General features: G+C 40.3%; 4 protein-coding genes across 12 annotated transcripts in view; 2 read left to right on the forward strand and 2 right to left on the reverse strand.

Annotated features, from left to right (window-relative positions):
- dna2 (DNA replication helicase/nuclease 2) overlaps positions 1 to 7513 on the forward strand; it is a 52252-nt gene extending 44739 nt beyond the window's left edge. The window contains exons 22-25 of the mRNA XM_062026023.1: positions 4860 to 4949; positions 5021 to 5206; positions 5273 to 5419; positions 6899 to 7513. Of these exons, the coding sequence (XP_061882007.1) occupies positions 4860 to 4949; positions 5021 to 5206; positions 5273 to 5419; positions 6899 to 6952 (477 nt within the window). The 3' untranslated portion in view covers positions 6953 to 7513. The remainder of the gene's footprint in view (positions 1 to 4859; positions 4950 to 5020; positions 5207 to 5272; positions 5420 to 6898) is intronic.
- LOC133633496 (phenazine biosynthesis-like domain-containing protein) lies at positions 6141 to 22557 on the reverse strand. Of its 2 annotated transcripts, XM_062026035.1 has the most exons (10): positions 22423 to 22557; positions 18639 to 18738; positions 14637 to 14735; positions 14447 to 14556; positions 13257 to 13286; positions 13114 to 13202; positions 12939 to 13030; positions 12696 to 12779; positions 7721 to 7783; positions 6144 to 7648 (listed from the first exon to the last, which is right to left on the reverse strand). In XM_062026035.1, the coding sequence occupies exons 1-10, from the start codon at positions 22504 to 22506 to the stop codon at positions 7533 to 7535; spliced, it is 867 nt and encodes a 288-aa protein (XP_061882019.1). In that variant the 5' UTR covers positions 22507 to 22557; the 3' UTR covers positions 6144 to 7532. The 2 variants fall into 2 exon arrangements, with proteins under 2 accessions (XP_061882028.1, XP_061882019.1); XM_062026044.1 differs by lacking the exon at positions 12696 to 12779 and having other exon boundaries at positions 6141 to 7648.
- Positions 22558 to 30651: 8094 nt separating this feature from the next.
- On the forward strand, positions 30652 to 43071 carry hnrnph3 (heterogeneous nuclear ribonucleoprotein H3 (2H9)). 6 transcript variants are annotated; one of them, XM_062026080.1, is made up of 11 exons: positions 30652 to 30780; positions 31363 to 31459; positions 31650 to 31805; positions 34953 to 35096; positions 35911 to 36049; positions 36415 to 36614; positions 41281 to 41382; positions 41566 to 41681; positions 41750 to 41885; positions 42333 to 42386; positions 42464 to 43071. In XM_062026080.1, the coding sequence occupies exons 1-11, from the start codon at positions 30739 to 30741 to the stop codon at positions 42529 to 42531; spliced, it is 1254 nt and encodes a 417-aa protein (XP_061882064.1). In that variant the 5' UTR covers positions 30652 to 30738; the 3' UTR covers positions 42532 to 43071. The 6 variants fall into 6 exon arrangements, with proteins under 6 accessions (XP_061882064.1, XP_061882070.1, XP_061882075.1 ...); XM_062026086.1 differs by having other exon boundaries at positions 30673 to 30796; XM_062026091.1 differs by having other exon boundaries at positions 30744 to 30893.
- Positions 43072 to 43384: 313 nt separating this feature from the next.
- Positions 43385 to 94718, reverse strand: rufy2 (RUN and FYVE domain containing 2). 3 transcript variants are annotated; one of them, XM_062026063.1, is made up of 19 exons: positions 94586 to 94718; positions 81622 to 81795; positions 81403 to 81520; positions 81067 to 81168; positions 80846 to 80969; positions 76784 to 76848; positions 76628 to 76693; positions 76481 to 76550; positions 76303 to 76404; positions 76063 to 76179; positions 75898 to 75990; positions 71035 to 71109; positions 69072 to 69169; positions 55968 to 56087; positions 55744 to 55873; positions 47665 to 47759; positions 47535 to 47583; positions 47400 to 47480; positions 43385 to 47336 (listed from the first exon to the last, which is right to left on the reverse strand). In XM_062026063.1, the coding sequence occupies exons 1-19, from the start codon at positions 94659 to 94661 to the stop codon at positions 47193 to 47195; spliced, it is 1899 nt and encodes a 632-aa protein (XP_061882047.1). In that variant the 5' UTR covers positions 94662 to 94718; the 3' UTR covers positions 43385 to 47192. The 3 variants fall into 3 exon arrangements, with proteins under 3 accessions (XP_061882047.1, XP_061882039.1, XP_061882054.1); XM_062026055.1 differs by lacking the exon at positions 94586 to 94718 and adding an exon at positions 86418 to 87110 and having other exon boundaries at positions 43387 to 47336; XM_062026070.1 differs by lacking the exons at positions 43385 to 47336; positions 47400 to 47480; positions 47535 to 47583; ... (2 more) ...; positions 55968 to 56087; positions 94586 to 94718 and adding exons at positions 56110 to 62037; positions 86418 to 87110.
- Positions 94719 to 110395: the final 15677 nt, after the last annotated feature.

Below are 110395 nucleotides of genomic sequence, written 5' to 3' on the forward strand. Positions count from 1 at the left end.
TCACACACTAGGGCCAATTTAGTGTTGCCAATCAACCTAACCCCAGGTGCATGTCTTTGGAAGTGGGAGGAAGCCGGAGTACCCGGAGGGAACCCACGCAGTCACGGGGAGGACATGCAAACTCCACACAGAAAGATCCCGAGCGCAGGATCGAACCCAGGACCTTCGTATTGTGAGGCAGACGCACTAACCCCTCTGCCACCGTGCTGCCCACCGTGCTACTTTATTAAATTAATTTATATTAATGTTTGGCGCAGCCGGACCGGAGCAGGAGGGGAAAGAATGAGGGGAAAAAAGAAGACCGAGGGGGAAATTGCGGCGACAAGAGCAACAACAACAACAGAACAGCATCAGCAAATACGATAAGTACAAATATGATATGAAAAGTGATAGCAAAGAAGCAGTTAGTAAAGTAAATATTAATAACACAAAAAATGACAATGAACATGAGCATAGATGTGCAGTAAATGAGTGTTTCTGTGGTTACGTGCGAAATCCTTGTTTAATTAGGGCGGTCCTCGTTTAATTAGGGCAGTCGGTACCACTTTTCAATTGCACACGCAATCTCAGTAGATCACCTGCAACACGCCCACGAATAGTACACACACATGTTATTAGACTTAGACTTAGACATAGACTTCCTTTTTATTGTCATTCAAATTTGAACTTTACAGCAGTGGTCCCCAACCTTTTTGTAGCTGCGGACCGGTCAACGCTTGAAAATTTGTCCCACGGACCGGGGGGTATGGTATTTTTATTTTTATTCTATTTTTTTTTTTGTCATAAAGAAATACAATCATGTGTGCTTACGTACTGTATCCCTGCAGACTGTATTGATGTATATTGATATATAATGTAGGAACCAGAAATATTAATAACAGAAAGAAACAACCCTTTTGTGCGAATGAGTGTGAATGAGGTAAATGGGGGAGGGAGGTTTTTTGGGTTGGTGCAATAATTGTAAGTGTATCTTGTGTTTTTTATGTTGATTTAATTTAAAAAAATAATAATAATAATAATTTTTGAATGTTTAATTTTCTTGTGCGGCCCGGTACCAATCGATCCACAGACCGGTAGTAACCCAGGGGTTGGGGACCACTGCTTTACAGTACAGATAAGAACACAATTTCGTTGCATTAGCTCATGGTAGTGCAGGATAAAAAATCAATAAGGTGCAGATATAAGTAAATAGATTACTGTACAGATCAATATATTGCACTTTTGCATATGCATCCACGTTTATGGATGTATGTTATATTGTCTTTATATTCCAGCGAGTTAATCCATTTTTGGGGGGAATTGAGGGGATTATTATAATGCGTTCAAGAGTCTTACGGCCTGAGGGAAAAAGCTGTTACAGAACCTGGAGGTTCTGCTACGGAGGCTGCAGAACCTCTTTCTAGAGTCCAGCAGTGAAAACAGTCCTTGGTGTGGGTGGGAGGAGTCTCTGCAGATTTCCTGAGCCCTGGTCAGGCAGCGGCTTTTTGCGATCTCCTGGATAGGAGGAAGAGCAGTCCTGATGATCTTTTCCGCCGTCCTCACCACTCTCTGCAGAGACTTCCAGTCTGAGGCACTGCAGGCTCCAGTCCAGATAGAGATGCCGTTGGTCAGTAGGCTCTCTATAGTGCCTCTGTAGAATGGGGGGAGGGAGCTGTGCTTTTTTCATCCGACGCAAAATGTGCATGCGCTGCTGAGCTCTTTTTACAAGAGCTCCGGTGGGTAGGGACCAGGTTATATTGTCAGTTATCTGCACCCCCAGGAACTTGGTGCTGCTTACCATCTCCACCGCTGTGCCGTTGATGAAGAATGAAGCGTGGCTGGATTGGTGCTTCCTTAAGTTGATGATGATCTCCTTGGTCTTGTCGCCGTTCAGGACCAGGTTGTTGGTTCTGCACCAGTCAACCAGATGTTTCACCTCCTCCCTGTAGTCCATGTCGTTGTTGTCACGGATGATGCCCACTACTGTTGTGTCGTCCGCATACTGCACAATGTGGTTAGTAGTAGACCTGGCGCAGCAGTCATGGGTCATCAACGTAAAAACAGCAGCGGACACAAGACGCAGCCCTGGGGGAAGCCGGTGCTCAGGGAGATGGCACTGGAGGTGTTGTCGCCCACTCTCACAGATTGGGGTCTGTCTGTGAGGAAGTCAGGCAGCCAGTTGCATAGGGGGGTACTGAATCCAAGGGGGGCCAGTTTGCTCACCATGTGCTGCGGGATGATGGTGTTGAACGCCGAACTGAAGTCCAGAAACAACATCCGTACGTGTGTGTCCTTTCCTTCCAGATGTTCTAAGCTCAGGTGGAGTGCAGAGGAGATGGCGTCCTCTGTGGAGCGGTTAGGGCGATAAGCAAACTGGTATGGGCCGAATGTGAGGGGAAGTCTGCAGACAATGTATTCCTTTACCAGCCTCTCAAAGCACTTCATTATGATGGGGGTAAGTGCCACGGGGCGATAATCATTGAGGTAGGAGATTGTGGGTTTTTTAGGCACTGGAATGATTGTGGCCCTCTTAAAACATGATGGTACCACAGCCTGGGTCAGCGAGGTGTTGAAGATGTCTGTGAGAACCCCAGCCAGCTGGTCTGCACATCCCTTAAGCACCTTGCCCGGAATGTCATCAAGTCCTGCTGCTTTCCGGGGGTTCACTCTCCTCAGGGTTTTCCGGACATCCGCTGTGTCCAGGTTGAGCTGCTGCTCATCAGGGCGAGGGATGGATTTCCTCGCCGGAGTGGTGTTAAGTGCCTCAAACCTTGCAAAGTGGTTGTTTAGGTCATTAAGGAAGCTGATGCTGTTGTCACAGGGACGGGGGGAAGCTTTATAATCCGTGATGACCTGTATGCCCTGCCACATTCGTCTAGTGTTCGTGGGGTTCTCGAAGAAGTCCTGCATTTTCTGACTGAGCACGCTTTGCAACCCTAATGGCACGGTTCAGGTTAGCTCTGGCTGTTTTAAGTGCTACCATGTCGCCAGATTTAAAAGCCTTGTTCCGAGCCTTCAGAATTGCACGTACCTCACTGTTTATCCAGGGTTTCTCGTTGGCCCGTGTGGGGATGTTCTTGATCACACTGACATCCTCCATGCACTTCTGAATGTATGCAGACACAGACTCTGCATACTCCTCCACACATGTGTGATGATTGTTTGTGGCGGCTGCCTTGAACATGTCCCAGTCTGTGCTTTCGAAGCAGTCTTGTAATGCCTCCATTGCTCCCTCTGGCCAGGTCCTCAGCTGCTTCATTGTAGCTTACTTCCTGATCAGCAGGGGCTTGTATGCAGGAATTAGCATCACAGATAGATGGTCTGAGGAGCCGAGGTGGGGGCGGGGTGCAGCTTTAAACGCGTGTTTAATATTGCTGTACTCCATGTCCAGCGTGCTTCCACCCCTGGTTGCAAAATTCACATATTGATGGAAGTGGGGGAACACAGTTTTCATGTTAGCTTGATTAAAGTCCGCTGCCACGATGAAAACTCCCTCTGGATGTGTAGATTGCATTACATTGATGGAGCAGTACAAAGCATTCAAGGCTTATTTGGTGTTAGCACTGGGAGGAATGTACACTGCTGTGAAGATCATAGCACTGAATTCCTGGGGTAAATAAAATGGCCTGCATTTTATAGTTAATATTTCTACATCGGGAGAGCAGTGACATGAAAATATTTTCCCATTGTTGCACCAGTTGTTGTTGATGTATATGCAAACACCACCGCCTCGGTATTTACCAGTGAAAGTGCTGCACCTGTCCGACCGAAACATAGTTAGCCCCTCGATGCTAACTGCCTCGTCCAGAACGGATGGTTTCAGCCACGTTTCTGTGAGAAATATGGCGCAGCCGTCTTGCATATAAATCCAGCTTCAAGTAGTCCAGTTTGTTCTCCAGGGATCGGACATTTGAAAGCAGGATGGAAGGAAGCGGCGTTCTGTGAGGATTAGCTTTTAGCTTTGTTGTTAGCCCCGCTCGGCATCCCCGTTTCTGCTTCCGATCACACCGCTTACGTCTCCTCTGTCGACGGTCCCCGCTGGTACTTGACTCCGCTGCTTCACAGGCCGCTGGATGTAGCCGGCGTCGTATTTCCATGCTACTGATGAGGTCCAGCGTATACGCATCTTTTGGTCTAAAACGGTTTGATTTATTTACATCTAAAATTGTGTTATTGTGTGGACACTCTGTTTAGCACGGAATATGTAGATATTAGTCAATCAGGCCCTTAGTTTTTAAGGACAAAAACACTCGTTTGTGTGTGGATGAAAAATATGCGTTTTTAAAATATTTTAGACTTAGACTTCCTTTATTGTCATTAGAATTGTAACTTTACAGTACAGATAAGAACAACATTTTGTTGCATTAGGTCGTTGTAGTGCAGGATGATAGAGCAATAAGGTGCAGATATAAATAGATTTGCTGTACAGATAAATATATTGTACTTTTGCATATGCATCCACGTTTATGGATGTATGTTATATTGTCTTTATAGTCCAGCGAGTTAATCTGTTTTTGGGGGGAATTGAGGGGATTATTATTCAAGAGTCTTATGGCCTGAGGGAAGAAGCTGTTACAGAACCTGGAGGCTGCGGAACCTCTTTCCAGAGTCCAGCAGTGAAAACAGTCCTAGGTGGGGGTGGGAGGAGTCTCTACAGATTTTCTGTGCCCTGGTCAGGCAGCGGCTTTTTGCGATTTCCCGGGTAGGAGGAAGAGGAATCCTGGTGATCTTTTCCGCCATACTCACCACTCTGCAGAGACTTCCAGTCTGAGGCATTGTGTAGACATGGCCTGAGGAACTGGCATGTTTTGTTAAACAACTACTGTGCTAAGCCGGCTGGGGTAAATTGTGATGATCATCATTCATGTCTCTGCTTTAAGGTGCCAGCTTTGGAGTCAGTGGAACAAGGAGGAATAAGCAATCGCACTGAGGCTGCCGTCATCCACCTTCTGCTGTCTCTCTTGTTAAAAGTCCGCATCCACTACATATATTATAATAAAGACTGCGTCAATGTGCTGCTGATTCTATTTCTGTGTTGTAGGCGGGCTGTAAGGCCAGCGATGTGGGCATCATCGCCCCCTACAGGCAACAACTGAAGACCATCTCGTCCCTGCTGCAGTCGTCTGCTTTCAGCAGCGTGGAGGTGAACACGGTGGACAAATACCAAGGACGGGACAAGAGTGTCATTGTTCTCTCTTTTGTCAGGAGCACCACAGAAGAAGAACATGTAAATGGTTGTGTTCCATCTTGGAAGGATGGAAACATCAAGTTGATTTGAGTCTTTGATTCCCAGCTAGGAGAGCTGCTGAAGGACTGGCGCCGCCTCAACGTCGCCATCACCAGGGCCAAACACAAACTGCTGATGGTGGGCTCCGCCTCCACGCTCAGACGCTACGCTCCTGTGGAGAAACTACTCAATCGTCTGGAGCAAGAGAAGATGATATCCTTTTGGTCTGACAACAGCTTAGGTTGAGGTTACGTGACAGGCTTGCATGAAAAATACATATTCCAGTTAAGTAACATTTTTTAAAAGTTCTACATTGATCTCGGTCTCAATTTAAGTAACTAAGCTAAGCGGCTACCATGGAAACACAAATGAAACCACTCTGCCCCCCTGTACTGCATCAGGCAGTTTGAAAAACTTAGTGGAAATTGGAGCAACTACGGCGCTTATTGAAATGCATGGGATCAGCACGGTGGAGCGGGTTAGTGCATGTGCCTCACGAAGGTCCTGGTTTCGATCCTTGGCTCGGAATCTTTCTGTGTGGAGTTTGCATGTTATCCCCATGACTGCGTGGGTTCCCTCCGGATACTCCGGCTTCTTCCCACCTCCAAAGACATGCACCTGGGGATAGGTTGATTAGCAACACTAAATTGGCCCTAGTATGTGAGTGTGAATGTTGTCTGTCTATCTGTGTTGGCCCTGTGATGAGGTGGTGACTTGTCCAGGGTGTAACCCGCTTTCCGCCCGAATGCAGCTGAGATAGGCTCCAGCACGCCCCGCAACCCCGTGAGGGACAAGCGGTGGAAGATGGATGGATGGATGCCTTAGTGGCAGTGGTTCTCCAATTGTCTTTACCAAGTACCACCATAATGACCTACAGCAGCATAGTAAGCTTAAGTATTCATCAAGGACAAGGCAGAGGTTTTATTTAACAAGTATATTTAATATTTTTGGCCACTGTAACATTACACACAGTTTGAACAGTAACACTGTTTGAAAATAGGAAAATAAAACAACTGTACTTCAATCGTGTTATCACTGCCTTAGCGTCATATAATGTGGCAGCTGACACATGCTATTTTGCAGGTATGCCTCCGAGTCATAGAAGTTAGTACTTGACATATTAAATGTTAGCATGCTAACGTTAGCATGTTAGTATGTTTACGTTAGCATGCTAGCTTTGTTTTTTTTTAACTCATTATGCAGTTATATGCCTTAGGCTTAGACTCGTATAATTTGGCAGTTGAAACACAATAACTATTAGCATACTAGCATTTTTTTTAGCTCAATTTGCAGGTACACACCTCTGAGTCATATTTGTTGTTACATCTGGCGAACATGCTACAGTACCTGTTAGCATTTCACTTCAGCTTCAGCTTTTCAGCATTCGTATGCAATCTCCTCCGAAATGGAATATTCTCGTTAGCTGTTGAGCAACATCCACACCACCAGGCAGCATTTTTCCGATAGAAACAGGAATTCAAATCACTTGAGTGAGATTTACACATCGTATAAAACAATTCAATTAAAAGCTAACTAGTAAATCTATTGTGTTGTTTTGTTCAGTTGTTGATCAAGGATACTTATTGGGAATTTAATTAAGAAAAATAAATAACATTCTGGTTACGATCATGCATTTATTTAGAATGAATAATGAATATAATCATTTTGACTGCACTTCCTTTACTTTGACACATTATTCAGCTACCTCCATCGGGCCACAAAGCCTTACCCATGATGCTCCTGTGACAGGAGCAGTTCGGATGTCTTGACAGTACCGCTCATTCCTCAATGAAATTATATTTTTGTAATTCTTTACTGATTTAGCTATAATATTTCCATGATGAAACAGTATGGGTTTTTTAGTAACATAATTTAACTTTGTGGTAATGTAATGTATTTTTTTTATCTATTATGTAATTATAACAACATTCAAACTGACAAATGACGCAAAGCCTTAATTACTGATCAGTGTTGTCTTAGTCAATGGATCAACTGCAAAAAAGACATGCTTGAATACATTTGAGTGAGACAAGTTGAGCTATGGATATTATTTTGCTAATAAACAAAAGGAATGACAAGAAGTATGCTTCAGGAGGTTCATTTAGGAAAAACATTCAATAAAAAGATCAGACACTATGATGACATTGATTCTTTAGGCAGTAATTCCAATATACTTATTTATTAACTTGTGATTTTAACTTGGTTTTTTTTCTTGTATTGGCTTTTCGTCTATGATTTTATGTGTTGCTTTTTTCTTCTTGTGCGTGTGACCTTGCTTACTAATAAAACTTGTGATGAATTGGTCAATGTTTCTCAGGCTGTGTGATTATTTCAGTGTGATCGTTCCCTGCAGGACAGTGACACTCTTCCCTGCTATGTTGATCCTGCCGTTGTCTTTCACCTCCAGGCCCAGCTCACCACCTCGACTGGAGCACTGGAATGCTGCTCAGGTCAGGGTGGAGGAAAAACAAAATGTCAACGTGGTGAAGTAGGCATGACTTTTTTGTCACCGACCTAGCATTTTCTTCTTTCCCAGTTCCTTGGACCAGTAGCTCCCTAGAACAGTGTGTGCAGAACCTGCAAGACAAAATGTGCGTAATTAAACTATATAATCAAATAAGTGTGTGTTAATGATACATATGAATCCATTTACTGTATTTTTCGGACCATAAGGCGCACTGTCGAACAAATCTTTTTTTCATACTGAATTGAATTAATTAACTCGCATTGTGTTTTGCATATGGTGAATGTTCTATTCATCTTGGAGAAAGCAAACCACCAGGTTAACTACCGTATTTTTCGGAATATAAGTCGCAGTTTTTTTCATAGTTTGGCCGGGGGTGCGACTTATACTCAGGAGCGACTTATGTGGGAAATTATTAACACATTACCGTAAAATATCAAATAATATGATTTAGCTCATTCACGTAAGAGACTAGACCAGGGGTCGGCAACCCGCGGCTCTAGAGCCGCATGCGGCTCTTTAGCGCCGCCCTAGTGGCTCTCTGAAGCTTTTTCAAAAATGTATGAAGAATAGAAAAAGATGAGGGGAAAAAAAAAATATTTTTTGTAATAATATGGTTTCTGTAGGAGGACAAACATGACATAAACCTCCCTAATTGTTATAAAGCACACTGTTTGTATTAAACATGCTTCACTGATTCGAGTATTTGGCGAGCGCCGTTTTGTCCTACTAATTTTGGCGGTCCTTGAACTCACCTTAGTTTGTTTCCATGTATAACTTTCTCCGACTTTCTAGGACGTGTTTTATGCCACTTCTTTTTCTCTCTCATTTTGTCCACCAAACTTTTAACGTTGTGCGTGAATACACAAAGGTGAGTTTTGTTGATGTTATTGACTTGTGTGGAGTGCTAATCAAACATATTTGGTCACTGCATGACTGCAAGCTAATCGATGCTAACATGCTATTTAGGCTAGCTATATGTACATATTGCATCATTATGCCTCATTTGTAGCTATATTTGAGCTCATTTAGTTTCCTTTAAGTCCTCTCAATTCAATGTATATCTCATGACACGTACACTATCTGTATGTAATATGGTTTCTAATTTGTTGCGGCTCCAGACAGATTTGTTTTTGTATTTTGGTCCAATATGGCTCTTTCAACATTTTGGGTTGCCGACCCCTGGACTAGACGTATAACATTTCATGGGATTTAGCGATTAGGAATGACAGATTGTTTGGTAAACGTATAGCATGTTCTATATGTTATAGTTATTTGAATGACTCTTACCATAATATGTTACGTTAACATACCAGGCACGTTCTCAGTTTGTTATTTATGCGTCATATATCGTACACTTATTCAGCCTGTTGTTCACTATTCTTTATTTATTTTAAATTGCCTTTCAAATGTCTATTCTTGGTGTTGGATTTTATCAAATAAATGTCCCCAAAAAATGCGACTTATATGTTTTTTTTCCTTGTTTATTATGCATTTTCGGCAGGTGCGACTTATACTCCGAAAAATACGGTAGTTGTTATTTTTGCATGCGGATTGGATTAGTTCTCGCGGAAGAAAAGGCAATAAAATTGGACCTTGGTATGCAAAGGTGATGGCCCTATCCGTGAGAAGAGACTACATTTTTAGCTGAATGTAAACATCTAAGATAGGACCTGTATCTGTTGTCTTTCCAGACAGTTACACACGCACGTCTCCTAACCCAGCGCAAACACACAGACAGGAGGTAAAGTTAAAGTTCCAATGATTGTCACACACACTAGGTGTGGTGAAATTTGTCCTCTGCATTTGACCCATCCCCATGTTCACCCCCTGGAAGGTGAGGGGAGCAGTGAGCAGCAGCGTGCACCGCGTTCGGGAATCATTTTGGCGATTTAAACCCAAATTCCAACCCTTGATGCTAAGTGCCAAGCTGGGAGGAAATGGGTCCCATTTTTATAGTCTTTGGTATGACTGCCGGGGTTTGAACTCAAGACCTCCCAGTCTCAGGGTGGACCCTCTAACCACAAAGCAACTGAGCTAGAAATATAAGACTGGTGGTTTAATTGGCTTCTCCAGTTTAGGAGTCCTTCATTTTTTTGACCTAGGCTCCTCCGGGTACTGCAGACCTGTTTAATGATGCTCGCTTGTAATAAAGCAACTTTTTTTTCAGCAAAGCGTATATGATGTCTGTTTTGATCCAGCCGCACTGCTGTGATGCCCTCCTGCCCGGGAGGGGGTGACAAGTCCAGAAATACACATCACTACAAATATTTTTCGTCACTTAAAATACTTCCTTGTAGTCTACATAACATGTAATGGTGGTTCTTTGGTCAAAAGGTTGCATAAGTTATGTTTAACAGACCCCCTATTGCTGCTTTTCCAACATCTCTTCAGGATGCGCGGTTTTGTGGGCGGCCTTATTGACGTGGCAGCTGGTTCTCTCCATTTTTTGTTGTAGCTTCCATTGCAAGTTTACTGACAGATAAGTTTGAACTATATACTACTTTGTATTCAAAATGGCACCAGCAGAGAATGCATGTCAGTCTGCCCCACAAGAGGATTTAGAAAAAGGATCTTATTGACTGCGGACTCACGCAAGGCACTGTGGGTACATTTATACCAGTGGCGTGCCGTCACTAGAGGCAGGGGAGGCACGGCCTCACCTGCCATCATGGAAAGAAAAAAATAGTAAAAAGAAAAGAAAAAAAAATTGTTATATGTATCCAGTGATTATACTAAAGTTATTTTCCATTTAACTTCACCAGTTTTAGATTATTTTTATTTTTATTTTCACATTTGCCGTTCAAATACTGAGAAGAGACGATGCGGTGATCAGCAGCCGGTTGAGGCACGTCACTGATTTGTGCCTCAACATGGATTGTGCACAATGACTGGGCTAACTGCTGAGCTGCTGTGCAGTGAGACCGTATTGCTATATGAATTATATTATACATTTCCATAGTTTAGTTAGCTGAGGTACATAATGTACAGTGTATTTTGTCAACAACTGTATGTGTGTAACGTATTTTTAGTGCTGATCGATCATAAAACTGGAGGCTCGTCTCATAACCCCGCCTCCTGGTGCCAAGCACCTCCGCCGCGATGCACCGCCCGACGGGAGCGCCACACCAACCAAAGCCCACACCCAAACCCTCCACGTGCAAGACCGAATCCACCCAAAAAAAGTCACTTAACAAGAAGCCAAAAAGTGCAAAAACAACAATGCTAGCGCGGCGCGCCGGAGGAGCCGTGAACAGGGACACAACATTAGGTACACCTGCAGACGGCAGCGCGGATTTCATGTTTCATTCATTCACAACTCTTCCAACACAAACACCACTGCTCCCGCACTTATAAGTAAAGGTAAGACCATAATAACGTTTTTTTTATTAAATGTGCTTTTTTGTGTGCATGCTACAGTTTGTAAGTGTAAAGTTAAAGTAAAGTACCAATGATTGTCACACACATACTAGGTGTGGTGAAATTTGTCCTCTGCATTTGACCCATCCCCTTGTTCACCCCCTGGGAGGTGAGGGGAGCAGTGGGCAGCAGCGGCGCCGTGCCTGGGAATAATTTTTGGTGATTTAACCCCCAATTCCAACCCTTGATGCTGAGTGCAAAGCAGGGAAGAATGCTGGTATGAGCTTTTAAACACATTAACTTAAAACATTAAACATAACTAATATAATATATATTATATATATATATATATAATATATATATATATATTATATTATATATATATATATAATATAATATATAATATAATATATAATAATATAATTAAACATAAAACATAACTAAAAACATTAACTGCTGCCAATCACATGGTGAATAAGATACTCTTTAGGTTTCATATGTTTTGTAAATCTGACTGTGATGAAGCCAGTGCCTCACCAGACATGAACCTCACCGCACGCCACTGATTTATACCATATATGGATAATCTGGTGATGAGGAAGGCAAGATTGTTTTATAAATATCTCCACTATGCCTCCATGGTTTGTTTTAATATTTTTGGGACTTATGCTAACCCCAAATTCACAACAGTAGGTACCAATAATTGACAAAAGTTGGTTTTAGATAAGGTGAAACAAAACACCAGATAATGTCCTAATAAGTGCCATTTTGGGGTCTTTATACACACACACACCATAATAATTAGAGGTGGGGAAAATAATTGATTTTTACAAGCATCGCAATTCGGACATAGACGATTATAAAATCGATAAGTAAACGTCAATCGATTCATTTATTGTAAATAAAGTAATGCAGAGAGCTCTAAAATTTGGCTGACTGCAGAGAGCGACCTCAATCACCAAGAGATCCGACCAGCTCCTTTTATTATAGGGCACTTATGTTCCAGCTTTGCATACATTTCCATAAACTTGTCACACGTGGGAATTAATTTAACTGTTCCTTATTACAAATGCACTGTTGTTAAAACTTGCAAGTGATAAACGCTTATTTAGTGAACCGAAAAGAAATGTAAAACTGCACCAATGTACATAAATTAAAGACGCATTAAAAATCATAATCTAATTGTGAGGTGCTCAAAGATTCCCACCTCTAATAATTATACCCATAGATTGAAGCGCAGCACGTCTGACTACAGTAGCCATAATGCTCCAACAATCCATCAAGCGGTGTGGCTTCGTAGCTTCCCAAAATCGTACTAAAACATTTTGACAGATTTTTTAGCGCCGTGTGTAATGTTCTATATTCTCAATGAAACATCAAAGTTTTGGTCTTGCTTGCTTACCGGTACTTACTAGCATCATTCATTGAACAGGTGTCAACCTGCAGTCCCCAGGTATCTCTTATGTGTGACTGCCATCTATTGATCACACTTATGATCACACCGTGTACCACATAAAATTGGTTCAAGGTCAGAAAGCACAACCAGAATTAATACATACCTAAGCGAACACCAGATTAAAAGGTGCACTTTGAGAAAAAAGTGCACTTCATGGTCCGACAAATACGATATGTAAGATAAGACATTTTAGTAGAAAGAATCCAAACCGGTGACAGGATCTTCTGGGATTCCGTTCCATGGGGCAAAATATCTGGAGTAGAAGTCGTACCTTGGCTGACTGTCTGAGGGTCCTCGAGTCAAACATGCAAGCATTTTTTTAAATTACTGAACACTACAATAAACACTGCAACTGCAAACCTTTCTAAAATGGAATATTATCTTTATTACGGCGACTTGTATTGATCTGCATGATTAACATAGTGAGGTTTTGAATTCCTTGCAAAAGGTACCTTTCATGGTGACGATGAGCCCTTTGATTCTCCCGCTCGCATCGCTGCTTAGAAGGGCTGCAGGGTTGACTGTTAGACCGGTGAGCACTGACCTGGAGACACATGCAGCATTCTAGGAAGTCTTCTATTTTCAAAATGCATTCATTTATCAATACAGTACAAATGTTATAGCAACCTGTCACAGGTGTCAGCCAGTCGAAGTAACAGTTTTTTAGTGGTGGAGTTAAGATAAACATCCTCCACTGGGTGATCTCCCACTGCAACCTGATAAGACACTTAATAAAAGCCCACACTAAGCTGTTACTGTTTTCCACTCACCTTGATCAGGTGTCTAAAATCGTCTGGGGCCTATGTGAAGAAAACGAGCAAGCACTTTATTTTCCTAATCAGGACATCTAAAACATACTGCTGTTACATCATGAGGTTCTGTTTTTTTTAATGCGATAGGATAATCTTCACTGTTCTAGATACAAGTGTCAAACTCAAGGCCAGCGGGCCAGATTTGGCACACCACATCATTTAATTTGGCCCACCGTATTATTTTATGTGGCCTGCCCTATTATTGTATGTTGCCCGCCACGTCATTTTATGTGGCGCGCCACATCATTTTATGTGGTTCGCCACATAATTTTATGCGGTCCGCCACTTTATATTATGTGGTCCGTCACATCATTTTATGTGGCCAGCCACCTTGTTTTAAACGACACTCACCATCGGTTTATCTGGCACGCCATATCATTTTATGTGGCCTGCAAAAGTCTGGAAATTAAACACTTTCTGGCTAAGTGCGTTTGTGCATGTTATCAAAATAAAATCTTTACCTGCTTGTCTCCCTGACTTATGTTTTCAAAGCAAGTTATGCACCATTAGTATATTAGTGAAACATACAATAATCAAAAATAGTCGCCTTTGCAAATTGTGTAACAAAGCTATCATATCAATCAATCAATCAATCAATGTTTATTTATATAGCCCTAAATCACAAGTGTCTCAAAGGGCTGTACAAGCCACAACGACATCCTCGGTACAGAGCCCACATACGGGCAAGGAAAACTCACCCCAGTGGGACGTAGGTGTGAATGACTATGAGAAACCTTGGAGAGGACCGCATATGTGGGTAAACCCCCCCCCCCCCCGCCCCCCCCCCCCCCCCCCCCTCTAGGGGAGACCGAAAGCAATGGATGTCGAGTGGGTCTGACATAATATTGTGAAAGTCCAACACATCAGCGAAAGTCCAGTCCATATGTTCACTGTTACAAGCGGCCCTTTTAAAAGCGGCCATGATCGCGATGTGGCCCTCAATAAAAATAATTTTGACACCCCTGGTAGCGCAACTGCCCATAAGTCTTTGGGACTGAATCAACAGCGCCTCTGCTGGTTAAGGCAATTATGGCACTTCCTTAGGCTTCTTTAAAACGTGATTACATGCAAACAATTCAGTTATATTGGTGTCCAATAATAAGCATATTCATGAAGATTTTACACTGAGGCCACAGCCTGATGGATACCTGCTTAGTGGGTGGGTTGAGAGGAAAATCCATCACCAAGTCCTCCCCCTGCTGGACAACAGACAGATCTCCACTTTTGGTCTCAAACACTACAGCAGAATTCACATTTTCTGAACAGTAAAAAAAAAAGCAAAGAACATAAAGGTTTAAAAGGTCAAGTTTGGTGCACAATGTTTAAAAAGTGGCTTACTTTTCTGGTGAAAGAGCACAGCAGCAGAGGCCAGAGTAGCGTGACCACACAGGTTGACCTCAGTAGTCGGCGTGAACCAACGAAGGCGGAACTTTGAACCTGGCCAATAACACAATTTTGATGAATATAGGAAAATAAAGAAATGTTTATAAAATACAAGAACAAAAATGCTTGCCCTGCATTGCTTTTCAGGGGTTACATTTAGAAATGAGTGATACTTTCCTAGGTAAATAAATTCCACCATGTAAATACAGTCGTCCCTCGCCACATCAAAATTTGAAATATCGCGGCTTACCACATCGCAATATATATTTTAAGCATATTCTACAATTGTTGGGGTCATAAATTAAGCATTTTCAAGCATAAAAATGGCTACATTAACCAAAATATCAATACCACGGTATTGGCCACTAGACTAGACCAAACAAATTGTGCTGTTCAGTATCATGGCCACTGATTGGCTCAGCCTCAGGCAGCATTACTGTATTGGAATAAAAGAGTGTAAAGTTGATTTCAGGGTGTTATTTGATGTCTAAAAGGCTCATAATGTTGACAATTTTATTTAGAATGGATGTCTTCAACAGGGGGTCGGCAACCCTTAGGGGTTCGCAGAGGTTCTGCAGGGAAGTTGTGAAATTTCTTTAATGTATTTTTTATATTCCACCTGCAGTTTTTTCACAAATTTCAATGTCTTTAAAAACACATTAACATTGGTTTATAAATGGCAGTGACAAGACCACCTTACGCACTTTACCTTGAGGGTTTGAAATAAAAACATGAATAAATAATTGTACTGTATTATTTTGATAATCTTAGCATTTAAAATGGCTAGCTATGAGCTCTCTTGTTGTCAACCAGCTATACTGTATTGCTTAATGTACCTTCAGTATCTGTTTAATTTAAAACACAATTTTATACAAGATACATTAGTATGTACATTTATTATCTTTTTATTTATTTCTTATGTATTTATAATATTTATCAGGGCAACTGTAGTGTATTAAAAAACCTATAATCCAATTATTTGAATTTAATTACATTTTATTATACTGTTATGTGCTAGTTTACTGCTAGTTTTTGTATTGATGCATTTCAGTGTTTTATATGAATTCATTTATTTGTTGCGGCCCACCACAAATCCTAAACACACAACGCTCACGAGGCTGAAGTTGGCTTCCGATTCGGATGGTGGGCGATGCTAGTGGTCGATACCAGACTGATACCTTTCACTTGAAATGTAATAATTTAATAATTTTGTCAATTGTGAAAAATACAGACAAAACAACCACAATATTGCAACAAATATAAGCACATGTTGTGTAAAGAAATATAATAATTATTATGTTTTTTTTAAACCTTTAACACAGGGGTGTCCAATTTTTTTTTTTTACCAGGGGCCTAAAACTGAAAAATTTAAGAATCTGGGGGACCATATTGACACATTTTGTACATTTAAGATGATAAAACCACATTCACTGTACAAACATACATATACACATACTGTACATATACATTCACTGTACAAACATACATATACACATACTGTACATATACATACATACACTCATGCATATAATCACGTTTCATCAAACATATATTAATGTTGTTGCCCTAGGGGAAACTGGGTAACACATGGCACACTGACAATGCTTAACCTATTGTTACTATAACAATCTACAAGGTTAATATAGTTGGCTTCTCTTTCTTCCCCTCCATTTATCTGCTTTCTTTTGTATTTCATTTTATCATTATATATATGTATTGTTGCATTTGAACAATTGTATTGTTGATAATAGAAGTAATTATTGTTAATATTCATTATCAATAGCGCTATTTCTATTGGTATTTCTATTGCTCCATCTGTAGTGTAATAATGTTCATTGACATTTCTGTATTATTATTTATTTCACTAACTGCTTCTTTGCTATCACTTTTACCATCATATTTGTACATATCCTATTTGCTGATGTTTCCCGGGCGCGGCGCCGCTGCTGCCCACTGCTGCCCACTGCTCCCCAAGGGGATGGGTCAAATGCAGAGGACAAATTTCACCACATCTAGTGTGTGTGTGACAGTCATTGGTACTTTAATCTTAATCTAATCTTAATCTTGTTCTATTGTTGTTGTTGTTGTTATTGTTATTGTTGTGTTTGCTGTTGTTGTTGTTGTCTCTCTGTCTTATCCCCTTCTCAACCCCACAATTTCCCCCTCTGTCTTCCTTTTTTTCTCTTTCTATCCCCTCCTGCTCCGGCCCGGCTGCACCAAATAAAAATATAAGTCCATTTAATAAAGTCAAATACAAATAAGGCAACAAGAGAAGTATCCCACATTTCTTTTTTGTAAAGTAAATTCGTACAGCCGATATGGGCATTTACATCAACTATATGATTTGCCTGAGAAACTGGACAGGACAAAAAAAAAAGAAAAAAAGATGCTAAAACCAATTCAATTTCTTTTAGTACATAAGTAAGCTATTTCAAAAATATTATCTTTGCTTTTGTGTTACAATTGACAATGTGAGTAGTTGTTCGTGACACATACAATAATAATAATATAATTAATAATATTTTCATTACATTTTCAGAACATGGTGAAGGCCAATAAAAAAGGTGGGCCACACCTTGGACACGCTGTAAAAATTCAATAAATACACATTTAACCCTTTTTAAGCATTTAGACTGCATCTGTACAGGTCCATATTAAAAACTACAATACTTAGTTCTCAAATCTGGAGTAGATTAATTTATGGAACCTAAAAATGATATTAAAAAAACAGTTTTTGATGAGTGAAACCTTATATCTATTTGGGAAAATGTAAACAATATTTTTTTAGGCATGTGGTCCAGGTTCAGATAAAACAAAGAACTGGGTTTTTATTCATCTCCGGGGTCTGTGGGAAGATATTGTGCAACTCTGGGTAGAGTGTTTTTTTATGTGTACCTGGACTAAGGTAGTCCATATGCCTAGAAGGGGTTAAATGTGTCTGTATCATATATTCACAAATAGAATTAAAGGTTTCACAAATCAAAAACCTTGGTTTTATGAATCATCATGGTCTGTGGAATAATCCATTCCAGACTTCAGAAGTCCAGGTTTTGTGGTTTTTCATCTAGACCTGGACTGATGTGCTCTACATGCTTAAAACAAGGTTCAATGTGTCTTTAGTATATTTTCACAAATAGATGAAAGATTTTACAAATCATAACATTTCTTATAAGGATCCTTTACACAACATTTATTTATAGTTTTGTTACATTATTTTTAATTAATTTGGACTAGTGACAAAATGATTCAACAATAATAAATATGGATGTTCCGATCGAGGTTTTATGCCGCCGATTCCAAAACCGATCATCCATGAGTGACATCGACTGATACGATGACATGTATTAACTGTACATTAATTTATGGTGAGTGGTGTTGACAGTTTAATAACAGCAAGGCAATATTTAAAATAATTCCTTATTCTGCTTTATTGCAAACAATTGTTTGAGCAAAACAAAGTCAATAGTACACAATAACTAAACAAATTCAAACACTACTATCTATTGTTCATTCAAATCGTTCGTTTTTTGCCCTCAAAGTCCTTCTTTGTCCAGGGAATTATTCCCTGAGTTTGTAAACAATAACACAAGTTACATAAATAGGCTCATTACACCCAGTGGAGAATAGGCCACCTACAGTACAACTCTTCTTAATCCAACACAGTTTGGGGCCAAAACATTATTGGTTTTTTTTATTATTGTTTACGTCATTGCCAATTATTGAAATGTGAAGATTAATTATGTCACCTACCTCTGCAACCCACTATCACAACAAATGGCAGTTCTGTGGAAAATTGCAGTATATTTTCATTGTCATTTCCTTAACAATGATTGCATATATATTTTAGAGAAAATTCAATATATGTGGTGATTGGTGAAGGACGACCATAGTATACTGTACATCTGTCTTGGCATGTCACTTTATAATCACATAGTGTATTTTTTAAATATTTTAAACCATTTGTGAAATCCTCAGAAGGTTTGATTGTAGTGATGAAGGCAGTTTCTGACAGGTTGATCTCAGCGGCTATCTTCTGATACAATTCATCCCTCAGCTCCTGGCACACAAAAAGTACAGGCATGTCAAATGTTGCTAAAAATACAAACTAACTTTACATTTGGGCTGTTTGACCTTTTGTAAAATGATTGTATGTTTTTTACGCACGCCCTCGCCTGTGTGTCATTTACATATATATTTATTTATGTACAGTATATACTGTGTATATATATATATATATATATATATATATATATATATATATATATATATATATATATATATATATATATATATATATATATATATATATATATATATATATATATATATATATATATATATATATATATATATATATATATACACACACTATATACAAACCCCGTTTCCATATGAGTTGGGAAATTGTGTTAAATGTAAATATAAACGGAATACAATGATTTGCAAATAATTTTCAACCCATATTCAGTTGAATATGCTACAAAGACAACATATTTGATGTTCAAACTGATAAACATTTTTTTTTTGCAAATAATCATTAACTTTAGAATTTGATGCCAGCAACACGTGACAAAGAAGTTGGGAAAGGTGGCAATAAATACTGATAAAGTTGAGGAATGCTCATCAAACACTTATTTGGAACATCCCACAGGTGAACAGGCAAATTGGGAACAGGTGGGTGCCATGATTGGGTATAAAAGTAGATTCCATGAAATGCTCAGTCATTCACAAACAAGGATGGGGCGAGGGTCACCACTTTGTCAACAAATGCAAGAGCAAATTGTTGAACAGTTTAAGAAAAACCTTTCTCAACCAGCTATTGCAAGGAATTTAGGGATTTCACCATCTACGGTCCGTAATATCATCAAAGGGTTCAGAGAATCTGGAGAAATTACTGCACGTAAGCAGCTAAGCCCGTGACCTTCGATCCCTCAGGCTGTACTGCATCAACAAGCTACATCAGTGTGTAAAGGATATCACCACATGGGCTCAGGAACACTTCAGAAACCCACTGTCAGTAACTACAGTTGGTCGCTACATCTGTAAGTGCAAGTTAAAACTCTCCTATGCAAGGCGAAAACCGTTTATCAACAACACCCAGAAACGCAGTCGGCTTCGCTGGGCCTGAGCTCATCTAAGATGGACTGATACAAAGTGAAAAAGTGTTCTGTGGTCTGACGAGTCCACATTTCAAATTGTTTTTGGAAACTGTGGACGTTGTGTCCTCCGGACCAAAGAGGAAAAGAACCATCCGGATTGTTATAGGCGCAAAGTTGAAAAGCCAGCATCTGTGATGGTATGGGGGTGTATTAGTGCCCAAGACATGGGCAACTTACACATCTGTGAAGGCGCCATTAATGCTGAAAGGTACATACAGGTTTTGGAGCAACATATGTTGCCATCCAAGCAACGTTGCCATGGACGCCCCTGCTTATTTCAGCAAGACAATGCCAAGCCACGTGTTACATCAACGTGGCTTCATAGTAAAAGAGTGCGGGTACTAGACTGGCCTGCCTGTAGTCCAGACCTGTCTCCCATTGAAAATGTGTGGCGCATTATGAAGCCTAAAATACCACAACGGAGACCCCCGGACTGATGAACAACTTAAGCTGTACATCAAGCAAGAATGGGAAAGAATTCCACCTGAGAAGCTTAAAAAATGCGTCTCCTCAGTACCCAAACGTTTACTGAGTGTTGTTAAAAGGAAAGGCCATGTAACACAGTGGTGAACATGCCCTTTCCAAACTACTTTGGCACGTGTTGCAGCCATGAAATTCTAAGTTAATTATTATTTGCAAAAAAAATAATAAAGTTTATGAGTTTGAACATCAAATATCTTGTCTTTGTAGTGCATTCAATTGAATATGGGTTGAAAAGGATTTGCAAATCATTGTATTCCGTTTATATTTACATCTAACACCATTTCCCAACTCATATGGAAACGGGGTTTGTACCAATGATTGTCACACACACACTAGGTGTGCATGAAATGTTTCCTCTGCATTTGACCCATCCCCTTGTTCACCCCCTGGGAGGTGAGGGGAGCAGTGGGCAGCAGCGGCGCCGCACCCGGGAATAATTTTTGGTGATTTAACCCCCAATTCCAACCCTTGATGCTGAGTGCCAAGCAGGGAAGAATGCTGGTATGAGCTTTTAAACACAACCCGTTAACTGCTGCCAATCAAATGGTGAATAAGATACTCTTTAGGGTTCATATGTTTGTAAATCTGACTCTGAAGAAGTCAGTGCCTCACCAGCCATAAACCTCACCGCATGTCACTGACTGATGTGTGTATATTTGTATACACATATATGTATATATTTATACTTTTTCCACAAAATCTCCTGATGATTGAGGGAAACCCCTCATTAAACAGGCCTGTAGAGACGAAATAGTCTTGCGATTTTTCCCACACATACATATATGTATATATATATATATATATATATATATATATATATATATATATATATATATATATATATATATATATATATATATATATATATATATATATATACCTGTATATATATATACACTACCGTTCAAAAGCTTGGTGTCACCCAAACAATTTTGTGGAATAGCCTTCAGTTCTAAGAACAAGAATAGACTGTCGAGTTTCAGATGAAAGTTCTCTTTTTCTGGCCATTTTGAGCGTTTAATTGACCCCACAAATGTGATGCTCCAGAAACTCAATCTGCTCAAAGGAAGGTCAGTTTTGTAGCTTCTGTTACGAGCTAAACTGTTTTCAGATGTGTGAACATGATTGCACAAGGTTTTTCTAATCATCAATTAGCCTTCTGAGCCAATGAGCAAACACATTGTACCATTAGAACACTGGAGTGATAGTTGCTGGAAATGGGCCTCTATACACCTATGTAGATATTGCACCAAAAACCAGACATTTGCAGCTAGAATAGTCATTTACCACATTAGCAATGTATAGAGTGTATTTCTTTAAAGTTAAGACTAGTTTAAAGTTATCTTCATTGAAAAGTACAGTGCTTTTCCTTCAAAAATAAGGACATTTCAATGTGACCCCAAACTTTTGAACGGTAGTGTATATATATATATATATATATATATATATATATATATATATATATATATATATATATATATATATATATATATATATATATATATATATATATAGGCATGATATATTGGACCTGTGATGAGGTAGCCCCGTTTTACTTTTGTAGCTATATGTAGAAATAGTCCTCTGAAGTGGCAGCTGGTTGCATCAGCTCTTTGCTGTCTTAATGTATTTTAGGTCCATTGTGTTCTTTAATGGTTCCCTCTTGGTTTCATACCAAGATAGCGCTGCAGATGGCCGCCATGGTATTGTACTCTTTCCAAGTTGTTACATTGAACAAAGAGAGCTATACCAAGTCAAATTCCTTGGACTACCCTGTAAAACTTGACCAATAAGACTGATTAAGATTGGACAGCCGATTGGTGCCCAGGAGTTAAAGGTCAGAGGTGGACACAGAACCTCACACTCTCTCTCTGTCTTCCGCGGATCACCGCACACTCATGTACGCTGCCAAGACTCTCTTAGCGCTAATATATAAAATATAATTTGTTACCTTGCTTTTGTTAAATAAATTGTACAAAAACAACAAGACCAAAGCGTCCTCCTTTTATGTTACGCCTCTCTTTAAAATATAATGGCACGGGGACCGTAACAAACATGTTAATAATTTTATCGTGTTTCTTTTGTGGATTGTTACTTACATTTTTTAAAAGACATACAGCTGCCGGGTTCCCTTTGAATGGCAAATTGGTGAACGCGTCAACTGTAAAGACTGGAATGTCCATGGTAAAAAGGCTTCAACTTTAACTGGAAGGTATTTATGTTGCTTTTTGGACTTTGACCCGAGTTGGTTGGTTCTACTTGTACGGTCTCAGTCACGTGCGTCAGTCAGGGTTGCAACATAGTGCATCCTTGCTATTAATATGTTGCTTAGAACGACTTGTTTTCTTTAAAATTATCTGTTTCAAGTGTGTTCAATATAGCAGATAACTTTTGTCTTATTAGGACATGTATTCAGATAGTGGTGTAGAATACAATACGCTGGATATTAATTTTGCATGATTACATTTTGCACTTAAGTCACTCATCATGACCTATGGCAGGGGTGGGCAATTAATTTTTACCGGGGGCCGCATGAGCAACCCGAGCACTGCTGGAGGGCCACATCGACAATATTTCAATTAAATTTTGCTCAATATTATTTTTGATATATACCGTAACAACATTGCGTGGAAGTCTGGGACAGTGCCGAGGGAGTGGCAGACTGGGGTGGTGGTTCCCCTTTTCAAAAAGGGGGACCAGAGGGTGTGTGCTAATTACAGGGGTATCACACTACTCAGCCTCCCTGGGAAAGTTTACGCCAAGGTACTGGAAAGGAGGGTCCGGCCGATAGTCGAACCTCAGATTCAAGAGGAGCAATGTGGATTCCGTCCTGGTCGTGGAACAACTGACCAACTCTTTACGCTTGCGGGAATCCTGGAGAGGGCCTGGGAGTATGCCTATCCAGTCTACATGTGTTTTGTGGATTTGGAGAAGGCGTATGACCGCGTCCCTCGGGAGATCTTGTGGGAGGTGCTGAGGGAGTACGGAGTGAGGGGAACCCTGTTGAGGGCCATCCAATCTCTGTACAACCAAAGCGAGAGTTGTGTCCGGGTGCTTGGATGTAAGTCGGATCCGTTTCCAGTGGGGGTTGGTCTCCGCCAGGGCTGCGCTCTGTCACCTATCCTGTTTGTGATTTTCATGGACAGGATTTCTAGGCGGAGTCGTGGCCATGGCGGAGAGGGTATACGTCTCGGGGGGCTAAAGGTTGCGTCACTGCTGTTTGCAGATGATGTGGTCCTGATGGCACCTTCGGTTCGTGACCTTCAGCTCTCACTGGATCGGTTCGCAGCCGAGTGTTCAGCGGCTGGAATGAGGATCAGCATCTCCAAATCTGAGGCCATGGTTCTCAGCAGGAAACCGATGGTTTGTACAGTCCGGGTAGGGGACAGGACTCTGTCCCAGGTGGAGGAGTTTAAGTATCTCGGGGTCTTGTTCACGAGTGAGGGAAAGATGGAGAAGGAAATCAGCCGGAGAATCGGAGCAGCTGGGGCAGTATTGCAGTCTCTCTGCCGCACTGTTGTGACGAAACGGGAGCTGAGCCAGAAGGCAAAGCTCTCGGTCTACCGAGCTATCTACATTCCTACTCTCACCTATGGTCATGAAGTGTGGGTAATGACCGAAAGCATAAGATCGCGGATACAAGCGGCCGAAATGAGTTTCCTCAGAAGGGTGGCTGGCATCTCCCTTAGAGATAGGGTGAGAAGTGCAGTCACCCGAGAGAGACTCGGAGTAGAGCCGCTGCTCCTTCGCTTGGAAAGGAGCCAGCTTAGGTGGTTCGGGCATCTCGTGCGGATGCCTCACGAGCGTCTCCCTAGGGAGGTCCTCGTTGCACGTCCCACTGGGAGGAGGCCCCGCGGCAGGCCAAGGACCAGATGGGGGGATTACATCTCCTCTCTGGCCTGGGAACGCTTCGGGATTCCCCAGGAGGAAGTCGCAAATGTTGCTCTGGAGAGGGAAGTCTGGGGGTCTCTGCTGGAGCTGCTGTCCCCGCGACCCGATTCCGGATAAGCGGTTGAAGATGGATGGATATATACCGTAAGATAAATAATAATAATAATAATAATAATAATAATAATAATAATTAATAATAATAGTAATACTTCAACATAGTGTGTGTAACAGCATTCCATGACTAATATAAATAAATTAACATTAATAATAAATGACAGTAGAATAAGCACACGTATGACTGAGGAGTCATAGTGTAACTTTGTGTGGTGTTTGAGTTGTCCGACTTTTTGTGTGGCCATAAACGCACCAGTGGCTTAGTGGTATGCGTGTTGGTGACAGATGACAAGTTGGTTTTGGCCTGGTTTGTACGGCAGAAAATGACTACTTTTTCGAGATAGAAGTGTTTTACTCATGTTTTTGGTGTGGTGATGTCCGAATATAAACAGTTTTGCTCAATAAAGTGATCGATATAATTCCTGTCCTCGAAGCATCTCGATAGACGTTACAATAATTGAACAGTGTTCAATTGAACGGTGTTGACGAACAGCGTTAGGGCCGCTTGTTGTCACTGTCACTCAAAGTTGCATTGCAAAATTACATAGAATAAATATGTTTATTTTGTTTAGAATTCAGATGGGATTTGATTTGGTGCGCGGCATATATTTGCTGTGTGTGCGCAGCAGACGCTTGAGCATTGCGCAATTGCGCAGGCGCGCACCTTAGAGGGAACGTTGCGGTACCTGGGAGTCCACTTGAACAGCAGACTGGACTGTATACAAAAAGTACTTTCCAGACTCTTTTTCTGAGGAAGCTCAAGTCTTTTAATGTATTCAGCAAGCTGTTGGATATATTTTATCTGTATGTTGTGGCCAGTGCCCTGTACTTTGCAGTGGTGTGCTGGGGCAGCAGCACCAGCAAAATGGACTTAAACCGGATAGACAAACTGATCCGGAAAGCCGGCCAGACTATTGGCACGTAGTTGGAGGCGTTTGTGTCAGTGAGGGACAGGAGGACACTGGACAAACTGCTCGCCATCATGCTTCGCTTCCATAGTGTGCGATTCAAGAACTCCTTCATTCCGCACTCCATCCAGCTGTATAATCACTCGCCATACAGCAATAGAGGATATTTACCAGACTGCTTCTAAGTTAGCAAACCTTTCTTTGTATATAATGTATATTTTTTCTGTTGTATATACCTATATTTAATCTATTCCTATATTTTTATGCTTCTCTTTTTTTGCTGCAGCTGTTATATATACTGTATTATTGTAAATTGCAATTGTGATTTGTTATATATATATATATATATATATATATATATATATATATATATATATATATATATATATATATATATATATATATATATATATATATATATATATATATATATATATATATATATATATATATATATATATATATGTATATATATATATATATATATATATATATATATATATATATATATGTATGTATATATATATATGTATATATATATGTATATATATCCATCCATCCATCCATTTTCTACCGCTTATTCCCTTCGGGGTCGCGGGGGGCGCTGGATATATGTATACATATATATATATACATATACACATATATATATATCTGTATATACAGTATATATGCATGTATATATATATATATATATATATATATATATATATATATATATATATATATATATATATATATATATATATATATATATATATATATATATATATATGTATGTATGTATGTATGTATGTATGTATGTATGTATGTATGTACACTACCGTTCAAAAGTTTGGGGTCACGGGACGGCGTGGCGAAGTTGGTAGAGTGGCTGTGCCAGTAATCGGAGTGTTGCTGGTTACTGGGGTTCAATTCCCACCTTCTACCTTCCTAGTCACGTCCGTTGTGTCCTTGGGCAAGACACTTCACCCTTTGCCCCTGATGGCTGCTGGTTAGCGCCTTGCATGGCAGCTCCCGCCATCAGTGTGTGAATGTGTGTGTGAACGGGTGTGTGAATGGGTGAATGTGGAAATACTGTCAAAGCGCTTTGAGTACCTTGAAGGTAGAAAAGCGCTATACAAGTATAACCCATTTATCATTTATTTATCACCCAAACAATTTTGTGGAATAGCCTTCATTTCTAAGAACACGAATAGACTGTCGAGTTTCAGATGAAAGTTCTCTTTTTCTGGCCATTTTGAGCGTTTAATTGACCCCACAAATGTGATGCTCCAGAAACTCAATCTGCTCAATGGAAGGTCAGTTTTGTAGCTTCTGTAACGAGCTAAACTTTTTTCAGATGTGTGAACATGATTGCACAAGGGTTTTCTAATCATCAATTAGCCTTCTGAGCCAATGAGCAAACACATTGTACCATTAGAACACTGGAGTGATAGTTGCTGGAAATGGGCCTCTATACACCTATGTAGATATTGCACCAAAAACCAGACATTTGCAGCTAGAATAGTCATTTACCACATTAGCAATGTATAAAGTGTATTTCTTTAAAGTTAAGTCTAGTTTAAAGTTATCTTCATTGAAAAGTACAGTGCTTTTCCTTCAAAAATAAGGACATTTCAATGTGACCCCAAACTTTTGAACGGTAGTGTATGTATATATATATATGTATGTATGTGTATGTATATATGTATGTATGTATGTATGTATGTATGTATGTATGTATGTATGTATGTATGTATGTATGTATGTATGTATGTATATATATATATATATATACATATATATATATATATATATACATATATATATATATATATATATATATATATATATATATATATATATATATATATATATATATATATATATATATATACACTACCGTTCAAAAGTTTGGGGTCACCCAAACAATTTTGTGGAATAGCCTTCATTTCTAAGAACAAGAATAGACTGTCGAGTTTCAGATGAAAGTTCTCTTTTTCTGGCCATTTTGAGCGTTTAATTGACTCCACAAATGTGATGCTCCAGAAACTCAATCTGCTCAAAGGAAGGTCAGTTTTGTAGCTTCTGTAACGAGCTAAACTGTTTTCAGATGTGTGAACATGATTGCACAAGGGTTTTCTAATCATCAATTAGCCTTCTGAGCCAATGAGCAAACACATTGTACCATTAGAACACTGGAGTGATAGTTGCTGGAAATGGGCCTCTATACACCTATGTAGATATTGCACCAAAAAACAGACATTTGCAGCTAGAATAGTTATGTGCATTATCCTTTCCATCGTTTGTAACTGAGCTACTGTGCAACAATTTCCGTTGTGGATCATTAAAGTTTGTGTAGGTATACGTAAGTCTAAATCTAAGTCTATTGATGTTGTGTAATACTTAGCATTTACAAGTATCTAAGACCTGAAACACACTTCATACAAGACCAACAAAACAGAACAGTGAAACACAATGAAAGGAGCATCATTTCAGCATACATGTTATACTAGTCCATTAAAATGTAACAAAACTCCTGTTTTGATGCATATTTGTTGATAATGAAGCATAGCTGCTAAAATTGTGAATACGTCAACAGCCAAATTAGCTTGATAACAAACTATTGTACAGTCAAATGTTTTCAGGTAAATGAATATTAAAACATGACAGCTAATTTATTGTTGGTGAATTACATGTGAAGACATTCTGTGCCTCCAGTGAAAAATTTGCTGGTCAATGTTGTACTAATAATATTTGTTTTATATCTACAATGGTAATAATTGTGTCAGTTGTAATCTCGGTCAGTGTTATGGAATATGACTAATGTGTCAGTTTATATCCGGAACACTGGCACTAAACATACAGTAGCTAAGCTTAAAGCTGGCAACAATTTCACTGGTGGTCATAAATACAGTACAATATTCTTCAATTCACAAAATACTACCAAGAGTAATGTTCACTCTTACTTCTGAGAAGTAATCCTGTGCCCTGTTTTCCACGGTTTGCAGATTGGTACAAGAAAACACAGCAGAATGATATGTTCTTCCTTGTTCTTTCTGCTGTTCAAAGAGTAGATGCCCATTTCAAGATGGCGGCCGAATTTCCTGCGATATGTCCAAGACTGACACGGCAGTAATCCTGCATCCCACTCTGAGATGTCAACATGCAAAGAGATTTTAACCAGATAAGAACTATTTTAGCAACAAACTTAATTTCGAACAATTTATAAACCACTAATTATGACTGCACTGACATTAAGAGCTATCTTAATGTCTGGTGTGACAGTTATTTGACTAACGGGGCGGTATAGCTCGGTTGGTAGAGCGGCCGTGCCAGCAACTTGAGGGTTGCAGGTTCAATCCCCGCTTCCGCCATCCTAGTCACTGCCGTTGTGTCCTTGGGCAAGACACTTTACCCACCTGCTTCCAGTGCCACCCACACTGGTTTAAATGTAACTTAGATATTGGGTTTCACTATGTAAAGCGCTTTGAGTCACTAGAGAAAAGCGCTATATAAATATAATTCACTTCACTACCAAAACTCTGTAACTAAAATAATGGCTCCCTCATTCCCATACAATTGTTTGGGCAAAATTAAATTAGTGAACGTTAACTTTAAAAAGGCAACAACTTCTGTTGGCTCACAAATCAATTGAAGTTTTATTGATGGTATCCATACTATCGAAAATTGGATCGATCTTCAATCCCTAAAAGGCAATATTACTTTTTTGTAATTTTTCAATCAAAAGTGCAAAATCCATCCATCCGTCCGTCTTCTTCCGCTTATCCGAGGTCGGGTCGCGGGGGCAGCAGCCTAAGTAGGGAAGCCCAGACTTCCCTCTCTCCAGCCGCTTCGTCCAGCTCTTCCCGGGGGATCCCGAGGCGTTCCCAGGCCAGCCGGGAGAGATAGTCTTCCCAACGTGTCCTGGGTCTTCCCCGTAGCCTCTTACCGGTCGGACGTGCCCGAAACACCTCCCTAGGGAAGCGTTCGGGTGGCATCCTAACCAGATGCCCGAACCACCTCATCTGGCTCCTCTCGATGTGGAGGAGCAGCTGCTTTACTTTGAGCTCCTCCCGGATGACAGAGCTTCTCACCCTATCTCTAAGGGAGAGCCCCGCCACCCGGCGGAGGAAACTCATTTCGGCCGCTTGTACCCGTGATCTTGTCCTTTCGGTCATAACCCAAAGCTCATGACCATAGGTCAGACCTGAGCATTCTGCGGCCCGCGGGCCGCATCCGGCCCTTTGTGCGTCCCTGTCTGGCCCGCGTGAGGCCAATTATAAATTACAAAATAAATTTAAAAAAGTATCTATGTCGAGTGTGCAATACAACGGTGCTGCTTTTGTTTTGAAAATCAGTATTTGTATTACTTCCGTGTGGACGTATGCGTGTGCGTGATTGTGAGTGAATGTGAACAGCTGCAATCACAAATTACAAAATAAAGTTGAAAAAACATCTATGTTGTGCGCGCAATACAACTGTGCTGCTTTTATTTTGAAAAGTATTATTTATGTGCGTATGTCCGTGTGTAACCTGCGAGTGAAGGTGCACATGCAGCGACAAGTGATGCACGGTTTACACCCGAGACGCTAAAAAGAGAAAAGTTGATGACGAATGGCGTGTTTTCAACAAGACATGGACTGCACAGTGAAGATTTTATTCTATAATAATGTTTGTTTTTTAATATTTGCATATTAAAGTAGTTTTTTGTATTGTCTTTTTTATCAAATGTACTATAGCACTGTGTGGATGTGTAATGTGGGACTAGATACTTCCAACACAACTCCTATTTTGATAACAAAGCAAAGCTGCTAAAATTGTGAATACATTAACAGCCAAATTTGCTTGACAATTGAACAGTTCAGTTGTTTATATTTTCAAATAAAATCCGCTGGTCAATTTTATACCAATATTTGTTGTATATCTACAATACCATTATTGTCTCAGTTGTAATCTAAATCGGTGTTATGGAATATGACGATCAGTTCATAGCCAGAACACTGGCACTAAACATACGCTATGAACCACACCCCCCGGATTGTAAATAATGTAAATAATTAAATGTATACTCTGATGATTAACTTGTGTGATGACTGTATTATGCTGATAGTATTTGTACCATATTGATTTACGTGGCCCCGACTTAAACAAGTTGAAAAACTTATTTGGGTGTTACCATTTAGTGGTCAATTGTACGGAATATGTACTGTACTGTGCAATCTACTAATAAAAGTTTCAATCAATCAATCATAATCTATTGTATGTTTAACAGCAATTTTAATGGTGGGCATAAATACAGTATACAGTACAATAACCTTCGATTAAAAAAATACAACTAATATAAACTTTATTTTTTACATGTGAAAAGTAATCCTCTGTGCTCTGTTTTTCACGGTCCGCCTATTGTTACAAGAATACTCAGCACAATGCTCTGACATCTTTTTTCTTTCTGCTGCCCAGAGTAGATGCCCATTTCAAGATGGCGACCGAATTTCCCGCGGCGTCTATTCATACAGGATGTCTTTGAGTCAGTGCCACCTGAGGCTCGAGACCGGGGAGGTGATTAGAGGCGACTGTACGACCATTTCGTCATTTTAAACGTATACTGGGATTACTTTTATGCTTAGTGACACATGCTGGTATAGACTGACGAGGCATTACTTCGTGAAAATGTAAGAGGTCGCGTTGTGTATTTGACCGCTGACAAGAGTTAGCGGAAGCTAGCCGCTAATGCTATCAAGCTAACGTGAGCACGTCAGAATAACCTTAGCATGTCATGCTAGGCTCGCCCGGACTGGCTGTGCTTTTTAAATGTTCTTTTTCGTGTGTTTATCAAAGGAGACGTAATTTACTTTTGAGCGTTGTTATTGTTGTGGTTTCTGTAGGAACGTGTTCGTGTTGTGGTTACCAGTTGTTCGAGGCAATTATTTTTTCCAGTTTAACGTTTGTAATCATTTCGAATGTTTTGCTCGCAGAAGCTAGCACATAAATTATCCGTCAATATCGGGACAGCAACTTATTTTCGCAACTGACGTTTTACTTTTGGTACTGGAGATGACTCATGTGGTTTCTATTAATGTTTACTTCCTTTCTCAAAAAGATTAAGTTTTGAAGTCCAGTCACTTATTCCTGTCGTTCCAGTGTGCCAGGATGTCTTTGACCGAGGACGATTATGTGGTCAGGATCAGAGGACTTCCATGGTCTTGCACCCAGGAGGAAGTGGCCAGTTTCTTCTCTGGTGAGTACAACCATATACATAATCACCGTCAGGGGCTAACAAGTCATGTAACCTGGCCGGGGTGGTTAGGGGGTTATGTTTAGGTTCAGATATCATGGTATCAATGTCTAAATATATATATATGTTTAAGTACATAATATGTTGGGAATTGACCGTCCGTCATGTAAGGAAATGTAAATGTTCTCTGCAGACTGCGACATCATAGGGAAAGTCAATGGAGTGTGTTTCACCTACTCAAAAGAAGGCCGCCCCAACGGAGAAGCATTTATTGAGTTAAAAACATCAGAGGATTTCAAAAATGCTCTTGCTAAAGATCGTAAATACATGGGACACCGATACATTGAGGGTAAGAAACATTTTCAAAACCTCAATGACCCCTGATATGTTTAGTATTAAACTATTTTTGTTTCTTATGAAGTAATGTGCCACTATATATATATTATGTACTGTACAGTGGTTTCTCAACATACAAGCACAGTGCATTTATGAGCGAGCTGGTAACTTATTAAACTCGCATTCCAAAGTCCGTTGAAATAAATTGAAAACAATTTTAATGCGTGCTCGGCCCTACCAAAATAATACCGCAATGTAGCATACCTTTTAAAAAAGACGCAAAGATTTAGACAAATTATAAATGGGTTATACTTGTATAGCGCTTTTCTACCTTCAAGGTACTCAAAGCGCTTTGACAGTATTTCCACATTCACCCATTCACACACTGATGGGGGGAGCTGCCATGCAAGGCGCTAACCAACACTCATCAGGAGCAAGGGTGAAGTGTCTTGCCCAAGGACACAACGGACGTGACTAGGATGGTAGAAGGTGGGGATTGAACCCCAGTAACCAGCAACCCTCCGATTGCTGGCACGGCCACTCTACCAACTTCGCCACGCCGCCCTTATAAAGATTGTTTGAAAAACATTACAACAGCATGTAATACAAACAACTACAATAGGTTTGTATGAAGTATTGTAGGTTTGTGCTACATGGCCGAAAAATAAAATGTCCAAATTTTCACTAAAAAATAGTTTAATGTTTTTTTTCCCCCTTACTTTTTAAAGAAACCAATGAATACAAATGACGGAGATAAACAAAGTTTAAAACAAGTTTTTCTTTTTTTTGATCGACTAGTAGTTTGAAAGGGCACTGCATACACTGCATCTTACTCTTGGAATAATTACATTTGAATAATGTTCTTTTTACACCAGATATAAATCATACGTTTTATGGAATAATTTTCCAAGTAGTAAATTAATAGTTTCCTCTGGGAAGCAATTATTCAGTATTGAATAAAGTACTTCTGTTAACAAAAATAGCATTGCTCTTTGCATGCAAATAAATAATAACCTCCAACATTGACATAAATAAAGTGAAAACTTAAAACCTCTGTCTTGAATAAAAAACTTCTGCAAATAAAAATGTTGTATTATACACTGTATGCAAATAAATTATCAAGTAAAATATTGAGAATACTCTAGTTTTAGTAAGTGGATAAAGGCAGGATTTTTCATTCACACATCTAGGCGGCATGTAGTGCGTCTGCTTTAATGATCGTTCTTTGCTTTCTCATCATGCATGGTATCATAAATGATTTACTACAGTAAACTGCCTCTTAGCCAGAGTTTGTGTGTTGTTGCAGTCTTGTTCCCCTCATCAAGCGTTGCATTTCACGCACTCAACTAGAGGCTCAGGTTTGAGATGCGGGGATAAGTATGTTGTTCTGCCTTTTTTAAACAAACTTTGCAGCGTCCAGTCAAACACTAGTATAAGCAGATGTATTAACAAGTCATATGCAAAAAAACAAAAACTTATTAAGTCTGGCAGATTCCGAGTGAGGAAACAACAACGACATGACAAAAGTTTGCAGCTTTTTTAGAGATGCTAGTTTTATAACAGTATTAAATGTCAGCATGTCTTTGGCGATTTATTTAACCACAATGTCTGTGAACTGTGAATGCACACAACTTTGCAAGGTTTTGTTAGCACTCACATGGCTTGTGTCCTCCAACGCCTCAGTGAGTGTGGTCAGGTGGGCGTGCAGGTTTGTTGTAGTCGCGCACATTAGGCAAACTGGCTCAAGATGAGCCAGTCATAGGCTCATCTTGTTCCAAAGGTTTGAACTGAAATATTGCCACATTGGTGCGGTGACATTTGGATTTGTGATAATTTTGTCCACGTTAGCTGGTACATGCTAACTAGTTGCACTGTGTGATGCTAGCTAGCGGGCCAGCGCCCCTGCCTCTTCGCACAAACACGTAATGAGGACAAGAGAATTCACCCCCTTCTTTCATTCCGCTATGGCAGAAACATGCGCAGAGCTGCTGAAAGCAACAAAAAGCGTTAATGTTTTTGAAGAATGTACATCACGATTTATCGACGCTTGAAAAACTTACCGACATAATTTTAATTTATTGTTGGTTAAATTGACTTATTGAATCTCGGCCCAGGCCTATACGTCACCTGTCTAACCAACACTTATGTTTGTTTCTTGTTTAAACAAAGCAGGAATAAACAGGTAACAACATATGAACTCTTCTTTGCACGGCACTGTTACAATTATTACTTCAACCGACAGTGAAAATGCTATTAACCTAAAGCAAAACAAAAAGCAGAGACAGCTCATACTCGTAATTAGTCGCTAGTTAATCTAGAGGTTGTAAATAAAGCTTAGATTTTTTTTTACTCGCCTGTTTTCTTTATTGAGTTCAACGGTGCATGCCCACGCGTCTTCTTTATCCTCAGTAGGACTTCAATAGTGCAACAATAGTCTTCTGATGCTGTTCACACTTGTTCCACAATTTTCAAACAAAACAGATGAGCGAGCTTTAATTCCAAAAGTAAAACAAAGTGTGGTAAGACATTTGTTTGCCTCTACTCTCTTCATTCCACCACCAATAAACCCAAACCAAACTCAAATGTATTACCTGTGGTATGATAGCTGTCACTGCCTCTTAAAGGCACAGTACACACTCTTTCACCAATACATTAGATCGAACAATTTGCACACCAATTGTACCCCACTTTAGCAATCTTCTTTCCAAATGAATTTACTAAGTTTTAACCAAAAAGTACGGTAATCAAAAACTAATCATGGCAACTATAGCCTTTGGCCTCAACAGTAAAGGTACCACTGTACGGTATATTGTAATTCAAATTTTGCACCCAATCGGTTTCAGGACATAGGTCAACTTCCAATTTGTTAGATTAGAAAAAAATGTTTTAACCACTATACAGTCAGGTTTGAATTTATATTTTTAACTATCATACAAGCTTAAAAACAAAATACCTTCTGTTGAATAATACTGCACAAAGCTGTGAATTCTCGCTGTATCATTGATGTCCGCTTGTTGCCAACTTGCAGAATAAGTTATAATCTCCATCACTGTCACTCTGTTTTGTGCAAACAAGTTTTATTGTTTATGCGTAGTCTTGTTTCTAATATGTACTGTTATTTAGTTAAACTGTAAATAACTATTGTGTGTTTGTAAAATAGTATTCAAGTCAAACCATAGCGAGATGGACTGGGTGCTGAAGCGTAGCGGCCCTGAGGACTATGACAGCTCCAGTGGCTGCATGCTGAGACTCAGAGGCCTGCCCTTTGGCTGCAGCAAGGAAGAAATAGTTCAATTCTTTTCAGGTACACATTTTTGAACATACAATGTCACAAGAACCACATACCTAACCCGCTTTCATATTGCACTTTTTATATCACACATTGTTTAGCAACATATGTGTAATGTAGCTCAACACTCTTCAACCAAACATGCCTGAATGCCTAAAATACACAAGTTTCAGAGGCTCACTAACTTACCCAGCTTTGTAATATTTAATTTGCTGTGATAGGGAGGATTGCATGTGTGCATACAAGTGTTCATGTATGTCTGTGCTTGCAGTATGTTAACTAGATATAACCTTGTTTTAATATTTTAGCATGTTAATGGAAAGTATCTATGAACTATGCAAAAAAATAATAATTGAATAGGCTGGCTAGATCAGGGGAAACAAATGATGCACGACACTGATCTGGGGTCAGCTCCATTGCCATCCAAAAGTGATACAACATTCATACCTGTTTCGAGAAGAATGACTGAGCCTCCCGAGTATGACACAGAATTGGACATCCCAAACTACACTCACTTCTTTAGGTACACCTGCAGAATGAGTTCCAGGCTAATGATGTCTTTACAAAGTAGTAAGAATGCTCAGTTTAAGGTGTGCCTAATGTTGTGGCCAGTCTGTCAATTGCTCACGAGATACAACAATTGACCTCTGTGGCGTTTACTGACTCCAGGCCAGTGTTGAGGGCTTATTCCATGTAGTAGTCATGTCAGACACTGTACTTATTTTGAAGAGATTGTAATGGCGCTGATAAAATGTCATGTCCTCCACTTGAAAGCTCCAGCAGGTGTTGTCTGCCTACCGACTTATGTATTTGTGTGCTTGGGTTGAAGGGTTGAGAATCGTGCCAAATGGGATTACTCTGCCAGTGGACTACCAGGGGAGGAGCACAGGGGAAGCCTTCGTGCAGTTTGCCTCAAAGGAGATAGCAGAAAAGGCTCGGGGAAAACACAAGGAAAGAATAGGGCACAGGTGGGACAGACGGCAAGGGGGACGGGCTGCTTCTATTCTAGTCTATACTGGGGAATGTGTAATGTTGGAGGGTCTGCTAGAATTACTATAATTTGTTATGGGTCAAGTTTGTTTGTATTTATTGGTCAAATCTAAAACCTAATGTATTGTATTAGAACATCATACCAGTCATTCTTTAATTGGGGGGGATTAGCAGGGCATAGTGGAGGCTGTTGGGTGAGTTGGAGGTATAAAAAGTTAAAACAATCCTAACTGTGAAGGTCTTTTTGTCTTGTGCTTATCTCTTTTTTTTGTGTATGTGACTTGTCCAACATGAGCCATGTCCTCTAAACCCTCTTGCCTGCCCCTTAACCCTCACCTTGCAGATATATAGAGATCTTTAAGAGCAGTCGTGTTGAGATCCGATCCTTCTACGATGAGCCCCGGCGGGGGATGGGGGGCCAGAGACCTGGGCCCTATGACAGACCCATAATGGAGGGACCCAGGGGTGGATATTTTAACTCTGGGCCCGGACGTGGTGGCTCTATGGGGGACAACATGAGGGGTGGAGGCGGCTATGGAGGAGGTAAGCACTTTGCCTTGGAGTGTGATCAACATGCAGCTGGGAGAATGTATAATCGTTTGATTTAAGGTAGAACATGCTTACCGATGCTAGTGGAAATTTTACAATCTTTGAATGTAGCGGTAAAAAATGGATGGATGGATGGGTTGTGACTGAGAATGGGATATATATGTTTAGTATTAGTATTAGTAGTAAGTATATGGAACCAACCGCTGACTGTCCTATCAGAATTAACCCTTGGGCAACCCTAGGGCCCAAAACCGGCATTACATGTGTTCCTTATGTCAGCGTTAACCATACAGCTGCCAAAACATATTTGTTTCTCATGGGCAGCAGCGGTACTGAGATGTAATACACTTTTCCACCACAGAAGTCCAGAGCTAAACTCAGTTTCTTAAGCACAAAAATTAAGACTAAAGTTGTGAAGCTGTGTTTTCATTTGCACTTTAAAAAATATTGACAGTTAAACATATTTTTATGTATTATAATTTCAGTTAGAATTTATTTTAGCACTGTAAATGTATGTACATGTATTCTTCATTGGTTTGTATGAGCCCCTTCTGCAGTATAATTGATTAGTATTTATTTTTGTAATCAGCCTGACCTAAGCCTTGATAATCTTTGATTAACACATGAGGCCCTTTTCCACCAAAAGTTCGGGAACATTTTGTTCCTGGAACATTTTGTTTCTGGAACATCTAGTTCCTAGATCTATAGGTTCCTGAAGAAGTGTTTGGTTTGTGTTTCCACCGCATTTCACAGTTCAGGGTAGTTTTTACAAATCAGGCTGATGACGTATGGAGGAGTGGTTGACCATATTTCTATACTGATACTATGTAAATAAACAGACAATATTAGGTCACAGTTCTTTCACTAAAAATTAAGTAAATGAAATACAAAGCAATAATATATAAAACGATATAATGTACCGAATTGTTTATAAAACGTCAGGCTTTTTGTCCGCAATGTCCAACAGTGAGAAAGTCATCCTCTCGGTAAATGATGAAATCATGAGGATCAGGCAAATCTTTTGGGTTCATTTCAGCTGTAAATAACAACCTATAAATAATAAATGTCAGGGTTTATCTCACGCCGACAACACAAACACGTTGTTTTAGCTTGTTAGACATTCTGTTCACTCGGTTTGAGGCTACTCAAAATTGATTGTTACAGACTACAACATGTAATAAAGTAAATAATTAATATTTCATGTTATTTACCTTTGTTCTACTCATGTGCTGCCTCCTTTATTTTCCACAGTTATCCAATCAAATCTCAAGAGTAGTAAGCAGCTCAGGTCGTTTGTTCGAGTCCGGCTTACTGTTTAAAAGAGTCCATCCACTTCTCATAGCTTCGCGTATCAAAATGAAATTTGTAAAAACTAATAAACAACAATAAACTGCATGTAGTTTAAAGTAGGGATGTCAAAGTTAACGCTGAAATATTGTCAATTATTTTATAGACATTCTGGTTGAATCCTCAATTACAAAATGATTACCAGACTGAATATTACATTTCATTAATTAATAGGGAAGGTTCAAACATTGCCATGCAACAATATAAAGACCATTAACTTGTACAACATGTAATGTACAGAATATCAGAAGCATTTATTCAGGTAGAAATATCACAAATTACAGCTGGAATAGGCTCCAGCCCCCTGTTACCCCAAAAGGGACAAGCGTTAGCACATGGATGGATATTACAAAAACATCACATTATTTATGCCTAAAACTTATCTAAACATGGAAGCGTAGCTCCTCCGCTGAATGCAAATGCTCCTAAAGCAGGAATACAAATTCTGTATTTCTACAAAATCTGGCAAAACACCAACACATAGTAGGCATTTTTTTAATTGTCATTAAATCATGTTTGCTCTGTTTGTGTTGAGCTGTTTAAAACACCATGTTTAAAACATTTCATTAAAGAATATTAATTGTCCGTTAATGGTGTTAAAACTGAAAATTATCTGTCTAGGGTACTTATTAATGATGAAAGATTTGGGATAGGCTCCAGCACCCCCCCCCCCCCCACCCCCCCCCCCCCCCCCCCCCCCGCAATGGACAAGCGGTAGAAAATGGATGGATGGATCTGCGATTAATTTTTAGTTAACTATGAACAAAATGCGATTAATCGCGATTAAATATTTTAATCATTTGACATCCCTATTTTAAAGACTGGCTGAGTAAAAACACTCCCAAGATAGTTCTACTGATCAGCGTTCTTTCCTGTATGTCGAGAGCTCCTTTCGTTCTTCTTTCACTATGTTGTCAAGTTTGTTGTAATAGAAATACACATGAAATAAGAAATAAACAAGTCGCTGCATATATTCCAATGGTGGTCATGTTTTTTGAAAAATAAGTTTTAGGAAGACCTCCAAGTTTGTTCAACCAATCAGCGTTCGACAGCAGAGCCCGCCTACTAAAAGGTTCCGGGGCGCTTCCAAAAGTCCCACCCAGCAGGCAGGAATTCCGAAAGGTTTCTGAAGAACCAAATCTACCCAGGTCATTTTTGGTGGAAACACAGGGGGAACTTTATTTACCAGGGTAAATGGGAAAGTTCCTGTAAAAGTTCCTGTGGTGGAAAAGAGCCGATGGTTTCATATTATTTGAAAAAGTTAAAAACCAACTCTGGGGCGGCATGGCGTAGTGGGTATTGCAACCGTGCCAGAAACCGGAGGGTTGCAGGTTCGCTCCCCGCCTCTTACCATCCAAAAAAAAAAAGAAAATCGCTGCCGTTGTGTCCTTGGGCAGGACACTTCACCCTTGCCCCCGGTGCCACTCACACCGGTGAATTGAATGATGAATGATAGGTGGTGGTCGGAGGGGCCGTTGGCGCAAATTGCAGCCAAGCTTCCATCAGTCTACCCCAGGGCAGCTGTGGCTATGAAAGTAGCTTACCACCACCAGGTGTGAATGAATGATGGTTTCTACATGTAAAGCGACTTTGGGTACTTAAAAAAGCGCTATATAAATCCCAGGTATTATTAAGTAGGTTACCGGTAAATATAAGTATTCAATATGAATGAAATCAAGAGTAAAATTACTAATTCAATATTAATATTTGATTGGACCCCTCTCTCGTGAAAAAGTTGGGCCCTGTGGTCAAAAACTTAATATTGATAGAAAAATCTGAAGTTGGTAAAAGATTTCAAAGATGACAGTTAAAAAAAGAAAGAAAAAGACACTTAAAGGGGAACTGCACTTAAAAACAATGTACCTATCGTTCACAATCATAATGAGAGACAAGAACACAAGGTCTTTTTTTTTTTGCTTTCTAACATATACAAATCAGCTTGTTTTAAGTGTCTAGCAATGCAGCTAATGGGAGCAATCAATTCTGCCTCTAAATCACTCTAAAAATGCATTGAAAAACCGTCAATACTTAATTTATGTTCCCTAACCTGTATAATAACCCAACTATAGCGACATTGTTATTGTAAGAGTGAACACTGAGGAAATCTGTTTCTATTGTAGTAACACATCACCATGCTTTGGTATTAGCCATAAAAGCTAACTACGGCGAGAGATAAGGTAGCTTCTATAACACAAAACGCGTTTGAGTTTGTAATGCACAACACTGCGATACGACACCAATTTGCACTGATTGAAAAACATGAACAATCATATTACAGTATCTGTAAAGTATTAGCCCACATTTCATGTTTTTTTGTACACAGCTGAACTGTGTACAAAAAAGCGTATGTACAGTAGTTGTAATAACATGCATGGCGTGCTGCGTGTATCATGGTCAATATTAAAATTGACTCACTCGATGAACAGTTGTTGGTCTGGTCCAGCTGGCCGGGGACGTTTCCTGTTGATTTTGGGTATGCAATCCATTTATGTTGAAATAGTTTGGCTTCAAGTTCTATATTTATAGCGTCAAAATCGCTTTTATCTCCCTTTCCTGGGTTCCGTCTGCTCCGACGTCTCGCTCGTCCTTCGTGCTCACTTTTATAAGCAGCAGTATCTTAAGCCTCAAAAGTATAAGGTTTTAAATCCTCATTTGTCCAAAAATAGTCGTCTTCATTGTCTGTTGCCAAGTCTGCCATGATTGGAAAACACACTCGTGTTTGATTCCGAAAGTAGAACAAACATGTGTTGCCAGAAGTCAGACGTGCGCTGCTATGGAAACAAATCAAAACAAATGTGTGGTATAAATCAGTCGGTTTTAAAAATGATTAAAATACGCTAAATATTGAACTTATTACATATTGTTAAGAACGTGTCTGTTACTACATTATATATACACTTGCAGTGTGTGTATAAAACATTGGAGGGATTTGAAGGCTACAACGTTGACTCCATTAGCTGCATTTTCAAGCGTTTTTGTCATCTTTAAAATCGAAAAAAAGACATGTTTTTGTCTCTCATGATTGTGAATGATAGGCAAAATTCCAAAAAAACTGCTTTAAATGAGCACATCCCTTTTGGATCTTAAGCGGGAGTGTGTACAGTCAAGCTTAAGAAATGGTGCATCATAATTAAATAATATGATAAAGTTTAATATTTGCGTCAGTTAAAAAAATAAAAAAATCGAAATACCTTTTGTATTATTTAGGTCCAGGTCTGACCCATGAAATAAACTAACCCCAGCATTGTTGTTTATTAGAATATTTCAGTGGTCTGCTGTGCTTTCTCTACTGATCCTTGCCATGCGTGTCCAGGTTACGGCCACAGCTTTGATGGCTACAACGGATTAAACAGTTCCTGCAGCTTTGGAAACTGCATGTTTGACGAACGAGTGAGAGAAGAACGTGGCTCAAGAGGTGAAGTACACTTTGTATGGAACACCTGCAGTAGTCCTCACCTAAAATGAGTGTGTTGTCCATTCAGAAGTTCCTAATACACACCAGTCAAAGTGATCAAAGCTAAATGAGACAATGTGATGGTTTCTCCACTATAATCACACACAGGTGCGTTCTCCAATATGTTAATTGTGTTTGTTTCAGGGATGGGAGGCCACAGTCTCAGTCGTCTGGCAGACGGAGACTCAGCCTTCCATGGGGGCCATTTTGTCCACATGAGGGGTCTGCCTTTTAGGGCCAACGAGGGAGACGTGGCTAAAGTAAGAATGCACTCACACACATTTCCTTGTCTTACCAGATGCTGGATTACACTTTGTTTTCGTTGCAGTTCTTCTCGCCTTTGAACCCACTGAGGGTCCACATTGACGTCGCTCCAAATGGCAAGTTGACAGGAGAGGCGGATGTAGAGTTCCGCTCCCATGAGAATGCAGTTTCCGCCATGTCCAAAGACAAGAACCACATGCGTATGTCCTATGTCTTCTTGTATTTCATCCAATTATTATCAGGATGGGAATTAAAAATATTTTTACGATTGCAATTGCAGAACAATCCAGTTCTTTGATTCTCTTGTCAATTATCATTTGGAAAAAAGGACACCAAACTGGTTGATTGGCATCAACTTTGATTAGTTGAGAAGAATAATTGAATTGATTCCAAGTTATGCCAATGTTTCTGCATATTGGTGGTATTTCCCCCTTTTGATGAAATATACATTTGCAAATTTTATAACTTTATAATTCTTTCTCGTGAATTTTAACTCAATTGTTTATGCCACTTGGGTGCCGTATGTGATGATGTCATTTGTGCTCACAGGAGCCAATAAGCGATTAGTTTGGCATACACCAGGAACAATGTTTGATTCCCATTCCAAGTTATCAATCCATGAAACTGATAGACTACTTTCTCTACAGAGCATCGCTACATTGAATTATTTCTCAACTCAACAGCCAGTGGAACCGAAACAAGTAAGTTATTAATAATCAAATCCACTTTTAGTGTTCTATTGTCTGTTAGTAATTGTGGTTCTTTTGGCATGTCTCAGGTCGTGGAAGTTACTATGGTAACTCAGGAGGAGGCTCACGAATCAGTGGGTTGCGAGGCCTATACTGATATTATTCATTACTTCCTCTCGTTCCTCCCCCAAAAAATATTTTCCCAAACTTGTGAGCCCAACTGACATTTATGCCTTCATCTCCAATTCTGAAGCAGTTGCACTTTTCCTTAAAAATGTTTGCCCTTGTTGCAGTCGTGACACTGCATGAGACGAAGACGGACATGATTACGGTCTGATTTACTAGGAATCTTCTGTTTTTCCACCTGTTGGGGGAGTGATTAATCAACACATTTTACTGTAATGCCTCAATGTCAGGACCAGTCACTGTCCCTTTGGATCACATTTCTATAACTCTTCAAACAAGAAGCCTTTGTTTGTTTGGCTACTTATGTTTAAGGCTGATTCCAGATTTGGTTTGCTCCTAAGGTTCAACAAGTTTGTGTTTTCTTTTAAACTATTAATCTTTGCCAGTTGATGATAGAATCTAAGTTAGTTGTTGTATTTGGATGACCAAGAATGAAAGTGGAAGTCTATATTTCACCTGTAGGACATCCATGCAATTGTTGTACATTTGGCCTAATAAATTTTATATGTAATACTGACCTGTCATGTTTCTGGTTGCATGTACATTTTTATTAAGTAATGTTAAGGTTGTCAAAGTTCATGTGATAACGCATTGAGCCACAAGCAGGAAAATAACGATTAGAAATCAACAAAAAAAAGGTACATGATGAAAATACCAGGTCCAAAGCCATGACAAGTTCTTACAATTTACTTATTATTTTTTTGAATACACAATTTGCTGGAGCAACAGCTGGCGGCCGAGCATCCATTCAGAGGTCGGACGAGCTTCACATCTGTGTTTGGATTAGTTTAATGACAATCAAAATTAAAAATGTAGATTGTTACTGTAACTGTTTTAATTACAAGGTATAGAAGCTCAACAGAAAGTAAAGACAATGGGCATGAGGTCTCATCACTCTTTAATCAGACTTTCACGCCTCAAATCAATCTCACACTTCCAGCTTCACAGTAATAGTTACATCCATCCAGACTATCTACAGAATATGTATAAAAATACACTCATGCTTTGTCAAAGATGTTTTGTAATGTATTGTGATTTCTACCAAAAAAAATGCTAGTCCAAAACCAGTGAAGTTGTCATGTGTAAATCGTAAATAAAAACAAAACAATGATTTGCAAATCCTTTTCAATTTATATTTAATTGAATACAATGCAAAGCAGTGGTGGGTCGTCAGGGCCAGCAAGGCCTTCTCTGCTGGCCTAACATCCAACCAGAAATCATGAACGTAATTAAAGACAAAAGTTATTTTTTATTTACTTTCCCTAAATATCTAAAAGTATTCATATTCTCTTCATGCCATATTATGCTCCTTACAGTGCTGCTGTTTTTAGTTTACAATTTGTATCCATGCAGAATTCAGCTAGCTTATGTTGCCATGCTGTACAAAATCTGCCCGGAGCCTTCAGAATCAACAATTCAGGCGTCTGTGCACTCTAAGTGAACGGACACAGAGAGGTAATGGACAATTGCGATAGACAATCAGATCACGAGTTGTCAGTAAGGCCTTCGAGCTGGCCTAACGCTGTGATTGGATACGCACTTGGGAGTCCCAAGTAAGTATCCAATCCCAAGTTGGGAAAGCAGGAAGTGGCACCGGAGCCATACGAGCCATAGAAAACCACAGCAAACTCACCGGTACAATAACCAGGAAGATAAACGTGTTTGTCTTACACCTAGCAATGCAGGTTTAGCGAGTGGCGAGTAGCGATCTCCTATCCAGCAAAAAAAACTTACCCCAGTGGGACGTCAATGTGAATGACTAAGAGAAACCTTGGAGAGGACCGCATATGTGGGTAACAGCCCCCCCTCTAGGGGAGACCGAAAGCAATGGATGTCGAGTGGGTCTGACATAATATTGGGAAAGTCCAACACATCAGCGAAAGTCCAGTCCATAGTGGGGCCAGCATTTCCAACATTTCGTTGAGAAATGTTGTTCTTAAACTGTTGGACAATTTGCTCACGCATTTGTTGAAGTGGTGACCCTCGCCCCATCCTTGTTTGTGAATGACTGAGCATTTCATGAAAGCTGCTTTTATACCCAATCATGGCACCCACCTGTTCCCAATTAGCCTGTTCACCTGTGGGTTGTTCCAAATAAGTGTTTGATGAGCATTCCTCAACTTTCTCAGTCTTTTTTGCCACTTGTGCCAGCTTTTTTGAAACATGTTGCAGGCATCAAATTCCAAATGAGCTAATATTTGGAAAAAATAACAAAGTTGATCAGTTCGAACGCTAAGTATCTTGTCTTTGCAGTCAATTCAATTGAATATAGGTTAAAGGATTTGCAAATAATTGTATTCTGTTTTTATTTACGATTTACACAAAATGCCAACTTCACTAGTTTTGGGCTTTGTATATCTACAGAAGAATAGAAATAGGACATTTTCTGGCAGATTTAAATAAATTGTATATTCTTTTATAACCTGTTCTGATTGATAGTCTGCAATTACATAAATGTTTAGCGGGCAGAATTACATTATTAATGCAGAAGGTTAATACTTAGTCACGCAGAGAGGTGAATATCATTACCTTTTACAATGTATAGAATTTCAGGTAGAAATAGCACAGATTACATTACCTAACATTGACAGTCAAAGCATGGTCGTAACAATACACATCTGTGTTATTAATGCGTGAAACTAATATCTAAACAAAGAAATGTATCTCCTCTCCGGAATGCAAGTGCTTCTACAGCAGGAATACAAATTCTGTATTACAAATACAAAGTCTGGCAAGAGACCAACGCACTGCAGGCATTTTTTGTATTGTCATTAAAAGTGTGTTTATGTACTTTTTGTGTTGAGCTGTTTAAAAAAGGATAATGTTTTAAAACATTTCATTAAAGCAAACTAATAGTCCAGTCATCGTATTAAAATCTTTAAAAAATATCTGTCTAGGGTACACTTTTTAATGATGAAGACTTATGCTACGATACCGCGATTAATTTTGAGTTAACGAACAAACTGCGATGAATAGCTATTAAATATTTTAATCGTTTGATAATCCTAATAATATCCATTGGGGGATCAGAAAGTAGCAACAACGTTTGTGTTTGTAACTTGATTTAATCATAACTACCACAAAGGCAGTGTACTGTTGGCAATATTCAACAATGTCATCAAATATTAACACCCACTTTAACAGTATTAATAACAAAACAATGTACAAACTCTATTGAGAAATGGGACTCAATAAGAGCAACTCTGTACATAAAATGAGGCATGATTGTATTTCACAATCACTAGATTATATTACAGTGAGCAGTAAGGATATGACCAGATTATCCGTTTTAAAATAAATACTTCAAAAGTATAAACTGTACATGTACAACAGCAGAATGTGCAGATTAGCATGTAGACCTAAAAGTGTCAACAAAAGACAAAGAATACAAAAAAATAGAAATATATAGAAAAAACTGCTAATAAAGTTAAGAAATAGAGATGATTACAACACATGTTGGTGTTTGCTGGTCCTCGAAGCAGCATATTACTATTGGGGCCTCAAACATAATATTAAACCGACTGTCATCATCATATATTGTATGTACCAAAGTGATAAATACCTGTACATTGCTCATTTTGGCACCATGAGATGAGAGTATTTACACGAGCTCAAGCGGCACCACCGACATCGTGTGAATACATTGTTGTATGACAGCAGCAAACAGTAAACGTACAAGTATTCAATTGAGTTTACAAAAAGTTGGTACTCAACCTTTGTCGGGTACAGGCACAAGGTGGCACAGTTCTGCTCTGACGTTATGTCATTTAGAAAATAATCATGCCTGCTGAGTTGGTGTGAATGTATCATGTTTAAACGGGCAATTCACAGAACTAAAATGTGGGGGGAAAAGTCAGCAACATCCCACAATGTTGTGACATCCACTAAAAGATGCTGACTACTAGAAATGAATCCCACTGTCTTATGTCGATATTTTCATGCACTCCTAATACTAGTAGATGCAAGTTGAATGAGTGCAGTTGTGCCCCCTAATGTGCATGTTGGTGAAATGCAGTTTAATGATACATTTGTAAGATTAAAAAAAAAAATGCAGTACTGCATTTCCTCAAAGTAGCAAAGAGGGTGTAATCAATCCACCGCCAACTGTACCAGGTGGAGGGAAGGCCTTTAATTGTACAAATAGATCAATTAGGGTAAAAAAAAAAAAAAAAAAAGTAGTCTTAAGTATTTGCTTACTTAAATCCAACCTTTTTTTGAACAGGCAGTGTAAACTTGTCTCTGTCCAATGAAAAACATCTAACTCCAAATTTGATGAGTTAAAAAAAAATCTTGCCTAAAAATAACCCTTTCTTTATGATTCAAATAAAAACAAAAGAAAAAAAACCTCAGCAAATTGGATTATTTTTTTCGATCAATTTGTTGTAGAGATGCTAAGTCTGCACATCTACTGAGACACAGGGGAGCTTTTTCCCCATATAGATAATAAAGGACATGTCTATCTTAATTATTTAGTAATTGAGCCATTAGAGCAGCGGCCACTACTTGAGGAAAGACAGCAAGTTATTAAGATGTTTTGATGATGCATTAGTAAGAGACTTTTCAAAAATGTGCCTTTGTGGAGAACAGTCGTCGAAGAATCGGACACCTTGTTAGTGCAGCTGGAGGTCACCTTCAGGTGGGGTTGGAGGAGCATCTCTGGAGGAGGAGGGCGTGGCAGGTGTCGCACACACGCACTGGTTTCGGAGACGCGGGCAGGGGAAGCTCGTTGTCGGAGCAGCTGTTGCAGAAGATCTCGCCGCAGTTCCTGCAGTGGTGCTGGACACGCAACATGAAGGAAGTAAGTAAAGCTCCATCAGGATCCGTTAGGATTGTTCTCACCTTGCGTCTTGACATGGAAAACTCCTTCTCACACAGCTTGCAGTGTTTGACCTCCTTATCCTTCAACCACACCTGTCCTCCCTGGATAGTTTGTGCACATCAGCGTATATACCAAAAATATCATGTCTTGTTTACCTGAAGAGCTTTGTTGGCTTCTTTGATATCCTCGATCTTCATTTTGGATCTGTTTGACAAAATGATGCAACAAAGTAAAGACATCTTACTTGACCTTTAGCTGGCCTTGGTAAATGCTAACATGACGTACTCGCTAAGTTTAGAGCCCAGTTCCTCAAGAGCTTGCTCTTGGTCCTCACAGATACTCTTCAACTGGAAGTTCTCATCCTGTAGGCGATGGAACTCCTAAAAACAACAAAACAAAAAACAACACAGTTATAACAAATCATCTGCCTTTAGAGTTCTAGCATTTGTAAAGGAGTTTCTACATTGAAACAACTATTCGTATGATGTGATAGTTTCATAATGTTTGTCAAATGAATACAAACTATAAGCACAATAACATAACCTCTTAATCTTTATTCTCACTATCGCCATCATATAAACCTTTTAATACAAACTGAACAAAAGATACCCCCCCTCACTCTTCCCAGCCTTGTGCAGCTCGTGCAGAACTCTGCTGCTCGTCTGCTAACACAGACCTGCAGACGTGAGCACATCACATACTTGCCAACCTTGAGACCTCAAATATCGGGAGGTGGGGGGTAGGGGGTGGGGGTGGGGGCTTGGTCGTGGTTGGGGGCGTGGTTATTTACAGCTAGAATTCACCAACTCGAGTATTTCATATATATATATATATATATATATATATATATATATATATATATATATATATTTATTTTATTTACATAGAAAAAAAATAAAAAAATACTTGAATTTCAGTCTTCCGTTGGCTATCCATTAGATGGCAGTATTGTCCTGTTTAACTTCTCCGTTCATTGGGCAGGCAAAGCCTCTATTGTGGGAAAGCGGACGTGAGAACAGGCTGTCCCCACTCAGTCTCAGGTCCGCATTGAGCTGGAGGGGGCGTGGCCTCCAGCTCCGGCTGAATACCGGGAGTTTGTCGGGAGAAAATCTCTGCCGGGAGGTTGTCGGGAGAGGTGCTGAATACCGGGATTCTCCCGCTAAAAACGGGAGGGTTGGCATGTATGGCACATCACCCCTATATTAGAGTCCCTTCACTGGCTCCCTGTGCGTTACAGAATCAATTTTAAACTCCTTTTATTTGTTTTTAAATGTCTAAACAACCTCGCGCCAACATATCTCTCCGACCTCCTTCAGCCTTACTGCCCCATCCGATCCCTAAGATCAGCCGATCAGGTGCTACTGACGGTCCCGGACACAAGGCTGAAGCTTAGAGGTGACAGAGCTTTCGCTGCTGCTGCTCCCAAGCTCTGGAACGACCTACCTCTGAGTGTTAGACAAGCCTCTTCTCTTCCTGTTTTTAAATCTCTCTTAAAAACATACTTTTATTCAATGGCTTTTAACACTGAGTGATATCCATCCTGCAATGGCGCCCCATAATACACCTGCTGTGAACCTGTTTTTATGTTTTTATATTTTATTTATTTATTTTTTATCGTGTTCTGTTTGTGTTGTGTTGTGTTTGCTCGGTTCTCGTATTATTTTTAACCTGCCCATTGTACAGCACTTTGGCTACCCCTGTGGTAAATTTTAAATGTGCTTTATAAATAAAGTTGATTTGATTTGATTTGTGCAAATCTACAATTTTGTTTTTGTGTTCTTCGACAGCTCTTTGATCTTGGCCATGGTGGAGTTTGGAGTCTGACTGTTTGAGGCCTTGGTCAGGTGTCTATTATGCAGATAATGAGCTAAAATACTGTAGCAGCTACAGTGTGTGCAAACCTGGTGAAAATCTACAGGAAACATTTGACTTCTATCATTGTCAAATAAGGATACATTACAAAATGTTGAGCTGAACTTTTGTGATTGATCATATACCTATTTCCCACCATGATTTCCAAATACTTTAAAAATCCTACAATGTGATTTCCTGGATTTTTCCAGTCTGTCTCTCACAGTAGAAGTGTACTTATGATAGAATTACAGACCTCTGTCATTATTTGAAGTGAGAGAACTGCCACTATCGGTGGTTGACTAGATACTTTTTTACCCCTGCTGTATATATAATGCTGTCCTCTGACTTGACTCTTATCTCCACAATACATATCAATATTTCTGTTAATGGTTTTGAAAGTCAAATGTTAATTGGTTGTGGTGTTCCACAAGGTTCTGTTTTAGACCCAATTATTTTTCTAATTGTATTAATAATTTGCCTCATCTGTGCTAATTCTATCATGTTTATCTCTATGCCCACACCAGTGACGTGCAGTCAGGGGAGGCAGGTGAGGCAGGGCCTCACGTGCCATCATGGAAAGAAAAAAAATGTAAAAAGAAAAAAAAACAATTAAATTGTTATATGTATCCAGTGATTATACTATAAAGTTATTTTCCATTTAACTTCACCAATTTTAGATTATTTTTATTCAAAATCGCTGAATTTTCACATTTGCCGTTCAAATACTGAGAAAAGACTTGCGGTGAGTCACCAGCCAGTTGAGCCTCACCATGGATTGCGCAATGACTCGGCTAACTGCTGGCCTGCTGTGCAGTGAGACCGTATTGCTATATGAATTATATTATACATTTCCATAGTTTAGTTAGCTGAGGTATATAATGTACAGTGTACTTTGTCAACAACTGTATGTGTGTAACGTATTTCTTGTGCTGAGCAATCATAAAACGGCTGCGAAGACGCACTGGCTGAGGCACGCAGAAATCCCGCCTCATGGTGGTAGAGGGCTCTAGTGATCCCAGGGATCATTCTTGCGACTACTCGGCTGCAGAATAAGTGACAACAAGCTACAGTTAGCAAGTCAAGTGCAGCGGCAGTGATCGTTTATTTTTTCCTCTCGCCTGGACTTTTAACCTGGAGGATTACATATCTAAAATAAAACAGTTTTCTAAACTGGACTTTCAATTGAAGCAGGAGGTAATAATTAAAGGAAGATCTCCATTGAGACAGAGAGACTTTTAAAACAGAAGAAAGATAAGGAAGACTTCTATAAAAAAGTTATCGATGCTTTTGTTCAGAAGAAGCGGCACATGGACTTCATTTATAAGTAAAGGTAAGACCATAATAACGTTTTTTTTATTAAATGTGCTTTTTTGTGTGCTACAGTTTGTATGTGTAAAGTTCAATTTAAGTTAAAGTACCAATGATTGTCACACACACTAGGTGTGGTGAAATGTGTCCTCTGCATTTGACCCATCCCCTTGATCACCCCCTGGGAGGTCAGGGGAGCAGTGGGCAGCAGCGGCGCCGCGCCCGGGAATAATTTTTGGTGATTTAACCCCCAATTCCAACCCTTGATGCTGAGTGCCAAGCAGGGAAGAATGCTGGTATGAGCTTTTAAACATAACCCGTTAACTGCTGCCAATCAAATGGTGAATAAGATACTCTTTAGGGTTCATATGTTTGTAAATCTGACTGTGATGAAGTCAGTGCCTCACCAGTCATGAACCTCACCGCACATCACTGCCCCACACAACACTGTTATTTCTTTACCATTTAACTTCTGATATATCACAAATCAAATGTAATTTTAATAACAGCAGGCTTGTACTTGTTGTGAAAGAATCCTGTGCTATAGTGTTTCACACAAAATGTGGTTTATCTCACCTGAGTTGCTTATTATTTTCAGCGATGGAACGAGTTCATGTATTCAAATACCTCTTACTTTCAAATCAAATCAACTTTTAGCACATTTAAAAATGTACCACAGAGGTAGCCAAAGTGCTGTACAATGGGCAGGTTAAAAGATAACACAAGAGAAACGAGCAAGCAAAACACAACACAAACAGAGCACAATAAAAAAAAACAAAAAAAAACAGGTTCACAGCAGGTGCATTGTGGGACGCCATAGCAAGATGTAGATCACTGTGTTAAAAGCCATGGAATAAAAGTATGTTTTTAAGAGCGATTTAAAAACAGGAAGAGATGAGGCCTGTCTAACACTCAAAGGTAAGTCGTTCCAGAGCTTGGGAGCAGCAGCGGCGAAAGCTCTGTCACCTCTAAGCTTCAGCCTTGTGTCAGGGACCGTCAATAGCAGCTGATCGGCTGATCTTAGGGATCGGGGGTGGGGGTAGTAAGGCTGAAGGAGGTCTGAGAGATATGTTGGCGCGAGGTTGTTTAGACATTTAAAAACAAATAGTTGGAGTTTAAAGTTGATTCTGTAACGCACAGGGAGCCAGTGAAGGGACGCTAGTATAGGGGTGATGTGCTCATGCCTGCGGGTCTGTGTTAGCAGATGAGCAGCGGAGTTCTGCACGAGCTGCAGGCGGGCGAGGGAGGCCTGGCTAATGCCTACGTACAGGGCATTGCAGTAGTCAAGACGAGTCGAGATAAAGGCGTGGATTAATTTCTCAAGATCATGTCCTGACAGAAACAGTTTCACTTTCGCTATTTGGCGTAGTTGATAAAAGCTTTTTTGTACGACGCTACTGATTTGTTTTCGAACTTAAAATTCGAACTTTACCCCCAGGTTTGTAACACAGTCACTGAGATACGGGGACACAGTGCCGAGTCCACGTTGGGGGAGGGAGAGCGACTTGGACCGAACAACATAACTTCTGTTTTGTTTTCATTTAGGCTCAGGAAGTTAACTGAAAGCTAGGCTTTGATGTCGTGCAGGCAGTCAATAAGACGTTGGACCGTGGTATTTTGTGCCATGGGAAAGTAGATCTGGCAATCATCAGCATAAAAATGAAATGCAGTACCGAACTTCCTGAAAACAGAACCGAGGGGGCGAAGGTAAAGTGCAAATAAAATTGGGCCAAGGATATAAAACTATCTACTTTTACACAAAAACTCCTGTCAGTTAGGTACGACCGGAATCAGTTGAGGGCGGCGCCCTTAATGCCCACACAGTTATCAAGACGAGTGATTAAGGTGGCGTGGTGGACGGTGGCGTGGTCGACGGTGTCGAACGCAGCAGACAGATCTAAAAGCACCAAAACAACATATTTACCAGAATCTGTTGACAAGAGGATATCGTTAGAAACTTTTAGAAGCTCTGACTCTGTGCTGTGGAAGGCTTTAAAACCGGACTGGAACAGCTCAGTGATACCATTATCCTCTAAGAAGGGCAACAACTGACTGTAGACAACCTTCTCTAATATTTGGGAAATGTATGGAAGATTAGAGATAGGTCTGAGGTTAGAGAGGAAAGAGAGGTCGAGGCTTGGTTTTTTAAGTAAAGGTCATACCACTGCATGTTTAAACTCTACTGGTACTATTCCAGAAGAGAGGCTACTATTGATAATGTTAAGGACACTTGATCCAATAGTACCTCCTTAAACAGGCGAGGTGGGAGGGCATCTGCAGGAAAACCAGAGTGACTAACTGTGTCCTTTAGAAAAGAAAAGGACACCGGCTCAAACTGATGGAAAACAGAAGAGAAATGCAGAGGAATAGAAGGGTCATAGGAAGGGTGAGATAAGCTGGCTCTAGTTGACACAATTTTGTCAGTGAAAAAATGGAGACTATTTTCACAGAATTCAAAAGAAACATCAAAACCAACAGATTTGGGAGCATCAATGGCAATGTTAATGGTTTTGAACAGAGCTCTGGGGTTGTTAAAGTTAGAATATATAATCTGAGATAGATATATATTCATCTCTGCTTGTACAGTCATCTGAAAGGAAAACAGGCTTTCTTTAAAAATAGCAAAGGACCAATGCAGCCTGTCTTTTTTCCATTTTCTCTCTGCTCTCCTACATTCGCGCCTGGCAGCATGAGTGACGTCATTCAACCAGGGCTGAGGCATGGGTTTGGAGCGGCGGCACTTGAAAGGAGCGATTGTGTCCAATGTTTGTAAACAAAAGAGAGTTGAACCCAGAAACCAACTCTTCAGTATTCAGACACACAGAGGCTGCAGAGTTAATCATCATAAAGATTCGAAAAAATAGAGGAGAACAGAGCAGGAGACGAAGAATTAAACATGCGAGGGCGCGTTGAGGCGGAGCGCAAAATTTAACCTGATACTGAGTGGGAATATCCAACAGGATCGGTATATGATCAGAGAACACAGCATCGCAAATGTCCAAATTAAAAACACACAAACCATACGAGAGCACTAAATTGAGTGTATGCCCGCGTTCATGTGTGGAACCAGACACAGACTGTACAAAGTTAAATGAGTCAATTAAATTCAGGAAGCTCCTGGAGAGCGGCTCGTCTGGACAGCAGGTGTGAATATTAAAATCACCACCAATAAGGACACGATCATATTTAGGCAGGATTTCAGCCAGAAATTCAGAAAAGTCAGTTATAAAGTCTTTATGGTACTTCAAACCACATATCACTTTTATTTGTTATAAGACATTTATGGCTGGTTGGGTTCTCTCTACAAATCAATTAATTGTTTTTATTGTAAGTTTGAAAAATAATAATTTCACAATTGTTACTTCTTATACTCAATTATGCTGATGTCTACCAAAACACCGCTGACTCTATTCTCAATTCTCTTATGTAACTCCTTGTGCAGATTTGTCTGGAGATGTCCCTTCAGAACTCACCATTGTGTCACCAAAGTGACACTAAAGCCAGGTGTCACTTTCTCTGGGTCTCGTTTTATTTTTAAATGTTTACACTTCAGGATTGTAACAATAAAGGGTAATTATCATAACCGCAATAAAACTCCCGACAGTTGGTATTACAGTTTTTGATTAAAGTGATCAAAAAACTGATTGATAACTGCTTTTTGATAAACTCACAGACTGACATGCACAAGCTTGCAAGCTTAAATGCTCACATGGAAAGAAGAAACAATAACATCTCTCCCCATTAAGAAACGGCATACACTAAACTAAACTTTATGTAAATGCATTGCTGTCTGAACCACTAAGCATTCAATTGTGCACATTGAACCTACAAGCTGTGCTCCCTAAGAACAGACTGATTGTTATTTATTCTGAGGAATACAAGACGGAGGTATTTGAACGCACCGCTAAACAGAGTAGGACGCCATTGAAACAGATAAAATACGGAGATTAAAATACTATCAGTGAAGCATACGAAACACAAAACATGCAAAATAGTGGGGTTTCTAACTTTGTGTCTATTTTAGTTATTCAAAAGAATAACTTGGTCAAAAGATTTCAGTGTGAGTTTAATTAACTTTTGAGCACATTCAACAATACCGCGATAATGATAACTGATATAAAATGTATTGTTACATCCCTACTACACTTTACATGTTCCACCGTACCTAAACCAGCTTTTGGTTCAGCACAATACTCTCAAAACATATGACTAATAAAAAAATAGGTTGCAAGTCATTCAATCAAAGCCCATCTGAGTGGAATAATCTTCCTCCTTCTTTAAAGTCCAATACAAATGTATTTTCCCACTTACAAACAAATAAATAAAAATCCGATACAAGAACATCTTAACACCCCCCTCTCCCACTTTTGCCCTTTTTATCCCACTCTGGAATGCCCTTCCAGCAACGGTTAGAGATACTACCTCAGTAGATTCATTCAAGTCCTGCCTTAAAACTAATTTATATACTCCAGCCTTTAAATAGACCCCTTTTCTGCTCTCTGTCCCCCTTCTATATACAAGGTGGCTACGGTTAATTTCCAGTTCTCCAGTCTGGAGGAGGTGTTAGCTGACCCGAGTTGCAACTCGAGATGGCCCATTCATTGGACCACTCTTCCATGCACAGCTTATAGACACTTTTACGTAGCTGACTGGATGAGCCTAAAAGAATATACACTCCACCCCATGACTATCAGTTGGTTTCCCGATGAACTGGACTCCCGCTTTATCTACTAATTCAACAATAATAATTTAACAATTCAATAACAACCCACTTGACATCTATTGCAGCCGGTCACCCTGTATGGGGGGGCTCTTATTTGTGCGATCCCTTCTCAAGGTTTCTTCCTTTTCCCCATCCATTTTTTTTCCCGTTACTCTGACGTGGGTTTAGATCAGAGGATGTTGTGAATTTCCATTCCAAATTTGCAGTCGTTTTCTTTTTCTCCTGATGTTGTATTGTATTGCACTGCAATGGATTATGTGTACAGTATGTGAGCGAGTGAGTGGGATGTGGAGGGCTACGGAAGTGGTAGCGCTGTGTGTTTGTTGTGTTTTATTGTAATGTATATGTGTTTCTGTTATTGTGTTAGGAACCCCACGAGATGCTGCATCCTTAATGAAGTGAAATATGTCACATGACATTAGGTTGTGCTGATTAACTATTTTGTGACTATGTTAATACTTCATGCAGACTTTTGTTACCATCTTGAGGCCGTTAATCTGAAGTGCTTGTGTCCTAAGCTGAGACACCGTCTCTTTTTCCCGGTGCAGATCATTCTGCAGTGTTTGCCTCCATTCTCGCTCTATCTTCAGGTCTGTCTCCAGCTGCAGGCTGTGGGAACAAACAGAATCATGAGCACAAAGGAATTTACAACATTAAGACAACAAGGACACATGCGTTTAAAGGCCGTGGTCGCTCGGCTTACAGCTGCTTCTCTCGGTGGTCGATCTGTCGCTGCAGGCTGTCAGCCTTATTGGCGAAGTCCATCTTGAAGCGCCTGGTTCCTTCCTCGGCGGACGTGCGGTGACTCTCGGCCTCCTGTAATCTGCACCATTATAACCAGGGACAAACTCAGGACCATGGAGGGAAAATAACTGGTGTAGGAGTGAGGAGGAGGAAGGAAAAAGGAAAAAAAGAACAAAAGGGATGTGCAAGACGTGGAAAGAAGATGGGTGGATAACAGCGCGGAAGGATGAAGATGGTACACATGCTAAAAACAAAAATGAGCAAGGAAATTATAAACCAGACTTGATGGAAAAGTGGCTAACATTTACACTGCCCTCACATGAGCCACTTCAAAACATACCAGCACTTTCAAAACACCAAACTTTATTGATAAGGTGGTAAACGACAGTGGCATTATAGGATGTATTTTATATATACAGAGTTTATAAGAACATCTATTTTAGTTTCCATCTATCAATATTACGCCGGGACGTGAAACTAAGACACAGTCAAGGTATTTAAACAAGCTTCATTGATTTACATAAAATGGATCTATAAGCACCTGATCCCACAGATGGCGCTGTCGTGAATTCAATACCCCTGTATATGCATTTAATATTTAATACGGCAAACTGATCTGCAATTTTAACATGTGAATAAACTGGTATTTAGGGCTGCCAAACGATGACATTTTCAAATTACCGGTAGAATAATCACAGGGTTGCTGGGGATTCATTTAATTTACCGGTAATCACAATTATATATAATTCATTTTTAATCTATATTAATCCTGTAGTTTTGACAGCCCGATTTGTCTTATTAACCTGATAGTGATAATAGATAGAGTCTGACTTTTGTCTCTTGTCCACTGCACTGGACTCTGCTAGGCTCTCCAAGACACGACTGACAATTAAAACGTTTCGAGGTACTACCTGGTACTATTTTTAGCATCTGCTGAGCAGAAACTATACTATGAGTGACGTAAACCACTGCTGCTCACTCTCAGTTTGATACACAACGAGAAATGATAAAAATAAACACATATGCCAACTCTGTTGCTGTGCCTTAGCTGTAAACATCCTGGCTCTCCTTACAAAGGCCAACACACTATGTGTTCTATGTGGCAAGGTTTTTCCAATTACCTTACTATTTTGAAGGGGAAAGCTGAAAGCCCCATACTGAGGCAAGTAGAGCTCAGCTGAGTCAAAGAGGCACTGTACAGCGAAAAAAGAATGTATGTTCCTGCAGTTTGACATTGTCCTTTCTCTGTTGTGTGGGGCCGCAGAGCCCTCGGATACAAGTTGTAGTTGCAAAAGTATTTTTTCCACTTACTTTTTTCTAAAACCACTGGGCTGTTCAAGATAAACTCTGGGGCAGGGCTCAATCATTATTGGAAATCAGTATTTCTGTGTGTAAAGTGACTACTAGAAAGATGAGGCATGAGTTATAAGAAAAAAACAATTGACAAAGGGATTTTCACACATTCTATTCAAGTAGGCCTCGGCCGATAATAAGTCAATTAATCAACCAAATGAAAATGAACTCAAATTGCCATGTTTTGTTTACTTTGTCGCTTACTTCTAATAAAGGCGAAAGAGAGTTAACTCTGCATCTCTCTCAGCACCTGAGTGCATTTGTTCAATAGCAGAATGAAATGAAGGACGTGAACCCTATTATCATCCACAATCTTTGTCTATGTGGTTGGAAGTGAGACTGCAAGCTTTTGCCAACGACAAAGCCTTGCTAGTCGTTGGTGAGAAGCACCACAATGTAACAAACATTAAGAGGGAAAAAAAATAACTGCAAAGCCAAATGTCCCATTATGGTAATATTTTGTTTTCAAACCAAATGAGCAAGTCCATCAACTAATGGAGAAAAAAACTGCTCTTCAACTGCTATCTTCAAATAGTCAAAGATTCGACAAATCAATTTGGAAGATTCTGATTCGAAATAAACCTTGCAGTCAAATCGGCAGACATTAAGGGCGGCAGAGATAAGTACCAGCAGAGGTCCCCGCACAGCAGGTGTGTTGGGGGGAGGGATCGATTATGTTCATTATTTGTTAAAATATTTTTGTGTGCAGACAAATAGTTTTTAGAAAGTAAGCCATAATTTGTATCTGCTATCAATTGTGGCTGTCACTAGGAGGCGATCACTACTTTTTTGGAGCCAGAACACTTCCTGTTGTCACATGTCCGTAACAGCTTGCTGTTTATTTTGGCCTCCCACATCTCTCTCTCTAAAACTATTTGTATGCACACAATAATATTTTAATAATTGTGTTGATAAGATGTTTCTACGCATGGAATTGGTCTCGTTGGGACACACTAAAGTCAGACAGGAAGTTTTCTGTGCCACCGTGGGCCTCTGGCCTGCTGAATGGAACTCACCAAACACGGCGTGTGACGGGACGTGCCACATCGTCCTGGATGTGTAACTTTTTGCTGGCAAAGGTAATGATCCTTCTGCAGGTTCACATAGAGAAATTTTGTTCTGACTTTTGCTTCTTCTATTAGGTCAAGTTTGATGTCTTAGCCGATGACCTCAATAAACAATCCAATCTCCATCCATCCATCTTCTTCCGCTTATCCCAAGTGGGGTCGCAGGGGCAGCAGCCTAAGTAGAGAAGCCCAGACTTCTCTCTCCCCAGCTACTTAGTTCAGCCGACTAGATGCCCAAACCCCCTCATCTGGCTCCTCTCGATGTGGAGGAGGAGTGGCTTTACTCTGAGCTCCTCCCAAATGACAGAGCTTCTCACCCTCTCTCTAAGCGAGAGCCCCGCCACTCGACAGAAGAAACACATTCCGACCGCTTGTACCCGTGATCTTGTCTTTTTGGTCATAACCCAAAGCTCATGACTACATGTGAGGATAGGAACAATCTGCCTGTTGATCTTACGATCCATTCTTCTCTCACTCATTAACAAGACCCTGAGGTGGAGATGGCACTCCACTCTTTCCCGGCAAAAAACATGGACTTGAACTTGGAATTGCTGATTTTCATCCAAGTCGCTTCACACTCAGCTGCGAACTGATCCAGTGAGAGCTTAAGATCATGGCCAGATGAAGCCAGCAGGACCACAGCAACCTCAAAAAGCAGATAGTTAATCCTGCAGCCACCAAACCCAATACCTTCAACGCCAGACTGCGTCTAGAAATTCTGTCCATAAAAGTTGTAATCAAAATCAATGACAAAGTCCAACCCTCTCTGGAAACAAGTCTGACTTACTGCTTGCAATGCGGCACAAGCTCTGACACTGATCATACAGGGAGCCCAAAGACTTCTATGAATAGACAAGAACAGGAACACAGTTTTCCCTCCCACAGGCGCCGCTCACTGGGGTACCCCTCGGGAGCCAGGTCTGGAGGTGGGGCTCGATGGCGAGCACATGGTCGTCGGGCCTGCCCCCATGGGGCCCGGAGAGGGCTCACCGACCATAAGTGAGGCCATAGAGGTTGGGTGCTTTGTTAGCTGGGTGGAAGTCAAAAGCAGGGCCCTTGGTGGTCTGATCCTTGGCTACAGAAGCTAGCTCTTGGGACGTGGAACGTCACCTCGCTGGTGGGGAAGAAGCCTGAGCTGGTGCGCAAGGTGGAGAAGTTTCGGCTGGATCTAGTCAGTCTCACTTCGACACACAGCAACGGCTTTGGAACCAGTCTTCTAGAGAGGGGCTGGACTCTCTTATATTTTGGCTTTGCCAGCTGTGAGAGGAGACTGGCTAGGGTCGGCAATACTTGTTGCCCAGCGGCTCAGAACCTGTACGTTGGAGTGTAACCCTGTGGACGAGATGGTAGCTTCCCTCCGCCTACGGGTGGGGGATGGTTCCTGACTCTTGTTTCTGCTTACGCACCAAACAATAGTTCTAAGTACCCGCTCTTAATGGAGTCCCTACAGGGAGTACTGGAGAGTGCTTCCTCAGGTGATTCCCTTGTTCTACTGGGGGACTTCAACGCTCACGTTGGCAACGACAGTGAAACCTGAAGAAGCGTGAGTGGGAGGAACAGTTGCCTGAATCTAAACCAGAGTGGTGTTTTGTTACTGGACTTTTGTGCTAGTCACAGATTATTCATAACAAACAGCATGTTCAAACATAAAGGTGTCCATATGTGCAGCCATTTTGGACCACCATCCTGAGCCTCAGGAGGGGGAAGCAGTGCACTGTCAACGCTGTGTATGTGGGGACAGTGTGCTGCTGACCTCGACTAAGGATGTTGTGGATTGGTGGAAGGAATGCTTCGAAGACCTCCTCAATGCCACCTAAATGTCTTCCAATGAGGAAGCAGTGGCTGGGGACTCTGTGGTGGGCTATCCTATTTCTGGAGCTGAGGTTGCCGAGGTAGTTAAGAATCTTCTCGGTGGCTGAGATCCGCCCAGAGTTTCTTAAGGCTCTGGGTGCTATGGGGCTGTCTTGGTTGACGAGACTCTCCAGCATTGCGTGGACATCGGGGGCGGTTCTTCTGGATTTGCAGACTGGGGTGGTGATTCTTCTATTTAAAAAGGGGAACCGGAGGGTGTGTTCCAACTATCACGGGATCAAACTCCTCAGCCTTCCCGGTAAGGTCAACTCAGGCGTACTGGAAAGGGCCTATGCTGGATAGTTAAATGTCTGATTCAGGAGGAGCAGTGTGGTTTTCGCCCCAGTCGTGGAACTGTGGACCAGCTTTAGTCTCTAGGCAGGATCTATGAGGGTGCATGGGAGTTAACCCAACCAGTGAAGATGTGTTTTGTGGACTTGGAAAAGGCATTCGACCATATCCCCCGGGAAGTCCTGTGAGGAGTGCGCAAAGTATGGGAATCTGACCACCTAATTGTGGCGGCCCGCTCTGTATTCGATCAATCCAATCTTAACTGTGTTTGTGTATCAGAGTCTTTCAGCTTTTTTTGATGTGGAAAAAGTTGAAAATTAAATGTCTGTTTTGTTCACTTTATTGAAAGCCTGTATTCCTTTTAGAAGGTGAAATAATCACCTCCTAATGGCTGGATTTACATCAATCAATCAAAGTTTACTTATACAGCCCTTAATCACAAATGTCTCAAAGGGCTGCACAAGTCACAATGACATCCTCGGCTCAGATCCCACATTAGGGCAAGAAAAAACTCAACCCAATGGGCATAAGGAGAAACCTTGGAAGGGACCGGTGCAATGGATGCCGAGTGGATACGGTTAATAATGTCAGAGCCTAGTCCATAGTGAGGCCAGCTGGGGATCCTTTTGCATGTAGAAAAGTTGGGGCAGCGAGACATAACCGAATGCTGTATAAGGACATCATGTGATGTTATATAGACACCTAACCACCTGACCAGTCAGTATACACTATCTTCACAATCATTTTTTTTCCTAAAAAAAAAAACACACTACAGATTCGACTGATAGTCGACTATGGGCAAAATCTAACAAATCAGATTCGACTATTGAAATCCTTAGTCGAAGACAGCCCTTCAGAATTTATTTAAGTGCAATTTTTGCTAACAGAGACTGAGAGTGCAATTTTAATGTTTGCATACTTGTAGTTACTTACTTTCCAATTACGATGTTAAAAAATACAAAAGAGGAATATAAGTTTGTTGCATATAAAAGGGTTGCTCGCATTATTATTATCATTACGTACTACAATTGCATTAGTACTTACATTGGTCTTAAAATAATGCGGACAATAATATTGTTTAGCTGCAATAATCTGACAGAGAATATATTGTCCACCAAATTTTTTTTTATCGGCCCAGGCCTATATTCAAGTAAAATTTGGAGTGTTTTCAAGAGGTGTTTGAATTAGAAACGGTGTAGGTGACAATGACAGAAAATGAGAGGCAATATGTTGGTTACAAACTGCACAATCCACTGCAGCCCCACAAAAACCATGTCGGCGAAAAAGAGAAAAGGGGTGAACTATTGAAATAAAGTTGTGTTAATTCATCCAGTCCGTCCCTGTGTGTGAATTTGTGCTCAGAAGGAGATGTCCTTGACGAGCTTGTACTGGTGTTCAGTGTTTGTGCTGGCACACTTGACAAACGACATGGCCAATGTTCTGGTCTGACTTAACAGATCTTTATCGCTGCGCAAAGGAGCAGGTACCGAACGCAAGGCAATGTGGGTAGAAATGGATTAATGGGTGATTTTCATGGCATAAAAACAAAGGAAAAAAAGGGTGACAGAAGGGGGAAAAGGAATATAAATAAAAGGAAGGAAGGAAGAAAGGATGTCAATACATCAGTATTCTAATTGGCCCACACTGTTATCTTCATGAACTTTTGGTTCTCTTTGACTTTTAGCTCAGCAGAAACATGAGGAGTCACATGAGACTAAGTACAAACGCCGTTTCCATATGAGTTGGGAAATTGTGTTAGATGTAAATATAAACGGAATACAATGATTTGCAAATCCTTTTCAACCCATATTCAATTGAATGCACTACATCCATCCATCCATCCATCTTCTTCCGCTTATCCGAGGTCGGATCGCGGGGCAGCAGCCTAAGCAGGGAAGCCCAGACTTTCCTCTCCCCAGCCACTTCGTCCAGCTCTTCCCGGGGGATCCCGAGGCGTTCCCAGGCCAGCCGGGAGACATAGTCTTCCCAACGTGTCCTGGGTCTTCCCCGTGGCCTCCTACCGGTTGGACGTGCCCTAAACACCTCCTTAGGGAGGCGTTCGGGTGGCATCCTGACCAGATGCCCGAACCACCTCATCTGGCTCCTCTCTATGTGGAGGAGCAGCGGCTTTACTTTGAGCTCCCCCCGGATGGCAGAGCTTCTCACCCTATCTCTAAGGGAGAGCCCCGCCACCCGGCAGAGGAAACTCATTTCGGCCGCTTGTATCCGGGATCTTGTCCTTTCGGTCATAACCCAGAGCTCATGACCATAGGTGAGGATGGGAACGTAGATCGACCGGTAAATTGAGAGCTTTGCCTTCCGGCTCAGCTCCTTCTTCACCACAACGGTTCAATACAGCGTCCGCATTACTGAAGACGCCGCACCGATCCGCCTGTCAATCTCATGATCCACTCTTCCCTCATTCGTGAACAAGACTCCTAGGTAGGGATGATACTCGAAACCGGTTTTCCCGGTTGTTTGATAAGAAAAGAACCGAGTCCTCGGACTCGAAACCCTTTTTGAGAACCGGTACCCGTTATCGAGACCACTATAGTAAAGGAAAAGAGTTGATTCTTTATTCGAATCCCGTCCCGACCAGAAATGCTCCGTGGGACATCACAAGAATTGACGTCACGTAGCTCAGTCATTAGGCGCAGATAGCGAAAGCAGGAAAACAATGGACGGGAAAAAGCGCTCCAAGGTGTAATAAAGTTCAAAACAAAAGCTATAATCCATCTAATAACTTTACTGAGAGATTTTAGCAGGGTAAAACACATGACGAACACTTTTACGACCAACCGGAAACATAGCAACCAGGCTAGCAACGCACCTCCTTTACGGCAGCTGTCGCAACGTTCTTAAAACAACCGCAGCACATACATATATATACAACATATCTCCCTTTTTTAACTTTTGTTTTTCTTTCCTTGTAAACAAAACAAAATCACACTGTAGATGTGTTGTCGGTCTAATTATAAATAATGCAGACGAGGCGTGTTGGCTGAGTTCTCGACGTTTACTTTCACAGCGTGGCAACATGCAACACTTTTCGGGGCTACCGCGCATGCTCGTAACTCCCGTTGCATGCTGGGTAGTGTAGTTGTTATATTCTCTAGCTCATAACATTTTTCCCACTATAAAGAAATAATGTTAACTCAATAAAGTGTATTTCTTTTTTAGCTTTAACTTTTCATTTTTTAGCATTGTAACCACATTTGCAAAGAACTTTTCTCTTCATAGAATTTTCTTTCAATAAAGAAATAAAGTGCAAAAATGTCAAAGCATCATAACAAACAGTTAAGTCAAATAGCAGCAGAAGTGCACTTTTTGGTGAGCTGTATTATTTTCAGTTGTGTGCCCAAGGGACTGATTTTATTTAACACTATATTATTATTTATACACCTATAGTGATCACAGAGACAGGTTGTTTTTGTGTTACTGTATATATTTGTTTCTCTGAAAAATCCCACTTAATATACTTTGGGTAACAACAGTCAATATTTATTTATTTTATTTTATTTTTTTAGGTGGGTAACAGTCAATATTTATTTATTTATTAGATTTTATTTTTTAAATTATATAATAAAAGTGAGCTTTTGTTAAACCAAATATTGTGTGTTTTTTTCCATATACAACAACCTATCTGGACTCGATAAGAGAAACGATAAGGAATCGGTTCGATAAGAGGATTCGATAATAGGCTCGAACTCGATAATTCCTTATCAAACATCATCCCTACTCCTAGGTACTTAAATAAATGCACTACAAAGACAAGATATTTGATGTTCAAACTCAAACTTTTTTTTTTTTTGCAAATAATAATTAACTTAGAATTTTAAGGCTGCAACATGTGCCAAAGTAGTTGGGAAAGGGCATGTTCACCACTGTGTTACATGGCCTTTCCTTTTAACAACACTTAGTAAGCGTTTGGGAACTGAGGAGACGCATTTTTTAAGCTTCTCAGGTGGAATTCTTTCCCATTCTTGCTTGATGTACAGCTTAAGTTGTTCAACAGTCCGGGGGTCTTCGTTGTGGTATTTTAGGGTTCATAATGCGCCACACATTTTCAATGGGAGACAGGTCTGGACTACAGGCAGGCCAATCTAGTACCCGCACTCTTTTACTATGAAGCCACGTTGATGTAACACGTGGCTTGGCATTGTCTTGCTGCAATAAGCAGGGGCGTCCATGGTAACGTTGCTTGGATGGCAACACATGTTGCTCCAAAACCTGTATGTACCTTTCAGCATTAATGGCGCCTTCACAGATGTGTAAGTTACCCATGTCTTGGGCACTAATACACCCCCATACCATCACAGGTGCTGGCTTTTCAACTTTGCGCCTATAACAATCCGGATGGTTCTTTTCCTCTTTGGTCCGGAGGATACGACGTCCACAGTTTCCAAAAACTATTTGAAATGTGGACTCGTCAGACCACAAAACACTTTTCCACTTTGTATCAGTCCATCTTAGATGAGCTCAGGCCCAGCGAAGCCAACGGCGTTTCTGGGTATTGTTGATAAACGGTTTTCGCCTTGCATAGGAGAGTTTTAACTTGCACTTACAGATGTAGCGACCAACTGTAATTACTGACAGGGGGTTTCTGAAGTGTTCCTGAGCCCATGTGGTGATATCCTTTACACACTGATGTCGCTTGTTGATGCAGTACAGCCTGAGGGATCGAAGGTCACTGGCTTAGCTGCTTACGTGCAGTGATTTCTCCAGATTCTCTGAACCCTTTGATGATTTTACAGACCGTAGATGGTGAAATCCCTAAATTCCTTGCAATAGCTGGTTGAGAAAGGTTTTTCTTAAACTGCTCAACAATTTGCTCACGCATTTGTTGACAAAGTGGTGACCCTCGCCCCATCCTTGTTTGTGAATGACTGAGCATTTCATTTTCATGTTTATCAGTTTGAACATCAAATATGTTGTCTTTGTAGCATATTCAACTGAATATGGGTTGAAAATGATTTGCAAATCATTGTATTTCGTTTATATTTACATCTAACACAATTTCCCAACTCATATGGAAACAGGGTTTGTACAATGTCGCAGCAGAGAAAAACATTAAAAACCGATCACAAACATGATGCAGCAATTTAAACTAAAGGGTGGGTGACTGGGAGAGGGGACAGGAGGTATGGGAGGTGCCCACTAAGGAACAATTCTCATGAAGCACACAGCTGCTGCAAGAAGCTGAGCCAACTAAACTTATCATACAGTGGTCAACATTCTTTGAATTAGCTTAGATGAACATTAATTTCTCCCAGGAAATCAAATGTAAGAGCTAGACAGATACTTAAATGGGACAGTGAATGCTGTTGAATGTAGCATTTACCCACTGACCACAACATTAGGTACATCTGCACAATCTAATGGTACTCTATTAACAGTATGCCTTTACAAGCAAACAAAACAACCTAGACTAACAAAATTGTCCAAAAAGGAACATCAATGGGTGTATTCACGTAACAAAGTCCATATACAATATTTAATCATTAACTGGAGACAATGTTTGAATTGTTTCAGGTGAGCAAAGAGATGACTTGATTGTGTTATACAGCCATGACAAATGCTGTTCAGTTCAGGAAATCTTTGTCTTTCCAACACAGGTGATAAGACACTTGTGGCCGTTTTCCTTGGGAGAAACCCTGACATTAGTGACTGGAATGAAGACCTAAATCATTTTCCTCTTGATCTTCCCTGAAAGGTTACAGTCAGAACAGCCTGATTATAAAATAGCATAATTGGATAAACAGAGGGTGTCCAAACCTTATCCAGTGAGGGCGACGCACAGAAAAATTGTGGCTCAGCGAGCAAAGCAGGCGACAACAAGTAAGATAGCTAGATGATGCTAACTTGCAAGCTTGTTTTGTCTCCCTGTCCTACAATTCAGTGCAACGTTTAGGCAAGAGGAAAAGCGAGTACCTGCGACTGAGGGGAGCGTTCAAATGGAGTAGAGATATTTTGACGCAAACATGAATTTTTAAAAACGCAGATTTCCACGTTTTCGCGGCCATTTCACTCTTGGTATTTACAGTGGATTATAACGTTTTCAGCTGGACTTCGAAGCATGACTTTTAAATCATATTGTTTTGTGTTTTTATATTTGTTCTATTTCATTTACTTACACTGCAGGGTCAGATATCCAATTCAGATTATTTTGTCAAATCCAATCTTTTTATGTGGCAGTCCACATTACAAAAAAAATTAATTTCTAATGTGAATGCAACCTGACCTGTATGCGGACATGACGTCGCATGCACTGCAGTGTTTATAAAGGTAAACACGACTTTAATTCCAGTTGGTGTTAGCATAGGCGCATTTGTTGCAATTTCAAGGATTCTGTGCAATCAAGGTCAACATTTTCTGCACCAAATTATTGCGCGTAGAAAGATAAGAAGTAAGAGGACAAGTATTTTGTCCCTCGCAGTTTTACAGGATATTTTGCTTCGATGACTGCTTGAAGAGCAGTTTGAGACAGTAGTGGTGGAACTTTCAAGTGAGTTCCTTAAGCATGTTGTTTTCACTTGTTTTCTGCTCGGTTATCAATTTATTATTTTGTAACCATAATTTGCCGAATAATTATGATACCTATGGTTTTTTTGATGTCATTCTGGGCAGATGAATGCGACCTGAGCGCGGGAGCGTTCACATTGAGGACGCATCGCATACATATAGGCCTGTGTCGGATATGAAAAATACGGAATTGCACTGTTCACACTGACATGAACAAATCTGATACAGGTCGCATATGGACAAAAAAATCGAAATTGACCTGCAGTGTGAACAAGGCCTTTGTTCCAGGAACTAAAACTTCCTGGAAAAAGGCCTATTTAGTAGATTAGGGATACTAAAAACAATACAACAGGGGTGCCCATTACGTAGATCGTGAGCTACCGGTCAATTGCGGAGGGGTGTGTCATTTGATTGCCAGTCAGGCATTAAAAAAATAGACCTAAAAATTAGCGATCGTCAATTTTGTCACTTGATTGACATTCGCGTCACCTGAGGATCTTGTGAGATCAGTATTATGAAAAAAAACAACGGACAGGAAGGCGAGAAACACTTTTTAGTTCAACAGACTCTCGCGCCGTACATGCCGTCAAGAGCCTGAAGACCGACCGCACAGTTCTTGTCTTCACAATAAAAGTCCTGCTCCATCCTGCCAGCGCTAACAAAATATGAGTCTCAAAAAGCCAACGCACACAAGCTAGCAAGCTACGGAATTTGCCGTCAATTTATTTCTTGTAAAGTGTGTAAAAACGAATATGGAAACTGGACAAATAAGATGTCAAAAACCAACCATCATGTGGTATTGGACAAAAACGAGGACTTTTTTCTTCAGCATTGTCTACACGTTTAAGTCAGGACTTTGGGAAGGCCATTCTAAAACCTTAATTCTAGCCTGATTTAGCCATTCCTTTACCACTGTTGACGTGTTTGGGGTCATTGTCCTGTTGGAACACCTAACTGCGCCCAAGACCCAACCTCCGGGCTGATGATTTTAGGTTGTCCTGAAGAATTTGGAGTAAATCCTCCTTTTTCATTGTCCCACTTACTCTCTGTAAAGCACCAGTTCTATTGGCAGCAAAACAGGCCCAGAGTATAATACTACCACCACCATGCTTGACGGTAGGTAATGCTTGACGGTAGGTATGGTGTTCCTGAGATTAAAGGCCTCACCTTTTGTCTTCCAAACATATTGCTGGGTATTGTGGCCAAACAGCTACATTGTTGTTTCATCTGACATCACATGGACAAAGATAAGACCTTCTGGAGGAAAGTTCTGTGGTCGATTATAGAATCGATTAGTACACGTCAATAATCGATAATCGATTTATTTCTTGTAAATAAAGTAATGCAGACAGTTCTAAAATTTGGCTGACTGCAGCGAGCCAACTCACCAATAGATCCAAATGGCTCCTTTACTTTCCGGCACTTATGGTCCAGTTTTGCACACATTTTCATGAATTTAATAAATGTGAGAGTTAATTTAACTGCTTCTTATCCAAATTATTATTTTTTTTAAGTTGCAAGTGATAAACGCATATTTAGTGAAACGAAAAGAAATGCATCAATAATTGATTTTAATCGAATCATGGCTCTTGAATCGTAATCGTAATGGAATCGTGAGGTTCCCAAAGATTCGCACCTCAAAGTGAGACACACAGGTCGTCGACCATTTTGGTTATCAGGTCCCATTTTTAGGGGGATATGAGCCGGCTCCATTTTTTTATTTGTGTTTAGTTCCGGGACGTGTCTGTAGAATGTGTCGAGGCCCATAAAATAACGATCCGCAATGGCCACTGGGCCGCACTTTGGACACCCCTAAGATAAATGATTTTATTAGTCACATTTGTTACGAAGATTATTTTGTGACTGCGTTATTATTTACAAGCTGTAATACACTGAAATAATTGAGGAGATAGAAGAGGATGAATGACTTTCCCGTGCTGATTAGTTAATGCTTGGTCAGGACAGCAAATGTTGCTCACCTCTGCTCCAGCTGCTTCATAGTTGCAGTGATCTGATTGGTCTTTTCCTCCAGACGGCTGATCATGTTGTTCTTCTTCTTCATCTCGTCGTCAGAGGACTACAAGACAGGAATTCTAGGCTTAAAAGTCTGACAGAAGACAAACATTTTCCTTTATAATATAGCGGCCAATATTTTGGTGTTTGCAATCTTGTAGAGGTTCCTCCAACCCCCCCATATTTGTAAATAAGTGACCATACTGTTCAGTTTAGAATTGTTTTTACTTAGAACTTACTTAGTACTGCATTTCTATTTTATCTTAAAATCCAGCTGTAGAGTTAAATAGTTGCCTCCCCCACTATTTAGATTTCTGACAGAATTTTAATATTTAATAATAATAATATGCACTTGTAATGCATCTGATATTCAACTGATTGTGTATGGGAGTTTTAGAATTAATTATATACATGCTTTACGGATACAAACGTCTATGTTGTAATAAAAACTAACCAGACACATCAGTTTACATTTCAAAAACATTATAAAATTAAAAAAGAACATCAGGATATATATAATTCTAGTCTTACAGAGTATTCAACTAAATTGTTATGGGAGTCATATTTTCAGAAAGCTAAGGACCTAGGGGCCGGACTTTTACCTTGTGTATTTTATTAAATTTTGTACATGTAATGCAAGACGTTTGTTTTAATTTCATCAAATGAACAATACTGTTTAGTCAAAAAGTATTTTTTTCATGCTCGTCTGTAATCCTGATTCGATCACAGAAATAACATAACACATTGACACAATATTTATGTTGTTATTTTCACAATTTGACAGACAAACTTGAGTATTTTTTAGCCTCACAAAAACGCAATCCGGGAGTTTTTTTTAATTCAGCCAGTATGTTGAAAGCAACGTTCCCTCTATTGCCTGCGCAATTGCGCACTGTTCACGCGTCCTCTGCGCACAGCAAATTAATGCCGTGCAGAAAATCAAAAATCCCATCTGAACTTTAAACAAAATAAACACATTACAATTTATTCTGTATGATTTTGCAATGCAACTCTGTGAGTGACAAGTGACAACAAGAGTGGCCCCAATGAATAAAACAATCTTTGTCAACACAGTTCAATTATCGTCTGTCGAGACACTTTACGGACAGGAATTCCATCAATCACTTTATTGAGCAAAACTGTTTGTAACCACACCAAAAACATGAGTAAAAAAAACTTGTATCTATAAAAACTGGTAATTTTCTGCCATACAAACCAGGCTTAAACCAACTTTGTCATCCGTTATATCAACAGAAGCCGCTCGCTCTGTCTCAACTGCACCAACACACGCACTCATGGCACTTAGCCAGTGCTGCGTTTATGGCCACACAAAAAGTCGGACAACCCCAACGCCACACAATGTGTAAATGCCAGGTTGTAACACTCTGACTCCTCAATCAGATGTGTGCTTATTTTACTGCCATTTATTAAGAATGTTAATCTAATGATATTATTCATGAAATATTGTCACTAGATTTCATAAATGCTAATAAAAAGATGTATTTTACAGACAGAAAGTTACAGGAACTAAATATAATCTCTGAAAGGGGTAACATTTCTTTTAAAGGCAGGAACCGCAGCCAGACATACAATACTACCACATAGGTCATGAAAAACATGTTTTTTTGTTATTGTCATTGTAAGAGGGCAAAATCACTTATATTAGAAAATTATTTTAATAAAACATTTAAATTGTTATGATGTCAGGTTTGGGACAGGTGTGACGCTGGTGGGGCGACAGTGTGCATGTGTCTGATGTTGCTCACATGTGCTCCACTGAATGCTCAGGGAGTTTGTGCGTTTGCTCACACAGATGAAAATTTAGAGGGAACATTGGTTGAAAGACAAGTTCAATTCCCGGAAGCGTTCTGGAGAATCCGTAAAAGTTGACAGCTGTGCTTTATTCATACATTCATGTGTGTAACATACCTGCATCTTCTGGTACATCTCTACATTGATGGCTTTGACCTCATCCAGTTGGTGTCTCAGCCCAATCAGTGTGTCCTGTTAATGGTGCAGAACAGTTGCACAAATCAGTACAAACAAAATGCATTTACTGTATTTTTTAGACTATAAGGCAACCTTAAAATCCTTTCCTTTTCTCAAAAATCGATAGTGCGCCTTATAATCCAGTGCGCCTAATGTATGTATTAATTCTGGTTGTGCTTATTACTGACTTCGAGGCATTTTTTTTGGTACATGGTGTAATGATAAGTGTGACCAGTAGATGTCAGTCACACACAAAAGTGTGGACTGCAGGTTGAACCCTGTTCAATAATGTAAATGACGCTAGCAAGTACCCATAAGTAAGCAAGCCCAGAATATATTGAGAATATAGAACATAGAATGCTCAAAAATCTGTCAAAATGTTTTAGTACGACTTCCGTAAGCTATAAAGCCGCACCGCTTGATGGAACTCGGAGCATTACGGCAACCGCAGTCAGACTTACTGTGCTTCAACATACGGGTATTATTATGGTGTGTGTATAAGGATCCAAAAATGGCACCTATTAAGAGACATTATTTGGCGTTTTGTTTCGCAATATTATGAAAAAACAATTTTTCTTACCTACTGGTATCTGCTGTTGTGTATATCCGCAAAAGTCCCGAAAATGTGTGCGCATCCGCCATTGTAGTCCGCGCCATAGTCAATAAGCTCCTTCTTTTTCTCTATCCTCTTGTAGTGGGACAAGCTACTAAACATTACACAGATTAATTTGGGAAGCTACAAGTTAAACCGACACATTGAAAGTTTCAGGACGTTGCTGCACTGTCTGCATTAAAACCAACAAAACTAAAGACAAGTTTCTGTTATTGAGTTGATAAATCAAGATATCAGTTTCTCTTCTCACTCTATGCAGAGAATCCACAATCAGACAGAAAGACGGCGAAACCAAACATGATCGTTGATACTGTTATGTAATTTGCTGTTAGCGTGTCCTTTCCATTTCTCAGTGATATTTAGTGTTAGAGGCGGGGGAAATAATACATTTTTAGATGCATCGCAATTCAGACATGGAGGATTATAAAATTGATTATTAAACGCCAATATTCGATAATCGATCTATTTATTGTAAATAAAATATTATAGACAGTTCCAAAATTTGTCTGACTGCAGCGAGCCACCTCACCAAGAAATTCGACCAGCTCCTTTATTTTAGGGCTCTTATGTTCCAGTTTTGCACACTATTAATTTAATAAATGTGAGAATTCATTTAACTGTTTCGTTTTATAAATGCACTGTATTTTAAAGTTGCAAGTGATAAACACTTATTTAGTGAAATGAAAAGAAATGAAAAGAAATGTAAAACTGCTTGAATAAATCGTAATCTTACGTTTCTATATTCCTTAAAAAAACTGGTTTTGTTTAATAAAATTCTACCCAAATAATGAATAAAGTCAAATAAACACAAACAAGGCAACAAGAGAAGTAAAATCTGTACAGCAGATTTGGGCATCTACATCAGCAATATGATTTTTCTGAGTGGCTGGACAATACAGATTAAAAAAAAAAATTTAAAATATGTATTTACCGGTATTTATTTATGTTTTTAATAAAAAATAAAAAAATAATTCGATTAAGAATCGTTACAAGTAAGAATCGTAATTCATTCAATAATCGATTTTTTACACCCATAATAAATATATATCAAAAGTTTATCGAACGCATTTTATATGGATATCGATTATGTGCCTATCACGATATATATTGATATCGTTTTATCGGCCCAGCCTTATCGACTGTATGACGGCAGCGCACAAATCTCGACTGTAGCCAAATTTATATTGTTTCTACCATCATACCGTGTACACCGCTGAGCCCTAACAGGCACCTTTATTACGTGTGTCTAATACTGCGGATCAGAGGAGCATCAACATTTGAATTCCAAAATTTGGGAAATCTTTTGGGAAAATTAGTAAAAATATGAGATTTCTCTACGTCACAATAACACGTCATCTACCCAATCTTATAAAATCTTATGGGAGTTTACGGATTTAATAGATTGTAAGGTTTCCTCGTGAGAAATTCTGAAATATTAAATCAAATCAAATCAATTCTAGGCTCCTTCACGTAGATTATAGGCGAGACGTTTTTCAAGCTGGCTGACATTATTTCTTCCTGATGTTACAAAAAGTATGAGAATGCTGCCTCTTCTTCTTTACTTGTATAATATGTCCCCTATTTGTCAGAATATTGACACAAAGTTTGGATGTTTTGGCTGATATATATTTTCTGTCATCTCAATGTCCATCCATCTCTGTCGAGTTATTTCATTCAATCACGGAACATGAATGAAACTCGCCGCATTCCTTTAATGAGATCACACACACGAGTGCTGCGGACGGAGGCAGATCTTGCAACACAAACAAAACGGAACCGGAAAGTTGCTGGGAAAGAAGAAAAAAACTGGCTTTCCCAACAAAAAACTGAAGTTTTGAAAGCTAAGCAGAAGATATATACTGAGATATACTGTATACAAGCGACCAACACTGCACGAGGGGGGCAACACTTCCTATGCTGGGAAAGTGATTAATATTTATCTACTTCACTTATTATTTACACTTTTAAATACGAAATACTGGTATCACATGTGCAGTGTTGGGACTAACGCGTTACAAAGTAACGAGTTACTGTAACGCCGTTAGTTTTTCCGGTAACTAGTAGTCTAACGCGTTATTTTTTATATTCAGTAACTCAGTTACCGTTACTACGTTATTTTACGTTATTTTTTATGTAGTATCAGCTAGAAACAGAAGATCTGAGTGTGTTTTATTGGAGAGTTGCAGTGTCGTCCTTCTGAATGTTCTTGTGTCACAAGCCGGAGAAGGTCTGTGTGTGGGTGTGGGGAGGGGAAGGGGGTGCGTGTCTGTGTTTACTAACAAGACATCATGGTGGAGCTGAAGTCGAGTTTCTTAACATGGAGATATTCTCACTACTTTTCTTTTGTCGAGCACAAAGAAAAAAACATTTTAGTTAAAGGTAAGTTGTGTCTTGGATCAAAGATCCCATTTACTGCCCAAAACAGCAATTCAAATCTGCTGAAACAGCTACAAAAGCAACATGCTTCGACGAAGCTAGTAAAGAGAGACACACTTCACCTCCACCTCCAACAGCGGCTGGATTTTAACGGAGGGACTGCTAGCCAGGACAACATTGATAGAGCCATTGCAGCGTATGTGCTAGAAGACATGCAGGCTATTTCTACAGTGGAGTCACCCGCTTTCAGGCAGCTAATTAGCATCATATCGGGTGTTAAACAGCAAATTGCATGAAAACATTTTCCAAGTTCCTGGACACAGTGGACAGTGAGTACATAAACATGGAAAGCGAGCTAAAGAAAACACTCCAAACTCTGCCTCTGCTCATCATTAAGCACTAAAGGTACACACTCTGTCAATTCTCTTATATACTCTTTCATTCTAGACTTCTAGAGTGTTTGATTATCACATCACTCTAAATGTATAGACTATAAAGTTCACAAACATAAAGAGTGATTCTAGTGGGCCAGGCCAATCTTTCCTTATCTCTAAACTAAAACTGGGGAAATGCATAGAGTGTTCTGGGCTTCAGTACAGTGTTGATCTCATGAAGACGTGATTTTATTTCAGAATTCCTTGAGAGAAAAAAATGCCTAGTTAGGGTTTGTGTATGTCATGTGTGCCTTCCTTGGGTGAAGCCAGGTTTACAGCTATGTTGTGACATGTTGTTAGTATGCTGTTTGTTACTTATGTATGTTATCCATCCATCCATCCATCCATTTTCTACCGCTTATTCCCTTCGGGGTCGCGGGGGGCGCTGGAGCCTATCTCAGCTGCATCCGGGCGGAAGGCGGGGTACACCCTGGACAAGTCGCCACCTCATCGCAGGGCCAACACAGATAGACAGACAACATTCACACTCACATTCACACACTAGGGCCAATTTAGTGTTGCCAATGAACCTATCCCCAGGTGCATGTCTTTGGAGGTGGGAGGAAGCCGGAGTACCCGGAGGGAACCCACACAGTCACGGGGAGGACATTCAAACTCCACACAGAAAGATCCCGAGCCCGGGATTGAACCCAGGACTACTCAGGACCTTCGTATTGTGAGGCAGACGCACTAACCCCTCTTCCACCGTGCTGCCCTATGTATGTTGTGTTGCAGCTATTTAAAATAGTTTTGTCAATTTGTTCTGGCCTGGAATAAATTGGCCCTTTGAAACATATCTTTGTCTTTGTGTGTTGTATGTAGACCACATTGCTTAGCAGAGGTCAGTGATGCAAATGCATGTCAAGTTGATCAACAGATTGTATTATTCTCCAGTGCAATAACAGTACTGAAATGAATGCTAAAAGGGCATTAATGGGAGTTTAAAAAAAAAAAAAGAAGTAAGTAAATAGTTACTTTTCACAGTAACGCATTACTTTTTGGTGTAAGTAACAGAGTTAGTAACTGAGTTACTTTTGAAATAAAGTAACTAGTTACTGGTTTTCAGTAACTACCCCAAAACTGCACATGTGCAAGGCTGGTCGGTATAACAGTTGATATCGGTGTACAGTATTTTAGAAAGATATAGATACGTATATATATTTGAGACAATCCCGCCATACCAGTATCTTTTGACGTGTCTTTGTTACAGCCGTTTGCGGCCGGTGTGGCGCGCAGCCGCCGGGAGCCCGACAGGCACTATAGCTGACAAAGTGTCCGGCATGCGGGAAGGGTCCAGCGCGCGTCCGGAGTTGCTACCACGCATTGCCGCCACCCCGCCACATTTGCCTTTGCGCACAACCAACGTGTGATTTACTGTACCTGTTTCTCATGAATATCTTTCTCAAAAAGTTTCATAGCCAACTCCATTTCCTGCTTCATTGACACCTGGACCACGAGCTCGTTCTCCACATCCTGAAAATAAGAGCACACAATGAGCACACAAGATACACATACATTTTGGGTCACACCGAGGTGCGGTCTTACCTGTCTTAGCTGACACTCCTCCTTCAGCTGTCTTTGTGCCTCATTGTACATCTCATCCAAACCTTGACGGGATTGTTTGTATGTGTCTCGCTCCAGGGACACGTCACCTTGAGACAACTGTATGGGAAACCAACAAGATACTGATATTAGCGTGTTCTATATCGTACTGCTCAATAATCAGTCATACAATTAATGCATCCTCAATCAATCAAAGTCATGAGGTATTGTGTGTGAGTGTACCTCTAAATGTTGTTGTGCCTTCAGAATAATGATGCTGTTTTCACTCCTCAGTTGCTGGTTTTCTTCTTGTAGTTTGATGATGTTGTTTTTGGCTATAGCTAACTGCAAACACACACAAAGAAGACAAAGACTGATCATCTCCATCGTGAACACAAAACACCCTAAGAGTGAGTCTCACCTCTTCTATGAGTTTAGAGTTGGACTTTTCCAGAGAGTCTACTCTGCCTTGAAGTCCATGAACTGTAGAACTGGACAGCATTTAAAACAGCGAATGAATCTTTTTATTACCTTATAAAGTGTGTTTTTCATTAGAAAAATGTCTTACTTTAGTTGCCGATTGAGCTCTTCTACATAGTTCTTTTGATCCAGGATGGATGCTATTTGGCTGTTCCTGTTGTCATGGAAACAGACATTAAAATTTAAGGGGGTCTTGAAACAGAGTGTATATAGAAGAGGGAGATAAAATAATATAAATATGTACCTCTCCTCACTCCTGTAATCATCAATGTCGTTCTTTAAGTACATGGAGAAGTCAATCACCCCAACCTAAAAATAGACAATGACAATGACTTAAATTCACTAAGGACCCTTTTCTACCAGAAAAAGATGTGCAGTATTTTCCCTCTCGACGTAAGTCTGTTAGTGGGTGAAGGTACCCTAAAATGTGAGCGTTCTAGGGTTGTACATCTCTTTGTGATGGAAGATTCAATGCGCATATGTTTAGAGTGTCCGCCCTGAGATCGGTAGGTTGTGAGTTCAAACCCCGGCCGGGTCATACCAAAGACTATAAAAATGGGACCCATTACCTCCCTGCTTGGCACTCAGCATCAAGGGTTGGAATTGGGGGTTAAATCACCAAAAATGATTCCCGGGCGCGGCTACGCTGCTGCCCACTGCTCCCCTCACCTCCCAGGGGGTGATCAAGGGGATGGGTCAAATGCAGAGGACAAATTTCACCACACCTAGTGTGTGTGTGACAATCATTGGTACTTTAATTAATTTAAATTTAATATAGGTACATGGGTTACAATACGAAAAAACCTGATATATTTTAAAAACAGAACAATTGATTGATTTTGATTGATTGAAACTTTTATTAGTAGATTGCACAGTGCAGTACATATTCCGTACAATTGACCACTAAATGGTAACACCCAAATAAGTTTTTCAACTTTTTTAAGTCGGGGTCCAATTAAATTGATTCATGATACAGATATATACTATCATCATAATACAGTCATCACACAAGTTAACATCAGAGTATATACATTAAATTATTTACATTATTTACAATCCGGGGTGTGGAGGGGTGGGGGTTAGGTTTGGTTGATATCAACACTTCAGTCATCAACAATTGCATCATCTGAGAAATGGACATTGGAACCGTGTAGGACTGACTTGGTAGGATATGTACAGCAAGTAGTGGACATAGAGATAGAGATCAGAGAGCATAAGAATAAGAATAAGTAATAATATTTGATTATTTACATTTGATTATTTACAATCCGGGGAGGTAGGATGTGAAAGGAAGTTTGTTAGTTTACGGTTGAAGTTGCCTGGAGGTGTTCTTTTAGTGCGGTTTTAAAGGAGGATAGAGATGACCTTTCTTTTACACCTGTTGGGGTTAGTGGAGCTCCCCCTGGTGTTGTGGTTATGGCGGTCATTTACATTAAGGAAGTAGTTTGACATGTACTTCGGTATCAGGGAGGTGTAGCGGATTTTATAGACTAGGCTCAGTGCAAGTTGTTTTACTCTGTCCTCCACCCTGAGCCAGCCCACTTTGGAGAAGTGGGTAGGAGTGAGGTGTGATCTGGGGTGGAGGTCTAGAAGTAACCTGACTAGCTTGTTCTGGGATGCTTGGAGTCTAGATTTGAGGGTTTAGGAGGTGCTAGGGTACCAGGAGGTGCAAGCGTAATCAAAAAAGGGTTGAATGAGAGTTCCCGCTATAATCTTCATGGTGCTTTTGTTGACCAGAGAGGAGATTCTATAGAGAAATCTCGTTCGTTGATTTTATCACAGGAAATATTAGCCTCTAGAATGGAACCTAGGTAGGTGACCTCATCTTTCCTGGTGATAACAATGTCACCCACTTTTATAGTGGAGTCACTGACTTTCTTAAGGTTGATGTGGGACCCAAATAGGATGGATTCCGTTTTACCCAAGTGTATGGATAGCTTGTTGTCAGCAAGCCAGGTGCAAATTCTACAGAGTTCAGTACTGAGGATTTTCTCCACCTGTGACTTGTCCTTGCCGGATACCAGCAGGGCCGAGTCATCCGCAAACAAGAACAATTCACAGTCGCATGCTGATGACATATCGTTTATGTATATTAGGAACAGTAAAGGCCCTAATATACTGCCTTGGGGGACTCCACAGCTTACTGAGATGGGGGGGGGGGGGGGGGGCACGGTGCCGTTCACCTCTACCACCTGTTTCCTCCCCTCCAAGTAAGATTGCATCCAGCTCGATGAGGTTTTATCAAATCCGATTGCTCTGAGCTTATCCAACAGTATAGCGTGGCTAACGGTGTCAAAGGCCTTCTGAAGGTCCAGCATGACCATGCCGCAGTATTTGCCTGCATCCACTGCATGTTTGATGTGGTCGGTCAGATAGAGAAGGCATGTGTCAGTGGAGTGGTTAGTTCTGAAGCCGGATTGGAATTTGTACATGAGTTTATTAGTGGCAAGGTAACTATCGACCTGTTCATAAACTATTTTTTCCACTACTTTTGAAATGGAACTGAGAATAGAAACAGGTCGGTAGTTGCCAGGTTCCAATTTGCTTCCTTTTTTAAAGAGGGGAGTTACTCTTGCTTGGGTTGTTGTTTTCGCGGGCTTTGGTGGGGTTGAAAACAAAGACCAAGGATGGATGAAGAAGCCCCTGAATCCTGTGTAGGCCGCGGGTACAGTTGCCGCGGTTCCGACCGTCAGGGGTGTTGTTGACGACAGCCACCTCGCTGTTCGTCGCCGGAACGCTGTCTTCACCGGTGTCTGGGCCGTCCTCCTCCGCCGCCGAGCTGCCGACCACATCGATGATCGGGGTGAAGTCCTCCGTCGAGTCGCCGACCGCTGCAGCACAGGTGAGCTCGGGTTGAGATGAGCAAGTAAGGGCTGGCGTAGGTGGAGAGCTAATGTTTTTAGCATAGGTCCGACGAGGTCCCGTAGCTAAATTAGCTTCAATGGCGTCGTTCGCAACAGCATTGCTAGGCTTCGCCAGGCGGGACAACATTAACCTGGTGGTTACAGGTCCAGGGTTTAGTTCAGTGTCTCCTGAGAGTAGAAGTAATAGTAGAATTGTTGATCTTCGGTCTATCCTTTCAGTCAGGGGCTTGTTTCTTCTGTTTCGATCCGCAGTCAGGCACGAGGTTATCACGTTACCTCCGAAGCTAAAGTGCTTCGCCGATGTATTACCGAGGAGATATAAATCACAATGATTGTCCATTTCACGTTCTCGACTCTCATTTTCAAGAGGGTATAGTGTCCGTGGTGGTATAAAATACAAATCCGTAGAAAAAGGAGAAAGTGTGGAATCAAACGAGCCTTTGTTTGGATGCTACAGTGGGAGCGAAAGAAAATGCGACTGATCATCTTGGAGACCGGAACGGCCGTTTTAACAATTCGATACACTTTTGGAACGATTTGATAAAGTTCAATAAAGTGTATTAATGATTCCAGTGTTAAGATTTGTTGATAGACAAGACGCGAAAAGACGCTTGGTCTTTTGGATGCCTAGAAGTTGGCATCCTAATGACAGCAGACCTTATACAGTAAGTGATGATTTATTATGTTTGTTTGATCTCATAAAGTCTGCAGTGAGTAAAAATCAGTGATGAAGAAAAATATGCAACTGTTGTAATGCTATTTTGAAATGAATGCGCTGCGTGTGCTTAAAATGATAAAAATACGTAAATATTAAATTTCATTATGAATTTGCCTGTTAATACATTACATATATACTTACAGTGTGTATATAAAACCTTAATGAAGGTGTTTGAACGTTTTTAAGGGCTGTATAGGCAGAATAGAGCAGCTCCCATAGGATCCACTGTAAGCAGACTTTTGATCAAATTGATCTAATAATTAAAATGCACAAAAAAAAATACACCCACCGTCATGTCTTTCATAATGATTGTGAACGATAAGCAAAATTCCAAAAAAAGTGCAGTTTCCCTTTAACATCAAGCAGAACATCAGGGTGGCTACACTATACAACAAGTCTATGGAGTTACATCCAGCCAGGAAGAAGACATTGTTGTAGCGTGCATACACACAATAAATCACAGACAAGCACGGCTTGGATGGATACTGCCTTTTTTAAATTAAAAGGGTTATCTATTTCACTAATATCAATGATATTCACAAGTGTTAGAAAAACCCGAAAATTTTCACACAGCCAAAAAAAAAGCGTCATGGCAAAATTAATTACATGTGCCCGCCTTCATTCACAACAGAAATAAGAGCAACAATCTAAAAAGCGCGGTTTGAGATGGCTTAGAAGATTAGGTGAGGACACTGTCAACACTGTCTGGTGCGTAGTTAGTTACCTGAGAGTCCAGGTCTTCGCCTTTGACACACAGATTGGCATCAATTACGTTCAGGCCCACCAGCAGACCCACTATGACGGCCCCCTCCTCCTCCAGCATCAGCGCTGAGTTCTCATAGAAGTCACTGCAGCAGAAAAACAACTCACTATTTTTCTCTACACTACATCATGCTGAAAACTACTCACTCATGTTTGTTAATTTGTGTGTGTGCTTGCAAGTACCAGAGCAGGTCTTTTCTAGAAATGAGTAGTCGCAGATAGTCGGCCAGCCGCTTCTGCATGAGGGCCAATCTCAACCACGCACGGGCCCGTCCTAAAGGAGTCCTGAGTACAGAGAAATTGTAAATATTTAATTGTTCCATTTTAGGCAGACTCAAAAAACCCAAAAGGAAACAGACACATTTCCACATTTGTAGGTCCAGAGAAGTAGTAAAAATGTCCATCCTTAAAAAAATATACATCTGCCAAGTGCAATCATGCATGAGTTCTGAACCCTTTAAGGCATTTTTTCAAGAATAATAGTTAAAAACACATTGTACACTCGTGTGTATTCCTTACTTGAGTCCTGGCAGATCTCGTACTGAGGCTGAGATCTCTGCTGCTTCAGGACACAGTTTTTCCACTAGCTCCAGAGGACCCCACAAAGACTTATTAAATCCCAGAAAGGACTTTTTCACTAAAAAATATCAAATGAGACACTACAGACACATGCCATTTATTTGGAGGGAACCGCACTACGCGCACACAGAGCCACAGCGGCACGACTGACAGCCTTACCTCGCAGACCGTGTTTGAGGCAGTGTTCCATGACAACAAAGAACTGCTGCAGTGGTGGGTAGTCCGAGTCCAGCGTTCTTCCAAAGCTCAGAGCAGACTCGATCAGACCTTTAATACTTAGCTTGGCCATGTTGAGCAGGTTGGCTCGCTCCATGGTCATGGGGTCCCGCAGGGCTGCACCACAGACAAGATTGTCATTAAAAACATGCTCTTAGTTCAAGGATACACCATAAAGCATGGCTGGCTTAATGGCAGAATACCTTCTGACTTTTCTTTGCTGTTTGTCAAATGAGCAAGAATGATGATGTCACATACAAACCCAGTTTCCATATGAGTTGGGAAATTGTGCTAGATGTAAATATAAACGGAATACAATGATTTGCAAATCATTTTCAACCCATATTCAGTTGAATATGCTACAAAGACAACATATTTGATGTTCAAACTGATAAACTTTTTTTTTTTTTGCAAAAATGATTAACTTTAGAATTTGATGCCAGCAACACGTGACAAAAAAGTTGGGAAAGGTGGCAATAAATACTGATAAAGTTGAGGAATGCTCATCAAACACTTATTTGGAACATCCCACAGGTGAACAGGCAAATTGGGAACAGGTGGGTACCATGATTGGGTATAAAAGTAGGTTCCATGAAATGCTCAGTCATTCACAAACAAGGAAGGGGCAAGGGTCACCACTTTGTCAACAAATGCGTGAGCAAATTGTTGAACAGTTTAAGAAAAACCTTTCTCAACCAGCTTTTGCAAGGAATTTAGGGATTTCACCACCTACGGTCCGTAATATCATCAAAAGGTTCAGAGAATCTAGAGAAATCACTGCACGTAAGCAGCTAAGCCCGTGACCTTCGACCCTTCAGGCTGTACTGCATCAACAAGCGACATCAGTGTGTAAAGGATATCACCACATGGGCTCAGGAACACTTTAGAAACCCACTGTCCGTAACTACAGTTGGTCGCTACATCTGTAAGTGCAAGTTAAAACTCTCCTATGCAAGGCGAAAACCGTTTATCAACAACACCCAGAAACGCCGTCGGCTTCGCTGGGCCTGAGCTCATCTAAGATGGACTGATACAAAGTGGAAAAGTGTTCTGTGGTCTGACGAGTCCACATTTCAAATTGTTTTTGGAAACTGTGGACGTCGTGTCCTCCGGACCAAAGAGGAAAAGAACCATCCGGATTGTTATAGGCGCAAAGTTGAAAAGCCAGCATCTGTGATGGTATGGGGGTGTATTAGTGCCCAAGACATGGGTAACTTACACATCTGTGAAGGCGCCATTAATGCTGAAAGGTACATACAGGTTTTAGAGCAACGTATGTTGCCATCCAAGCAACGTTACCATGGACGCCCCTGCTTATTTCAGCAAGACAATGCCAAGCCACGTGTTACATCAACGTGGCTTCATAGTAAAAGAGTGCGGGTACTAGACTGGCCTGCCTGTAGTCCAGACCTGTCTCCCATTGAAAATGTGTGGCGCATTATGAAGCCTAAAATACCACAACGGAGACCCCCGAACTGTTGAACAATTTAAGCTGTACATCAAGCAAGAATGGGAAAGAATTCCACCTGAGAAGCTTAAAAAAAGTGTCTCCTCAGTTCCCAAACGTTTACTGAGTGTTGTTAAAAGGAAAGGCCATGTAACACAGTGGTGAACATGCCCTTTCCCAACTACGTTGGTACGTGTTGCAGCCATGAAATTCTAAGTTAATTATTATTTGCAAAAAAAAAATAAAGTTTATGAGTTTGAACATCAAATATCTTGTCTTTGTAGTGCATTCAATTGAATATGGGTTGAAAATTATTTGCAAATCATTGTATTCCGTTTATATTTACATCTTAACACAATTTCCCAACTCATATGGAAACGGGGTTTGTACTTCCTTTCATATAACATATTACACAGGCTGTTGAATGGTACAATGTATATTTTTGGAAACATTATAATGGCTAAATGCTGAGAAAAAGAAATAGGCATTAGTTACACAACCCAGTTTTTGAGAGATTGCACATTCAGAAGTGAGGTGCTTTTTGATTTGTCTTTGATTTGTATGACATGCAATTTGATTGATTTTTTCCTAAGAAAATGTTTAAAATGATTGGAATCATACAAAAATACATGTAAAACATATCAGTGGACAAAAATGTATATTTAATATAAAATGCATACATTTAATAATTGTAATGTCTGCTTATGAAGAAAACATTTGAGTGCATGCAACATTGTGTGATATCTATCAGTATTAAAAGACAGTACACGTTTTTAAATGTCAATCTCGGCTGCTTCCGTCCCCAAAAAAATAGTTAGGTAAGTTAAGGTACAGAATTACTAAAATAAAGACGTAATTACAAATAATTTGATAGAGTACGAGAATAAAGTTGTCATTTGTTGAAAATAACTGCTTTTGCAATTTAAAAAGTAGTATAATCTTAGAGATCAAAAATTTATTTTACAAGAATAAATCAGTATTATGAGGGGGAAAATATACATTTAACAAATATGAAGTCAAAACCAGTTTGTGTAACAATAAGCAATGTTACCACATATCAAAAGGCAATTATTGCTAATAATAACGGCTGTCAAAGGATTAAACTATTTAATCACAGTTATTAGCATGTTATCTACAGTTAACTCATAATTAATCACAAATATAACGTTTTATCTTTAATTAGTAAAACGTATTAAAATGTACACCCAACATGGGACTGGGCAATTTGTTTCATTTATGCAGATGTTTGTTAAACATTATGCTTTATTTAACAGCTCAACATAAATGGACATACACACGCACACACTCATGTTTTAGGTCATTGTGGGGACTAGACAAGCAAGACCAAAAAAACACAACTTGTGACTTTGCAAGCCGATGTGGATGGAAATAATTTGGGGATATGGAGAGAGTGACCTGCCAAGACATCGAAGCTCAACCTGCCATGCAGTATACTATTTTTTCTCTGTCTTTTTATGCTCTCTATCCCTTTCTTTGACTCAACATCAGATGAAACGCTGCTAATTTTCCACAGCTCAGGCATGGATTGAGGGTCACATAGGACGCACGTTAATCACAGTATTACAAAAATAGTGCTTTTGTTAACTCGTTATTATCGCGACAACTTTGACAGCCCTATCAATAATAAAACTTAATTCATTGCATTTCTTCTTCAATTGACCAAATACTCATGATATAATCCTAATCGAATGGAACATCTTGCGAATATATAATGCATTGTTCCATAGAGCAAAGGAACGACACGCACTACATTTAAAAGCCCAAGCAACAACAATAGCATTGTAATAAAGGGTGCAACACAACCGCATCCCTTTAGACCAGTGTTTTTCAACCACTGTGCCGCGGCACACTAGCGTGCCGTTAAATACAGTCTGCTATGCCGTGGGAGATTATGTAATTTCACCTAATTGGGTTAAAAATATGTTTTGCAAACCAGTAATTATAATCCGCAAATGTGCCGTTGTTGAGTGGCTGCACTGCCTAGCGCTCGGCAGCGTAACCATGTAATTAGGGCTGCAACTAACAACTAATTTGATAATCGATTAATCTGGCGATTATTACTTCGATTAATCGATTAATAATCAGATAAAAGAGACAAACTACATTTCTATCCTTTCCAGTATTTTATTGAAAAAGAAACAGCATACTGGCACCATACTTATTTTGATTATTGTTTCTCAGCTGTTTGTAAATGTTGCAGTTTATAAATAAAGGTTTGTAAAAAATAAAATAAATAAAAAAGTAGCCTCTGCGCATGCGCATTGCATAGATCCAACGAATCGATGACTAAATTAATTGCCAACTATTTTTTATAATTGATTTTAATCGATTTAATCGATTAGTTGTTGCAGCCCTTCATGTAATACTCTTCCATATCAGTAGGTGGCAGCAGGTAGCTAATTGCTTTGTAGATGTTTGTCGTGATCACAATATACAGACGACAGCGGGAGGCAGCATGCAGGTAAATAGGTATCTAATGCTTAAACCAAAAATAAACAAAAGGAGAGTGCCGCTAAGAAAAGCCATTGAAGCTTAGGGCTGGCTATGCAAAATGTAACTAAAACAAAACTGGCTGCAAAGTAAACAAAAACAGAATGCTGGATGGCAGCAAAGACTTACAGTGTGTGGAGCAGGCGGCGCCCACAAAGTACATCCTTACATGACATGACAATCAATGTCCCCACAAAGAAGGATAGCTTCGGCACAACTTAAATAGTCTTGATTGCGAAAACAAACAAGTGCGGGAATAGCGTTCAAGGAAGACATGAAACTGGAACAGGAAAATACCAACAAAACAGGAAAAGCCACCAAAAATAGGAGCACAAGAAAATAACTAAAACACTACACACAAGAAAACACCAAAAACTTCAAAATAAATTACAGCGTGATTTGACAGGTCGTGACAGTACTTTGAGACAAGAGTTATAGTGATGCATGCTTGGTTATGGTTTGAATTCATATCCAACAATTGCGACAACAACTTTTTACTATCAATATTGGCTGCTGAGTTTCATTTTCTAATGTTTTCTGCTGGTGTTGTGCCTCGGGATTTTTTCAATGAAAAAAATGTGCGTTGGCTCAGAAAAGGTTGAAAAACACTGCTTTAGACCACAGTACCCATATTGGCTGCACATTTGACAGTATGACGTAATGTTGGCTGTCAGAATCATCCTTGGCCATGCTTGTCCATGAACGTCTCATGGTGCCCTCGGTTATGTGTACAATCATGTTAGCCAAGTGACACTTCCTGCAGAACAACATGGTACTCTACCTTGCACGGTCCACTCGCCAGGCATGGATGCTCTGTTCTCTGACACTTTAGGCAGGACATGAATGCTCCCTGAAATGGTTTCGGATGCTTTCCTGGCTAAAGCGAAGATGGGAGCTTGCCATCGTCCATCTCCTCCCCCGCCGCCTCTCATGGTGCCGCTTATGTTGGGCTTATCCCCGCCGCTAGATTTATCCTCTTGTAACCTTAATATTCCAAACACCTGCGTTTTATCTTTGCTGCTGTCGGCTTCAGACAGAGCCAGGTCGTGCTCGGCGGGAGATGCCATTTTTTGGTCACCTCTCGTGCTATGCTAGCCGATGGTCTAGCGCCACTTAGCGCGGGTTTAAGCTCACTTATACGGGTTAGCTCGACGCTTAGCTCACCCGGCGGCCGCGATGACAACCGTATATTTGAAATAGCGGCGATAGCATCGGCTAATTAATAACAGGTGAGTATCTAGGCGTCGGTGGTCTACATAGTGAGCAACCGTACAAATAGAGGCAAAGAACAATGCTGCTGCTTCTCCTCGGGGATGTTTTCTGTTCCGCACATGTTGTCGCGGTGGAGACGCGTATATACCCGGCCAGATGTGACCGTCAGACCGCTAGTGACGGTGTTCTTTGCCGCTCCGGAGGGGCGGTGTCAACAACACACTCACGAGACACACAAAAGGAAACACTACGTCATGGCTGTTGTTGCCGCTCTACCGCCTCCCGCTGGTTACAGTCGGAAAACGCACGGCGTGGGCAAGCCCGTTCTCGCGAGACTGTAGTAACTTGCAAACATAAACGTGGCCACGGGTTGGGCCACATACACTGTATTGCCAAAAGTATTTGGCCACCCACCCAAATGATCAGAATCAGGAGTTGTAATCACTTGGCCCGGCCACAGGTGTATAAAATCAAGCACTTAAAGGCCTACTGAAATTTTTTGTTTTTATTTAAACGGGGATAGCAGATCCATTCTATGTGTTATACTTGATCATTTCGCGATATTGCCATATTTTTGCTGAAAGGATTTAGTAGAGAACATCGACGATAAAGTTCACAACATTTGGTCGCTGATTAAAAAAAGCCTTGCCTGTACCGGAAGTAGCGTGACGTCACAGGTTGAAAGGCTCCTCACATTTCCCCATTGTTTACACCAGCAGCGAGAGCGATTCGGAACGAGAAAGCGACGATTACCCCATTAATTTGAGCCAATATGAAAGATTTGTGGATGATGAACGTGAGAGTGAAGGACTAGAGTGCAGTGCAGGACGCATCTTTTTTCGCTCTGACCGTAACTTAGGTACAAGCTGGCTCATTGGATTCCACACTCTCTCCTTTTTCTATTGTGGATCACGGATTTGTATTTTAAACCACCTCGGATATTATATCCTCTTGAAAATGAGAGTCGAGAACGCGAAATGGACATTCACAGTGACTTTTATCTCCACGACAATACATTGGTGAAGCACTTTAGCTACGGAGCTAACGTGATAGCATCGGGCTTAACTGCAGATAGAAACAAAATAAATAAACCCCTGACTGGAAGGATAGACAGAAAATCAACAATACTATTAAACCATGGACCTGTAACTACACGGTTAATGCTTTCCAGCCTGGCAAAGCTTAACAATGCTGTTGCTAACGATGCCATTGAAGCTAACTTAGCAACGGGACCTCACAGAGCTATGCTAAAAACATTACCTATCCACCTACGCCAGCCAGCCCTCATCTGCTCATCAACACCCATGCTCACCTGCGTTCCAGCGATCGACGGAGCAATGAAGGACTTCACCCGATCAGCGATGCGGTCGGCGGCTAGCGTCGGATAGCGCGTCTGCTATCCAAGTCAAAGTCCTCCTGGTTGTGTTGCTGCAGCCAGCCGCTAATACACCAATCCCACCTACAACTTTCTTCTTTGCAGTCTTCATTGATCATTAAACAAATTGCAAAAGATTCACCAACACAGATGTCCAGAATACTGTGGAATTTTGCGATGAAAACAGAGCTTTTTGTATTGGATACAATGTGTCCGAATACTTCCGTTTCAACCATTGACGTCACGCCCATATGTCATCACCAGTGGCGTGCAGTCACTAGAGGCAGGGGAGGCACGGCCTCACCTGCCATCATGGAAAGAAAAAAAAAAGTAAAAAGAAAAAATTTTTATTAAATTGTTACATGTATCCAGTGATTATACTAAAGTTGTTTTCCATTTAACTTCACCAGTTTTAGATTATTTTTATTTTTATTTTCACATTTGCCGTTCAAATACTGAGAAGAGACGGTGCGGTGATCAGCAGCCAGTTGAGGCACGTCACTGATTTGTGCCTCAACATGGATTGTGCGCAATGACTCGGCTAACTGCTGGCCTGCTGTGCAGTGAGACTGTATTGCTATATGAATTATATTATACATTTCCATAGTTTAGTTAGCTGAGGTATATAATGTACAGTGTATTTTGTCAACAACTGTATGTGTGTAACGTATTTATTGTGCTGAGCGATCATAAAACTGGAGGCTCGTCTCATAACCCCGCCTCCTGGTACCAAGCTCCTCCGCCGCAGAATGCACCGCCCGACGGGAGCGCCACACCAACCAAAGCCCACACCCAAACCCTCCACGTGCAAGACCGAATCCACCCAAAAAAAGTCACTTAACAAGAAGCCAAAAAGTGCAAAAACAACAATGCTAGCGCGGCGCGCCGGAGGAGCCGTGAACAGGGACACAACATTAGGTACACCTGCACTGCAGCGCGGATTTCATATTTCATTCATTCACAACTCTTCCAACACAAACACCACTGCTCCCGCACTTATAAGTAAAGGTAAGACCATAATAACGTTTTTTTTATTAAATGTGCTTTTTTGTGTGCTACAGTTTGTAAGTGTAAAGTTAAAGTTAAGTATACCAATGATTGTCACACACATACTAGGTGTGGTGAAATTTGTCCTCTGCATTTGACCCATCCCTTGTTCACCCCTTGGGAGGTGAGGGGAGCAGTGGGCAGCAGCGGCGCCGCGCCCGGGAATAATTTTTGGTGATTTAACCCCCAATTCCAACCCTTGATGCTGAGTGCCAAGCAGGGAAGAATGCTGGTATGAGCTTTTAAACATAACCCGTTAACTGCTGCCAATCAAATGGTGAATAAGATACTCTTTAGGGTTCATATGTTTGTAAATCTGACTGTGATGAAGTCAGTGCCTCACCTGACATTAACCTCACCGCACGCCACTGGTCATCACACATAGACGTTTTCAACCGGAAGTTTCGCGGGAAATTTAAAATTGCACTTTATAAGTTAACCCGGCCGTATTGGCAATGTTAAGATTTCATCATTGATATATAAACTATCAGACTACGTGGTCGGTAGTTGTGGGTTTCAGTAGGCCTTTAATTAGGCTTGGAGACTTTTTCTACATACATTTGTGAAAGAATGGGCCTCTCTCAGGAGCTCAGTGATTTCCAGCGTGGAACTGTTATAGGATGCCACCTGTGCAACAAATCCAGTCGTGAAATGTCCTCGCTCCTAAATATTCCAAAGTCAACTGTCGACTTTTATTATAAAGTGGTAGGCCACATAAACTGACAGAGGGCTCAGTGGAGGAATTATGGTGTGGGGTTGTTTTTCAGGAGTTGGGCTTTGCCCCTTACTTCATGTGAAAGGAACTTTGAATGCTCCAGGATACCAAAACATTTTGGACAATTCCATGCTCCCAACCTTATGGGAACAGTTTGGAGTGGGCCCGTTCCTCTTCCGACATGACTGTGCACCAGTGCACAAAGCAAGGTCCATAAAGACATGGATGACAGAGTCTGGTGTGAATGAACTTGACTGGCCTGCACAGAGTCCTGACCTGAACACGATAGAACTCCTTTGGGATGAATTAGAACGGAGACTGAGAGCCAGGCCTTTTCGACCAACATCAGTTTGTGACCTCACCGATGCGCTTTTGGAAGAATGGTGGAAAATTCCTGTAAACACACCGCAACCTTGTGGACAGCCTTCCAATAAGAGTTGAAGCTGTAATAGCTGCAAAAGGTGGACTGACATCATATTGAACCTTATGGGTTAGGAATGGGATGGCACTTCAAGTTCATATGTGAGTCAAGGCAGGTGGCCAAATACTTTTGGCAACATAGTGTATTTGCTTTCTGTGTTATTACAAAAACAATGCCACTTATTGGATTTGTGCTGCAGGTGCAAAACATAAATAAATAATTGTGATAAAAGTCAGGAGCTGATGTGGGTGGATACAGTACTCTTCTAGGTTAATCTATCCATGTAATATTTTAGTATTTCTCTGCTTGTTTAGCTGAATGACCCACGAACACGCAACATTAGTCATCACTGCACACAAGGTGAAATTAAAAAAAAAAAAGTTTGTCAATGTCTTAATAGTTTTAAAGAGTATAGTTTACAGCAGAGGTGTCCAAAGTGCGACCCATGGGCCATTTGCGTCTCACAGCTAATTTTTTTATGGCCCACAACACCCTCCATCCATCCATTTTCTACTGCTTGTCCCTTTTGGGGTCACGGGGGGTGCTGGAGCTGCATACGGGCGGAAGGCGGGGTGCACCCTGTACAAGTCGCCACCTCATCACAGGGCCAACACAGATAGATTAAAGGACTTAAAGGACTCCAAGGACATTAAAGGACTCCAAGAACATCACAGGACTTCATCAAAGGCCCTCTCTATCCGAGAGGAGGATGTACGCCGGCAGTTCTTGAAGCTGAACACGCGGAAGGCCCCGGGCCGGATGGTTCTTCCCCCTCCACCTTGACACACTGTGCGGATCAGCTGGCTCCTGTCTTCACTGACATTTTTAACACCTCTCTGGAGCTATGCCGCGTGCCGTCCTGCTTCAAAACCTCCACCATCGTCCCTGTCCCCAAGAAAGCACGGATCACAGGACTTAATGACTACAGGCCGGTTGCGCTGACGTCTGTGGTCATGAAGTCCTTTGAGCGCTTGGTCCTGCCCCACCTCAAGGACATCACCTTCCCCCTCCTGGACCCACTGCAGTTCGCCTACAGAGCCAACAGGTCTGTGGATGATGCAGTGAACCTGGCCCTCCACTTCATCTTGGAGCATCTGGACTCCCCAGGAACCTATGCCAGGATCCTATTTGTGGACTTCAGCTCTGCCTTCAACACCATCCTCCCTGGACTGCTACGAGACAGGCTCTACCAGCTCAGCGTGCCCGACTCTCTCTGCAGTTGGATCAATGACTTCCTGACGGACAGAAGACAGCACGTGCGGCTGGGGAAGATTGTCTCGGACAGTCGAACCACGAACACTGGTACTCCTCAGGGCTGTGTACTTTCCCCCTGGCTCTTCTCCCTGTATACAAACTGCTGCACCTCCAGTCACCAATCCGTAAAGCTGCTCAAGTTTGCGGACGACACTACTCTCATCGGGCTCATCTCGGATGGCGACGAGTCCGCCTACAGGCGAGAGGTGGACCGGCTGGCGTCCTGGTACAGCCTCAACAACCTGGAGCTGAACGCCCAGAAAACAGTGGAGATAATCTTGGATTTAAGGAAAGTCAAAGCCCCACCATCCTCCCTCATCCTGATTGACTCTCCCACCCCTGTCTCCATTGTGGACTCCATCCGTTTCTTGGGCACCACCATCAACCAGGACCTCAAGTGGGAGCCGACCATCAGCTCCCTCATCAAGAAGGCCCAGCAGAGGATGTACTTCCTGCGGCAGCTGAAGAAACTGAAGGTGCCGACCGAGATGCTGGTGCAGTTCTACTCAGCCATCATCGAGTCCATCCTCACCGTTGCCATCACTGTGTGGTTCCCTGGCGCCACAGTCCGGGACAAGCATCGACTGCAGCGCATTGTACGTGCTGCTGAGAAGGTGATTGGCTGCAAACTCCCATCCCTCCAGGACCTGTTCTCCTCCAGGACCAGGAGGCGTGTGGGTCGGATCACAGCTGACTCTTCTCACCCTGGACACAAACTATCCTCCCCTTTCCCCTCAGGCAGGAGACTACGGTCCATCCAGACCTACACCTCCCGCCACCTGAACAGTTTTCCCCCTCGGCCATCAGGCACATGAACAATAACAAGATCTAATAGCTCAGTTACAGCTCATGTTATTACCTATTATGTGTTATATGTGGGGCAACATGGTGGTACAGGGGTTAGTGCATGTGCCTCACAATATGAAGGTCCTGAGTAGTCCTGGGTTCGATCCTGCGCTCGGGAACTTTCTGTGTGGCGTTTGCATGTTCTCCCCGTGACTGCGTGGGTTCCCTCCGGGTACTCCGGCTTCCTTCCCACCTCCAAAAACATGCACCTGGGGATAGGTTGATTGGCAACACTAAATTGTCCCTAATGTGTGAATGTGAGTGGGAATTTTGTCTGTCTATCTGTGTTGGCCCTGTGATGAGGTGGCGACTTGTCCAGGGTGTACCCCGCCTTCCGCCCGAATGCAGCTGAGATAGGCGCCAGCACCCCCCGCGATCCCAAAAAAGGGACAAGTGGTAGAAAATGGATGTATGGATGGATGTTACATGTGTTTTATGTTGCACGATTGCGCCAAGTAAAATTCCTAGTTTGTGAACCCATTCTCAAACAATGGCAATACAAACTCTTCTTCTTCTGAGACATACAACATTCACACTCACATTCACACACTAACATTTTCAAAAATAATATTACAAAAAAAGCATAAAAAATGTAATAAAAGCGCAAACAGGTGTAATGTAAATATAAAATGTTGCAATATTGACACTAGTAACACACAATTGCTGTGTAGGCAGTTGTTTTTACTTTAAAACTGGCATTACTCATAAAAAATAATAAAATCAATCATCTGAAGTTGATCTAGAGATGTAAGCATTGAAAGGAAAGATAATATACTGTATATTGATATATTACTTATTTTTAACAGTTTTATAAGTGGGGGCCTTTTGGATTGTCGTGACCTTTAGTCCGATGTGTGTTTCTTATCTCATTGCTAAAAAAAATACTAATAAATCAAAAACAATGTTGTTATGAATGTTTTTTATTTAGGGCTTCAATTACATCAAACACTCCACTTTGAACATTTTCATTAAGCATTAAAAAAACCGTTATGTCAACGGATTGATCTGAAGTTGGTCCATAGATATTTAAGTCTTGAAAGTGAAAAAAAAAGTGCAATATTGGTCATTAAGATGTCAGAAGTATACATTTATGATAAATGGGTTATACTTGTATAGCGCTTTTATACCTTCAAGGTATTCAAAGCGCTTTGACACTATTTCCACATTCACCCATTCACACACACATTCACACACTGATGGCGGGAGCTGCCATGCAAGGCCCGAACCACGACCTATCAGGAGCATGGGTGAAGTGTCTTGCTCAAGAACACAACGGATGTGACTAGGATGGCGGAAGCCGGGGATCGAACCAGGAACCCTCAGATTGCTGGCACAGCCGCTCTACCAACCAAACCACGTCGTCCCCAATTTATACTACTAAAAAGGGTACAAGGTGATGTAAAGTAAAAATATGTACAACACTAAGCGTACCTGCTGTATTAAAAATGTGTTTTGCTTTCAAATAGGGCATATTGATGGCATTATAATTATATTTAAAGGGGACCTTACTATGCAAAATCAACTTTTCTAATCTATTGGTACCTGTTTTTTGTATATTTGCAATCTGCAATTTAAAATCAAACCATGGAGGCATGGTGGAGATATTTATAAAACAGTCTTGCATACCTTCATGCTTTCTCCAAACAAGCCATCAGGAATTTGCAAAAATTGTGACGTTTTTCTTAAATGTGACGTCAACAGATTATCCAAATATGGCAAAGTTTTCCCCGAAGTGCTTTGCGCGATTTAGCCAGTGACTGCGTTTCCATGCACTAAATTAGTCTGATTTTTCAAATAGTTCAACTGTAAAGAAGCATTTTAAAACCCATGGACATACCTTAATCTGAACATGTTTGGCTTTTGAAAAACCGGACTAACACACCTATATTACGCGCTTGAAAACCTGATCTCTCAAGTGGGCCTGGGCTGCCAGAGAGCACCCTTCCTTTTGAGCTAGGCTGTAAGGAGCCACAGATTCCTTGTTTTGGTATAACATAAAAGGTGGTACATTAATCCGCGCTAAAAGGAAATAAGCGCGTAATGTCACACAATACTGAAATCAATATAGTGAAAGCTTACCTTGGCTGTAGGCTAAGCGCTCCATGCTCTCGCTGTGAGTGATGCCCCATCGATGGAGGCTCTGAGGGGAGTACATGGCCAGCGACAGCCTCCTTAAGTTCCTCGATCGTTAGTCAGGCTTACTGTGAAGTCTCTAAATAGAGAAAGATGTGTGTTCTTAGCCCTGCAATGCAACACATACGTGATATACACTGAACTTGTAAAAAATCTAATCAATGTTTATCTTTGAACTGAAACTTTAGAAATTGTCCAGTCCCCTCATTTTATGAAAGTTAACCCACCCAGTGATAGCATTAAGTCCCCCTTACAATACACAATATGGCTGCAGGCATCAGTAAACAATGATATGCTCTTTTCCCCCCTCGGTTGCATTGACTCTCTATAATGTGCAGCTTAGCTCTCTCTCCCATTCTGCCTCTCTCTCACTCTAATAGTTTATGGCTGACCAGGGATCATATGACGGGTTTACTTTTACTTGCAGATCCTTGCTGATTGACTGTGTTATATGTCCCTGCAAAGAAAAAAAACATGGCTCATGGCTTGATATTGCCTACCACTACTCCCTCACACTGGCTTTAAATCATCAGCATGTTGGGTAAGTGCAACATTGTAACTGTATTTTGCCTGGTCTGCAACACAAGATTCAGTAGTGTGGGAGCTCTGCAAGGACTTTCCATGTTATGCCTTTGGGTGATAACAGTAAATTTGATATGTGTATTTGGACATTAATACAACATTTGAGTTAAATTCACAAGCTAAGCAATGACGAATACATAAACGGCAAAAGGCTTGTTCAGTAAGGTATTGATTTGACCACTGGTTTTCAAAGTACAATGGCGCTTCTACTAGGGGGGACTAGAAGACATGTGGGAAGTGGCAGCAGCTTGAGGAAAATAAAAAACAAGATTTCATTGAATTTAGGGGATGCTAAAATGAAAAAAAAAAAAATGTATTTAAGGCCACACTTTAAAGCGGAACTGTACTTTTTAAAAGTTTTGCCTATTGTTTACAATCATTATGAGGGACAGAACACACTTTTTTTTAGGAATCTAAAGATGAATTTCCTCTCTGGTCAACAAAAGCACCTTGAGGATTCTGGCGGGAACTCTCGTTCAACCCTTTTTCGATTACGCATGCACCTCCTGGTACCCTAGCACCTCCAAAACCCTCAAATCTAAACTCCAAACATCTCAGAACAAGCTAGTCAGGTTACTTCTAGACCTCCACCCCAGATCCCACCTCACTCCTACCCACTTCTCTAAAGTGGGCTGGCTCAAGGTGGAGGACAGAGTAAAACAACTTGCACTGAGCCTAGTCTATAAAATCCGCTACACCTCCCTGATACCGAAGTACATGTCAAACTACTTCCTTAACGTAAATGACCGCCATAACCACAACACCAGGGGGTGCTCCACTAACCACGTTAAACCCAGATTCCGAACTAACAAAGGTCTTAACTCATTCTCTTTCTATGCCACATCAATGTGGAATGCGCTCCCAACAGGTATAAAAGAAAGGGCATCTCTATCCTCCTTCAAAACCGCTATAAAAGTTCACCTCCAGGCAGCTACAACCCTAAACTAACACCCTCCCCGGATTGCTAATAATCAAATGTAAACAATCAAATGCAGATTCTTTTTCTTATGCCTTCTGATCTCTCTCTCTCTCTCTCTCTCTCTCTATGTCCACTACTTGATGTCCATATCCCCACCCCGCCACCCCACCCCCCCTCCACACTCCTGATTGTAAATAATGTAAATAATTCAATGTGATTATCTTGTGTGATGACTGTATTATGATGATAGTATATATGATAGTATATATCTGTATCATGAATCAATTTAAGTGGACCCCGACTTAAACAAGTTGAAAAACTTATTCGGGTGTTACCATTTAGTGGTCAATTGTACGGAATATGTACTTCACTGTGCAACCTACTAATAAAAGTCTCAATCAATTAAAAAAACCTATGCAAGATGCGTCTAATAGAAGTCAACATTGTTACTTTCAAAGCCCTCTAAAACAACTTCAAAACCCTCCATTAACGTTTTATATACACGCTGTAAGTCTATATATAATGTAGTAACAGACACATGTAATATGTACAATATTTACCGTATTTTGGTTATTTTAAGCAATAAAGTTAAAATTAAAGTTAAAGTACCAATGATTGTCACACACAAACTTAGTGTGGTGAAATGTGTCCTCTGCATTTGACCCATCCCCTTGTTCACCCGCTGGGAGGTGAGGGGAGCAGTGAGCAGCAGCAGTGAAAATAAAGTAATCATTTTCTACTTTCCATCATTTTCATTCTGTTTTTTTCTAATCAATGCAGATCATCAACATTGAAATGTCACTTTCAATATGTGTACACTTACACACCATCATCTATTGCAGTGGCCATGCGGAAACTATGTGCGCGTATTTAAAGTTCCAGGCACTCTATGTGGTCCGGATTTTATCCATTTTAATAGGTATACTCATTAACCCTTGTGCACCCTAAGGGCCCAACATGGGTGTTACATGTGTTTCTTATGACTATGATTGTTCAGTTTGAAAGTTAGCAGTCTGAACTTTTACCAGGGGGTTTATCACAAGTTTAAAAAAAAAAAAGCATTGTTTTTTCGATAGCAACGTTGTTAAAATAAGATATAAACATTAAGTATACAAATTGTCTCTTAAGAACTCTTTTGACCACACTGACTCCCATTAAAACTTTTATTTTGAAATAGACTGTAATCCAGGTATATTATTATGATTTTTCCATGAAAACCAAATTAAACTAATTCTTGCCATTTGAAAAACAAGATAATATTGTTTTGGTGTAATTGCATTCCTCAACCACCTGATATTGCCAGAAAACCATGAGCAACATTTTCAGAGCTTACTCAAATGTAATGAAAATGATCTTGGAGCAATTATATATATATATATATATATATATATATATATATATATATATATATATATATATATATATATATATATATATACATATATATATATACAATAGCAGACACACACACACACACACACACACACACACACACACACACACACACACACACACACACACACACACACACACACACACACACACACACACACACACACCCACACACACACACACACACACACACACACACACACACTGTGTGTATATATAGGCAGTGTAAGAATAATTGTTGGTTTGTCTACTTGTCTACTGTATTAAAATCAATGGTGTCATGAGTTATTGAAACTCTGAAACTTCTTTTGTTCTAATATTGCATATTTTGCAAATTCCCATAACTACAAAACACTTTTTTTTTTAAAGTTTTTGATAAAACATAAAATAACGTAACATTAATAAAACATTTCTATTAATGGATAGATTTGAAGTTGTTAAAAGATTTCAAGCAATTAATGTAAAAAAAAAAATTGTATTGCTGACTTATGACACTTTTATATATATATGTTATATATGTTCAACCACTGTATTTACACATATAGAACTCCTATTTCTTGAACATTTGTTTTGGTTGGGTGTTACTATGCCTAGTTGCGGTTACATTTGATGATATCATATTCGGTGGCCTTGTGGTTAGAGTGTCCGCCCTGAGATCGGTAGGTTGTGAGTTCAAACCCCGGTCGAGTCATACCAAAGACTATAAAAATGGCACCCATTACCTCCCTGTTTGGCACTCAGCATCAAGTGTTGGAATTGGGGGTTAAATCACCAAAAATGATTCCCGGGCACGGCACCGCTGCTGCCCACTGCTTCCCTCACCTCCCAGGGGGTGAACAAGGGGATGGGTCAAATGCAGAGGACAAATTTCACCACACCTAGTGTGTGAGTGACTATCATTGGTACTTTAACTTTAGTTGCATTAGTGTGTGCGTCACACACATACAGTACATCTTTGCTGGCAGATTGAGATCTATTACTTTACCCATCGGTTTGGTCCTCGACACACTTTTGACCAAACAAACCGTATCAGCAGAACTAACTGACTAGAGTTTATTTAAACAAGAGCAAACCAGTGTGAACGCACTCTAAAATATAACTTTTTTATGCCTAAGTGGACTAAACCCCTTTCAAACTCAACAATAAATAGCAAAAATATCACATTTATATTGTACTGTATACAGTATGGTGAACATTCAAACTTCATTTAAAGACCGCTGCTAATATTTGTTAGATTGTTGGTTTGGCCTGGATGAGATATTGATATCAGGTATTGGACCGATATCAGCAAAAAAAACAAGTATGGGAGGATAACCGCCTGCATCTATAATGTCCGATATAATATACATTACAAGCAGCTGGGCAGCCAGTTAACATCTAAGTGTCCTCCAATTTGCACACAAGTTTGGTCTTTTCTTGTATTCTAGTCAAGTAATTTACAAAAGGTAAACATAGTAGGTTATAGGCTACTTGGAGCTAGCGGCCATACAACAGCTAAGCACACAATAGCACACAAGCTAGACGTACATAAATGGGTTCCTTAATTGAACAATATTGTAGTCTAACACACAACATTTGTCAATACAAGCAAATGTCAAATAAATATAGCTGCATATCTATAGAAACCAAGTCTCCACAGCAGAAGAAAGTATACAGTAACAAACGTGTCCGCATCATTCATCTTACTGGGTCATGATCTTAACGTCATGAAATATTGTGGCCACTTGGTGTCACCAAAACACAAATGACACTCCAGTTCTTTTGTTTAGTTTTTAATGTCAATCATTGTTCTCTGTTTGACTAATATCACTTGATAACACATTTTCTAACATTCCACAATATAAAACAATAAAGGTATGTACTATGACTCCTGCTGATATCGTATCGGATTATTATCGTTATTCATCAACACTCAAGGCCCCAATATCGGCATTGTATCGGAAGCAAAAAGTTGTAGCGGCCCTATTCTTTCACTAATCTGTACTGCAGTTTCTCACACTTAAAGCCATCAATAATTGAAAAAAAAGCGTTCTCTATCTGCTGCCTCTTACAACCACTTCTCTCTTAGCCCCTCCTAAATGCTACTTTTACACCGACTATACAATTCTACTTTACAAGCATGACACAGCTGTCCACCACACCTGCATCCGCCAACTAATCAATAACGCTCTGTGAAAAGCTGTTTAGTACGAGCTTGCCCTGCTCCGTGATGCAGAGGTGGAATGCATCTTAGTAATGAGTGAATATTGCAAGTTTAAAAATCATCATTGCTTACTTTCTCTCACCTTAGGATCTCAGCTATGAGTGATGACGGTCTGTTCCACTCCTGCAATGACTGTGTAAAAATTGTCCAAGGGGCTTGGTTCTACTTCCTGGAAACACAAAGCAACAGATATCACTGTATGATCGATCTACGTATCTACATACATGCATACATCTATCTTTCTATTTATCCATTTGCAGTTGTTTTGCATCAGTAAGCCTGTATATGCTGTGGAGACATCCCAGACAGAAACCACAAGCATCACCCCACACAGCACCCAATGAGAGAGAGAAGGGGGAGGGCACATCCAGGGAGGCAAAGCGAGGGATGCGGGAGGAGGGTGGCTGAAAGGTCCATCTACACCGGAAGGCAAGCAGCGGAGAGTTGGGATAGGTTTACGGTTTATGGGCTATAAATAAATGAAGATGTGAATGAGTGCAAATGCAATGTACTTCCTCATTGGACAGACAGGAAGGAGTTTGTAGGAATGAATGACTTTCACAAGATTAAAATAAATGCACACAAATAAAGACAGTATGCAAACTGCACTACACAAAAAAAACAAAACAGGATTTCACAGCATTTACCGGAATTTTTCACAGTAAAAAACAATCAAAATTGACTCTAACATTACAGCATATGACTGTAAAAAAATGTATATCCTTATAATTCACAGCAATTATTTCACAGTAAAATACTGTAATCACAGTCCTCTAAGTTCCCGAAAAATTACAGTCAATTCAAACAGATTTGTCTCTTAAAGGGGAACTGCACTTTTTTGGGGGGGAATTTTGCCTATCATTCACAATCCTGAGGTAAGACAAGAACACATATTTTTCTTTTTTATATGCATTCTAACTTGTAAATAAATGTGAGCAAAAGTCCGCTTAAAATGGAGCCAATGAGAGTCGCTCTATTCTGCCTATAAAGCGCTTAAAAAACATCCAAACACTTCCAACTACGTTGTATATACATGATGTAAGTATATACAGTATGTAATGTAGTAACAGGCACATTTATAATAACATTTAATATTTACATACTTTGATCATTTTAAGAATACGGCAGCACATTCATTTAAAAAATGCATCACGTTTGCATTTTCCTTCGACAACATCACCGATTATTGCTCACTGCAGACTTCACGAGAGACAACAAACATAATAAAACATCTGTATAATGTCTGCTGCCATTAGGATGCCGACTGATAGAATCTTGTTATATTCCTGTTTAGATAAAGAATGACTCATAATCCTCACAAAGAAAAAAGGGGGGTGAAACCAAGCGTCTTTTTGTGTCTTTCGTGTCACCATTCCAAGGTCCAAATTTGATGCCAAAGTTGATCAACTAGTCAGATTATGTCCTCATCCTTCTACTATCAAGGTGAGAGACATTATTTATGAGCTAGAATTTACTTTCATAAGCTCCGAGGCGAGAAAGCAGCTCACCAGGCGATAATGTCAACATAGCCGCGTAGAGTGAATCCCAGTGTACATTTAGATTATTGTACTCAGGTTGGGGTGGTGGAAAAAGTTTGGACACCCCTGAGCTAAGACGTTGGCTGCAAGCCAAAAATATAGAGATTTCCCCATTTGCGATAGAATATATTAAAGTTGGCTTTTTTTTTTTAAGTGAAACAATTTTTCTCATTGGAGTAAAGATTTTGAATTTTTAGTTAAAACATGTAAAACAATAATAATAATAGGAATGCCGCCAAGCTGTTATATTTATTATTTGTATTTAATTAAATTTAATAACCCGAATTTGTTGTTATTATTCTCTTTTATTTTGCTTTGTCCTTATTTTACTTTAATTTTTTTTAACAAATGTTGTTTGTATGTGGATTCTTTATATGTTATATATTTTGTATTGATACATGAATTTTTCAGCCTGATGTCAATTGTTGAGTTGCATTGAAAGTGCCTAATTTTGTATTGTATTTTCTTGTTCAAAATGTTTTGTTTAAAAAATAAAAAAAAGTCCGGATATCCGGGGTCAGTCTTCTCTGTTACTCAACTTTTTTAGCCAATGGCCGCTAATGTAGCTCGTTATAGTTTTTAGTAAAGTAATACTTTTTACATATAAGAGGAAACTTTTTTATTTGAGGTATAACATAAGGCTTATTTCTCGTTTAGAGATCGTATCATCACCTTGTTTAAGACAGACGTATTAAACCTTATGGTAGAAAGTTGTGTGTTGTGATTCTGTTCAGTCTACGCTAGGTGTCGCAACTCCTCTTTTTTTAACACTTCATCATTCGTGGCTCTGGTGGATGACAACAATACACACATGCATGTATTTCAATTAGCCAGCAGGTGGCAGTAGGAATTTATTTTCAGGTGAACACTGCTTGTCAAAACAATGTAAAACTATCATTACAGCAGTATGCATATGTATAGTAATACTGGAATATTTAAACATGTAATACTTGTTTAGAAGTATGTATTAAAAGTATAATAGCTCAACAATGACCACTTGTTTGATCACAATAATGTCTAAAGCTCTTCAGTCAGGGATGAGATGATCAATGGCTGGAATTTAAATAGAGGGTGATTTGAATAGTTTTTAAATGGTAACCACATAAAGACTCCAGGCGAGTGTGAAGAGTGTTTTAACATCCCTGCATTAAATATCATTTACATGAGAAGGCCATGTGTCGACACATCAAACGTTGTCTGCGATGGGAGGGGGAGTTGCGTTGATGCTCTCATCAAGGTCAGCAAGGTTTATTTTGGAAAGGAGAATGTGTGGCAAAAACATTTCTGTCTTTGATGCGTTAAAACATTTATTTTGTTCCTTCTGGTGATAACATTCTGTAATAACCTGTTACACATTGCAAAGGTTATTAGAAAATGCAGGTGCTGCACTTCTTTATGTAAATACAATGTAAATTGGGTGCATTATGTAGTAAACCGTTGAATTTGATGCATTACTTAGAAAAAATATAAGAGAAACATAAATATGAATATTCATTTTGAGAATCTTGTCGGTATATTTGAATGGTCAAAACTGCATAAATGTAATGTTTTAGGATTTTAGTGAAGAATGTGATTGCAAGCAAGCAAGAGACAAACACACACACACACACGCACAAACACACACACACAATCTTGTATTTCTTACCTTCTTGAGACCTCCGAAAAATGCATACCTCTTTAGGACCACCCTTTCTAGATGTATAAAGATTTGTATTTACAACATCAATAATATCTACATACTATGTAAATATAAAAAAGGTAAGCTTTTAGTTAATTTTTTAATTTTTTGTTTGTAATTGATTTTTAATCTTCATTATTTACTTCACATTATTACAGTATGTCTCTATATGGATATTTATTTTATTTTTTAAATTAATTTTGGCCAAAGGGGACGCATTTCAATTTCTTACACACACTTGTTATTCCATATGTTGGCCAGAGGGGGAGCACTTCAAATATTTACACACACTTAAAGTTAAAGTTAAAGTACCAATGATAGTCACACACACACTAGGTGTGGCGAAATTAGTCCTCTGCATTTGACCCATCCCCTTGTTCACCCCCTGGTAGGTGAGGGGAGCAGTGGGCAGCAGTGGGCAGCAGCGGTGTCGCGCCCGGGAATCATTTTTGGTGATTTAACCCACAATTCCTTGTTATTTCATATGTTGACCAGAGGAGTACTTTTAAAACCGACACACGGTCAATTTGAAAAATCCCTCCTTTTTGGGACCATCCCTAATTTTGATAAATTTCACCACCAGGGGTGCAAATGAGACATTCTCTATTAGATGCAATGGTTTTCCGTACTGGGACCATGATTTATGTCCTAACATCTTCACCATGTGCAAGTACCTCATATGCAAGGTACATTTCCTTGTTGATGTCTCAAGAAGGGCAGAAATACAAGAACACACACACACACACACACACACACACACACACACACACACACACACACACACACACACACACACACACACACACACACACACACACACACACACACACACACACACACACACACACACACACACAATCTCGGCAACCTGAGTGATATATTTATCAGTGAAGGAAAAGGAGGAGGATGCGCAGGGTGAGACAAGCTTCCTAAAAACAGACGTCAATCAGGTAGTCCCAGATAAACGATCAGTGAATGTCTCAATCACGGAGCAGCTCTAAGACTATCAGTCTATTAGTGAGTGCTAAAAGCCAACATGTTAGTTCGTTGTGTAGTTTGCTATTGTTGTGACCTGATATGATAAGGGGAGACGCTTTCCAGCCTTTGGTATGTGTGTGTCTTTCCCGGACCAGTGAAAAGTGTCACCTCAGTGGGGGCTTTGACACCTGGGCTGGTGTAAAAGGGAGAGAGGGGGGAGGCGTACATGACAAATCCAGGCTTCACACCTCATTGACGGTAGGAGATGATCCTCTAACTAACCTCCTAATACGCACGCAAACACACCGTCTCATTTGGGACACCCTCTGTAGTGGCTGCTTTAAATAACATGTGTTATTCCTATTGAAGCATACAAGTCACATGACTTCCAGGGAAAATACTAGTAGGCCTGCTGGAAAATGGAATGTGTTTTCAACAATGACGGAATGATGCACGGAAATCTCAGGTTATTTTAGTAACTTTTACACTTCTGGCCTGATCTACTAAATGTTTGCGTGTACTAAAACACGTGCAAACTTGATAGCACACGCAAAGATGATCTACTAAACTTGCGCGCAGAGGATTGTGCCTCCAAATCAGTGGTTCTTAACCTTGCTGGAGGTACCGAACCCCACCAGTTTCATATGCGCATTCACCGAACCCTTCTTTAGTAAAAAATAAAAAAAATTTTTTTTTCAAATTCATGACAAAGTTATATGTTTTTTTACTGGTGCACAAAATGAACCGTGCATGAACCCCGACAAATTACACACCTGCAAATCAGATGGAAAATTAGAGGGAACATTGTTTGGGGGTATCCATAATATGTCGATAGGGAGAAGTTTTTATTTACACGATGAGTCGGGACTCACCGAACCCCTAGGGTTCGATCAAACCCAGGTTAAGAACCACTGCTCTAAAGTGAGCAGAATAAGGCGTACAATCCATGTAGCATGTGTCTGTCTTCATGAATATGCAGAAAATATGCTGATAATCAGAACAGCCACATTAAAACAAAAAAAACAATACATGTTCATAACATGGTCACTACTGCCTAGTTTCTCTTGTTATATTCTTATTTTTACTGCTATATTGTTATTCTTATTGTTGCTTTTTATTTTTATTCTTATTGTTATATTTTCCATTTTATTTCCATTTATACCTCCATTATTTACTTTTTAGTTTTTAAATTCGATCTCAATTCTGTACACTGCTGCTGGAATTTCAATTTTCTTGAGGGAACTCTCCTGAAGGAATCAATAAAGTACTATCCATCTATCTATCTATCTATGTACCGATCTATTAGAGATGCGCGGTTTGCGGACACAACCGCGGACTCCGCGGATAATCCACGGGTCGGGCGGATGCATGACGAAAAAAAAAGATTTTAAATAGATTCGGGCGGGTGGCGGTTGAACCAATTCAGAAAAAAAAATACATAGTTAAATGTTGTTACCCACATACGAAAAACGAGCAGCACTCTTTGAAACAGGCAATTATTCATCAGGCACTGCTGCAGCTGTCACGCCAAATTTCTTCCCCCCTACAAACCCCCCCTATTTACTTTCGGGGCTGCGTCCAATAAAGTCACAAAGTTGCCGGGGGTCCTTAACCGGCACGCGACTGTCCTGTTTCGCGCCTGTACAAAAAAAAAATCGATTTCTTTAAATTCCAGCAGCTGTCAAAGACGAAGTATCCTTCCAGCGACGGGCAGTCAAAGCCGAAGTGCTATCGATCGCTGTCAATGACCACGGAAGTAAATGGGGGAGGGGAAGGTTTTTGTAGGGGGAAGAAATTTGGCGTGACAGCTGCAGCAGTGCCTGATGAATAATTGCCTGTTTCAAAGAGTGCTGCTCGTTTTTCGTATGTGGGTAACAACATTTAACTATGTATTTTTTGGCACGCATAGAATGTCTCTGCTGCATTGGATCAGTCTCCTTTCTTTAACAGGAATGCCTTGCATCGTCTATATTAGATATATAACAACGGGTGGGTGGCGGGCGGTTGTGGTTTTGATAAAATGTTAGTTTGGGTGGATGGCGGGTGGATGACGACTTTTGTGATGCGGTTGCGGATAAAATAATTGCATATCCGCGCATCTATCTATCTATCTATCTATCTATCTATCTATCTATCTATCTATCTATCTATCTATCTATCTATCTATCTATCTATCTATCTATCTATCTATCTATCTATCTATCAATTACTGGGAGGTGGAGGTGCAAATATAGTATAATTATTCAGTATGCGCAATGTGATTTATCAAGGCTAAGACTGCTCTGCGTGCGGTATTTTGCATCTGTATTTAACTTGTCTGAAAAGTACACGCAAACTGACAAGGTTACACGGCTGTGAGAAAGGAGGTGATTGTGTTGTAAAGACAGTCGATAAACTAAGAATCTTCCGTACACGTGTGTGTGTGTCAACATATTTGGACTGTCAGAAATAAAAAATATTATACATTTAGTCTATTCAGCAATGTCATTTTATATATATATTTTTAATGCTGGATGACTTAAAGTATCAGTAGAGTGTAAAACACAATGTGCCTCTATATTGAAGCTATTATCATATATATATGATTTATGACACCAAAAGACTTTGAAAGTTTGTGAATAAAACAGATATGATCAAAATAGTAGCCATTTTGAGAGTTAATGAGGAAGCCAGTCACGTGCTCTGTGACGTTGCGTTAGGAACCACAAATCCCTTCCCCATCAACAACAATGCCAATCAAGCAGACAACGATTACTTTGGGACAAATTATGATCCAGAACCTTATATTTTTTAGCAATAAGTTTTACCAGCCCATTGCTAAATGGATGCAGCTTTATTGTAATACTATAGCATCAGCAGCATTGCTAGGTGCTAACATACAAACTAACCATAATAAACCATAATAAAGTGCTTTATTATTTTTTTTATGTAGGTTTTTAGCCCTTTTTTAAAGGCATCCACTGCGTGTGGGGCCCTGAGGTGGTCAGGAAGGGCGTTCCACAGACGGGGAACAGCTGCTTCAAAAGCTCTGTTCCCATGGTCTTGAGCCGTGTCCTAGGTCCATGGAGACGGTGCTGTTGGCCTGACCGGGTCCTAACTGAAGTGTGTGGTGTGAACAGGTCAGTGAGGTAAGTGGGGGCATTACCGTGCAGACAGTGGTGGGTGTGCAGGAGGACCTTGTACTCAATGTGGGTGTTGATGGGGACCCAATGAAGGGTGCAGAGGATGGGGGTGACGTGCTCATACTTCTACACCCTCATCAGGACCCTGGCATTGGGGTTCTGAACATACTGGAGCTTTTGAAGGTTCCTGCCACAAACCCAGATGAGGAGTGTGTTACAGTAATGTCTATGAACGTCTTTATTCATCCAGGTCATTGTCATCTCAGGGCTTTCAATCGATCACAACTGGACTGTTTGGTTTGTCTTAGAAGACGTTTCGCCGCTCATCCGAGTAGGCTTTATTAGTTTGTGCTCACAGACTTAGATTGGTCATATATAGTTACAGTAATCCAACCTGGAGGAGAAAAACGCATGGACAAGCTTCTCTGCAGCTTGAGGGGAGAGGAAAAGGTGGAATTTGAAGATGTTACAGAGGTGAAAGAAATAGGTTTTGCAGATGTGGGTGATATGGTTGTCGAAGGAGAGGTGGGTGTCAAGCTTGACCCCAAGGTTTGTAACGGAGGGAGAGAGTGGAAAGTTGTGGCCAAAAAATGAAACTGAGGTCATGTAAGAAGAACAGAGTTGTCGAGGAGTAACGGTTTGGATGGCTTCTGTTAGAAGGCAAAGCATTTCTACCACTGTGTTTGTTAGTTGCTTTGCAGTGGGGCGGTTGGGTGAATAAACCTGTTTTGCATTCAAATGCAGCTAATATAGGTGATGAAAGCTAACTTGCAGAGGCAAAACATGGCTGTGATGATGATTTGGTGCTGGTGGGGGGTTTGGCATACAGTCCCAGGAGAGGATGCCTTTAGATGTTGACAGATGTTTGATATCTCTGCCTCTGCTGATTTGACTTTTGCACACATTACATACCGCTTTGGTTTATATCTGCAACACTGAACATAAAATGCTTCCACACAGAACTTGGAGGACCAAGAGATGGCTCAGCAGCAGTATCACTCTTTTCTATTTGGTTTCCCAAATCTTTATGGAGCGTTTCAGCTGAGTTAATGAATGACGGGAAGCTATGCTAAGGCTAACTAGCCCATAGCCTACATCTTGCTGTCTGCAAAAGACCAGAATAACTTAAACATACTAAATACCTCCCACAAGTGCATACAATTCGACACAACTACACAAGCCTTGATTTAACCTTTTTATCAGAACGCTAACTTTACTCTGTCAACAGTCTGTTATCTAAATTACCGAGCTAACAGAGCTACGTAAACAGAGCGAACATGCGAGCACTCGACTGCAGATGCATAATGGAAAAATCTCCTGATCAAACTCCGCTTCCCGAAAGATAGAAACTGCCTCTGGAACCCAGTTAAGGAACAAACATCTATTCAACAAAAATAATAATAATAATAATAATAATACCTGGGATTTATATAGCGCTTTTCTAAGTACCCAAAGTCGCTTTACATGTTAAAAATAGTGATGCAGTTATCTTTTGTTGCTTCGCCGAGCCTTCTCTGTTGTTGTGTGGAGCAGCCTATGTCAGCCACCTCTTTTAGTCCCCCCAACTGTTTATATATATATATATATATATATATATATATATATATATATTTATATTCCTCACGCACTAATTGACTAAAAGAGTGCGCACTCGCCGCACGCTCGCCTGACACTGCGGCGCGAGCGCGATGTCACATTATCGATGGGAAAATGCATTTTTGGACAATATGATTTGCCTGAGCGGCTAGGAGACCCTGAGAGTAAGAAGCGGTAGAAACAGTATATATATATATATATATATATATATATATATATATATATATATATATATATATATATATATATATATATATATATATATATATATATATATATATATATATATATATACAGTTGGGGGGAGTAATATATATTCTATATATATATATATATATATATATATATATATATATATATATATATATATATATATATATATATATATATATATATATATATATATATATATATATATATATATATATATTCTATATGAAAAACATTAAATAACACCAAAACGCATCAATTGAATTTGTTTTAATCAGCCCCTTAAGTCATCCAGCAGCTATGAAATTATAAAAGGATGTTGCTTAACAGACGAGGAATCTCATATTTTTTTGAATTTCTGATCGTTCAAATATGTTGACACGTACACATACGACAATTGTCTTTGCACCACGGGCGCTTATACTGTATATCCCAGTGATGTGAGGTACTGTAAGTTTGCACTTTCCTTTCAAACGTGCAAGGGCCACCCCATAAGAGTGATGAGTGTTGATGAATCACATTGCGTGAACTAAATAATTATATTTGCAACTTCTCTTTCCAGTATTGAAGGTGTTTGGATGATCAGCAAATATCCATCTATCAATTTTTCTACCGCTTTTCCCGTTCAGGGTGGTGGGGGTGCTGGAGCCTTTCTCAGCTGCATACGGGCGGAAGGCGGTGTACACCCTGGACAAGTTGCCACCTCATCACAGGCCCAAATAGATAGACAGACAACATTCACACTCCCATGAATTGGTTAACGTGGACCCTGATTTAAACAAGTTGAAAAACGTATTCGGGTGTTACCATTTAGTGGTCAATTGTACGGAATATGTACTGTACTGTGCAATCTACTAATAAAAGTCTCAATCAATTAATCAATCAATCCCATTCACACACTAGGGCCGATTTAGTGTTGCCAATCAACCAATCCCCAGGTGCATGTCTTTGGAGGTGGGAGGAAGCCGGAGTACCCGGAGGGAACCCACGCAGTCACAGGGAGAACATGCAAACTCCACACAGAAAGATCCCGAGCCCGGGATTGAACTCAGGAACTTCGTATTGTGAGGCCTGCATATTAATTGAGAAAGAGATGCAAAATGGAGTCCACGCCTTATTCTGCTCACTTAAAAGACACAATCCACTCTGCACACGTTAAGTAAATCAGCTTTGAGTGTGCTATTAAGTTTGCACATGTTTCAGTACACACAAACCTTTTGTAAATCAGGCCTAGAACTTTGTAGTTTGCCTACGCTATTTAGCGCACGCTATTTTGACCTAAGTAAGTATTCTATATTAATATTTGACGTTAATCATGGGCTAGGAGAGGTCACATGGTTCTACTGCCTGATTGTTTCACTAAAGCAGGGGGTGTCCAAACTTTTTATGACAAGGGTTGCATACAGACAAATTGAAGGATGCGGGGGCCATTTACATAACATCTTTATATATATATTTTGTACATTAAAGATACTAAAACCAATTACATTTAGGTCAATCAGTACATGCTAAATTATCTGAACAAAACCTCCACAACT

Source organism: Entelurus aequoreus, linkage group LG02 (assembly GCF_033978785.1).
Source record: "Entelurus aequoreus isolate RoL-2023_Sb linkage group LG02, RoL_Eaeq_v1.1, whole genome shotgun sequence".
Classification (NCBI taxonomy): Eukaryota; Metazoa; Chordata; class Actinopteri; order Syngnathiformes; family Syngnathidae; genus Entelurus; species Entelurus aequoreus.

What these genes read in the sequence shown, in the direction of transcription:
- LOC133633496 (XM_062026035.1), bottom strand. Translation starts at nt 22,506, where the DNA reads ATGGACATTCCAGTCTTTACAGTTGACGCGTTCACCAATTTGCCATTC. An exon ending in TGTGCTCTTTCACCAGAAAA is followed by an intron (nt 14,557 to 14,636) that starts GTAAGCCACTTT and finishes TTTACTGTTCAG; the next exon opens with AAAATGTGAATTCTGCTGTA. An exon ending in ATTTTAGACACCTGATCAAG is followed by an intron (nt 13,203 to 13,256) that starts GTGAGTGGAAAA and finishes GTGTCTTATCAG; the next exon opens with GTTGCAGTGGGAGATCACCC.
- hnrnph3 (XM_062026080.1), top strand. Translation starts at nt 30,739, where the DNA reads ATGTCTTTGAGTCAGTGCCACCTGAGGCTCGAGACCGGGGAG. An exon ending in AGAAGAACGTGGCTCAAGAG is followed by an intron (nt 41,383 to 41,565) that starts GTGAAGTACACT and finishes TGTTTGTTTCAG; the next exon opens with GGATGGGAGGCCACAGTCTC. An exon ending in CAAAGACAAGAACCACATGC is followed by an intron (nt 41,886 to 42,332) that starts GTATGTCCTATG and finishes CTTTCTCTACAG; the next exon opens with AGCATCGCTACATTGAATTA.
- rufy2 (XM_062026055.1), bottom strand. Translation starts at nt 86,703, where the DNA reads ATGGCATCTCCCGCCGAGCACGACCTGGCTCTGTCTGAAGCCGACAGC. An exon ending in GATTACAGGAGTGAGGAGAG is followed by an intron (nt 76,694 to 76,783) that starts GTACATATTTAT and finishes CCATGACAACAG; the next exon opens with GAACAGCCAAATAGCATCCA. An exon ending in AAGCCAACAAAGCTCTTCAG is followed by an intron (nt 47,481 to 47,534) that starts GTAAACAAGACA and finishes CAAACTATCCAG; the next exon opens with GGAGGACAGGTGTGGTTGAA.